Raw genomic sequence first — 144179 nt, forward strand, 5'->3', positions numbered from 1 at the left:
GCAAATCCTTCCATGGGCTCGCCCATCCCTATCGCTGTAATCTCCACCAGCCCCACAACTAGCCCCCCCACCCCGAGATGTCTGCGCTCCTCTAATTCTGCCCTCTTGAGCATCCCTGATTATAATCACTCAATCTTTGGTGGCTGGGCCTTCTGTTGCCTCGGCCCCAAGCTCTGGAACTCCCTGCCTAAACCTCTCCGCCTTTCTTTTTTCCTTCAAGACGCTCCTTAAAACCTACCTGTTTGACCAAAAGGAGAGGAGGGGGGAGGAGAGGAGGGGTGGGGAGAGGAGGGGGGAGGAGAGGAGGGGGAGGAGAGGAGGGGGGAGGAGAAGAGGGGGGAGGAGAGGAGGGAGAGGGTGGGGAGAAGAGGGGTGGGGAGAGCAGGGGGGAGGAGAGGAGGGGTGGGGAGAGGAGGGGGAGGAGAGCAGGGGAGGAGAGGAGGGGTGGGGAGAGCAGGGGGGGAGGAGAGGAGGGGGAGGAGAGGAGGAGGGATGGGGAGAGGAGGGTGTGGGGAGAGGAGGGGTGGGGAGAGGAGGGGGGAGGAGAGGAGGGGGTGGGGGGAGGAGGGGGGAGGAGAGGTGGGGAGAGGAGGGAGTGGGGGGAGGAGGGGAGGGGGAGGGGAGGAGAGGAGGGGGTGGGGAGAGGAGGGGGTGGGGGGAGGAGAGGTGGGGAGAGGAGGGGGCGCTTCTCAAATTCTTCCCTCTTGAGCATCCCTAATTATAACTGCTCAACCATTGGTGGCTGTGCCTTCAGCTGCCTGGGCCCCAAGCTCTGGAACTCCCTCCCTAAACCTCTCTGCCTCTCTACCTCTCTCTGCTCCTTTAAGGTGGTCCTTCAAACCTACCTCTTTGACCAAGCTTCTGGTCATCTGCTGAAATTTCTTCTTATGTGATTCGATGTCAAATTTATTTGTTTTGTCTTATAACACTCCTGTGAAGCACTCCTGTTGTTGTCTGTGGGTTGGGGGCGGGGGGGATTTAGAGTCTGCGGTAGTGGATTGAATTTGTTTTACATGTGGCCATCCTCCATTATTTTTTCTCACTATGATAGCCAACAATTCCATTATCTTTTTTTATTTGTTCCTGGATGTGGGCGTCGCTGGCAATGCCAACATTTATTGCCCATCCCCAATTGACCTTGAGAAAGTGATAGTGAGCTGCTGCAGTCCGTGTGGTGAAGGTACTCCAATATTGCTGCTAGGGAAGGAGTTCCAGGATTTTGACCCAGAGACGATATATTTCCAAGTCCGGATGGTGTATGACTTGGAGGGGAACTTGCAGGTGAAGGTGTTCCCATGCACCTGCTGCCTTTGTCCTTCTAGGTGGTAGAGGTCGCGGGTTTGGGAGGTGCTGCTGAAGAAGCCTTGGCGAGTTGCTGCAGTGCATCTTGTAGATGGTACACACTGCAGCCACGGTGCGCCAGTGGTGGAGGGAGTGAATGTTTAAGGTGGTGGATGGGGTGCCAATCAAGCGGGCTGCTTTGTCCTGGATGGTGTCGAGTATTGTTGGAGCTGCACTCATCCAGGCAAGTGGAGAGTAATCCATCACACTCCCAGGAGGGTAGAAGGTGAACTAGATGGATCTTGGACTGTTTTTTGGCCGGCGATTTCACTACACTGAAGGTCTCATCCTTTCTTGCCTCAGCTCTGTTTAACTTCATCTTCTAAGTGTCGGCTTGACACTCCCAAGGCCCTTCATTCACTGGGATATCTCTGCAGCTTTTGATTAGCTCGACCACTTCCTCACCTCTACGTTCAATACCCATAACTCACCCTTCACTCTCTCCCATTCCCGTTGCCCCGCTGTGATCGCCAGCGACACTCCCTCAAACCTGAGCTTATCTCAGGAATTTCAAATGGAACTGAACACTGTGCAGTCATCAGCGAACATCCCCACTTCTGACCTTATGATGGAGGGAAGGCCATTGAAACAGCTGAAGATGGTTGGGCCTCGGACACTGCCCTGAGGAGCTCCTGCAGCGATGTCCCGGGGCTGAGATGATTGACCAACAACAACTACCTTTGTGCTAAATCTGACTCCAGCCAATGTAGAGTTTCCCCCCGATTCTCATTGACTTCAGTTTTACTTGGGCTCCTTGATGCCACACTCGGTCAAATGCTTCCTTGATTTCTCAGACACCTCTGGAATTAAGCCCTCTTGCCCATGATTGCACCAAGGCTGTAATAAGTTCTGGTGCCGAGTGGTTCTGGCAAAACCGAAACTGAGTATCGGTGTTTTGGAATATACAGGAGAACATGACACTCCTTCGTCTGTCTGACCTCCTTTCTCAGGCACTGCCTCTGTCTCGAGGCCTTGCTTACTGCAGAATGGCTGTCAAGACACATTGTCAGAGTCCTCGCACCAAATATCGGGCCTTACGCCAATAACTGTTCTCCATTAACACTCCGCGGTAATCTCTAACCCCAAGGTAATCTCTAACCCCAATTAAATGGAAGAAACTGCAGAAAATATCATATCCAAACCATTTATTGAAGGACATAAAAACACAGCAACACGTTTATTACATGAATATTGTCAGGCTCTGCTTACATCAGTCCAGGCTCCCTACAGAGTACCAATGGCTAATGGATTCCAGTTATATCAGGGCAAAGAAGTGATCTTTCGTCAGCTGATTTGTTATGAAGTTTGCTTCACAGTAAACCCAGTGACCCTAACTATCACAGCACTGTGCACACTGGGGTTGTTAGGCTGACAATGAAGAACCAATGATAAAGTAATTGGCTTCTCCAAGTGTAAGAGAGAACTTTCAGTGTAAAATAAATCACAGCACAGTATGGAGGCCACAGAGCATAAAGTAAATTAATGAACAGATGTGTCCATACCTCCCACTTTCCTCCAGTTCTCTTTTGAATCATAGAAATTTACAGCGCAGAAGGAGGCCATTTCGGCCCATCGTGTCCACGCCGGCCGACCAAGAGCTATCCAGCCTAATCTCACTTTCCAGCCTTAGGCTATAGCCCTGTAGGTTTTGGCACTTCAAATGCACATCCAAGTACTTTTTAAATGTGGTGAGTGTTTCTGCCTCTACCACCCTTTCAGGCAGTGAGTTCCAGACCCCCATCACCCTCTGTGTGAAAACATTTCCCCTCAAATCCCCTCTAAACCTGCTAGCAATTGCTTTAAATTTATGCCCTCTGGTTGTTGATCCTTCTGCCATGGGAAACAGGTCCATCCTATCCACTCTAGTATGGTGATCTGTCTCGGGCTGACATTGTCTGTGTTCGAGATCAGTGAGGGAGTGCCAGCAGGCGACTCAGCTGTGGAAGTCGGGTCACCAACCTGTTGTACCTCGTACAGTTTTGGTCTCCGTATTTAAGGAAGAATATATTTGCATTGGAGGCTGTTCATAGAAGGTTCACTGGGATGATTCTGGAGATGAGGGGGTTGACTTATGAAGATAGGTTGAGAAGGTTGGGCCTATACACATTGGAGTTCAGAAAAATGAGAGGTGATATTATATAAGATAATGAGGGGGCTTGACAAGGTGGATGCAGAGAGGATATTTCCAGTCATAGGGGAAACTGAAACTAGGGGGCATAGTCTCAGAATAAGGGGCCGCCCATTTAAAACTGCGATGAGGAAGAATTTCTTCTATCAGAGGGTTGTAAATCTGTGGAATTCTCTGCCCGAGAGAGTGGTGGAGGCTGGTTCATTGAATATATTTAAGGTGGAGATAAACAGATTTTTGAGCGATAAGGGAATAAGGGGTTATGGGGAGCGGGCAGGGAAATGGAGCTGAGTCCATGATCAGATCAGCCATGATCTTATTGAATGGCGGAGCAGGCTCGAGGGGCCAGGTGGCCTATTCCTGCTCCTATTTCTCGTGTTCTTTTGTTCAACGCTCCAGAGTTGTCGTGGGATTCTCCAGGAATTAAAGATTAATCTCCTGTCCACTGCCTCGAGCAACACCCAGAGAGACATCATGGGGGTTTTAGAGCAATAGAATTTTTAATAACATTTTCTTTGAACACTTTATTAGTTATAAAAAAAAATGGGGGAAAAGGCTGTTTGAGTGACAGTGAAGAATCATCCAATCGGGTAACGAAGAGTCTGTTCGTTTTCCCATTGGCCGTGGGTGGACGGGACACCGTGAAGATTGACATGTCGGGTGACCAATGGGGGAGGGGCTGTTGGAGGCAGGAGGACATGTGATGAAACCTGCAGGAATATGTCCCACTAGAGTTGGCGATCCTGTGTGGAAGTATGGTAGCCAAACCCGATTGTATCTTCAGCCGAGTTCCATCGGACATGAAGCTCAAGCGGTCCCCGGACTTTCCACCGCTACGCTGCCGTAACTTGGGCGGGAGTGGCACAGGCAGAAATACTGCTGGACTTCGACATATAGTCCGAGGAGATTGAGGGCCACAAGTTCTAATAGAAGTCAATGGGTAGCAGTCTGGAACGGAAACCCTGGCTAACTAATTCGCTACTTAACCTAGGGGTTGCAGGTGACAGGCACGGCCCACGGGCAGGGATCAGCGAGCTCAGCACAGACCAGGGGGCAGCTCTAGCACGTTCTTGGGTCTGTGCGGTTCAGGAACACTATCAGCACTTGACTTACCAACCGCGCGATTGAGGGAGCTGCAACTGGACACGGAGCACATCTTGGCTTCCACTGCACCCCTATTAACAGAGGGGACCCCAAGAGGGAATGGAGGAGACAGGCAGATTTCTCTGGTGCAGCAGAGGGTTGGCTGGGTGGGTGCGCACTGAGATAGATCGGGCCTGGGGAGTGCTCAGCTGTGACGGAGCCCACCCATCTTCAGATGTTGTAAATGAATGGCGGAAAGTTGGGCAGAGATATTACTGGTTTGTTTAATGCACAACGTACTTCACTGGGTAGTCTGTGCCACCTCCGGGAATTCCAGCGTCAATGGAACAGTGTGTCACTGAGGTGGAGATGAGAAGGGTTAGTGGCCCGTTGCTGCCAATGAAAGTCAGATTATGCTGCATTAAAACACAGAGCAGGACCACCATCGTTACACAGCCCTGCCCCCGTCTAGTGTGGTGGAACAGGAACATTACAGTAAATCCCCACATGAATGGTCAGGTAACCTGCCAGAATCTGGGATATAACTGAAAACACTGCTTATCCCGAGTCCAGCTGGAGGTTTGTAACCATATCACAGTCGTTTCCTCGTTTGTATATTTGGTATTTTGCTCCACGTCCTCCTCACACACCAACCCCAGCCTTGCTGTGGGAACAAGGAGCTGTATCCTAGGCTCTGGAACTTATGCACACAAGAACAAGAATTAGGAGCAGGAGTAGCCATTCGGCCCCTCGAGCCTGCTCCGCTATTCAATAAGATCATGGCTGATCTTCGACCTCAACTCCACTTTCCCGCACTTACCCCGTATCCCTTGATTCCCTTAATATCCAAAAATCTATTGATCTCTGCCTTGAATATACTCAATGACTGAGCCTCCACAGCCCTCTGGTGCAGAGAATTCCAGAGATTCACCACTCTCTGTGTTGTGTCTTGCATAAAGAATCTGACCAGATACTGAGAGCTCAAAGTAACGTGTGACCTTATTCAGGTCTCCAGTGTGCCTCTCCAGCCTGTAAGACCTCCTTATGTACAGGTGCTCCCAAGCGATTGTGGGATCCATTGGGACTCCAGGGGATGAGCCCTCTGGTGGTTAAACATTGTATTTACAGGTTTACATATATAACACTCCCCCTCCAAAGTCAATAGTGTAACTATTTACAATGTGAGTTGATCTGGGGCCTTCCTTTCCCTGGTTGATCGTCTCGGTGCAAATACTGGTTTTGGTGAGTCGTTTGTTGGGCCCTCGCTGGGCTGCTGTGCAGCTGGCCTTGCTGGACTGCTGGGTGTGGTGAGTCCTGCTGGGCTGCTGCAGGTGATGGGTTCTGCTTCGTGGTCAACTGCTGAGTCGGCTGCCACTTGTGTGTGTGTTGGGAGGTCAAAAAAGGTAGAGTCTGTTGTGGATAGACGGTGAATCTTAGTTTGGTTTGGTCCAAATGTTTTCTGTAGGTGAGTTCATTGGAAAGTTTGATCTGAAACACCCTACTCCCCTCTTTGGCCACGACAGTGCCAGGAAGCCACTTGGGACCTTATCCATAGTTTAATACAAATACAGGATCATTAATCTCAATTTTGCGTGGCATATTTGTGCGATCATGATATGTATTCTGTTGAAGCCGTCTGCTCTCTACATGTTCCTGTAGATCAGGGTGGACTGATGAGAGCCTTGTCTTAAGTGCCCTTTTCATGAGCAGTTCAGCGGGGGGAATCCCAGTGAGTGAGTGGGGTCTAGTGCGGTAACCAAGCAAGACTCAGGATAGGCGAGTCTGCAGTGAGCCTTCAGTTACCCTCTTCAAGCTCTGCTTGATTGTTTTGCACTGCTCGCTCTGCCTGACCATTGGACGTTGGTTTGAACGGGGCAGAAGTGACATGTTTGATCCTATTGCGGGTTATGAACTCTTTGAACTCAACACAGGTGAAGCACGGCCTATTGTCACTTACTAGGACATCAGGCAGGCCGTGCGTGGCAAACATGGCCCGCAGTCTTTCAGTGGTGGCAGCGGACGTGCTTGCCGACATTATCACACATTCAATCCATTTGGAGTACGCATCTACAACCACAAGGAACATTTTTCCCAAGAATGGGCCTGCGTAGTCGACATGGACCCAAGACCACGGTTTGGAGGGCCAGGACCATAAACTTAGTGGCGCCTCCCTGGGTGCATTGCTTAACTGTGAACATGTGTTACATTTGTGCACGCAGGACTCTAAGTCTGCATCGATACCGAGTCACCACACGTGGGATCTGGCTATCGCTTTCATCATTAGAATGCCTGGGTGGGTATTGTGGAGGTCACTAATGAAGGTGTCCCTGACCTTTTTTTGGTCACCACTACCCGATTACCCTATAGGAGGCAGTCTGCCTGTATGGACATTTCATCTCTGCGCCGCTGGTACGGCTTTATTTCTTCTTGCAGCTCTAACGGGACACTAGACCAACTCCCGTGGAGCACACAGTTTTTTTTACTAAGGACAGTAAGAAGTACTGGCTTGTCCAGGTTCTAATCTGTCGGGTGGTAACGGGTGATTGCTCACTCTCGAATGCTTCCATTACCATAACTAAATCTGCGGGCTGTGCCATCTCCACCCTTCTGGTGGGCAATGGCAGCCTACTGAGAGCATCGGCACAGTTTTCTGTGCTTGGCCTGTGGCGGATGGCGTTGTATGTGAACAATGTGAGCGCCCATCTCTGGATGCTGGCCGATGCATTCATGTTTATCCCCTTACTTTCAGAAAAGAAGGATACAAGTGGCTTATGGTCAGTTTCCAATTCAAATTTGAGCCAAACAGATATTGATGCATTTTCTTTACCCCATAGACACACGCTAACGCTTCTTTTTCGATCATACTTTAGGCCCTCTCAGCCTTAGACAGACTCCTGGATGCATAAGCAACCGGTTGCAATTTCCCAGATTCATTAGCTTGTTGCAATACACACCCGACACCGTATGACGACGCATCACATGCTAGTACCAAACACTTACATGGATTGTACAACACAAGCAATTTGTTTGAGCATAACAGTTTTCTAGCTTTCTCAAAGGCATTTTCTTGGCTTTTACCCCATACCCATTCATCTGCTTTACGCAGTAAAGAGTGCAGTGGTTCTAACAGTGTGCTAAGACCTGGTAAAAAGTTACCAAAGTATTTCAGGAGTCCGAGAAACGACCGCAGCTCCGTCACGTTCTGTGGTCTCTATGAGTTCTTGATTGCCTCCGTCTTCGAATTGGTGGGCCAGATGCCGTCCGCCACGATTCTTCTCTGCAGGAACTCCACTTCAGGTGCCAGGAAAAATCACTTTGAGCCGATTAAGCCAACTAAGAACCTCCTCCAGGTTCTGCAGGTGCTCGACGGTGTCTCAACCCGTAACCAAGATGTTGTCCTGCAAGACCATAGTGCGCAGGACCGACTTCAGCAAGCTTTCCATGTTCCTCTGGAATATTGCCGCGTCTGATCGAATCCCAAACGGGCATCTGTTGTAAATGAAGAGACCTCTGTGCGTGTTGATGCAGCTGAGGCCCTTCGATGATTTCACCAGCCCCTGCGTCATGTAGGCTGAGGTCAAGTCCAGCTTCGTGAATGTTTTTCCTCCCGCCAGCGTCGTAAATAGGTCGCCTGCCTTTGGTAGCGGGTATTGATCCTGCAGGGAGAAATGATTGATAGTTACTTTGTAATCAGCGCAGATTCTGACGGTGCCGACTTCCTTGAGGACTGGAACAATCGTTGAATCCGATCGGTGAAATGATGCCCTCTCGTTGCAGCCGGTCCAGTTCGATTTCCACCCTCTCACATCATGTACAGTACCGCTCTCGCCTTGTGATGGATGGGTCATGCCCCCGGAATCAAGTGGATCTGCACTTTTGCTCCTTGGAACTTCCCGATACCCAGTTCGAACAGCGAGGGGAACTTGTTTAAGACCTGGGCACATGAAATGTCATCCCAGTTCCAGCATATCTTTCCCAGCCAGCTCCTGCTGCACAGCGTGAGGCCATTGCCCGGTATCACCCAGAGTGGTAATTTATGCACCGCTCCATCGTAGACCTTTACGGTAGCACTGCCGGGAATCAGTTCCTTTGTTTACGTTCTCAGTTTAGTACGAATGGGAGTCAGGACTGGCCTTGAGGCCTTGCTGCACCAAAGTTTATCGAAAGTCTTTTTGCTGATTATGCACTGGCTCACGCCCGTGTCCAGCTCCATTGACACCGGGAGTCCATTTAATTCAGCCTTCAGCATTATCGGGGGGACACTTTGTGGTAAATGTGTGCACCCCATACACCTCTGTCTCCTCGGTCTGAGGCTCTGATTCGTCGTGATCCACTGTGGATCTGTCCTCTTCTGCAACATGGTCGTTTGCAGGATTAGCAGGGTTTGCAGCTCGCCTGTTCCACAGCCCTTGCAAACGTATCCTTTGAATCGGCATGAATGGAAGCGACGATCACCTCCGCAGCGCCAACAAGGTGTTAATGGCCTTGCATTCACCACCCTTGATGGTGGACTCAGACATCTGCAGATGTACAGCTGCAGGCATGTGAGTACTGCCCTGTACGTTACGATTCAAAAACAACCTTACTTTGTTCACAGTACTTGCAACAGCACTCGTGTGCTGAGAGATTTGTTTGGTATTGTCACTGGTGGCAATGAACGCCTGGGCTATCGCTATGGCTTTACTCAAGGTTGGGGTCTCTACATTGAAAAGTTTGCGAAGTATTACTTCATGGCTAATACCAAGTACAAAGAAGTCCCTGAGCATGTGCTCCAAGTGTCCTTCAAATTCGCAATGTCCTGTAAGGCGCCTTAGTTCGGCGACGTAGCTCGCCACTTCTATCTGCTTGCTCCAGTGAAACCCACAGAGAAGTCGTATGATAATATGTGCACACTGGTCCAGGAGCATCTAAACCCGAAGGAAAGCATTCTGATAGTAAGGTACCGGTGTAGAACTATCAGAATGCTTTCCTTCGGGTTTAGATGCTCCCGGACCAGTGTGCACATATTATCATACGACTTCTCTGTGGGTTTCACTGGAGCAAGCAGATTCTTCATGAGGCCATACGTTGATGCTCTGCAAATGATGAGGAGGATCGCCCTTCGTTTGGCAGCGTTCGCTTCTCCTTCCAGCTCGTTGGCCACAAAATATTGGTTGAGTCGCTCCACGAAGGTTTCCCAATCATCTCCCTCCGAAAATTTCTCCAGGATGCCCACGGTTCTCTGCATTGTTGCAGTGGGGTTTGTCATCTGTATCTCATCGCCAGTTGTTGTGTCTTGCATAAAGAATCTGACCAGATACTGTGAGCTCAAAGTAATGTGTGACCGTAGTCCTTTATTCAGGTCTCCGGAGTGCCTCTCCAGCCTGTGAGGCCTCCTTATGTACAGGTGCTCCCAAGGGATTGTGGGATCCCTTGGGACTCCAGGGGATGAGCCCTCTGGTGGTTAAGCATTGTATTTACAGGTTTGCATACATAACACTCTTGAGTGAAGAAGTTTCTCCTCATCTCAGGCCTAAATGGCCAACCCTTATCCTGAGACTGTGACCCCTGGTTCCAGACTCCCCAGCCAGGAAGGCCTGGCTCTCTGACTCCTCCTTTCCTTTTCTAAATGTTGCATCCAGCATAATATAACAATGTAAAAGGGATGGCGTGGGGGAAAGAGCTCACGGTGACTGGTGAAGCCGTTAACCACCAAGCTTTTCCCGAACTCGGGTCCCAGGGAGAAGTGACAGAACTGAAACAGGCAAACTGCTCCTCCAATAGTGAGGGGTTCAAACCCCTGGGGAAAATGTGGGGAGGTCAGGGCGGAGAAGGCAAATCGGGGGACGGCCCCCCCCCTACAGACTAATCAACGTTACCAGGGAAGTGCTTTGAAGCGGATGATATAGGGGGTAATTTCGTAAGGCTCTGCCTCGATGCAGGGTTGTAACACAAAAGTAGAGAGAAAGATAAATAAAGCCTTGCTTTTCAGCAGTGTCTTTCACAGCTCAGGACATCCCAAAGCTCAGCACAGCCAATGAAATACTTTTGCAGTGTAGTCACTGTTGTAATGTGGGAAACGAGGTGGCCAATTTTCGCACAGCAAGCTCCCACAGACAGCAACGTGATAATGACCAGATAATCAGTTTTTGTGAGGTTGGTTAAGGGATAAATATTGGCCAGGACACCGGGGAGAACACCACTGCTCTTCGAATAGTGCCGTGGGATCTTTTACATCCAGCTGAGTGGAGACGGGGGGGGGGTGCCTTGGTTTAATGCCTTATCCGAAAGACGGCACCACAAACAGTGCAGCACTGCACTGAAGTGTCAGCCTAGATTTATGTGCTCGACTCTCTAGAATGGGACTCAAACCCACAACCTTCTGACTCGGAGGCGAGAGTGCTATCCACTGAGCCACGGCTGAATCCTCAGCTCGTGCTCTGTGCTCTCTCACAATTATCCTTTGTAACTGAGTTTAAGAGACAATTGGATGTGTTTATACAGAGGGGAATTGTGGGACATGATAAGGACTGGCCAATGAGAAGCGCCTACCTATTGAACAGTGGTCATTTCCTGTTTGTACAAACTGTTGTTTTAAGCTAGAAGGGAACTGATTCGGACTTTATGGGTGAGGCAGGGGCTGAGAACATAGGAGCAGGAGGAGGCCATTCAGTCCCTCCGGCCTGCTCCGCCATTCAATCAGATCATGGCTGCTTGTACATCAACACCGTTTTCCTGCCTTTGCTCAGTATTCCTTGGTAAAAATCTCATTGTAGGATAACCTTCCTTCATTCCTTCCCCAAACACTCAGCCATCACCCAAGGAGCAGTGTGTGGCCACCTTTGCTAAGGGTTTCAGCTCAAGGTTTGAGACACTTCCAAGCCCCAGTTTCACTCTGACAGAATTTGGAGGTGAATTTGCACCATGTAGGATTTCCGACACTGAGCTCTGAGCTTCGCTTGGCGAGAGCAGGCGTTAAGGGCCCTGGATATGTTCAAGCCCCACTCCAGAGACATGAGCACATAATCCAGGCCGACACTCCGGTGCAGTATTGAGAGCGTGCCGAAGTGTCGAAGGTGCCTTCTTTCGGAATGAAACGTTAAACCGAGGTCCCGTCTCCCCGCTCAGGTGGATGCAAAATATCCCACACCAATATTTGAAGAAGAGCCGGGGAGTTCTCCCCGGTGTCCCGGCCAATATCAAGCCACTGGGTTTGTGGCCCTTGCGATTTCCGTGCGCACTGACTCTCTGCCGCTGTTCCCAACATGTGCCTCTGTGCTGAGGCGCTGAGTCGGGAGCCCGGAACCTTCAAACCTACATTTTAAAGAAGGAGAATTGCACACACAAACCCACAATTGAAACTGGGAAAACAAATTAATAAGCAAACAAATTCTCATAAGCAGCAGAATTAGGAGGGAAGGAGAGCTGGAACCACTGATTGCTGCACACGAGCAGTGAGTGCACACGTTACAGAGCCGTAGTGGTGCATTAACTATCGAATGAATGGTAGCTTTACAGATGAGAGTGTTAGGTTGGCCAGAACACACAATTCATTTTACATCTGGAGGAAACGCAACAAGCTGCAGACACTGGAAATCTGAAAGAAGAAACAGAGAGCCCTGGAAACGGTCAGCGTCTGTGGCGAGAGTGGAGGGGTTAACATTTCACACATCAAACTCTTCATCACAACTGGGAGAGATTACAGACGCACTGCATTTAAATAAGAACAGGACAAAAGGCAGGGGGAAAAAACACACACATGGATAAATATACACACATTCACACACACACTCACTCTCTCACACACACTCACTCTCTCACACACAGGAGAAGTTCACATCTGTCTGGGCCCTGATTCTTTGCAGTGAGTCTCAGTGAATTTACGATAATGTTTAGATATTCTGGTGGAGGGTGTTCTACGCTACACGATGCACTGAGTCCACTTCTACATTACACAATGCACTGAGTCCACTTTATATTTCTTTAGTTCTGTGATTACCAAGGCACACGCACACACACACATTGGTTGCCTGGACAAGGCCCAGAAGGAAGCAGCTTCTGTTTAAATTCTTGCCGCACTATGTTCTGTGATTGCCACGTCAGCACACCTTGCGTCTTGCGCTCTCAGCCCGGGAAGATTTCGCACCAAAGTCGACTTTTGTTTCTTTTGTTTCTTTTGTTTCTTTTCTTAAATGAGCTGATGGGATCAGCCAATAAGGAAGGAGTTTCTTCAACTTCATCTTCCAATGAAACCCTGCCTTGCTCAAAGGTGCACCATCGGGTACATGGTAAGTCGTTGACCCCCAGACAATTTGATGGGAATTATGGGTGCTTTGATGGGACTGGCTTTCAAATAACGGCGGTTCGGTAGGCCAAGGTGGTTAACAATTGGCTGAAGCTTAAACCTGCTTCAGCAGCCCTCTTAACTGAATGTATTTCTCCAAAGCTCAAACCTCTCACTAACACACTTGCAGCCAATCACCTCTGACAGTATCCCTGTGCACCAATTTCCCTCTGTAGAACGGGCCAAGGGCTGTCTTCTTCCTCATCGGATTGGCTGGCCTTCTCCCCCTGCTCCATCTCCTGGTCACAGGGCTGGCCCTCGGTGTACTCCTGGATGGTGGGCAGCGCGCCCTGCAGGCTGCAACGCCGCCGGAGGCCGACCAGCAGAGGCTGGGGCATGGAGCAGATGTCGGCGTTGTTCCCCAGGTCAATCCAGGACAACGCCGGGTACTTGTTGGGCTCCTTCATCATCTCGGTCATGTCCTTGAGAATAAGCCGGGTCAGACGGTTCCCGTTCAGCGCCAGGTTGGTGAGTTTTGGGAGAGCCGCCAGGAAGGGCAATAGGAGCCGCAGGCCGTCGTCTGACAGCTCCGCAAAGCTGAGGTCAATGGAGGTCAGGTGGTCGCCGTTGAGCTGCAAGTAGTACGCCACACGGTGTATGTCCCTGGGAGACAGCGACATTCCCGATAGATCCAGCGAGTCATTAACCAGTTTCTTCTGCAACGCAGCTTTTAAGCTAGAAAGGAAGATAGACAATAGGTTATTTCAATCATCGTTCCTTGTTACTGACCTGTCATTTCCAACAGCCTGCTCTAAACTCGGCCTGCACAGGCTTATGAAGGGATTTTAGCCCATTCTCTAGCTGTAACCTGAATCTTGGCTGGGAGAGCAATGGGTCCCAATTCAGAGTCAGTTGTGTTTTACTGCATCCAAAATATCGTATACCAAGGCCACGTCAGCGAGTCGGACGACAAGTGAGGTATTCGTACCTCAACACCAGCTACACTGCGGAAATCAGATATGTGCCGGAGGAGTCGGGGGCACAGACCAACCCCATTCTTACTAGACGGCCAGGAACCAGGGGTATTTATTGACAGGCAGAGCCCAGGAAATGTGCAGGCATGCAGTACAGTACACCCCCAATTCCTGGCGCTAGTCTCTCTCTGACTTCCGCAATCAGTCAACTGCATTCACATTAGACCCTTATTAGGCCAAATGTAGATGTGAGCCCCCATGTTGTTCAGAACAGATCCAGGCTGCACTGGTGCAGATTGGAACATTGCCTCAATGATGACCACAATCCAGCCCTTTCATTGGCAATTTTAATTCCCTCCCCCCTCATTTCAGATTTCCATCCTGAAACACTGAAGATGGAAATCACCAACCCGTACCAGTAAAACCAGCAGCCCCCACTGGGAATGCCAATCAGTAAAACGCAGAAAATGCTGGAAATCTCAGTGGGTCAGGCAGCATCTGTAGAGATCGAAACAGAGCTAACGTTTCAGGTCGATGACCCTTTGTCAGAATTGACGAATGTTCGCACAGAACATATTCTTAAGGAGCACTGAAAGGGGGAGGGGAAGAAAGAACAAAAGGGAAGGTCTGTGATAGGGTGGAAGGCAGGAGAGATTAGAGACAAAAGGGATGATGGGCCGAATTGAAATGGTAATAGCCGAAGTTAGGAAAAAGTTAGTCAGGATAGGGTGTGAATGTGGGATATTGACCAACTGCCATTGAAGACAAAGAGAAAAAAAAGCATAAGTGCGGGGTGGGGGAGGGGGGGGAAAGGGATCCAAAGTTGGGCAAAAGTTATGTTCTGAAATTGTTGAACTCGATGTTGAGTCCAGACAGCTGTAAAGTGCCGAAACGAAAGATGAGCTGCTGTTCCTCGAGCTTGCGTTGAGCTTCGTTGGAACAGTGTAGGGGTCAGTATAAAGCAACTTGAACCAGTTAATCTGCTGACATGGTATTAATTGAAATTTGAATTCTAGAGGTTAATTGCTCACATAATTACATGATGTAGGACATTGGGCAGAACTGTGGGTTTGAACATTGGTCTTTCACCCGGGAACATGTTTGAGGTCCTGCCCAGTTTGATGGGAGAAGGTCATCTGTGGGCTAACCCTAACCCAACTCAAGTCGTAGTGTCACACTGCAGAGCTGTCCATAACTTGGCATCAAATTGTCAATCTCACTCCGAGAGGCCACAGGATGTCAGACTGGTGCAGTAAGGTAGGGAGGGTCTTCAGACGTTGGGGCTATGATACATTGCTAGTGCATAGAAGAAGCTTTCCTCTAAACTTTCGTCATAACTTGCTAAGTGGTCTGTTCCCCAGCACGATTGTACTGTTGATCAGTCCTAACTAGTAAACATGCCCAATTTCTGTAATCGCCCCTCATAATCCAATCCTTCCATCCCAACAACCATTCTGGTTGTTCTCTCCTGTCTCTTTTCAATAGCTGCAATATCCAGTTCGTTCTGTGGTGACCAGAACTGCACACAACATTCTACGTGTGTTTGCACCAATGATTTATGAGGTGGTCGGATTACCTCACTATTCCGACACAATACTGACCCTTTAATACATCCCAACATCTGATTATTCACTACCACTGAGCATTGCTTCAATTTATCAATCAGGACCCCAGATCTCACTCATTTCGTGTTTAAATAATAGTCCCTTCCTGGATCTTTTGCTCCCATGTGAAGCACTTTGCATTTTTCTACCTTGACTTTGATCTGTCTGCCCAATTCTCAAGTATATTCAAGTATATTCAAATACCAGTGGGATCCTGCAGCTTCTCCTGTTCAGGTTTGCAGTCTATCACCTTCATTAGCTTTGTATCATCTGCAGATGTAGCCACTGCATTAGTGACTCCTAGCTTCAGATCATTTGTAAAGATATTAAACAAAAGCGGTCCCAGAACAGAGTGCTGCGGAATTCCACTGGTAACATTCTCCCAGACTGACGACCATCCCTGTACCACTGCATTCTGGGTTCTGTCAGTCAACCAATTACGTATCCAATGTCAAATATTTCCACTGAATCCAGTGCCAGCCGTTCCAGAGGAAGGGTATTAAAGGCCTTACTGAAATCCAAGTACACCACATCCATTGCCCTACCCCGACCGAACTCCATTCCCACTCGCAAAGGAAATAACTCCATTCGGTTGACAAACCCCTTCACAAACCCACATTGGGTATCTTTGTGATTTTATCTCTATCCAGATTATCTTTAATAAGGATTTCCATAACTTTACCCACAATGGATGTCAAACTCACTGGCCTGTAGTTTCTCCAGTCATGTCTATCTGCCTTCTTTTTATAAACAGCCGTAACAGCTGCCTTTCCCCAGTATTCAATGATTTCTGGAATACGGAGTTCAGTCACAGATCTCAGTGGCAACACCTCACATTGCTGTTGGACCCTTGCCAAATAGACCCCCAAAACTTCAGCAATCTGCAAACCTCTGCTGTTCGTGGGACCTGCAGGCACCGGGAGCAGGCAGTAACAGTCAGAACAAAGGACCCATTCTGCTTAAGTGCCCATCTCTGCTTACTGAGTCCTGGCTGCTGGCACTCCCGGTAACGGAGGGGATGCAAATGGTCCAACATCAGTGCACAGCACCACCCAGTCAGGGAGGCAGTCTCTCACATTCACAATCTGCACAGGCATCTCCACAAACCCGTCAGTCCCAGGCACTGCGGCCGTGCGTAGACACGCTTGCTACCTGCTGCAGGTGCCCCCAGTCGCATGCTCACTACTAATCTGGTGCCCAGCTGGAAACACGAGGACTGAGATTGGCAAGCTTCTGGTAAAGGTGAGATACTTCAAGTTTCTTGGCAATTAATTTTTGTAATGGGTGCTGAGTAATGAGTTATAATAGTGAAATCAGACAATGGTGACTGGATAACACATGGGCCAGAGTGTGTTACACAAGATAAAAGAGGCTTATGACAATTGTAAGGTTCATAATACAGTAGAGAACCAAGCTGAAGATAGAAAGTACAGAGGAGATCTAGAAAAGGGAATAAGAGGCAAAGAGAGTATGAGAATAGATTAGCGGCGAACTTAAAAGGGAAAACGAATGTCTTTTATAAACACAAAGAGTAAATGGTGGTGAAAGGAAAGGTGGGGCCGATTAGGAACCATAAAGGAGATCTTCTTGTGGAGACAGGGAATAGCTCAGGTACTAAATGAGTAATTTGCATCTGTCTTTGCTGGAGAAGCGGATTCTGCCAATGTAGCAATAAAGGAGGAGGCAGCAGCGATATTGGATCGGATAAAAGTAGATACAGAGGAAGTACTAAAAGGTTGGTAGTCCTCAAAGTAAAAATATCACTCGGTCCGGATGGGATACATCCTAGGTTACTGAGGGAAGCAAGGGTGGAAATTGCAGAGGATCTGGTCTCAATCTTCCAATCTATGCTACTGTTAGTGTGAGGAGTTCCCATATATTTGTGTAGCACATCGAGAAAGGACTCATATATTCTACAGATGACACAAAATGGATATTTACTGCCGCTTATAGGGAGAGGATCCACAAACTTCAGATCAGAGAGGGTACCCTCATATAGTCTACATTACATGGGGGCCCAGAAGAGGCGAGGGCCCAGAGGCAACACGGGCCAGCCCACATTGCGATAAGTGTGCGCACTAGGATAAAGGCTTAGCTCTATCAAGCCCATGTGATGGCTGAAATGCAACGGTCACCACATGTTAAAAAAATCCACGCACAGGCATCTTCCACCACTCAATTGGAGTTCAGGACTGGGACATCGGGTCCTTCATTGAAACATCTGTGAACTCATGTGGAAGCAAGTCATCCTCATTTGAGGGACCGCCTATAATGACGTTACATGGGGAGGGAATCCTCATATACTATATATTAGACAGATAGGGGACTCCCATAGCATATATAGTTACACCAAGTGGGGATTCTATAGACTGCACAGAATGAGGATCCCATTTCTGTGGATAATAGAGAGGGAATACTCATTTGTTGTAAACTGGATGGAGAAGGATTCCCCAAACACTGCACATTGCACAAGCACTGTCAGTATAAAGTCCCTTCCCTTGGACATTACACGGGTTCACTGTTGTATTTAATTGTGTATTACATCAGCTGCCCAGTGGATGGGAACTGGCCGCAGTCAGGGTGCTGGGACCTGGCTTCAAGTTCAGTCTGTCTGCTTCTCTAAGTCATGTCTGCTTTTACATTGGCATCCTTGGCGTGAGTTATGCCTGCCGTACCGCCCCCCCCCACCTTGGGTAATGTACGGTTAGGGATGGTTTTATGTCCTCAGTGTTACAATCACTGCCATTTGACAAACATTACTTTGAAGCATAAATCATCCAGCACCGACTGCAGCTCCCAGGGAGAGGGCTGGGGGGGGAGATCGGGTGCGGGGGTCTGCCCTGTAAGCTGCCTTTCGCTGAACTACCTTTCACCTTTGGGAAAGCACAGCCTGGCCCCTTTAAGTTGCTGACGTTGTGCGAGTGACAGACACAGGCCCTTGGGTTTTAGGCTGCAGTGACATGATTTGCAGTAGCAGCTCACTGAGCCAGCCAGCAGACACTCAATAATGCAGCAGGGCTGCTGACATCCTGCAGCCTGCCCACAACACGCTGCCACAAATAGCCCTGTAAACAACTGCCTCACCCCATCGAAGGTCCCAGAGCAGCCACATTTCTTTCACATTATTTGTCTCTTAAATCCCCGAAAATCAGCCTCCCTTATTAACAGAGGGTCTGCTGAGCTCATGTGCCCCTCCCAACCCGCCCTGGTACTCGCCACATTGGCCACAGATGCTTCAAATGGCTGGATGTGCAAGGGGGGGGGGGGGGGGGGGAAGTGATGAAGTGATGGGTGGGGAGGGAGAGGAGGTGGGGAGATGGGAGGGGGAAAGGGAGAGTAGGGGTGTAAAGGGGAGGGGATAGGGAGGGGTGGTGGGAAAGAGAGGGGGAGGCGGTGTGGAAGGGGAGGGGGTTGGGGAGGTAACGGGAGGGGGTGTGAAGGGGAGGGGGTGTGGGTGGGGAAGGGGAGGAGAGGGGGTGTGAAAGGGTAGGGGTTGGGGTTGGGGAAGGGGAGGGGCAGGGGTGTGAAAGGGGAGGGGGAGGGAAGGAAGGGTCGGGGGAAGTGATGGGATGGGGAGGGGAGGTTGTGGGGAGGGGAGGGAGTTGTGGAAGGGCGGGGGTGGGGAAGGGAGGGGAGGCCATGGGGAGGGGAGGAGAAGGGGTTGGGTGGGGAGGGGGTGGGGAAGGGAGGAGAAGGGGTTGGGTGAGGGGTTGGGTGAGGGGTTGGGGAGGAGAAGGGGTTGGGTGAGGGGGTGGGGAAGGGGAGAGGGGGTCGTGGGGAGGAGAAGGGGTTGGGTGATGGGGTGGGGAGTGGGGGAAGGGGAGGGGGACTGTCTCTTGTTCACTCTGATTCGAGTTTATTCACTGTCTCCAAGAATGGCATCACCAATGCAAAGTCATGTGACGGTAAGCTGACTATACACTGCCATTTTCTGGATGAGGAGCTGTGACCCCGGACAAACAATGTCTGGAAGAGTCCCTGGTTCACAAAACTCAGCCCCGAATACCCTAGCTGCCATTTTATCTGAATAAGCTCCATTGCAGCTCGTGTACATCCGCACGGCACTCAGGAACTCAAAGACAGACCAATCAAAAGGGCCCACTGTTGATTGACAGATTCTCTGCCCATTAGTAGCGACAGACCAATGATAGGGCGGAGTCTGCGGGTCTCAGCGCTGGGAGCTAAAATAATGAGCTTCACGGTCTTGGTGGGGGGGTGGGGGGCACTGACATGATGGACTATTTGAGGGCAGTATCACTCCCGGGCAGGGACCATTAGAGGTGCACGCTCTAATGACATCATTATCGCCATTGGCACAGGAGTGGGGCGGATACCTTCTCCGCGGGCAATGTCCCAATCGCCAGGAATTCCGCCACAGCTGGCCGGAAACTCATTTCCTCTTTGAGGCGGTAACTGCTTTTTAAAAAAGGGGCAATTTCGGCCCCCCTGGTCTCCAAATTATGGACAGGATTTGGAAGGTGTGAAAAAGATTTACAAGGATGATACCAGAAATGAAATGGGGCTCTTTTCTCTAGAAAAGAGAAGGATGAAGGAAGACCCGATAGACATCTTTAAAATTATTCTGTTTCTTTCATCATCATCATAGGCATGCACGACATTGCCCCGGACACGTGGTTCTCCCAAGTGTGACGAAGTGCACATTCCTGTCTTTTCAGAACATTACTTGAGTGAGATAAGGCTAGTTGTAACCCCATTTATTTTACATAGACTACATAAACAAACAGAAGTTTACACGACAAGCGAGCCCAAGTGGGCAGAGGAAACGTTTCCAGGACCCTCAAAGCCTCCCTGATAAAGTGCGACATCCCCACCGACATCTGAGAGTCCCTGGCCAAAGACTACCCTAAGTGGAGGAAGAGCATCCGGGAGGGTGCTGATCACCTCGAGTCTCATCGCCGAGAGCATGCAGAAACCAAGCACAGGCAGCGGAAGGAGCGTGCGGCAAACCAGTCCCACCCACCCCTTCCTCCAACCACTGTCTGCCCACCTGTGACAGAGACAGTAATTCCCGTACTGGACTGTACTTTTAGAGTGGAAGCAAGTCTTCCTCGATCTCGAGGGACTGCCTGTGATGATGAGTGAGAGGGAGACAACTATATGATAGAATTTTATGTTGAGTTTGAGATGATTTAGTTAAGTCCAAAACTAGGGTCTTAAATCTGGAGAGAGCAAATGACATGGGCAAGTTGGCTACAGTAAGTTTGGAAGCTAGATTCAAAGTAATGACAGTAGATAAACAATGGCAAATATTTAAAGAAATAATTCATAATTCGCAACGAATATACATTCCTTTAAGGCACAAAAACCCCACTACGTAGGTATGAGGGGCGAGTTGGCTAAGGTAGATTGGGAAACTATAATAAAAGGTATGACGGTAGACACGCAATGGTTAGCATTTAAATAATTAATACATAATTCGCAACAAATATACATTCGTTTAAGGCACAAAAACCCCACGGGAAAAGTCATCCAACCGTGGCTAACAAGAGAATTTAAAGATGGTATTATATTAAAGGAAGAGGCTTATAATGTTGCCAAAAAGAGTAGTAATCCTGAGGATCAGGAGGACTTTAGAATTCAGCAAAGGATGACCAAGTAATTGATAGAGAGAAAATGGAATATGAGCATAAACTAACAAGAGAAATAAAACAGATTGTAAAAGCTTCTATAGGTATGTATAAAGCAAGACATTAGCGAAAGTAAACATGGCTCCCTTACAGGCAGAGACAGGAGAAATTATAATGGGGAATAAGGAAATGACAGACACATTAAACAAATACTTTATCTGTCTACATGGTAAAAGTCTCCTTGATAAAGTGCAACATCCCCACCTGCACCTGGGAGTCTCTAGCCTAAGACCGTCCTAAGTGCAGGAAGAGCATCCGGGAGGGTGCCGAGCACCTCGAGTCTCGTCGCCAAGAACATGCGGAAACCAAGCGCAGGCAGTGGAGGTAGCATGTGGCAACCCAGACTCCCCAACCCACCCTTTCCTTCAACCACTGTCTGTCCCACCTGTGACAGAGACTGTAATTCCCGTATTGGACTGTACAGCCACCTGAGAACTCACTCTTAGAGTGGAAGCAAGTCTTCCTCGATTCCGAGGGACTGCCTATGAGGATGATGATAAGACACAAAATCGTTCCGGAAATAATAGGGAACCAGAGCCCTAGTGAGAATGAGGATCTTAAAGAAATTAGTACTAGTAGATAAATAGTACTGGAGAAATGAATGGGACTAAAAGCCAACAAATCCCCTGGACCTGACAGCCTACATCCTAGGGTATTAAAAGAGGTGGTTACAGAGATAGTGGATGCATTGGTTTTGTTCTTCGAAAATTCCCGATTTTAGAATGGTTGCCGCGGATTGGAAGGCAGCAAATGTAACCCCGCTATTCAAGAAAGAAGGGAGAGAGAAAACAGGGAACTACAGGCCAGTTAGCCTGACATCAGCAGTGGAGCATATACTAGAATCTATTATTGGGGATGTGGTAACAGGGCACTCAGAAAATCATAATGTGATTGGGCAGAGTTAACACAGATTTATTAAATGGAATTTGTGTTTGACAATGGGTAGATAAGGGGGAACCAGTGGATGTAGCATATTTGGATTTTCAAAAAGCATTTGATAAGGTGCCACACAAGAGGTTATTACACAAAATTATGGCTCATGCGACTTGGGGTAATATACTGGCATGGATAAAGGATTGGTTAATGGATAGGAAACAGATAACAGGAGTAAACGGGTCATTTTCGGGTTGGCAGGCTGTAACTAGTGGGGTGCCGCAAGGATCAGTGCTTGAGCCTCAGCTATTCACAATCTATATTAATGACTTAGATTAGGGCACTGAGCGTAATACATCGAAGTTTGCGGATGATACAAAGTTAGATGGGAAAGTAAGCTGTGAGGAGAACACAAAGCGATTGCAAAGGGATATAGACAGGTTAAGTGAATGGGCAAGAACATGGCAGATGGAATATAAAGTAGAGAAATGTGAAGTTATCCTTTTTGGTAGGAAAAATAGAAAAGCAGAGTATTTTTTAAATAGTGAGAGATTGGGAAATGTTGGTGTTCAGAGGGACCTGGGTGTCCTTATACACGAAACACTGAAAATTAACATGCAGGTACAGCAAGCAATTAGGAAAGTAAATGGTATGTTGGCCTTTATTACAAAAGGATTTGAGTATAAGTGTAAAGAAGTCTTATTACAATTATATAGGGCCCTGGTGAGACCACACCTGGAGTACTATGTACAGTTTTGGTCTCCTTACCCAAGGAAGGATATAGTTGCCTTAGAGGTTCACCAGACTGATTCCTGGGATGGGGGGAGTGCCCTATGAGGAGAGATTGAGGAGACTAAGCCTATATTTCCTAGAGTTTAGAAGAATGAGAAGTGATCTCATTGGAACGTGTACAATTCTTACAGGGCTTGACAGGGTAGATGCAGGGAGGATGATTCCCCTGAATGGAGAGTCTAGAACCAGGGGTCACAGTCTCAGAATAAGGAGTTGGCCATTTAGGACTGAGATGAGGAGAAATTTCTTCACATGGAGGGTTGGAAATTTTTGGAATTCTATACCCCAGAGGGCTGTAGAGGCTCAGTTGCGGAGTATATTCAAGACAGAAATTGATAGATTTTTGGATACTAAGGGAATCGAGAAATATTGGGATAGGTGGAGTTGAGATAGAAGATCAGCCATGATCTCACTGATTGCAGAAAAGGCTCAAGGGGCCGAATGGCCTACTCCTGCTCTTGGTTCTTATGGTCTTATGTTATTGGAGCAGTAGTGAGAGCGAGACTGATAATGGAACTCACTTGAAACGGGGTGTTTCTGGGGCTCCAGGATAAAGTGCCTGTCGATGGCAGACTGAAGCCTGAGCTGATTGTCTGTGACAGACCCAGACAAGCAGGGCTGTGTTCCTCCAGGGCCCTGAGCAGTCAGCTCCTGCTCATCGATGGGACCTGGAGGGAGGGGACCTGTCACTGGTAGAAAGGAGCATGGTACCCCTCCCTCTCGGCTCCAGATAACCCGGCTTGCCCTGCGCTAGGGTGGCAGCAGATATACAAGCAGTGGGCAGTTCAGCACGGGCTGTGTGCCAGCAAGCTGTGCGAGTACAGCTGGGTAAACTCCAGGGCTACCTTCAGTGCACTCGAGGGGGGGGGGGGGCGGTCTGTAACTTCAGCAAGGGAGTCTCACAACATTTTAAGAATCAAAATTGCCTGTCTTGTTTCTAGAAACCTATTTTCTCCCCTCCCCTTGAGCTGTTGGGAAGTTTATATAGCAAGAGCTTTTTACTAAAAATGTGAAGATGTTGAAATGGCGGTGCAGCGTTTCAATAAGTCCAGATTGTACAAAAATATTTGCATGGACCCAGGCTTACAGAACAAGCACGGAGAAAGTTCTACCTGTTCATTATCTTCCGATATCTTTAGGCAGCGATTCACCCAAAGATGTGGATGGTAAGTTTCCAGACAATTTTCTGATGGAACTGAGGTAAAAAGGGGTTACGATTTGTCTGGTACTCTTTCAATGATATCCCTTCAGTGGTTCTGAACTATCCATCTGTAGCATTATTGCAGGATACAGATACCTCTGGATTTACAGTCAGTATTACAAGTGAAGTGTGATTATAGTGCCGCGGTCAGCTCACAGTTCCTTGTTGAATCTAGGAACACAAAGTTTTCGATCTCGGGAAGAGAAAGGAGGAGCATAATTAATCATTTCAATATTTTGTGCAGTGCCCCATTGGGACCACGCGCTTCAGCAGTGAAGAGGCACAGTGTCCGCCACAACATGAAGTCACACCATTACCACCGGCAACACTCCACATGGCCTCAACATCCCAGCTGCCACATCTCAGGCTCCGGAACGGACGGCCCCGGGCAGGGAGAGAGTGATTCCTGGCTCAAATATACAGATAGCAGCCCGTTACAGTTACAGACCCTGCACATCCTCGTCTCCGAGTCCCAACACCGGCAGCGTTAAGTTCTCTGTAACCTCCTCCAGCCCCTACACCCCTCCCTTTCTCTGTAACCTCCTCCAGCCCCTACACCCCTCCCTTTCTCTGTAACCTCCTCCAGCCCCTACACCCTTCCCTATCTCTGTAACCTCCTCCAGCCCCACACCCCTCCCTATCTCTGTAACCTCCTCCAGCCCCACACCCCTCCCTATCTCTGTAACCTCCTCCAGCCCCTACACCCCTCCCTTTCTCTGTAACCTCCTCCAGCCCCTACACCCTTCCCTATCTCTGTATCCTCCTCCAGCTCCTACACCCTTCCCTAACTCTGTAACCTCCTCCAGCCCCTACACCCTTCCCTATCTCTGTAACCTCCTCCAGCCCTACACCCCTCTCTATCTCTGTAACCTCCTCCAGCCCCACACCCCTCCCTATCTCTGTAACCTCCTCCAGCCTCACACCCCTCCCTAACTCTGTAACCTCCTCCAGCTCTACACCCCTCTTTATCTCTGTAACCTCCTCCAGCCCTTACACTCCTCCCTATCTTTGTAACCTCTGCCAGCCCTGCAGCCCTCCCCATCTCTGTAACTTCCTCCAGCCCCACAACTCTCCTGCCCGAGATATCTGCGCTCCTCTAATTCTGCCCTCCTGAACATCCCTGATTATAATCGCTCCACCATCGGTGGCCGTGCCTTCAGCTGCCTGGGCCCCAAGCTCTGGAACTCCCTCCCTAAATCTCGCTGCCTCTCTACCTCTTTTTCCTTCTTTAAGACGCTCTTTAAAACCGACCTCTTTGACCAAGCTTTTGGTCACCTGCCCTAATTTCTTCTTATGCAGCTCATAGAAACATAGAAAATAGGTGCAGGAGTAGGTCATTCGGCCCTTCAAGCCCGCACCATCATTTCATAAGATCATGGCTGATCATTCCCTCAGTACCCCTTTCCTGCTTTCTCTCCATACCCCTTGATCCCTTCAGCCGTAAGGGCCATATCTAACTCCCTCTTGAATATATCCAATGAACTGGCATCAACAACTCTCTGCGGTAGGTAATTCCACAGGTTAACAATTCTCTGAGTGAAGAAGTTTCTCCTCATCTCAGTCCTAAATGGCCTACCCCTTATCCTTAGACAATCCTTAGGCTCAGTGTCAAATTTATTTGTTTTGTCTTATAACACTCCTGTGAAGCGCCTTGGGACGTTTTACTACGTTAAAGGCGCTATATAAATACAAGTTGTTGTTGTGCTCCGCCCAGTCTGCGAGGCTGAGCACTCCTGACCCTCGCCCTCGCCAACCTTCACCCCAGGACAGGGGGCACCGACTGATTACTGACATCACAAGATGAGCACCACCAGCTTTGCCATTTGACAGTTCTACTGCGAGATAATGAGTGAGGCTTAATTTTACTTTGAAATAGCATTTCTCGCCATAAACTCATGAGAGTTGGCATCTCAGAGGCTGTGTCAGCTTGTCAGAAGTTTCCCACGGCCTTGTCGAGTGTTATAGGCTGGCGTGTGTGATTGTTGTAGACTAGGTCGCACCCAGACCATCACTCCCACCACACAGCCGGGCATTTTGTTCCAAAGGCCCACGCCAGGCCTTGTGCATGTTGTGCAGAAACCCCTTCTGGCACTCTTTTTGCCCATGATGTTTTAAATGGAGTTGGGAATTGGAGTTAAAAAGAGTTAAAACAAGCATCAGGTTTCAGCTCGACCTTTTAAATCAGTGATTGAGGGTGTTTGATGGGACCCTGCCCCAGTCCTGTCAGGGTTGGGGGCGAGAGGCTGCCAATACATCATGACTTCTATCCCCATCAGTTGGAAGATAAACAAGCCATCAGAGCTAAGCCTCGTGTTCCAGCAGCTCCCGGCCCTGTGTGGAGCTGCTGCAGGGAACACCTATTCTAGCACTTCACTGATCAGCTCGCAGGTGGTCCTGCCCTGCCCCGTCACGCTCCCTCAGGTCAGCTTGCCCCTGCCCCTCCCGTGCATTGCTTTGTGCCACCGTTGCTGTCTTTCCTCCTCCTGAGCCCAGTCAGTGGAAGCCTGCTCACCATTCCGCCCTGGTGGACCCCCGCTGACCTTTGGTGGGTGCGATGCCAGTGGCCCAGCGATGCCAGTGTCCCAACAATGCCAGTGATCCCAGCACCACATCAAATGCGGGAGCGGGCGCGCAATCAGGTGACATCAAGAGTGGGCGAAATGCCAACGAGAACGATCCCGAGTGAGGAGCTGGCACAGGCTGGTGCGATACCAGGGGCAGGGGACTCGGAAAGGGACGTTGCCGTCCGTACCCAGGACTATGTTGTGAAGGATCACAGAACGGGGTTCCCACCATCGCAGGGATCCCCCTGGAATACCAGCCCATGTTCCACCCAGTCAAAGTTCCACTGGAGGCGGTGTTGAACCTCGTCGTTGATGTCTGCCCTTGTTGGTAACAGGCTCGCGAGGTATGGTAAGTGGTCCACGTTGTCCAGGGCTGTGCCGTGGATCTTGATGGCTGGGGGGGGCAGTGCTATGTGGTGGGGATAGGTTGGTAGAGGACCCTTGTTTTACGGATGTTTAGTGCAAGGCCCATGCTTTCGTACGCCTCGGTGAAGATGTTGACTATGACTTAGAGTTCAGACACTGTGCAATGGTAGGTGCATTAGAGGGATAATATTAAAGTCAGAGAGAGTGTGCAGTGCAGATTCACCAGGATTGGGAAACTATAGGAGACCCCCATGATACCGGGACTATCGCCAGTGGAGCAGAGGAGATGATTTGATTTGAAAGAGATTTTTAAAATGGAGAGTTTTGATGAGGTGACTAGGGAAAGACAATCTGCTCTGTTTGGGAAGTCAATGCCCACAATGTACCTTTAATAGAACTGCGTTCAGAACAGGTGGATGCCGTGCCATGTTTAACATGCAGGGTTAGAGATTACCGTTGATAATAGTGTATGAGTACATTGACACTCAGCTGCCCGCTGTATCACAAAGGCATTTACTATATTAACACCATTGAAATAGCAGGCGGGGAATGTTGTGTGTGTGTGCTACGTGTCAATCCGCTAATATGGGCAACAGGAATTTATAATCTATAGTGCTGTGGAGTATGATTTTGAATGGAGGCTGCTATGCCAGTGGATGGTCACTGTACAGGGGACTGATGGGGCCAATGTGTTGGCGACACTATCACACAACGGAATTTTTGTATGGGGCCAGTCTCTCTAAACAGTATTTAATGTGTGTGAAATACAGGGGCCTCTCTCTGTAAACAGCGTTAAGTGAGTGACATACTGGAGTCTGACTCTTTAAGCAGTACTTAATGTATGTGTTAAATACTGTGTGTACCATATCTACAAGATGCACCGCAGCAACTCGCCAAGGCTTCTTCGACAGCACCTCCCCTACCCGCCACCTCTACTGCCTAGAAGGACAAGGGCAGCAGGCGCATGGGAGCACCACCACCTCCACGTTCCCCTCTAAGTCACACACCACCCTGACTTGGAAATATATTGCTGTTCCTTCATCATCACTGGGTCAAAATCCTGGAACTCCCTCCCTAATAGCACTGTGGGAGCACCTTCACCACACGGACTGCAGCGGTTCAAGGCGGCAGCTCACCACCACCTTCTCAAGGGCAATTAGGGATGGACAATAAATGTCGGCCTTGCCAGCGATGCCCACATCTTGGAACAATTAAAAATACTGGGGCCTGTCTCTTTAAGCAGAGTTTAATGTGTGTGTAATACTGGGGCCTGTCTCTTTAAGCAGAGCTCAATATGAGTGGTATACTGGGGCCTGTCTCTTTAAGCAGAGCTCAATATGAGTGTAATACTGGGGCCTGTCTCTTTAAGCAGAGCTCAATATGAGTGTAATACTGGGGCCTGGCTCTTTAAGCAGAGTTTAATGTGTGTGTAATACTGGGGATTGTCCCTTTCGCTCGACGTCCTTTGAGGGTCGTCCCCGGGGCAGTAGCGCGGCGCTGAGTCCAGCGCTACGCGGAGCAGGCGGGCGCTATGTGAATGCTCCGCGTGCAACAACACCCCTCCCCTTCCATTAAAGGGGAAGGCCAGTGCGCACGCAATCGACTGGGCCAGCAGCCCGGACACAAATCGAAGTGCCGTGCTGCTCGATTGACGCTGGGACCGCCAACGTAAGAGTCGGCTGGCAAATAAAGATGGCGGCCCGGGGCGCCAAAGGCCTCCCCTTTAAGGGGCGCCCGGCGGCAGATATCCGCCAGCTTCATGACCCATGGGGCAACTTCCCCCGCGGGTCGGAAAGGGGTCGCGGAGGCGTTACCGGGGATATAAAAGGGGGAAGTTGGCCCCCATTATGTGCTATTTTGCTGGCGTCACGTTACTGCTGTGATCAATGTTTTATGATGTTTCTCCCCCTCCATTAATCTGTCCCCTGCTGCCTTCTCAAGTTGAGTGAAGCACGATGTGCTTAAAATACCCGACAGGATTATGAGTTTGGCAGTGGGGGAGAGCAGAGTGTCTCCATAGTTTGAGGCTACATAAGCTCTGGCGATCCCCGCTAATACCTGCCAGTGGAATAGATTTGTTCAGATGGGTTGTGAGTGGGAAAGATGTGCTAAGCCGAGAGAGAGAGAGAGGAGGCAGAGTTAGAGGGCAGTGCTGGGATCGGTAATTCAATAATGTGACTAGCCTCAGCCCCGCTCCCAATTCCCCTTCTTTTCCTCTTTTATACGTTTTGCTGACATTCTCGTGTGTATTTGTGTGAGTGATGTCAGTAGTATGGAATATAATACTTCCCCTCAGCCTCGCTCGATGGACAGCCATCGAGTCATGTCAATCAGGAAGGTTCAAGATCCAGACGGTGAGGCTGTGCGCGAGAGAGGGAGGCAATGGATGCAGCAACCAAGGGATCCCCAAAAGAGCTTCCCGAGGAAAGAGCCTCCATCGCCAGGCGGGATGGTATCCCCCCCCTCCGCTCTCCCGCAGGACAGAGAGCCCCACCCACCGAGAGAAAGAATGTCCCCTTCAGGATAGAGAGCAACCCCCCCGCCCAGAGAGAAAGAGAGAGAGAGAGAGACAGACAGACAGAGCTTCCTTTCTTTCTCTGCTATCAGAGTGTTGCAGCGGAAGCCTCTAGAATGTTGCTGTGGAGAGAGCCGAGGATGTGGTTCCATGGATGTTGAAGAATTGGATGTTGTGTTGCGTCAGACACAATAACATGGATTGAGCACAGAACCTGCAGAAAGCAACTGTTGTCCGCGTGGCGATCTACGGCCCAGGAACCTTGGTGATGGTGGGACACTGGGGAGAACACTCCTGCTCTTCTGCAAAATGTTGCCATGGGATCTTTTACATCTACCCAAGAAGGCAGGCAGACCCTCGGTTTAATGTCTCATTCGAAAGACGGAACCCTCAGCACTCCCTCAGTACTGCCCCTCCGACAATGCAGCACTCCCTCAGTACTGCCCCTCCGACAGTGTATCGCTCCCTCAGTACTGCCCCTCCGACAGTGCAGCACTCCCTCAGTACTGCCCCTCCGTTAAGTGTATCACTCCCTCAGTACTGCCCTCCGACAGTGCGGCGCTCCCTCAGTACACTGCACTGTAGAGTCAGCCTAGATTTTGTGCTCAAGGAGTTGAACTTCATAGAATCATAAAAATTTACAGCACGGAAGGAGGCCATTTCGGCCCATCGTGTCCGCGCCGGCCGACAGACAGCTATCCAGCCTAATCCCACTTTCCAGCTCTAGCTCCATAGCCCTGTAGGTTACAGCACTTCAGGTATACATCCAAGTACTTTTTAAATGTGGTGAGGGTTTCTGCCTCTACCACCCTTTCAGTCAATGAGTTCCAGACCCCACCACCCTCTGGGTGAAGAAATTTCCCCTCAAATCCCCTCTAAACCTTCTACCAATTACTTTAAATCTATGTCCCCTGGTTTTTAACCCCTCTGCTAAAGGAAACAGGTCCGTCCTATCCACTCTATCCAGGCCCCTCATAATTTTATACACCTCAATCAGGTCTCCCCTCAGCCTCCTCTGTTCCAAAGAAAACAGATCCAATCTTTCTCCATAGCTAAAATTCTCCAGTCCAGGCAACATCCTCATAAATCTCCTCTGTACTCTCTCTAGTGCAATAGCGTTGAACCCACAATCCTCTGACTCAGAGGACAGTGATCCCTCCTGAGCCACGGCTGACACCCTCTGAACTGTGCACGTGCGTATTCACACTTGAGTGTGCGTGTGTGGAGAGTGCATGCCCGCGTGTGGGGAGTGCACGCGTGTTGGGGGGGGGGGGGGGAAGTGTGTGTGTCTGTGTGTGTGTCTGTGTGCGCGAGCGGGGGTGTGTGCGCGTGAGCGGGGATGTGTGCGCGCGAGCGGGGGGGTGTGCGCGCGAGCGGGGGGATGTGCGCGCGAGCTGGGGAGTGTGCGCGCGAGCGGGGGTGTGTGCGCGCGAGCTGGGGAGTGTGCGCGCGAGCGGGGGAGTGTGCGCGCGAGCGGGGGAGTGAGCGGGGGAGCGAGCGGGGGAGTGTGCGCGCGAGTGGGGGAGTGAGCGGGGGAGCGAGCGGGGGAGTGTGCGCGTGAGCGGGGGAGCGAGCGGGGGAGTGTGCGCGCGAGCGAGGGTGTGTGCGCGCGAGCGGGGGTGTGTGCGCGCGAGCGGGGGAGTGTGCGCGCGAGCGGGGGAGTGAGCGAGGGAGCGAGTGGGGGAGTGTGCGCGAGCGTGTGCGTGAGCGTGTGATGTTGGCTGCCCAGAGAAGAAGAGTTCATTAGTGTCACAGAGGTGAATAATCCATTGACAGCTCATGCAGGGTTAGTGGGAAATATGTCCAGACCCGCTGGGGGGACTGACTGATCGTTACTTTGATGTGTGTGTTTGTAAAAGCACCCCTACTAACCCGTCACATCAATAGATCAAAGAAAGGAAAGTCATGGGAATGATGGGCCTGTGTTAGCTCTGTGTGAACAGAATGACAAAACTGAACCTAGATCCCAAGGTCTCACACTTCCCCAATCTTGTCACCAACCATCTGCAAGTTCACCCCAGCAACTACACTGACAGGAGGCAGATCCCCTTCCCCTGCCTTCCCAGCAACATATAGGGAGCACAGCTTGGAGAATTGGAGTGAGTGTTGGAGCCCAACCTCTGACCTGTACTCCCCGAACACCGACCCCATCCACCTAATTAATCCCCTCCCACAGCCCATGTACACTCTCCCCGAACACTGACCCTACCCACCCACTGAATCCTCTCCCACAGCCCATGTACAGTCTGATCCACAATGAAGCAACACTCGAGAACATTCACCCCCCTCACATCTTCTCCACCTCAGACACTCCGTGGAGCATTTGACCTTCACAGTTCAACGATCAACACCGTTACCAATCAGACCGGTGGCTCCCAGCTCCTGTGTGATGAATCTAGCTGACTCGTCCTATACTGTGGCTGGTAGGAGTTATGTCCACATAGTCACCACTCTCTCACCCACCTTGTGTATCTGATAGTTAGCACTAAAAGGCTGACAGAGCTTCCAGCTTCAATACTGTCGCACACAATAGCTGTCGAGTCGCGATTTGAGCCACGGCCTCACTATTGGGCTGAAAGGAGCTAAGATTCTCCAAACGAACTGTGCGGCTTGAATCATTGGGCCTGGAGTTGTGGTTGGAGGCTTCCCACGGGCAAAAAATCTACCAAGCTACCAGGTGGTGCTGGATCCACGGAGACTTGCGGTCCTGGCCCTTGATGCGCAGACATGCGGAGAGGCCCATGTACCCCAGGGACGCAGGCGTTTCGCAAGCGCCCCGGGATCACATGGGCTGGCTCAACCAACCAAAGAACGGGGCTCCCTATTCATGCTTATGGGGATTCGATACGTACAGAATCCCATAACCATTAATGGGGATCACGGTAATAAACACATTCACAGTAAAAACAAAAATATTACAGATTTAAAATTAATTAAAATACAATTTAATTAAACATTTAAAACAAAACTAAAAAATTTTGAAAAATGAATTTAAATGTTTAAAAGGGGCTAAAAATAACCTTAATTTATTTTTCAAGTGGTTTAATGTTTAAATAATTGAAAAAAATGTACTTTAAAAACCCATTTAAACTCTTACGCTGGTAAAAGCAGCTTTTACCAGGTGTAAGAATCTCACGGCCATTCGCTGAGCAAACTGCCCAACCCTCTGCCGCGGACGTCCATTTCCTGGGGATGCCTTGGATCCATCAAGAAGCCAGATTGCAAGTTCCGGGTTTTTGCCAGGTCTTTGCATGGGAAAACCCGGAACGTGAAGGGTCGTTTCAGGCGCCACACACCACACACACCACCCCCCCCCCCGTAGGCCCCAGAAAATCCCAGCCAATGTGTTGCTTTGAACAATAGTTATGGAGCTGCAATTGTGAAGCAAAGTGATGTGGGAGGCCGGCCAGGAGTGCGTTGGAATAGTCAAGTCTAGAGGTAACAAAGGCCCAGGATGGGACCATTGACATCCACCAATAGGGTACTTAAGAGCAGTCAAAGGGACAGTCAGCGCAGAATGCCTGGCCATAGTCCCTTTGTTTCCAACAATGGAAACTTTAACTCATGCTGGAGGTGTGGGGGAAAACACTCAGCCAGATCGTGCAGATTTCAACAGTTTGTCTGCAGGATCTGCAATCTCAGTGGCCACTTAGCTCGAATGCGCAGGAAGTCTGCTACCAGACTAATATATGAAGCGGATGGACCAGAAGAGGGTTCTTTGAGGCAGGATGACTTTTGGGGCAAATCGATGGACGCCGAGGTTCAGCGGGTCCATGTGGCGAATATTCACAGTTCATACACCAGAACGCCACCAATGATGATGAGGGTTTTATTACACGGTATCCCTGTACGCATGAAGCTGGACACTGGGTGTTCAGCAATTTTAGAAGCGATGGCCATTTAAAGTCAGTAGACCCAAATTAGCACGTATTGAGACACAATTACGGACTTACACTAAAGAAATCATTCCGGTGCTAGGCAGTGCAATGTTGGCTGTCACACACAATGGGTTAGTGAATCGGCTGCCGCTCTGGATTGTCCCGGGCAATGGTCCCGCACTGTTGGGGAGGAGCTGGTTAGCTGAGATGAACTGGAAATGGGGGGATGTTCACGCAATGTCATCTGTGGAGCGAAGTTTGTGCTCACAAGTCCTACAACAATTCGAGTCACTATTCCAACCTGGCGTCGGGACTTTCAAAGGCACTAAAGTAGTGATACACATCACCCCGGACGCCAGGCCAATGCACCACAAAGCCAGAGCGGTGCTGTATGATATGCGGGAAAAGATCAAGAGCGAATTGGACCGGCTGTTGAGAGAGGGCATCATCTCGCCTGTTGAATTCAGCGACTGGGCAAACCCCATCGTTCCCGTCCTAAAAGAGGATGGCTCTGTCAGGATCTGTGGCGACTACTAGGCCACCATCAATCGGGTGTTCCTACAAGATCACTACCCGCTCCCGAGAGCGGAGGACCTTTTCGCCACGCTGGCAGGCGGCAAGCTGCTCACCAAGTTGGACCTCACTTCAGCCTATATGACCCAGGAACTGGCCGACGAATCTAAACTACTGACCACCATCACCACGCACGAGGGACTGTTCGTTTATAACAGGTGCCCGTTCGGCCACTGATCGAATGCCACGATTTTTCAATGAAACATAGAAAGCCTGCTTAAATCCATTCCTGGAATGATCGTATTCCAGGACGACATCCTCATCACGGGTCGTGACACCGAGGAACACATCCACAACCTGGAGGAGGTGCTACGCTGACTGGACCGGGTAGGCCTGTGACTCAAGAAGTCTAAATGTGTGTTTTTAGCTCCTGAGGTTGAGTTTCTGGGCAGGAGGGTTGCTGCAGATGGGATTCGGCCCACCGAATCCAAAACAGAGGCAATTCGACGAGCACCCAGGCCCTGCAACACATCGGAGCTGCGTTCATTCCTGGGACTGTTGAACTATTTCGGGAACTTTCTGCCGAACTTGAGCACGTTGTTGGAGCCACTACATGTGCTCCTGCGTAAGGGTTGCGATTGGTTTTGGGGGGACTGTCAGGAACGGGCTTTTGATCGGGCGCGAAACCGACTTTGTTCAAACAAGTTGTTGACCCTGTACGATCCCTGTAAAAAATTGGTTCTGACATGTGATGCATTGTTCTATGGGGTTGGGTGCGTGTTGCAGCAGGGCAATGCTGAGGGTCAACTACAACCTGTGGCTTATGCCTCCAGGTCGCTCTCTCAAGCAGAACGGGGATATGGGATGGTCGAGAAGGAAGCGCTTGCATGTGTCTATGGTGTAAAAAAAATGCATCAGTACCTCTTTGGTAGGAAGTTTGAATTAGAGACGGACCACAAGCCATTAACATCCCTGTCGTCAGACAGCAAGACTATCAATGCCAACGCATTAGCTCGCATATAGCGATGGGCTCTCATGCTGGCTGCTTATGACTATTCCATCCGGCACCGGCCCGGCACTGAAAATTGCGCTGATGCGCTCAGCAGGCTTCTACTGGCCACCACTGAGGGGGCAGTGGAGCAAAGCGCCGAGATGGTCATGGCTGTCGATGCCTTTGACAGTGCAGGCTCCCTCATCACAGCCCGCCAGATCAAAATTTGGACAAACAGAGATCCCCTCCTATACCTGATTAAGAAATGTGTCCTGACTGGGGATTGGGCGCCCGCACACGGAGCATGCCCTGAGGAGGTCAGACCGTTCCACAGACGGATGGATGAGCTCTCCATCCAAGCCGACTGCCTACTATGGGGTAGCTGGGTAGTTATGCCCCAGAAGGGCAGGGAGGCATTCATCAGGAAACTGCACAGCGAGCACCCAGGCATTGTACTGATGAAGGCCATTGCCCCTTCACACGTTTGGTGGCCTGGAATTGATTCAGACCTGGAACACTGTTAGCAGGTGCACGACGTGTGCCCAGATGGTAATGCCCCCAGGGAGACCCCGCTCAGCCCGTGGCCCTGGCCCACCAGGCCATGGTCACGCATTCATGTTGACTACACGGGCCCGTTCATGGGTAAGATGTTCCTTATTGTGGTAGATGCGTACTCGAAATGGATCGAGTGCATCATTCTGAATTCATGCACTTCATCTACCATTGCAGAAAGCCTATGTGCGATCTTTGCAACCCATGGCTTGCCGGACATCCTGGTTAGTGATAATGGCCCATGTTTCACAAGCTACGAATTCCGAGAGTTTATGTCGGGCAATGGCATCAATCACGTCAGGACTGCGCCGTTCAAGCCAGCCTCCAATGGCCAGGCGGAACGTGCGGTCCAAATCATTAAGCAAGGTATGCTCAGGATTCAAGGACCCTCCCTACAATGCCACCTATCGCGTCTCCATCTGGCCTTTAGATCCCGACCGCACTCGCTCACGGAGGTCCCGTCCGCAGAGCTACTAATGAAACGGACACTCAAAACTCGGTTGTCCCTCATTCACCCAGTCCTGACCGACATAGTTGAGGGCAAGCGCAAGTCACAAAACGAGTACCATGACCGTAATTCGAGGGGGAGATGTATAGAAATAAATGATCCTGTATTTGTCCTCAATCACGCCATGGGGCCCAAATGGCTTGAGGGCACTGTAATTGACAAAGAGGGGAATAGGGTCATCGTGGTAAAACTCAACAATGGTCAGATATACCGTAAGCATCTGGACCAAGTAAAAAACAGGTTCAGCATCGACACGGAGGAACCTGAAGAAGACCATGAGATGGAGCTCACAACACCGCCAGTGAACGAGCAACAAGAGCAATCAGAAGAATGCACAGTCCCTGCGGTCAGCCCGGACAGGCCGGAATCACCACAGGTGACAGACACTCACGTCAGTGTCCAACAACCAGAGCCCCAACTGCGGCGCTCCACGAGGGAGCGTAGACCACCTGAAAGACTAAACCTATGATCCCAATAAGACTTTGAGGGGGGAAGGTGATGTCATGTATGTAACCACAATGTAACACCACTGTATTACTGTATACACTCAACTTAGATGCACACCTTGACCACAAGGGGTGAACTTGTGGGAGACATTCCTTACCTGATCACACAGGTATAAAAAGGGAGGTCCCACGCAGGGTCATCATCTTTGGAGTCCTGTGAATAAAGAGTTAAGGTCACAGAGTGACCTTGTCCCCAGAATGTGCCTCGTGTGGTTTCATGCTGTAAAGTAAGGACTTTACAACGTGTGCTGGGGCTGACTGTCCCCTCAGCTCCCGGGCACTCCGACAGTCTGTGTTAGATGTTCCCAGGGTGGAAGGGCTGGGTCTGTGTTTGGTCACAGCGCTGCATTAAGTTTGCGTCTCACGCAGCGGTCAATACTGTACGGACAAATCGATGAACATGGTCATTACAGTTCTCACTGGCAGCGAGTCCACCCTCGATCCCACCGCACGTTAACCCTTTGTGTAAACGCTTGCCACTTCGTACTCCCAACATCCTCACTCTGAACTGGTCTCTCCTGGGATGTGAACCCTTCACCACAACCAATGAATGAACCGAGTCAGTTTTGTCAATTGCTCTCGTAATCCTCGACACTTCGATCAGGTCATCTTGAAATTTTCGGAGGTAACTAAATCCAACTTCCTTAAACTTTCCAGATATATTCACACCTCACTGCTCAGGGGCAGTAATATTCTGCCTGGATCGACTTCTTCTCCCTTAATCTGACCCCGCTGAACGAGAATCGGTGTGGCTGGCCCGACAGTGCAGAGCGCAATCTCCGAGCAGGAGGAGGGAATGAACTTTGCCCATGGGGGTCACTTACCAGCCTTGTGACTTCCGCCTGGGCATGGTCTGTCTGTGCCACTTGGAGTGTGGGGTCAGGTGATAGATGAGCTGTCGGCACAGCTTTTCGGAGGACCTCAGGGGCTCCAACTCCTAAAACAAACAAACATCGGTTAAAGCTTGAACCAAACCTGCCCTATGTGCAGCCCACCACACCTACAACGATCTCTGCCCCTTTTCATAGCGATCCGTACATGAGGAAGGCCATTCAGCCCGTCTAGCTCATCACAAATCATTACAAGTTGGGGCCAGGTACAAGGAATCAGACAGGCTGGTGGAATGTTGGTCTTTATCTCGAGGGGGCTGTAGTACAAAATTACGTTGCAGTTGTACAGAAGTCAAGCCCCATCCAGAGTACTGCGTTCAGCTCTGGGCATGTACCTCACAGAAAATATCATGGCCTTGGGAAGGAGGGTAGGAAAGTCGGCTCCCAGTCTGTGGAGGCAAGGAGGGATGGAGGGAGGCAAGGAGGGATGGAGGGAGGGAGGCAAGGAGGGATGAAAGGGATGAGGGATGGAGGGAGGGAATGAAGGATAGAGGGAAGGAAGGAGGGAGGGAAGGAGCAAAGGTTCCCAGTCTGTGGAGGAAGGAGGAAAGGAAGGAAGGAAAAAGGGAAGGCTTCTAGTCCGTGGAGGGAATGAGGGATAGAGGGAATGAGTGAGGGATGGAGGGAGTGAGGGATGGAGGGAGTGAGGGATGGAAGGATGGAGGGATAGAGGGAAGGAGGGAGGGATGGAGGGAAGGATGGAGGGAAGGATGGAGGGAAGGAGGGAGGGATGGAGGGAAGGATGGAGGGAGGGAAGGAAGGAGGGAGGGAAGGAAGGAGGGAGGGAAGAAAGGAAGGAGGGAAGAAAGGAAGGAGGGAAGAAAGGAAGGAGGGAAGAAAGGAAGGAGGGAAGAAAGGAAGGAGGGAGGGAGGGAGGGATGGAGGGAAGGAGGAAGGGATGGAGGGAAGGAGGAAGGGATGGAGGGAAGGAGGAAGGGAAGGAGGAAGGGAAGGAGGAAGGAAAGGAGGGAAGGAGGAAGGGAACGAGGATGGGATGGAGGGAAGGAGGAAGCGAAGGAGGGAGGGAAAGAGGAAGCGAAGGAGGGAGGTATGGAGGGAAGGAGGGAGGGAAGGAAGGAGGAAAGGAACGATAGAAGGAGGGAGGGAAGGAGGAAGGTATGGAGGGAAGGAGGAAGTGATGAAAGGAGGGAGAGATGGAGGGAAGGAGGGAGGGATGGAGGGAAGGAGGGAGGGATGGAGGGAAGGAGGGAGGGAAGGATGGAGGGAAGGAGGGATGGAGGAAGGGATGGAGGGAAGGAGGGAGGGAGGAAAGGAGGGAGGGAAGGAGGAAAGGAGGGAGGGAAGGAGAAAAGGAGGGAAGGCAGTGTGAAATGGTTAAACGTTGTTTGGAGATGTGTAAAATACATGAATTGCTGATGTTGGTTTGATGCATCTCAAAATGTTTTATTCCGAGAACAAAACAGTGGCAGTGTGATTATAGTGAGTGATCAGAGAAGGTATGCGGTAACCATGGTTACAGCACGGAAATCTGAGAAGAGAAAGTAATTGATTTGGTATCCGCTGATTGCAAGGAGTGCTGAGGTCGGAGGTCAGGTTTAATTTGCTATTAGGAGAGCGAGAGTGTTTTGCACAGAACTGTCGACATTGGACAGATGAGCAGGGTGAGATTATTGCTGTGTGCAGTGCTCCGGAGGGCTTGCCTCAGGCCAAGTATAAACAGACAGCAACTTCCATTTATATCGATCTTTAATGTAGCAAAACAGCCCGAGCTGCTTCATGGTTAGAAACATAGAAACATAGAAAATAGGTGCAGGAGTAGGCCATTCGGCCCTTCTAGCCTGCACCGCCATTCAATGAGTTCATGGCTGAACATGCAACTTCAGTACCCCATTCCTGCTTTCTCGCCATACCCCTTGATCCCCCTAGTAAGTAAGGACTTCATCTAACTCCTTTTTGAATATATTTAGTGAATTGGCCTCAACAACTTTCTGTGGCAGAGAATTCCACAGGTTCACCACTCTCTGGGTGAAGAAGTTTCTCCTCATCTCGGTCCTAAATGGCTTACCCATCCCTTATCCTTAGACTGTGACCCCTGGTTCTGGACTTCCCCAACATTGGGAACATTCTTCCTGCATCTAACCTGTCTAAACCCATTAGAATTTTAAACGTTTCTATGAGGTCCCCTCTCATTCTTCTGAACTCCAGTGAATACAAGCCCAGTTGACCCAGTCTTTCTTGATAGATCAGTCCTGCCATCCCGGGAATCAGTCTGGTGAACCTTCGCTGCACTCCCTCAATAGCAAGAATGTCCTTCCTCAGGTTAGGAGACCAAAACTGTACATAATACTCCAGGTGTGGCCTCACCAAGGCCCTGTACAACTGTAGCAACACCTCCCTGCCCCTGTACTCAAATCCCCTCGCTATGAAGGCCAACATGCCATTTGCTTTCTTAACCGCCTGCTGTACCTGCATGCCAACCTTCAATGACTGATGTACCATGACACCCAGGTCTCGTTGCACCTCCCCTTTTCCTAATCTGTCACCATTCAGATAATAGTCTGTCTCTCTGTTTTTACCACCAAAGTGGATAACCTCACATTTATCCACATTATACTTCATCTGCCATGCATTTGCCCACTCACCTAACCTATCCAAGTCGCTCTGCAGTCTCATAGCATCCTCCTCGCAGCTCACACTGCCACCCAACTTAGTGTCATCCGCAAATTTGGAGATACTACATTTAATCCCCTCGTCTAAATCATTAATGTACAGTGTAAACAGCTGGGGCCCCAGCACAGAACCTTGCGATACCCCACTAGTCATTGCCTGCCATTCTGAAAAGTACCCGTTTACTCCTACTCTTTGCTTCCTGTCTGACAACCAGTTCTCAATCCATGTCAGCATACTACCCCCAATCCCATGTGCTTTAACTTTGCACATTAATCTCTTGTGTGGGACCTTGTCGAAAGCCTTCTGAAAGTCCAAATATACCACATCAACTGGTTCTCCCTTGTCCACTCTACTGGAAACATCCTCAAAAAATTCCAGAAGATTTGTCAAGCATGATTTCCCTTTCACAATCCATGCTGACTTGGACCTATCATGTCACCTCTTTCCAAATGCGCTGCTATGACATCCTTAATAATTGATTCCATCATTTCATCCACTACTGATGTCAACCTGACCAGTCTATAATTCCCTGTTTTCTCTCTCCCTCCTTTTTTTAAAAAGTGGGGTTACATTGGCTACCCTCCACTCGATAGGAACTGATCCAGAGTCAATGGAATGTTGGAAAATGACTGTCAATGCATCCTCTATTTCTAAGGCCACCTCCTTAAGTACTCTGGGATGCATTCCATCAGGCCCTGGGGATTTATCGGCCTTCAATCCCATCAATTTCCCCAACACAATTTCCCGACTAATAAGGATTTCCCTCAGTTCCTCCTCCTTACTAGACCCTCTGACCCCTTTTATATCCGGAAGGTTGTTTGTGTCCTCCTTAGTGAATACCGAACCAAAGTACTTGTTCAATTGGTCCGCCATTTCTTTGTTCCCCGTTATGACTTCCCCTGATTCTGACTGCAGAGGACCTACGTTTGTCTTTACTAACCTTTTTCTCTTTACATATCTATAGAAACTTTTGCAATCCGTCTTAATGTTCCCTGCAAGCTTCTTCTCGTACTCCATTTTCCCTGCCCTAATCAAACCCTTTGTCCTCCTCTGCTGAGTTCTAAATTTCTCCCAGTCCCTGGGTTCGCTGCTATTTCTGGCCAATTTGTATGCCACTTCCTTGGCTTTAATACTATCCCTGATTTCCCTTGATAGCCACGGTTGAGCCACCTTCCCTTTTTTATTTTTACGCCAGACAGGAATGTACAATTGTTGTAGTTCATCCATGCAGTCTCTAAATGTCTGCCATTGCCCATCCACAGTCAACCCCTTAAGTATCATTCGCCAATCTATCCTAGCCAATTCACGCCTCATACTTTCAAAGTTACCCTTCTTTAAGTTCTGGACCATGGTCTCTGAATTAACTGTTTCATTCTCCATCCTAATACAGAATTCCACCATATTATGGTCACTCTTCCCCAAGGGGCCTCACACAACGAGATTGCTAATTAATCCTCTCTCATTACACAACACCAAGTCTAAGATGGCCTCCCCCCTAGTTGGTTCCTCGACATATTGGTCTAGAAAACCATCCCTTATGCACTCCAGGAAATCCTCCTCCACCGTATTGCTTCCAGTTTGGTTAGCCCAATCTATGTGCATATTAAAGTCACCCATTATAACTGCTGCACCTTGATTGCATGTACCCCTAGTTTGATGCCCTCCCCAACATGGTTGGGAGTCAGATTCGAGCAGGAGGAGGAAGACAGACAGGCTTGCATTTATATAGCGCCTTTCACGACCACCGGACATCTAAGCGCTTTACAGCCAATTAAGCCCTTTTGGACTGTAGTCACAGTTGTAATGTAGGAAACACAGCAGCCAATTTGCGCACAGCAAGCTCCCACAAACAGGAATGTAATAATGACCAGATGATCTGTTTTTGTTATATTGATTGAGGGATAAATATTGGCCAGGACACCAGGGATAACTCCCTTGTTCTTCTTCAAAATCGTGCCATGGGATCTTTTACGTCCACCTGAGAGAGCAGACAAGGCCTTGGTTTAACGTCTTAGCTGAAAGACGGCACCTCCTACAGTGCAGCACTCCCTCAGCACTGCACTGGAGTGTCAGCCTTGATGTTTGTGCTCAAGTCCCTGGAGTGGGACTTGAACCCACAACCTTCTGACTCAGAGGCGAGAGCCACGGCTGACAGCTGAGGAGGGAGACTGGGGGAGGTGACAAGAGGCGCTGTCGATAAGGTGATGGAAGAGGTATCAGGACAAAAGGGATTTAGAGAGCGAGTTCTTGCTCACTGGGTAGCACTGTTGTCTCGGAGTCAGAAGGTTGTGGGTTGAAGGCCCACTCCAGGTCTTCGGCACATAATCCAGGCCGACAATCCAGTGCAAGCAGTGAGGGAGGGCTGTACTGTTCTCACGATTCCCATGAACGTTAATGATCCTGTGGCATTATTGCACGAAGGTCTCCCAATATCCTGGTCAACATTCCTTCTTCAACTAAACCACATCATCTGGTTGTTCACCTCAGTCCTGTTGGTGTCTGTTTCCATAGCAACAGTCCCTCTCCTTCACATGCGAAGAGCTGAGGGATGTGATGAGGTTTCGAGAGTGTGGAGAATGGTACGCCTGAGGTTAGAGAGAATATTACCAGGAACGTGAGATTACAGAAAGGCACAAAACCATTGGGGTTTTTCGCCGGAGCAGAGAATTGTCGTACTAGGACCCCAATTTGCATAAAGGTCCAAGGTCCCTGACTGATCAGGCGGTGCCCCTCATGCGCCTGAAAAATCACAACCAATCAGCAACAGAGCAGATAACCCACCCACTCCATTGTTACTGCCCCCAGCAACATGCCCCCCTGCCCAACCCCCCTCACCCCCAATCCCTCCCCCCCAACCCCCCGCACCCCACCCCTCCCCCCAACCCCATCCCTCCCCCCTAACCCCCCATTCCTCCCCTCCCCCCAACCCCACCCCTCCCCCCCAACCCCACCCCTCCCCCCCTAACCCCCACTCCTTGCCCCCAAGACTCGAGGAGCTCAGCACCCTCCCCGATGCACTTCCTCCACTTAGGGCGGTCTTTGGCCAGGGACTCCCAGGTGTCGGTGGGGACGTTGCACTTTATTGGGGAGGCTTTGAGGGTGTCCTTGAAATGTTTCCTCTGCCCACCTTTGGCTCGTTTGCCGTGAAGGAGTTACGAGTAGAGCGCTTGCTTTGGGAGTCTCGTGTCTGACATGTGGACAAGGTGGCCCATTCAGCGGGCAGTGTTTTATTAATAGTAGTGTTGTGTGTAGAACTGGGTACTAGTGGAGTCCCACAGGGATTGGTGTTAGGGCCAGTGTCTGCACCATCTTTATCAATGATCTGGATGAAGGGGTCAGAAAAACTATCCGCCAGTTTGCGGATGATGCAATAATCTGTTCGGGTGATAGATGAGAAAAGTGGATTACAGGGAGAGCTAGATGTGTTGGCGAATGGGCCCATGTCTAGCAGATGCCTTTAATTCAGATAAATTTAGTGTCAGGCACAGGGTTAGAGCCAATGTGGAGCCTATGCACACCAGCAGGGCTGCATGCTCAGTGTTGCTGAGTGGGAGCAAGAGCACGGGGGTCACAGTACATCAATCTCTGAAGGTTCGAAATAAGAAGTGGAAATGGAAATCATGGAATGGAATAGGGGAGGTCATTTCATCAATTTATGCTGCCTACCCCTTTCAACAGGTAAACTAAAGCCAAATATCAGAAGCGCTATCTAACCTGCCACCCTACGTTAGTTAACCCAAGTCAGTGTGGTTCCTCCATGGGTTATGCAAGGGTTAATATGTTGAAGTTAAGGTTTCATGAAACGAGACATCTGCTGTGTGAATAGAGATCAGTGCACAGTGTAACTATGGATAAATGTGGAATTCTGGAAGCCTGCCACACACTACACAGAGGATGAGGATTAATTCATCAGCGGTGGATCAGGCCTGTGTAAACAGTCGCTGGTGGAGATGGGACTTGTGCAGTGAATGGGTATTAGGCAGAAAACGGCAGACAGACGAGGATTGCTAATAGACTGCAGGCTCCGGGAACAGATGGACCCAGACCCCAGCAATCGGCACTTGGCTAGAAGCTCAGCACTTTAATCAGCTCCTCGCCACAGGATCAGGGTCTGTGCTGCCTCCTCTCAATAATCATCTTATGTACTCCCAGCAATCCCACACAGTCCTCAAGTGATCCCCGCATCACCCAACACGTGCTACCCCTGTCCTGTTCTGATGTGCTGCCCCTCGCAGCAGTCTGCGAAGCAGCTTTTAATCCAGAGTTACCCGATGGCCCCAAGGAGGTTTCAAGGGATGAGGTCCTATAAAATGTCAGCCCATCACTCATCATTCTCTGAGGCCTTCGGTCGCCTGAGGAAGAGAGTGATCGAAGACCAGACCCTCAAAACCGCCACCAAGCTCATGGTCTACAGGGCTGTAGTAATACCCGCCCTCCTGTATGGCTCAGAGACATGGACCATGTACAGTAGACACCTTAAGTCGCTGGAGAAATACCACCAACGATGTCTCCGCAAGATCCTACAAATCCCCGAGGAGGACAGACGCACCAACATTCGCGTCCTCGTCCAGGCCAACACCCCCAGCATTGAAGCACTGACCACACTCGATCAGCTCCGCTGGGTAGGCCACATAGTTCGTATGCCAGACACGAGACTCCCAAAGCAAGCGCTCTACTCGGGATAAAGTGCGACATCCCCACCGGCACCTGGGAGTCCCTGACCAAAGACCGCCCTAAGTGGAGGAAGTGCATCCGGGAGGGCGCTGAGCACCTCGAGTCTCATCGCCAAGAGCATGTAGAAACCAAACGCAGGCAGCAGAAAGAAAGTGCGACAAACTAGTCCCACCCTCCCTTTCCCTCAACGACTATCTGTCCCACCTGTGACAGAGACTGTAATTCCTGTATTGGACTGCACAGTCACCTGAGAACTCACTTTTAAAGTGGAAGCAAGTCTTCCTCGATTTCGAGGGACTGCCTATGATGATGACGATGATTCTCTGCGGCCCATGTTGTGACAGCTTGCTGCTTTTAGCCATGTTTGTGTTTCTGGGCGAATTGATCTCTCCAGTATTACAGTTCCTTACTGAGCCACTTAGGGCCGGGATTGGTCGATGGATGGCTCTCTGCAGAGATCCTCAGGGCCGGGATTGGTCGATGGATGGCTCCCTGCAGAGATCCTCAGGGCCGGGATTGGTCGATGGACAGGACTGCCAGGAAATCTACCAGAGAGGAATTTTGGCCAGATACCAGTTTCTGCAATAAAACAGCTTAAGCAGCAGCTTATTGCCTCATGAGGCGGTAATACGATTATAGTAATAAACCTAAAACTCGCTAAGCTGTTACCATAGCAGCAGTGTCAACTTGTGTTTATTCAAAACACTTAGAAAGTTAGTCGGTGGCATTTGTGACAGAAGTAAAGTCTTTGAAATGTTGTTTATATGGATAGTATCCCTGGTTGTAATCGCTGAACCATCGGTGGCCGTGCCTTCTGTTGCTCTGGAATTACCTCCCTAAACCTCCGCCTCGCTCTCCTCCTTCAAGATGCTTCTTTTATCTCATAACACTCCTGTGAAGCGCCTCGGGAAGTTTCACTAGGTTAAAGGCGCTATATAAATATGTAGTTGTTGAATAGATTCTATGCCACATTACATCTTTATTGGGATCGATCTCTGCTGCAATTGAACAAGTACTTTGGTTCGGTATTCACCAAGGAGGACACAAACAACCTTCCGGATATAAAAGGGGTCAGAGGGTCTAGTAAGAAGGAGGAACTGAGGGAAATCCTTATTAGTCGGGAAATTGTATTGGGGAAATTGATGGGGTTGAAGACCGATAAATCCCCAGGGCCTGATGGTCTGCATCCCAGAGTACTTAAGGAGGTGGCCTTGGAAATAGTGGATGCATTGACAGTCATTTTCCAACATTCCATTGACTCTGGATCAGTTTCTTTGGAGTGGAGGGTAGCCAATGTAACCCCACTTTTTAAAAAATGAGGGAGAGTGAAAACAAGGAATTATAGACCGGTCAGCCTGACATCGGTCATGGATAAAATGATGGAATCAATTATTAAGGATGTCATAGCAGTGCATTTGGAAAGAGGTGACATGATAGGTCCAAGTCAGCATGGATTTGTGAAAGGGAAATCATGCTTGACAAATCTTCTGGAATTTTTTGAGGATGTTTCCAGTAGAGTGGACAAGGGAGAACCAGTTGATGTGGTGTATTTGGACTTTCAGAAGGCTTTCGACAAGGTCCCACACAAGAGATTAATGTGCAAAGTTAAAGCACATGGGATTGGGGGTAGTGTGCTGACATGGATTGAGAACTGGTTGGCAGACAGGAAGCAAAGAGTAGGAGTAAATGGGTACTTTTCAGAATGGCAGGCAGTGACTACTGGGGTACCGCAAGGTTCTGTGCTGGGGCCCCAGCTGTTTACATTGTACATTAATGATTTAGACGAGGGGATTAAATGTAGTATCTCCAAATTTGCGGATGACACTAAGTTAGGTGGCAGTGTGAGCTGCGAGGAGGATGTTATGAGGCTGCAGAATGACTTGGATAGGTTAGGTGAGTAGGCAAATGCATGGCAGATGAAGCATAATGTGGATAAATGTGAGGTTATCCACTTTGGTGGTAAAAACAGAGAGACAGACTATTATCTGAATGGTAACAGATTAGGAAAAGGGGAGGTGCAACGAGACCTGTGTGTCATGGTACATCAGTCATTGAAGGTTGGCATGCAGGTACAGCAGACGGTTAAGAAAGCAAATGGCATGTTGGCCTTCATAGCGAGGGGATTTGAGTACAGGGGCAGGGAGGTGTTACTACAGTTGTACAGGGCCTTGGTGAGGCCACACCTGGAGTATTGTGTACAGTTTTGGTCTCCTAACTTGAGGAAGGACATTCTTGCTATTGAGGGAGTGCAGCGAAGGTTCACCAGACTGATTCCCGGGATGGTGGGACTGACCTATCAAGAAAGACTGGATCAACTGGGCTTGTATTCACTGGAGTTCAGAAGAATGAAAGGGGATGTCATAGAAACGTTTAAAATTCTGACGGGTTTAGACAGGTTAGATGCAGGAAGAATGTTCCCAATGTTGGGGAAGTCCAGAACCAGGGGTCACAGTCTAAGGATAAGGGGTAAGCCATTTAGGACCGAGATGAGGAGAAACTTCTTCACCCAGAGAGTGGTGAACCTGTGGAATTCTCTACCACAGTAAGTTGTTGAGGCCAATTCACTAAATATATTCAAAAAGGAGTTAGAGGTAGTCCTTACTACTAGGGGGATCAAGGGGTATGGTGAGAAAGCAGGAAGGGGGTACTGAAGTTGCATGTTCAGCCATGAACTCATTGAATGGCGGTGCAGGCTAGAAGGGCCGAATGGCCTACTCCTGCACCTATTTTCTATGTTTTTTCTATGTTTCTATGTGACATCCAAACCCAGCCTGCAGTTTGCTCCCCTGCTCTCCTGAAGGTACGGATACCCACCGGGGTATCTTTCCAAATATCCCACCCAGGCGAATGCTCGCCCTCGACCTGATCTGCACTGAAGCTGGACATTGGGAATCGGCAGGCGTTCAACTGCAGAGCCCCATCCAGTCTTCACCTGAATTCCACATAGTCGCTTTACAGGGGACTCTGGGGAGTGATGGACGGGGGAAGGGTGACCCTGGGTGGTGATTGGTGCGGAGAGGGAGTTCCAGAGCTTGGGGCCCAGGCAGCTGAAGGCACGGCCACCAATGGTGGATTAAAATCGGGGGTGTGCAAGAGGGCAGAATTGGAGGAGCGCTGATATCTTTTGGGGGGGTGGGGGGCGGGGAAGAGTGATTGAGCAGATCGGTAGCTACAAAAATGTTGGTGAATGAAGAGCCAAAGGCTAGATTGTTGGGAATTTGAAGTGCATGTGTAACGGACATGGGGGGAGTTTTTTTCCAGGGGCAGATACAGAAAGAAGTGGGGTTGAGAAGGGAAGGGGGATGTGGGTGGAGAGTAATCCATCTTTTGGATGAGATGTTAAACCGAGGCCCCGTCTGCCCTCAGGTCGATGTAAAAGATCCCGTGGCACAATTTCGAAGAAGAGCAGGGGAGTTATCCCCGGAGTGCTGGCCAATATTTATCCCTCAATCAACATAACAAAAACAGACTATCTGGTCATTATCACATTGCTGTTTATGTGAGCTTGCTGTGCGCAAATTAGCTGCCGCGTTTCCCACACTGCAACAGTGATTGCGTTTCACAAAGTATTCATTGGCTGTAAAACACTTTGAGATGTCCCGAGGACGTGAAAGGCGCTATAGAAATGCAAAGGTGGTGATCAGAGCTGACCTTATTGGTGATTGACACAATGGGAGTAGTGAGGCCAGGTGGGATGGCAGGTCAAGGGGGTGACTGTGAATATGAGAGCGATTAAGGGAGGATAGGAGGGCAGTGAACTCAGAGGGGAGTGAACATGATGAGTTGAGATGGAGGTTGAAATCACCGAGGATGAGAAGTCACTCGGTGCAGAGGGCGAGGGAGAAAATATCTCGGTGAGAAACGTGGCGGGCTGCTTGGGTGGGCGGTAGAGAATGAGAATTTTTAATGAGGCAAGGGGGAGGCAAAGAGAAGGTGCCGGAGGAGTAGGGGGGCAGACCAAGGTGTGATTTGGTGATGAGAGCCACACCACCACCACTGGGCGAGGCAAGTGATGGAAGGTATAGTCAGGCGGGGAGGCTTAATTTCAGGGTAAGGTGTCATCGTCTCTCAGCCAGGTTTCCCTCAGGGCCATGATGTCGATGCCATCATCGACAATAAGCTCAGGGATGGCAAGGGGCTTGTTCACAAGTGAACGGACATTCTGCAGGGGAATGTAGAGAGGGTCGGTGATGGCTGACTCAGTGGCGGGGTCACAGGGTCAGCGCTGGAGGGGTGAATGGGATGGGAAGGCGGTAAGAAAGATTGGCCCCCAGTGGGCGCGCTGGAAGGGGAGGTCGGCGAGAGAGTAGGACGGGACAATTGGGGTTGCTGCTCATGAGGAGGCAGCGACTGGGGTCTCGATGGGCCCTTCGTAGGATACCATGAGAGGCACAGAGTGAAGCTGTAGACGTATTTAGGAGGGAGTCAAGCCTGGGATAGCGACAGGAGAGTCGGACGATCGAGAAGTGCTGAAGGGTTGGGCTAGGGATTTGGGAGAGCAGAGTACCCAAGAGAGGAGAGATGGAAGGAGGCATGGTGACTGGGGAGATGCGCCTAGGAGGGATAGAGAGAAAAGAAGAAAAGAGGGGGAGAACAAAAGGGGAAATCAAAGTGATGGGTTTGGGTCCGGAAAGCAGCCAAAACGCACATGCAAATGGCCACAGTGAAACTCAGGCCCAATTACATAGCAAGATCAGGATGGATGTGCCCTGGTAGTCAACGGGGAATAGAGAGGAGACAATGGTCGAGAGTTAGAGTCAGCTGTCCCGTGCTGGGGTCCAGTTGGGGGAGGTGGAGTCGGTCTGGAGCACTCACCAGCTGTGGAGGCCGAGTGAGTCCAGAAGCAGTTTGAAGGTGAACGTGTCAGAGGACGCACTGCTGGGGGGGTTTCCTTGGGAATGAAGAGCCAGGGGGTGTGCACGATCGACCACGGGGCAGAGCAACGGCGGTGAAGGTGGAAATCACCGCGAGATCCAGAGACAGGGACCGTGAGTTTGTGTGCAGGGACCAGACTGTGGCTGAAGCTGAGAAACCAGACAGGCAGGGACAGCAGCGGTGCGGGAGGGGCTGTCGGAGAGACAAAGTTACTTAATAAATTAAACACTGAATCGCAGATCAGAGACATGGCGGTTGGGTCTTACGGTGCCGTCCCGTGCAGCAGCAGAGTCTCGATGTCCAGAGAAATCCAGGAACTTGGACGGCAAATTTGAGCAAGGGTCCAGGGCTGACTGAGGATAGCAAGGAACAGGCATGGCCTGGGGATGGGGCAGTGGGCCCGGGTAACTCGGAGCGACAGCGAGTATACACCCTCGATCAGAGTTAGGAAAACTTACACAATGGAAGAGGGGAGATTGAGGAGAATGGGTGTCCGAGGAGAGAGTTACACAGCAAACGGGCTTCCTACGGAGAACATAAGAAATAGAAGCAGGAGTAGGCCATATGGCCCCTCGAGCCTGCTCCGCCATTTGATTCTCCCCGGGGTACAGTTCCTGACTCTCCCTGGGGTACAGTTCCTGAAGAAGCTGACTCTCCCTGAGGTACAATTCCACAGGCACCGACTCTCCCTGGGGTACAGTTCCACAGACACTGACTCTCCATGGGGTACAGTTCCATAGGCACTGACTCTCCCTGAGGTACAATTCTACAAGCACTGACTCTCCCTGGGGTACAGTTCCACAGGCACTGACTCTTCCTGATGTACAATTCCACAGGCACTGACTCTCCCTGGGGTACAATTCCACAGGCACTGACTCTCTCTGGGGTACAATTCCACAGGCACTGACTCTCCCTGGGGTACAGTTCCACATGCACTGACTCTCCCTGATGTACAATTCCACAGGCACTGACACTCCCTGAAGTACAATTCCACAAGCACTGACTCTCCCTGGGGTACAATTCCACAGGCACTGACTCTCTCTGGGGTACAATTCCACAGGCACTGACTCTCCCTGGGGTACAGTTCCACAGGCACTGACTCTCCCTGAAGTACAGTTCCACAGGCACTGACTCTCCCTGGGGTACAGTTCCACAGGCACTGACTCTCCCTGGGGTACAATTCCACAGGCACTGACTCTCCCTGGGGTACAATTCCACAGGCACTAACTCTCTCAAGGGTACAATTCCACAGGCACTGACTCTCCCTGGGGTACAATTCCACAGGCACTGACTCTCTCTGGGGTACAATTCCACAGGCACTGATTCTCCCTGGGGTACAATTCCACAGGCACTAACTCTCTCTGGGGTACAGTTCCACAGGCACTGACTCTCCCTGGGATACAATTCCACAGGCACCGACTCTCTTTGGGGTACAATTCCACAAGCACTGACTCTCTCTGGGGTACAATTCCACAGGCACTGACTCTCCCTGGGGGACAATTCCACAGGCACTAACTCTCCCTGGGGTACAATTCCACAGGCACTGACTCTCTCTGGGGTACAGTACCACAGGCACTGACTCTCTCTGGGGTACAGTTCCACACGCACTGACTCTCCCTGGGGTACACTTCCACAGGCACTGACTCTCCCTGGGGTACACTTCCACAGGCACTGACTCTCCCTGGGGTACAATTCCACAGGCACTGACTCTCCCTGGGGTACAATTCCACAGGCACTGACTCTCCCTGGGGTACAATTCCACAGGCACTGACTCTCTCTGGGGTACAATTCCACAGGCACTGACTCTACCTGGGGTACAATTCCACAGGCACTGACTCTACCTGGGGTACAATTCCACAGGCACTGACTCTCTCTGGGGTACAATTCCACAGGCACTGACTCTCCCTGGGGTACAATTCCACAGGCACTGACTCTCCCTGGGGTACAGTTCCACAGGCACTGACTCTCCCTGGGTTACAGTTCCACAGGCACGGACTCTCCCTGGGGTACAGTTCCACAGGCACGGACTCTCCCTGGGGTACAATTCCACAGGCACTGACTCTCCCTGGGGTACAATTCCACAGGCACTGACTCTCCCTGGGGTACAATTCCACAGGCACTGACTCTCTCTGGGGTACAGTTGCACAGGCACTGACTCTCTCTGGGGTACAATTCCACAGGCACTGACTCTCCCTGGGGTACAATTCCACAGGCACTGACTCTCCCTGAAGGACAATTCCACAGACACTGACTCTCCCTGGGGTACAATTCCACAGGCACTGACTCTCTCTGGGGTACAATTCCACAGGCACTGACTCTCCCTGGGGTACAATTCCACAGGCACTGACTCTCCCTGGGGTACAATTCCACAGGCACTGACTCTCTCTGGGGTACAGTTGCACAGGCACTGACTCTCTCTGGGGTACAATTCCACAGGCACTGACTCTCCCGGAGGTACAATTCCACAGGCACTGACTCTCTCTGGGGTACAATTCCACAGGCACTGACTCTCTCTGGGGTACAATTCCACAGGCACTGACTCTCCCGGAGGAACAATTCCACAGGCACTGACTCTCCCTGGGGTACAGTTCCACAGGCACTGACTCTCCCTGAAGTACAGTTCCACAGGCAATGATTCTCCCTGGGGTACAATTCCACAGGCACTGACTCTCCCTGGGGTACAGTTGCACAGGCACTGACTCTCCCTGGGGTACAATTCCACAGGCACTGACTCTCTCTGGGGTACAGTTGCACAGGCACTGACTCTCTCTGGGGTACAATTCCACAGGCACTGACTCTCCCTGGGGTACAATTCCACAGGCACTGACTCTCCCTGAAGGACAATTCCACAGACACTGACTCTCCCTGGGGTACAATTCCACAGGCACTGACTCTCTCTGGGGTACAATTCCACAGGCACTGACTCTCCCTGGGGTACAATTCCACAGGCACTGACTCTCCCTGGGGTACAATTCCACAGGCACTGACTCTCTCTGGGGTACAGTTGCACAGGCACTGACTCTCTCTGGGGTACAATTCCACAGGCACTGACTCTCCCGGAGGTACAATTCCACAGGCACTGACTCTCTCTGGGGTACAATTCCACAGGCACTGACTCTCTCTGGGGTACAATTCCACAGGCACTGACTCTCCCGGAGGAACAATTCCACAGGCACTGACTCTCCCTGGGGTACAGTTCCACAGGCACTGACTCTCCCTGAAGTACAGTTCCACAGGCAATGATTCTCCCTGGGGTACAATTCCACAGGCACTGACTCTCCCTGGGGTACAGTTGCACAGGCACTGACTCTCCCTGGGGTACAATTCCACAGGCACTGACTCTCTCTGGGGTACAGTTCCACAGGCACTGACTCTCCCTGGGGTACAATTCCACAGGCACCGACTCTCCCTGAGGTACAATTCCACAGGCACCGACTCTCCCTGGGGTATAATTCCACAGGCACCGACTCTCTCTGGGGTACAATTCCACAGGCACTCACTCTCTCTGGGGTACAATTCCACAGGCACTGACTCTCCCTGGGGTACAATTCCACAGGCACTGACTCTCTCGGAGGTACAATTCCACAGGCACTGACTCTCTCTGGGGTACAATTCCACAGGCACTGACTCTCCCTGGGGTACAATTCCACAGGCACTGACTCTCCCTGGCGTACAATTCCACAGGCACAGACTCTCCCTGGGGTACAATTCCACAGGCACCGACTCTCCCTGGGGTACAATTCCACAGGCACCGACTCTCCCTGGGGTACAATTCCACAGGCACTGACTCTCCCTGGGGTACAATTCCACAGGCACTGACTCTCTCTGGGGTACAATTCCACACGTACTGACTCTCCCTGGGGTACAATTCCACAGGCACTGACTCTCTCTGGGGTACAATTCCACAGGCACCGACTCTCCCTGAGGTACAATTCCACAGGCACCGACTCTCTCTGGGGTACAGTTGCACAGGCACTGACTCTCTCTGGGGTACAATTCCACAGGCACTGACTCTCCCGGAGGTACAATTCCACAGGCACTGACTCTCTCTGGGGTACAATTCCACAGGCACTGACTCTCTCTGGGGTACAATTCCACAGGCACTGACTCTCCCGGAGGTACAATTCCACAGGCACTGACTCTCCCTGGGGTACAGTTCCACAGGCACTGACTCTCCCTGAAGTACAGTTCCACAGGCAATGACTCTCCCTGGGGTACAATTCCACAGGCACCGACTCTCCCTGGGGTACAATTTCACAGGCACCGATTCTCCCTGAGGTACAATTCCACAGGCACTGACTCTCTCTGGGGTACAATTCCACAGGCACGGACTCTCCCTGAGGTATAATTCCACAGGCACTGACTCTCCCGGAGGTACAATTCCACAGGCACTGACTCTCTCTGGGGTACAATTCCACAGGCACTGACTCTCTCTGGGGTACAATTCCACAGGCACCGACTCTCCCTGGGGTACAATTCCACAGGCATTGACTCTCCCGGAGGTACAATTCCACAGGCACTGACTCTCTCTGGGGTACAATTCCACAGGCACTAACTCTCCCGGAGGTACAATTCCACAGGAACTGACTCTCCCTGGGGTACTGTTCCACAGGCACCGACTCTCCCTGAAGTACAATTCCACAGGCACTGACTCTCCCTGGGGTACAATTCCACAGGCACTGACTCTCCCTGGGGTACAATTCCACAGGCACTGACTCTCTCTGGGGTACAATTCCACAGGCACTGACTCTCCCGGAGGTACAATTCCACAGGCACTGACTCTCCCTGGGGTACAATTCCACAGGCACTAACTCTCCCGGAGGTACAATTCCACAGGCACTAACTCTCCCTGGGGTCCAATTCCACAGGCACTGACTCTCTCTGGGGTACAATTCCACAGGCACTAACTCTCCCTGGGGTACAATTCCACAGGCACTGACTCTCTCTGGGGTACAATTCCACAGGCACTAACTCTCCCTGAGGTACAATTCCACAGGAACTGACTCTCCCTGGGGTACTGTTCCACAGGCACCGACTCTCCCTGAAGTACAATTCCACAGGCACTGACTCTCCCTGAAGTACAATTCCACAGGCACTGACTCTCCCGGAGGTACAGTTCTGTGATGTATGTAGCACACAAATCACTGACTCCACACGGTCTGGTGTTGATCTAACTGTTGTGACCTTAGTCCTTTATTGAACAGCTCCAGAGTGCTGCACAGGTGTGGTATGCAGCCTTTTATACTGTCTCGTGCAGGTACTTTCAGGTCTCCCAGCACAGCGCCCTCTGTGGTGCACCATTGTACTTATAATACATTTAATGTACCGGAGGAATACACAACATCACTTTAATGTACCAAAGCAATATACAACATCACTGCCCACCCCCCCCCCCCCCGCCAGTTCAAAAAGCCGTTGCTTGAATCCCCTAAATCGAAAAACGCATTAGCCCATTGGTAATGTTGGTCACGGATCCACATTCCTGAATTTAAACACAGTGATTCAGCATTGAAATATTAGCTCGTCGTAATTCGCAATTCATGTCTATTATTTTAAACAGTGTCCATCCAGCATTAAAGTATTGTTTCTGGTCATAAATCCATCATCCTACTTTCACATGGCACATTTAGACTCGCTCTAGCCTTACAAAAGTCCAAAAGTCTTTATGTGGGGACCGCAATGGTGTGAGGCCCTTTTAAGATGCCTGGGAGCATTTCCCTTTTGCGACGCCATCGTGTGGCTCCCACGAGGCTCCCCACCGCCATCTTAGGTGTTTTGCTGGCCTAAAGAGACGAATAAGAAACACGGAAGAAGGGAAAGGGAAACACAGAAGGTGGGGAGAGGGAATTTTGCAGTGTTTTTGGGAAAGGTTTCAGGCATTTGTCCAAGATCCTCTTCCTCTGACGCTGCTGGAAATACTCGATGCTTGCGCTCTCAAACTCAGTGCGGCGTTTCGTTACAGAATGAGGAACAACAACCATCAGCGGCAGCGCCAGTTTGCTTGCTGCCGCGCTCACCGTGGCCGCAGCCTACTCTCCCGCCGTGGCCGCACCTCCTGCTGTCTCCGCGGCCACCACCATCGCGGCCGCTGCCTGACTGTTCCGCTGCGTGGGTCCCCCGGCCATCGATGGACCGCAGCGCCCCGCCGGCCCACACCCCAGCAATGGGCCCGCACCTGTAACCTTGGGTGGAGGCTGAGGCTGCAGCATTGCTTGGGGCCAGGAGTTCTGGGCTGCTGCTGCAGCTCCAGCTCGGTTGGCGCTGGAAACCCGGGGAGCAGCAGTCTGTGGGGGAGTGAAGAAGTCTTCCCAGCTCCCACGGACCTTTCCCATCCATCTTCTGCCGAGGAGCGTCGGCCCATCGCCTGCAATGACCCACAAAGGTAAACCGTGCGTCTCGCCCCCGTGAGATACCTGTACATCCGCCCTGCCGAGAACAAGTATTAGTTCCCTGGTGTAGGTACGCAGCTTCGCCGTGACCGGGACCAGCTTGGGTCGTGCAGCCGGGTTAATCCACAGTTTATCAAAAGTTCTCTGACTCATCAACGACGGACCTGATCCTGTATCCACTGCCATACTCACTGGGACTCCCGTCAATTTTTACTTCCATTATCACTGGGGGCGAATCGTCGGTACACGTGTACAGTCCCAACACCTCATCTTCTTCTACCTGCTCCTCGCTGGACATTGGATCATGCCCCATCTCCTCAGCCACATGGTGAGTCTGATTTCTTTTACACATACGCTGAAGGTGGCCTTTAACGTGGCCTTTAACGTTGCACGTGTACGCCGCAAACCTGCACTGGTGAGCCCCATGGCTTCCTCCACAATGCCAGCATGGTGCTGCTTGATTGGCCCCCCTCAGCGGACTCTGAGTTCCAGGATCCCGAGGTCCGTGCTCTCTGCCTCAGGCAGAGCCACGTTCTGCAGTTTTGTCCGTGGTGGGCGCTATCCTGTGGACAGTGCCTGCCGGGTTCGAGACTGTGTGGATCATTTGCTTGGTGCTGCAAGTCGAGGTCATACATGCCCGGCTGATGGCGATGGCCTTTGTCAGAGTGACTGTGGGTTCCGTGGCTAGCAGCTTGTGAAGGAGGTCCTCGTGGCCAATCCCCATAACAAAAACGTCTCGCAGCGCCTCGTCAAGGTGTGCCCCAAAATCACACGGCGACGCGAGTCTCCTGAGGTCCGCAGCATATTTGGTGACATCCTGGCCCTCGGGTCTGCAGTGATGGTAAAATTTGTATCTGGCCGTGAGGATATTCTCTTTTGGTTTCAACTGGTCACGAATGAGTTCAGTCAGCTCCTCGTATGACTTGTTCCTGGCGCTCCCGGGTGCCAGCAAATACCTGACGAGACAGTAAACCTCATCTCCACAACCGGAGAGCAATATCGCCTTACGCTTATCTCTGTGCTTTCGTGTTCTCCGTCAGATCGTTTGCTGTGAAGTAGTACTCGAGCCTTTCCGTAAAGGCCTCCCAATCATTGCCCACCGTAAAATCCTTTAGCAAGCCCAGAGTAGCCATGGTTGCGTGGAATTTGTCCGCTTCCTCGTCGCCAATGTGATGTATGTAGCACACAAATCACTGACTCCACACGGTCTGGTGTTGATCTAACTGCTGTGACCTTGGTCCTTTATTGAACAGCTCCAGCGTGCTCCACAGGTGTGTTCGGCAGCCTTTTATAGTGCCTCGTGCAGTTACTTTCAGGTCTCCCACCACAGCGCCCTCTGTGGTGCACCATTGTACTTATCATACATTTACTGTACCAGAGCAATACACAACAAGTTCCACAGACACTGACTCTCCCTGGGGTGCAGTTCATGACTCTCCCTGGGGTACAGATCCTGAAGGTGCTGACTCTCCCCGGGGTACAGTTCCACAGGCACTGACTCTCCCCGGGGTACAGTTCCACACGCACTGACTCTCCCTGGGGTACAGATCCTGAAGGTGCTGACTCTCCCCGGGGTACAGTTCCACAGGCACTGACTCTCCCTGAGGTACAGATTCTGAAGGTGCTGACTCTCCCCGGGTTAGAGTTCCGGACTCTCCCTGGGGTACAGTTAGCATTCATAGAATCATACGAGTGGGCATAGTTTTAAGGTGGTTAGTGGAGGGTTCAGAGAGGATTTGAGGGGGGGCTTCTTTATGCAGAGGGCTGTGGGGATCTGGAATTCGCTGCCTGGGAGAGTGGTGGATGCAGAAACCCTCACCTCATTTAAAAGATGGTATCGAACCATCTAGGGCACTTGAAGTGCCGTAACCTGCAGGGTTATGGACCTAGAGCTGGTAATTGGGATTAGACTGGATGACCTCTTGTTGACCGGCGCAGATATAATGGTAAGCACTGCAGGGAACAGAATACAGCCAGGGTGATCTCCTGGACTAGTTTCGATCGCCTGGATGGGTCAGAGAGGAATTTTCCCAGACTTTTTCTCCCTAAATTGGCCTGGGTTTTTGTCTGGTTTGTGCCTCTCCCAGGAGATCACATGGCTCCGGTTGGGGTAGAGTGTAGAATGTTTCATTGTAAGCGGTGTCACAGTTGTGTGGGGCGGACTGGTTGGGCTGGGTACTCTTTGCCTTTCCATCATTGTTCATAGGTTTATATGTAACCTTCAGGGCTGCTGACCGAGGGCCGTGCGGCTCTTTGTCGGTCGGCGCGGACATGATGGGCTGAAATGGCCTCCTTCTGCGCTGTAATTTCTGTGTTTCTATAGAAATTTACAGCACGGAAGGAGGCCATTTCAACCAATCGTGTCCGCACTGGCCGACAAAGAGCTATCCAGCCTAATCCCACTTTCCAGCTCTTGGTCCGTAGCCCTGTAGGTTACGGCACTTCAGGTGCACATCCAAGTATTTTTAAAATGTGGTGAGGGTTTCTGCCTCTACCGCCCTTTCAGGCAGTGAGTTCCAGGCCCCCACAACCCTCTGGGTGAAGACATTTCCCCTCAAATCCCCTCTAAACCTCCCAATTACTTTAAATCTATGCCACCTGGTTGATGATCACTCTGTCAAGGGAAACAGGTCCGTCCTATCCACTTTATCTAGGCCCCTCAAAATTTTATACATCTCAATCAGCCTCCTCTGTTCCAAAAATAACAACCCCAGCCTATCCAATCTTTCCTCATAGCTAATACTCTCCAGGCAACATCCTCGTAAATCTCCTCTGCACCCTCTCTAGTGCAATCACATCTTTCCTGTAATGTGGTGACCAGAACTGCATGCAGTACTCCAGCTGTGGCCTCACCATTGTTTTGTACAGTTCAAGCATAACCTCCCTGCTCTTGTATTCTATGCCTCAGCTAAAAAAGGCAAGCATTCCGTATGCCTTCTTAACCACCTTATCCATCTGGCCTGCTACCTTCAGGGATCTGTAGACCTGCACTCCAAGGTCCATCTGTCCTCTACACTTCTCAGTGTCCTACCATTTAATGTGTATTCCCTTGCCTTGTTAGCCCTCCCCAAATGCATTGTCTCTCACTTCTCTGGATTGAATAGCATTTGTCACTGTTCTGCCCACCTGACCAGTACATTGATATCTTCCTGCAGTCTACAGCTTTCTTCTTCATTATCAACCACACAGCCGATTTTTGTATCATTTGCAAACTTCTTAACCATACCCTGCTGCATTCAAGTCCAGATCATTGATGTACATCACAAAAAGCAAGGGATCCAGTACTGAACCCTGTGAACCCCACTGGAAACATCCTTCCAGTCACAAAAATACCCTTAAACCATTACCCTTTGCTTCCTGCCTCTGAGCCAATTTTGGATCCGACTTGCCATTTTGCCTTGGATCCAATGGACTTTTACTTTTGTGACCAGTCTGCCATGTAGAAAGAACCTTATCAAAAGTCTTGCTAAAGTCCATATACATTACATCATATGCACTGCCCTCATTGACCCTCCTGGTTACCTCCTCAAAAAATTGAATCAAGTTAGTCAGACACAACCTTCCCTTAACAAATCCATGCTGACTGTCCTTGATTAATCCGTGTCTTTCTAAATGAAGATTTATCCTGTCCCTCAGTTTTTTCCAATAATTTCCCCACCACTGAGGTTAGACTGACTGGCCTGTAATTACTCGGTGTATCCCTTTCTCCCTTTTTAAACAAAGGCAAATCATCTTCGACTAACATGACACTTCTTTGATGAAGCAACAGAGAAGGTTAATGTATATAATGGACTTTCAAAAGCATTTGATAAATTATCACATAATAGACTTGTTCGCAAAATTGAAACTCATGGGATTGGGGGAAGTTGCTGCGTGGATACATCATTGGCTAAGAAACAGAAATCAGAGAGTAGTGATGAGCAGCTGTTTTTCAGACTGGAGGAAAGTATACAATGGTGTTTCCCAAGGGTCAGTTTTGGGATCACTGCTTTTTTTGATCTTTATTAATGACCTAGACTTGGGTATATAGGGCATAATTTGAAAGTTTGCAGCTGACACGAAACTCAGAAATGCAGTGAACAGTGTGGAAATAAGCAACAACCTCCAGGAGGATGCAGACAGAAGACAGACTGGTTAAATGGGCAGACACAAGGCAGATTAAATTTTACACAAAGAACTGTGAAAAGATGCATTTTGGTAGGAAGAATGAGGAGAGGCAATGATTTGCCTTTAAAAAATCTGTGTTGGCCTTCATTTATTAACCCATATTTCCACATGCAAACTCAATTTTCCCCATATTATTGTCTCAAAGTTCCCCCCCACCCCCCTCCCCCGACATTGGGCTGAACTGGCCTGTAGTTGCCGGGTTTATCCTGCCCCTTTTTTTAAACAGTTGTCTTAACTGAACACACTAGTCTCCAGAATGCTTATTGTATTACACACGCACTCTGTCTGTGCAGCAGAGCTGGTCTCCAGTTAGTCTTGGGTAATCCTTGCCACTGGATCAAGACCTAGCTCAGTCAAGCTCGTGTGGTGGCCGGTGTGCAACGGTCAACCCACGTTAAAAAAATCCAAGCACAGGCATCTTTCACCCTCACGATGTAGTTCGGGACCTGGAATATTAGGCCCTTCATTGAAACACCTGTCAACTCATCCCTTTCTGGCGCGGAAGCAAGTCATCCTCGCTTCGAGGGACCACCTATGATGATGATGATGATGATGATTTAAACAAAGGTATCACGTCAGCAGTGCTCCAATCCTCCGGCACCACACCTGTGGCCAGAGAGGACTGGAAAATGATGGTCAGAGTCTCTGCTATTTCCCCTTTTGCTTCTCTTAACAGCCTGGAATATATTTCATCCGGGCCTGGGGATTTATCCACTTTCAAAGCTGCTAAACCCTTTAATACTTCCTCTCTCACTATGGTTATTTCATCTAATATTTCACACTCCTTCTCTTTGATTGCAGTGTCTGCATCGCCCCTCTCTTTTGTGAAAGAAGACGCAAAGTATTAATTAAGAACCATACCCACGTCTTCCGCCTCCACACACACATTACCTCTATGGTCTCTAATAGGCCCTATCCTTTCTTTAGTTATCCTCTTGCTCTTAATGTATTTATAAAATATCTTCGGGTTTTCCGTGATTTTACTTGTCAAAATGTTTTCATGCTCTCTCTTTCCTTTCCCAATGTCCTTTTTAATTTCACCCCGACACTTCCTTACCTCCTCTCGGCTTTCTGCAGTATTGATCCCTTGGTATCTGTCATAAGCCTCCCTTTTTTCTTTATTAAGCAAGCGCGCACAAGGTGGGCAGAGAAAAAGTTTCAAGGACATCCTCAAAGCCTCCTTGACAAAATGCATCATCCCCAGCGACACCGGGGAGTCCCTGGCCAAAGACCGCCCAAGGTGGAGAAGGTGCATCCGGGAAGGCGCTGAGCACCTTGAATCTTGTCACCGAAAGCGTGCAGAAATCAAGCGCAGGCAGCAGAAGTAGCGTGCGGAAAACCAGACTCCCCACCCACCCTTTCTTTCAACGACTGACTGTCCCACCTGTGACAGAGACTGTAATTCCCGTATTGGACTGTTCAGACACCTAAGAACTCACTTTTAGAGTGGAAGCAAGTCTTCCTCGATTTCGAGGGACTGTCGATGATTTTTTCTTTATCCTACCCTGTATGTCGCTTGACATCCAGGGGGCTCTAGGTTTGTTAGTCCCACCCTTTTTCTTTAAAGGAACATACCTGCTCTTAACCCTCAGGATCTCCTCTTTCAATGCCTCCCACTGCTCTGACACTGATTTACCTTTAAGTATCTGTTTGGCTAAATCACATCCCAGCTTGGTAAAATTGGCTTTTGTCCCAATTGAGAACTTTTATTCCTGGTCTATCTTTGTCCTTTTCCATAACTACCTTAAATCTAACTGAATTATGATCACTAGCACCAAAATGCTCTCTCACTGATACCCCTTCCACCTGCCCAGCTTCATTCCCTAAAACTAAGTCCAGAACTGCCCCCTCCCTTGTTGGGCTTGCTACGTACTGGCTTAAAAATTTCTCCCGTAAGCAGTTTAGGAATTCTGCTCCCTCTATACCATTCACATTAACTCTATCCCAGTTAATATTGGGGTAGTTGAAATCCCCTACTATTACTGCCTTAATGGGTACAATTCCTGAGGGAGCGCCGCACTGTCGGAGGGTCAGCACTGTCGGAGGGTCAGCACTGAGGGAGCGCCGCACTGTCGGAGGGTCAGCACTGAGGGAGCGCCGCACTGTCAGAGGGTCAGCACTGAGGGAGCGCCGCACTGTCAGAGGGTCAGCACTGAGGGAGCGCCGCACTGTCGGAGGGTCAACACTGAGGGAGCGCCGCACTGTCGGAGGGGCAGCACTGAGGGAGCGCCGCACTGTCGGAGGGGCAGCACTGAGGGAGCGCCGCACTGCCCAAGGTGATGTTTGTCAGATGAGACGTTAAACCAGTTAATATTAGAGTAGTTGAAATCCCTCTCAGTTGGATGTAGAGAATCCCAGTCACTATTCGAAGAGGGGAGTTCTCCTGGTACCCGGGCAGTATTCTTCCCTCAACCAACATCACCAATAAGCTGATTAACTGGTCATTTAAGAACAGGAGAAATAGGAACAGGAACAGTCCATTTGGCCCTTCGAGCCTGCTCTGTTTATCTCATTGCTGTTGTGGGAGCTTGCTGTGCGCAAAATTGGCTGCTGTGTTTCCTACAATGCAACAGTGACTACACTTAATGCCCCTTCATCTCTCAGCCTGATGATTGGGGACATGAAAAATGTAAGTGTAAAGTTATAGAGAAAGCCCACTCAGCATTTCCGTGCGGGAACAAAATGTTCAGGTACTTTTGGAGCCAGAATTCTCAGGGGGGCTGTAAAACAAAACTCTAGTTCCCATATAACAGTCACCGCCTTCCAAATGTTGTTCAATGTGTGAAAAGCTTTGACGTAGTGATAAAGCTCGACAGAAATGAATTTCTTTTTTCAACGACCACGGCCTATTACCCAGAATGCACTGGAGCAAGCTCCAAAGCTGGCTGTCTCCATGGGTCACAGGTCAGAGCACACTCTGTAAACAAATTTCTGCAATGCATTCCCATCACACTGGGGTTGCGTTCCATTCCAAAGCATCTGGCCTTGGTGCTCAACAGCTTATTGGTGATGTTGGTTGAGGAAGGAATACTGCCCGGGTACCAGGATAACTCCCCTCTTCGAATAGTGACTGTGGGATTCTCTACATCCAACTGAGAGGGATTTCAACCACTCCAATATTAACTGGTTTAACATCTCACCTGACAACCACCACCTCGGGCAGTGCGGCACTCGCTCAGTACCGCCCCTCCGACAATGCAAAGCTCCCTCACTACTGCCCCTCCTACAATGCAGCACCCCCTCACTACTGCCCCTCCGACAATGCAGCACTCCCTCACGACTGCCCCTCCGACAATGCAGCACTCCCTCACTACTGCCCCTCCGACAATGCAGCACTCCCTCACTACTGCCCCTCTGACAGTGCAGCACTCCCTCACTACTGCCCCTCCGACAGTGCAGCACTCCCTCAGTACTGGTGGTGGTCAGGCATACACAGAAGGCTATATCTCACTCGATCACACCCCTGGGGACAGTGTGCAAGAGATACCACTGCACAGTCAGGTTTCCTCCCCTGAAGTCCACCTTCGAGCACCTGCGATACACGGTCACCCTAGTGAGGACGAGGGGTGAAGATGATGGATGTCAGCTTTGGGGACAAGGCACGTCAGCCCCATCCTTAGCAGCACGTCAGCATCAAATATTGTTGGTGGAGCCGGGGTCAGATATCGGGTAAAGATCTGTTCCATCAACATGCCTTAACCTCCATCCTTAGAGGACCAGTTCCTGCTGCGTCACTAATCTTTCCATTTACTCCACCTGTACCCACACATCATCATCATCATAGGCAGTCCCTCAAACGAGGATGACTTGCTTCCACGAGAGTTCACAGATGTTTCAATGAAGGACCCGATGTTCCAGTCCTGAACGCCAGTTGAGGGGGTGGAAGATGCCTGTGCGTAGATTTTTTTTAACGTGTGGTGACCATTGCACACCAGCCACTACACGGGTTTGACAGAGCTAGGCCTTTACCCAGTGGCAAGGGTTAACCAGGACAACCGGAGACCAGCTCTGTTGCACCGACCTAGTGCGCACACGTATCGCAGTGTGGGCTGGCCCGTGCTGTCCCTGGGCCCTCGCCTCTTCTGGGCCCCGTACCCTCATCTCGAGTGTGCACAGGACTGCTCTCTTACCAGGTGGGACAAAGAGGACCCCGTGACCCTGCTCTTTCTCAATGGGATCATCCTCACCCCTTCTTTCATAACCCATTAATACAGGCGGCCAAAGGCTGCTCTGGGAGCCGCTCCAGGGTCCCGTGTCCATCAAACACCTCAATGTGGACACAGAGGGGAGAAGTGGCCATGTCTCTCCTCACCAGCCGAGTGGGCTGTTCTGTACCCGCACAGATTGAGATTGGCAGGTCAGTGTTCAGCACCAGACAGGAGGCAACTTTGCCCAGTGGGCTCATGCTCTCAGAGCTGGGTTCAGAGAATTCCAAACACGACTCCTAAAGCCAGTGGACAGAAGGGACTTTCATCCCATCAGCAGGCTGTGAGGGGCCTGAGGCTAACGGGGGGGGGGGGGGGGGCGGGGGGGGTGGAGGGGAGGGCCTATATATGTAACATGTAACATATATTGCATACAATTCATAAAATCATCAAATATAATTATATATTTATCCAAATTTAACAACTAACAAAAATGAAAGCGATGTACATTAAACAACAGCACACAGTTCAGACAAAGACTGCTTTCTCCCTGGCCCACACTGTGGCAAAGTCGGGAATAATATCCAAATTTAAAGACCTGACAATTTCACTCTCAATGTTCAAAAGAGACAAAGCAGCAAGGTGCTCCTGATTCATGGTGGATCGCAAGACATTTTTTATCCTTGAGAAGAGGGAAGGAACATTCACCATGACAATCAGTGACCATTACAGCCATAATGCTGTTTCTGCATTTGGGAAGCACTCCATCACATTGGATCCAATGATTACACGGTACGTCCAAATAGACCCACTCTCAACCTCTTTCCTTTCTATATTTGAGAAGTTTGAAAGTTCAACAAAATTGGAGAAATTCTTTAGTAAAATCTACTAAATCATCTGGATATTTCTGAAATAAACATCCGATACCTTCACTGACTTGGGAGCTTGACAGATTATGCGAACAATTTGCCAGGTCACTAAAGGCCTGGTCAATATCGGCATAGGTCTCAATTCGATGTTCTAATGCACGCCTCAGTTTGAGATACATACTCTATTAAATACTTTTGACATTTGACTTTGACATCTACATTTCCACTTTCAAAAGATAAATGAAAATTCTTTGTCCTTCCGTGAGCATGCACAACAATCAAACCTGAGATTATTTATGCGTTTATCCTGTGAACAGTATACATAACTTTCCGGGTGAATTTTTGGGGGATATTTATACATGTTTCAAGATTGTCACAGAATTGTATACACACTTTGAGCCATAAGGACACAATATTTTGCACCTCTGAAGAAATAATTGTGCAGTTCTATGTGATGTTGCTTAACCAACCTTGCAACAAAGAGTTAGCGTTAATGATATAAAAATTAGAGCCTAAAGTCGAGGGCCTAAAAAATATGAGGGCCTAAAGCTACAGCTTTATTAGCCTCTGTGTTAATCCGGCAATGCCCATCAGCCCGGGCTGGGCTGGGACCCAGGTCACAGAGCTGGAAGGTCAGCACTCTAACGTACTTTCATTGTTCTCCCCACACAGAGAGGCATATCAATGGCATGTTACTGCACACTAATTATGGGATGTAGAAGGACAGCGTGTTAAAACTACCACACGTGTCCCCACAGACAGGACCTCTGGGTTAGATTTTGCGCAAGGTGTCTCCAGTGGACACGGCTTTCGATCAGTGCCCACTGCTTCGTTTCACAGCAGTGTCTCCAGTAGCGAGATGTTTGCTGTCCTACAAGCGGGTCCTTTACACACAGAAAATAGATGCAGGAGTAGGCCATTCGGCCCTTCGAGTCTGCACCGCCATTCAATGAGTTCATGGCTGAACATGTAACTTCAGTACCCCATTCCTGCTTTCACGCCATAGCCCTTGAACCCCCTAGTAGGAAGGACTTCATCTAACTTCTTTTTGAATATATTTAGTGAATTGGCCTCAACAACTTTCTGTGGTAGAGAATTCCACAGGTTCACCACTCTCTGGGTGAAGAAGTTTCTCCTCATCTCGGTCCTAAATGGCTTACCCCTTATCCTCAGACTGTGACCCCTGGTTCTGGACTTCCCCAACATTAGGAACATTCTTCCTGCATCTAACCTGTCTAAACCCGTCAGAATTTTAAACGTTTCTATGAGATCCCCTCTCATTCTTCTGAACTCCAGTGAATACAAGCCCAGTTGATCCAGTCTTTCTTGATATGTTAGTCCTGCCATCCCGGGAATCAGTCTGGAGAACCTTCGCTGCACTCCCTCATTAGCAAGAATGTCCTTCCTCAAGTTAGGAGACCAAAACTGTACACAATACTCGAGGTGTGGCCTCACCAAGGCCCTGTACAACTCTAGTAACACCTGTACTCAAATCCCCTCGCTATGAAGGCCAACATGCCATTTGCTTTCTTAACCGCCTGCTGTACCTGCATGCCAACCTTCAATGACTGATGTACCATGACACCCAGGTCTCGTTGCACCTCCCCTTTTCCTAATCTGTCACCATTCAGATAATAGTCTGTCTCTCTGTTTTTACCACCAAAGTGGATAACCTCACATTTATCCACATTATACTTCATCTGCCATGCATTTGCCTACTCACCTAACCTATCCAAGTCACTCTGCAGCTCACACTGCCACCCAACTTAGTGTCATCCGCAAATTTGGAGATACTACATTTAATCCCCTCGTCTAAATCATTAATGTACAATGTAAACAGCTGGGGTCCCAGCACAGAACCTTGTGGTACCCCACTAGTCACTGCCTGAAACCAGAGGTTTCAGCAGACAATCCAACACCACCAATATCATTGGACAGAGTGACACCAGCAGCATTGACTCATTGCTTTGTTTATTTTGCTCAGCAGCAACAATTTACATACCTCTCCTCTCCTCTCCCCCCAAACCAAAGCTGCAAGAAATCCCAGCATGCTCCGGGATTGCTATCGCCACACCCCATGACTCACCTTCTTGGGGCACTGGATGTCTCGGGCCAGGCTCATTAGCAAGTCGTGAGAAATGGGGTCCACCAGGTTCAGGAAGGCCGTGTGTTTGTAGAGAACATCGGTTAACGACGTGCCTTCCAAGCCCAGGTCCTACAGGAGAGAGAAGACAGCCAATTAGCAACTCGCAACACTGCCAATCCAGTCACACAGTGGTCACTGCTGAACCTTCGCTCTCCGAAATCTCAGCGCTCCTCTAATCCAGACCTCTTGCAAAATTCCAACTTCCTTCACACCACCTTTGGTGGCCGTGCCTTCAGCTGCCGTGGCCCCAAGCTCTGGAACTCCCTCCCTAAACCTCCCTGCCTCTCTACCTCTCTTTCCTCCTTTAAGACGCTCCTTAAGATTATGAAGGGGCTTGACAAGGTAGATGCAGAGAGGATATTTCCACTCATAGGGGAGGCTAGAACTAGAGGGCATAATCTTATAATAAGGGGACGCCCATTTAATACTGAGATGAGGAGGAATTTCTTCTCTCAGAGGGTTGTAAATCTGTGGAATTCGCTGCCTCAGAGAGCTGTGGAAATTGGGACATTCAATAAATTTAAGACAGAAATAGACAGTTTCTTAAACGATAAGGGGATAAGGGGTTATGGGGAGCGGGCGGGGAAGTGGAGCTGAGTCCATGATCGGATCAGCCATGATCGTATTAAATGGCGGAGCAGGCTCGAGGGGTCATATGGCCTTTTCCTGCTCCTATTTCTTATGTTCTTATGTTCTTAATACCTACCTCTTAGACCAAGCTTTTGGTTACCTGCCCTAATATCTTATGTGGCTTGTTTGATAACTCTCCTGTAAAAAGCCTTGGGATGTTTTAATATGTTAAGGGTACTATATAAATGCAAATTGTTGTTATTGACCAATCAAGACAGCAATTCCCGAATACAAGGGGGAATCTATCATGCACACACTGCCTGTCCATTTGGTGATCTTAGGGGAGCAATCTCCTGCCACAAGATGGTCAACGAAAATGTATTAAAAATCTTGCCCAAACAAGCAGAAATTATACTTAAATACAGTACAGAACAGAAGCAATGCACTGGATGTTGTTCAGTTATATAATTGTAGGGAAATGCCGAGGTTAGCTGAAAGGTGAGAGAACTATCTAGACCCCACTGTAAGCGGCCAGCTGATCCGTGTATTGTACACGTGAATTTGGTTTTGACGCATACTGTTCCCGTCAGCTCACTGTGGTATCCCTGGACCCAGAAACCACACTCGTCATCTCACTGACAGATCAATACGCTGGACCCAGAAGCACCTATTTTACGGCCAACACAAAAAAAACTAAACACAAAATACTGCAGATGCAATCTGAAATATAAAGCAGTTCTGACAAAGAGTCATCGACCTGAAACGTTAACTCGATTTCTTTCTCCACAGATGCTGCCTGACCTGCTGAGTATTTCCAGCATTCTCTGTTTTTATTTTACACGAAAAGAATAAAACCTCTCTGAAATGAACTATCGGTATGGTGCTGGAGATGGTCACTGCTGTCAGTGGAGTTGGGGAGGATATCTGGGACCCAGGTTCAAGTGCACGGAGGGAACGACAGTCCCTGTGTTTGCTGCCTGTAACACAAGTCTGGGCCTGTTTCAAACCAGCTCCTCGTGACTATAACCCAGAACTGCCAGCAGATTGGACTAAATCTGTCACTCTCACGCCGAGGATGCAAATATACGAACAGGACATGTCGCCCTGGTGCGTTACGGCAAGCTCATAGGCCACTGTCACGGGTCTCTCTCTCCATCTCCCTATCCTCCCCGTGACTCTCCTCGCTCCCTCCCTCTCGGACTGTGCCCCTGTGTCTGAGGAAGGTGCCTGGTGTTTTTCTCCCCGGTATTGTTGAATGAGCTGCGGTGACGGGAGTCCTGGTGTGATACCGCCTGTCAGAGCGATGAGCACGGGCAGTGCTGCCCATGACAGTGGCCCAAGACAGACAGGACAAAACGGGAGAGAATGAGAGAAAACGAGAGAGAGAGAGATGGGAGGATCAGAGGGAAAGAGAGGGAGGGAGAGATCAAACGGTCAGTAGGGGTGGGAGGGAGAGTGAGGGAGTACGGGGTGGCGCGAGGGGGGGGGGGGGGGGGAAGAGGGGAGGGAAGAGAAAGTGTCATAGAAACATAGAAAATAGGTGCAGGAGTAGGCCATTCGGCCCTTCGAGCCTGCACCGCCATTCAATAAGATCATGGCTGATCATTCCCTCAGTATCCCTTTACTACTTTCTCTCCATACCCCTTGATCCCCTTAGCTGTAAGGGCCATATCCAACTCCCTCTTGAATATATCCAATGATCTGGCATCAACAACTCTCTGCGGCAGGGAATTCCACAGGTTATCAACTCTGAGTGAAGAAGTTTCTCCTCATCTCAGTTCAAAATGGCCTACCCCTTATCCTAAGACTATGTCCTCTGGTTCTGGACTTCCCCAACATCGGGAACATTCTTCCCGCATCTAACCTGTCCAGTCCAGTCAGAATCTTATATATTTCTATGAGATCCCCTCTCTTACCCTTCTAAACTCGAGTGAATAAAGGCCCAATTGATCCAGTCTCTCCTCATAAGACAGTCCAGGCATCCCTGGAATCAGTCTGGTGAACCTTCGCTGCACTCCCTCAATAGCAAGAACATCCTTCCTCAGATTAGGAGACCAAAAGTGTACACAATATTCCAAGTGGGGCCTCACCAAGGCCCTGTACAACTGCAGTAAGACCTCCCTGCTCCTATACTCAAATCCCCTAACTATGAAGGCCAACATACCATTTGCCTTCTTCACCACCTGCTGTACATGCATGCCCACTTTCAGTGACTGATGAACCATGACATCTAGGTCTCGTTGCACCTGTCCTTTTCCTAATCTGCCACCATCCAGATAATGTTCTGCCTTTGTATTTTTGCCCTCAAAATGGATGACCTCACATTTATCCACATTATACTGCATCTGCCATGCATTTGCCCACTCACCTAACCTGTCCAAGTCACCCTGCAGCCTCTTAGCGTCCTCCTCACAGCTCACACCGCCACCCAGTTTAGTGTCATCTGCAAACTTGGCGATATTACACTCAATTCCTTCATCTAAATCATTAATGTATATTGTAAATAGCTGGGGTCCCAGCACTGAGCCCTGCGGCACTCCACTAGTCACTGCCTGCTATTTTGAAAAGGACCCGTTTATCCCGACTCTCTGCTTCCTGTCTGCCAACCAGTTCTCTATCCACGTCAGTACATTACCCCCAATACCATGTGCTTTGATTTTGCACACCAATCTCTTGTGTGGGACCTTGACAAAAGCCTTTTGAAAGTCCAAATACACCACATCCACTGGGTCTCCCTTGTCCACTCTGCTAATTACATCCTCAAAAAATTCCAGAAGATTCGTCAAGCATGATTTCTCTTTCATAAATCCATGTTCCGATCCGGTCACTGCTTTCCAAATGTGCTGCTATTTCATCCTTAACGATTGATTCCAACATTTTCCCCACTACTGATGTCAGGCTAACTGGTCTATAATTACCCGCTTTCTCTCTCCCTCCTTTTTTAAAAAGTGGTGTTACATTAGCTACCCTCCAGTCCATAGGAACTGATCCCGAGTCAATAGACTGTTGGAAAATGATCACCAATGCATCCACTATTTCTAGGGCCACTTCCTTAAGTACTCTGGGATGTAGACTATCAGGCCCCGGAGATTTATCGGCCTTCAATCCCATCAATTACCCTAACACAATTTCCCACCTAATAAGGATATCCTTCAGTTCCTCCTTCTCACTGGACCTACTGTCCCCTAGTACAATCGGAAGGTTATTTGTGTCTTCCTTCGTGAAGACAGAACTCAAGTATTTGTTCAATTGGTCTGCCATTTCTTTGTTCCCCATTATAAATTCACCTGAGTCCGACTGCAAGGGACCTACATTTGTCTTCACTAACCTTTTTCTCTCCACATATTTATAGAAGCTTTTGCATTCAGTTTTTATGTTCCCTGCAAGCTTCCTCTCGTACTCTATTTTCCCCTCTTAATTAAACCTTTAGTCTTCCTCTGTTGAATTCTAAATTTCTCCCAGTCCTCAGGTTTGTTGCTTTTTCTAGCCAAATTATATGCCTCTTCCTTCGCTTTAACACTATCCTTAATTTCCCTTGTTCGCCATGGTTGAAGCCACCTTCCCCGTTTTATTTTTATTCCAGACAGGGATGTACAATTGCTGAAGTTCATCCATGTGATCTTTAAATGTTTGCCATTGCTTATCCACGGTCAACCCTTTAAGTATCCTCTGCCAGTCTATTCTAGCCAATTCACACCTCATACCGTCAAAGTTACCTTTTCTTAAGTTCAGGACCCTAGTTTCCGAATTAACTGTGTCACTCTCCATCTTAATAAACCATTCTACCATATTATGGTCACTCTTCTCCAAGGGGCCTCGCACAACAAGATTGCTAATTGGTCCCTTCTCATTACACATCACCCAGTCTAGGGTGGCCAGCCCTCTAGTTGGTTCCTCGACATATTGGTCTGGAAAACCATCCCTAATACACTCCAGGAAATTGCTACCAGTCAATATGTAGGTTAAAGTCGCCCATGATAACTGCTGTAACTTTCTTGCACACATCCCTTATTTCTTGTTTGATGCTGTCCCCAACCTCACTACTACTGTTTAGTGGTTTGTGCACAACTCCCACTAGCGTTTTCTGCCCTTTGGAATTCTGCAGCTCCACCCATATAGATTCCACATCATCCAGGCTAATGTCCCTCCTTACCATTGCATTAATTTCCTCTTGAACCAGCAGCGCCATCCCGCCTTCTTTTCCTCTCTGTCTATCCTTTCTAAATGCTGAATACTCTTAGATGTTGAGTTCCCAGCCTTGGTCACCCTGAAGACAATTACATCATACCCATTAACTGCTATCTGCGCAGTTAATTCGTCCACCTTATTCTGAATGCTCCTCGCATTGAGGCACAGAGCCTTCAGGCTTGTCTTTTTAACACACTTTGCCCCTTTAGAATTATGCTGTAATGTGGCCCTTTTTGTCTTTTGCCTTGGGTTTCTCTGCCCTCCACTTTTACTATTCTCCTTTCTATCTTTTGCTTCTGACTCCATTTTATTTCCCTCTGTCTCCCTGCATAGATTCCCATCCCCCTGCCATATTAGTTTAACTCCTCCCCAACAGCACTAGCAAACACTCCCCCTCGGACATTGGTTCCGGCCCTGCCCAGGTGCAGACCGTCCGGTTTGCACTGGTGTCAGGGGAGAGTGAGTGAGGGAAGGCAGGGGGGTGAGGGAGAGAGGGAGAGAGGGAGAGAGAGAGAGAGAGAGGAGATAAAGCGGGTAGAGAGAGAGCACGCAGGTAGAGAGAGGGTCAGGAGAAAGAGAGAAAGAGCAGGCGAGGTAGTCAGGGGAGTGAGATGGGGAGAGGAAACAAGGAGAGAGGTGGAGAGGTGTGAGGGTGAGGCAAGGTCAGGGAAGAAAGAGGGAGGGAGATGAGAGATTTTGGGGAAAGGGAGAATGAGAGAGATGAAAGGATTGGAGAAGGAGAGGAGTGGAGAGAGAGAGGGAGAGATGAGAGGGTTGGGGAGGAGAGAGATGAAAAGGTTGGGAGAGGTGAGAGGGTTGAGGGAGAGAGAGAGAGACGGGGAGAGCAAACAGTGTCAGGGAGTGGGGGACGAAATGGGAGAGAGAGAGAATCATCCATCAGTACAGCACAGGAGACCATTCAGCCCATCGAGGCTGTGCCGGCTCATTCGAAGAGCATTAGTCCCACTCTTCCCCTGCAATTTTTTCTGCTTCAAGTATTGATCCAATTCCCTTTTGGTGGCTACAATTGACTCTGTATCCAGCACCCCATCAGGCAGCACATTCCAAACCACTCGTGTAAAAATGTTGCCTCATGTCGCCTCTGGTTGTTTTGCCAATCACCTTAACTCAACTCTTCATCCAATGGGAGCAGTTTCTCTTTATTTACTCTATCTAAACACTTCATAATTTTGAACACCTCTATCAAAATCACCTTAGCCTTCTCAGGAGAACAACCCCAGTGTCTCCAATCTATCCTCGTAACTGTAATCCCACACCCCTGAAATCTTTGGAGTAAATCTTTGCTGTACCCTCTCCAAAGCCGCCACGTCCTTCCTAAAGTGCAGTGGCCTGAATTGGACACAATACTCCAGCGGGGGCCGAATACAGCTTTTACAGCAACGAGGAAACTCTCAGTCGGTCTCCGATTTAAAACTGACCTGGTGAAAGCTCCCTTTCAAACAGTCTGAAAACCATTTTGCCACCACCTGAGGCCGAGGGGAGGGAAGCAAAAGGCAAGGGGCAGACATGAGACAGTCGGGGAGAGACATTCTATTAGAAAGCAGCAGATGAAAGTGTTGGTGAATCTTGGTGTATAACACAAGGCATTTGCTGGTTCGCGATGAAGCATTTACCCATACCTGATTCACTGTGCATATAAATTACTGCCTAATTCACAGGGAGGAACCAGTTTAGCATTCCTTTTGCATTTTATATACTGTTGGTTACAATGGATATTTTCTGATTGGACATTTTGAACATTCGGGTTAGAATCCAAAGGCTGGAAGTTGACCCGGAGGGTGAATCAGAATCCAGTAATGCCAGAAATACCAGTCCGAGACTGGTTCCTGCAGAGATTGAGTGAGAACTGATAGCCCTGAGTTATACTGTCAGCTCCGCAACATTCTCTGCCCACAAACAGGAAAGCTCACTGGCTTCTGAACAGTGTTCCATGTGGTCGCAGCGGGCCCCCTGCTCACATCACAGCCTTCAACAAATGCCCAGATGGTACAATTTTCAATCTTGACTTTGAATATGTTTCAGTTTAAAAATGGTTCAGTTACCGAGTCACAATAAGCAGGAAGAGAAAATGGCTTTGCATTTTCAATTTTCGTTCAGTTACCATCGGTTATTCTCATTAAAGGAGGCACTGAAGTCATTTATTCAACAAGGAATGGCACTCTCCCATCACTGTAAAGTCTTTTGAATAGTTCAATGGGCCCCTGTTGTAATAGATGCCAGTGGCTGGATTTTTGGTCTTGTGCCACCCCTGTTAGCGCCCCAGAGGGGCGGCAATGGCGGCAGTAAGCAGTTCCGGGCGGGCGGCCAGCTTCGGGCGCCCCGCTGGGACATTCGGTGCCGGTATAGACGGGACGTGGAGCATTACCGCCCGGGAGAGGCGAGTCGGTGTACAACGCCCCTGGTTGCGATACCGGCTCGATTTTTGGCACCCGCCCGACCCGTAGTGCGCCGTTGTGCCCCCTGCTGGGACCGCCTGTGGAAGTGGGCGGTTCGAGCTGTAACGGCCGCAGTGAGGTCAGTAATGCCGACCTGAGGTAAGTGCGAGTGTTTTTTTTTGCGATTTATATTGTGATGGCGTGAGGTATTTATTGGGAATGTTTTCGGTGAGATTTTTCAGGTTTTTATTCTCCCCAGACCTCTCTCAGAGCACTCCCAGGCCGGCTGTTTAGCTTGGGATTTTCACTTGCTCAGCCGGCCTAGCGCCCTGAGAGAGGTGTGTGACGCCTCCCTTTGCGCTCCGCTCTACACTCGGGTCCTAGCTGCCCAATATTGCTAACTGAGGCGCAAACTGTTCCCAGGCGCAAACTTTACCGCCCGTCGCCATTACTGCCCCGAAATGGGCAGAAGCGAAGATCCGGCCCCAGATGCTTAATTCACTTATTTTGATCCACATTACATGCTCCTGTGAATCCAGAGGTACAATAGTCTGCAGCAATGTGTTTCAGTCTTACTGATTCTATCGCTTGAATTGTTCATTTTACTGAAACTTGGTCAGTATTATAGAGAAACAATGTAGAGCTGGCTTCCCTGCTCTCCCCTCTCTATATTCTCATGGTGTGGAAATCAAAACTCATTGCCCCGCCTCCGCCTCCGACTCAGCCTGTCCCAGGAGCTCGGAGCTGTGAGACTCCTCCCCGTCCCTCAGCCTGTCCTTCCTCCTACAGTCCAAGCTGGGTGTCGCCTGACCCTGTGGCCGGGTGTGTGCCAGGGGCCTTGATCCTGCACCTGAGCTTCTTAGTTTTAAAAAGGAACAAAGTGATGCAAGGTATCATCGACAGTGCTGTCAAGTGGCACTTACTCACCAATACCCTGCTCACCGATGCTCAGTTTGGGTTCCGCCAGGACCACTCGGCTCTAGACCTCATTACAGCCTTGATCCAAATATGGACAAAAGAGCTGAATTCCAGAGGTGAGATTAGAGTGGCTGTTCCTGTTCCTGTTTCTTATGTTCTTATATGTTATCTGGAAGGAGGCGATCATGCCAGGAGATCTCAGAGATGCTCGTGACCATCTTCAAGAAAGGTGACAAGTCTGACTGCGGTAACTACAGAGGAATCTCCCTGCAGTCGACCACCGGGAAAGTCATCACAAGAATCCTCCTGAATCGCTTCTCCCTGTGGCTGAAGAGCTCCTCCCAGAGTCGCAATGTGGATTCCGCCCACTAAGGGGTACAACAGACATGATCATCATCACGCGGCAGATACAAGAGAAATGCAGGGTACAGCACCATCTCCTGTACATGGCCTTTTTCGACCTCACAAAGGCTTTCAACACAGTCAACCACGAGGGATTATGGAGCGTCCTCCTCAGATTCGGTTGCCCTCAAACGTTTGTCACCATTCTCCGCCTGCTCCACGACGACATGCAAGCTGTGATCCTGACCAACGGATCCACCACAGACCCAATCCACATCCGGACCAGGGTCAAGCAGGGCTGTGTCATCGCACCAACACTCTTCTCGATCTTCCTCGCTGCAATGCTCCATCTCACCCTCAGCAAGCTCCCCGCTGGAGTGGAGCTAAATTACAGGACAAACGGGAATCTGTTCAACCTCCGTCGCCTCCAGGCCAGATCCAAGGTTGTCCTTCAACCTTGAATATGTAAATTAGCATGTGTCCCCTGGCCCACTGTACTATCTGTCGCTGGGAGAGCTGGGACCTGTGGGTTATGGGCGCAGTACAGTACACAAATCTGTGGAATTCGCTGCCTCAGAGAGCTGTGGAAGCTGAGACATTGAATAAATTTAAGACAGAGATAGACAGTTTCTTAAACGATAAGGGGATAAGGGGTTATGGGGAGCGGGCAGGGAGGTGGGCCTGAGTGCATGATCAGATCAGCCATGGTCGTATTAAATGGAAGAGCAGGCTCGGGGGGCCAAATGGCCGACTCCTGTTCCTATTTCTTATGTTCTTATAAACTCGATGTAACATCTTTGCCTCATCGTAAACAGTCCAGGCACTCACACGGAAATGGAACTCGGTGTTGTCACCTTTCTCACAGTGTTGATGGCGAGGACAGCGCATATTGTCCTCGCCTATTATCTGCTAATCTGATGTCAGTATGTGGCATCGATATGCATTCTGGAAACGGTTTGTTCCGATCTTTCTGGCCTGGCAGTGCCAAGGTTTTAGTGCTGGAATAGTCAGCCAGACCAGCACGCTCCCGTTGGCACAGGCCTCCTGCAGATCAGTCCGCAGCAGACGGTGAGTGCAGGCCATTTCTGAAAGGCCCGAGCATACCCAGCGAAACCACGTGCGCACTTGATCTTGGCTTGGCGCCGAGCCAGCAGACTGTGCGACCAAATGCAGCATGGAATGCGGCAGGGAGCTGGCAGCAGAGACAGCAATGCCAGGGCAAGTATGTGGGAAATGTACGGCAGACAGACAGGCAAAGGCAGCTGCTCTGCACAGCTCCATTTCAAACCAGCCCCAGATTTTAAGAGACCAAGATGTTCCCTGCGAATTAAAAAAAACTCGGCCTCCACCAATTAAAGCCAATACACAAACTTGATAAGAGTAGAGAGGGAGACACTGTTTGTACTGGCCAGAGGGTCAGTGATAAGAGGACACGGATTTATAATCATTGGCAAAAGAACCAGGGAGGGAGAGGAGGAGAATTTATTGCACACAGAGAGTTATGATCTGGAATGCACGGCCTGAACGGGTGGTGGGAGCAGATTCAATAATAACTTTCAAAAGGGAATTGGATAAATACTTGAAATGGAAAAATGTGCAGGTCTGTGGAAAAGAGCAGGGGGGTGGGACTAACTGGATCGCTCTCCCAAAGTGCCAGCACAGGCTCGATGGGCCCAATGGCCTCCCTCTGTGCAGTAAGATTCTATAAACATGCGCAAATTAGAGTCCCATTTCACTACTGCAGCTCAGACTGGGTGTAATGCAACTGGTCAGATCTATTGACTGTAATAAACTATTGTTAAATGCCTATGATAAATTAAAACCCTGCCTGGAGAGCACACTTCTTGTGTTATTTGCTATCACACTTTCTCTGGTTAATGATTTTCCCATCATAGATTTTTGGCTCAAAATAAAACAGCAACAAATCAGAACTGAAGAGATCAGGGACATACACATCAAAAGCAGGGGAATCGCTTAGAAAATTGCCAATGAAAAACTACTAATGACTAATGACAATCAATCCTAAACATAGAAAATAGGTGCAGGAGTAGGCCATTCGGCCCTTCTAGCCTGCACCGCCATTCAATGAGTTCATGGCTGAACATTCAACTTCAGTACCCCATTCCTGCTTTCTCGCCATACCCCTTGATCCCCCTAGTAGTAAGGACCTCATCTAACTCCTTTTTGAATATATTTAGTGAATTGGCCTCAACAACTTTCTGTGGTAGAGAATTCCACAGGTTCACCACTCTCTGGGTGAAGAAGTTCCTCCGCATCTCGGTCCTAAATGGCTTACCCCTTATCCTTAGACTGTGTCCCCTGGTTCTGGACTTCCCCAACATTGGGAACATTCTTCCTGCATCTAACCTGTCTAACCCCGTCAGAATTTTAAATGTTTCTATGAGGTCCCCTCTCATTCTTCTGAACTCCAGTGAATACAAGCCCAGTTGATCCAGTCTTTTTTGATAGGTCAGTCCCGCCATCCCGGGAATCGGGTAGGACAATCTACCAATAAAAGGAAGGTCAACCAATCAAATCACTCAACTGTCTTTCGCAAAATTTTCACCTGCCATTTTTCTATCAGTAACTCACATGTCTAATTTCCAAAGTAAGATTTGTAACATAAAAAAATATATATTCATAATACACGATTAAATATCACTAGTGTATTGTGCCACTGAGTGCCTTTATTAATGTTTTTACTTGAAAGTCAGCCTGTCTCAGAAGTTTGAAGGACACTTTTGCTCAGAGCTGTGATTGTCAAAGGCAGAAGCATTTGCACCGTTTTCTAGAAATGCATCAGTAACATTTTGACAGACTGAGTCGGAAAAGAATTCTCTCAGCCTCAAATAGTATTGATTTGGACGTTTTTTAAAGTTATTTGAACAAAAGCTAACGGACAAATATGTTTAAAAGCTTTATTCAGTTAAATAAAGCTACCTTGAGTTTTTCTGCGACAGGACAGTTGTATGTGTGAGAATAAATCAGAGCCCCTTCAAACCCCACCCACGCTGCATAGTGTCCATCTGCAGCTATTGTTTCAGGGAAAATTCCAATTTGCCTCTTCCTTCGAAAATATAAAAGTCAAATTGCATCTGTGTGTGTGTAATTGGATTTGTTTTTTTAAAAAAAATGATTTGAATACATATTGGATGTTGAATTTTAATGGGTTTTCAACTTGACTTTTAAATAAAATCTATTCATTTTTCATTTCAGTAAATGCATCAAATGGAGAAAGATAGAGAAACAGACAGAAAGACAGAGGCACAGCCCCAAAGAGGGAATGGCTATGGTCGCTACTAGAAACAGAATTATGTAATTGTAAAAGTTTCTTTGCCATTTAGCTCCGAATGCTTATCTCAGAGGCAGTTTAAAAAAAAAAAATCGGAAAACTTTCCCGTTAAGCATAGCAGGTCATGTCACCTCTGTTGGATTTTATTTAATCATTATCTTTGAGAAGCTAATTACATCAGCCATGTGATCCGATTGTATAATTTCTAATGAAGAGAGTAACCAGATTGATGGGAGCGATGGAAGGATTGGATTGTGCGCAGTGATGATGTCAATTGGGCATGTTCTCACTGAGGTGATATTATGGCTGGTTTTAGGATTCTCACAGGACGGGATAATATCGACCATGACAAGCTCTTTCACCTTGTTCACAACAGTTGCACCAAAGCACATGGCCTGTGCTTGAAGGGAGTAAATTCAAAACTAATCTGTGGGACCACTGGCCTCAAGGGTCGGGGAGGGTGAAATATCAGAATCAGAATTGAGCAATCCATCCCCATTCTCACCCCTTTACATTGTACTATGCATAACTCAGGCCCCGGCGAGGCTCCTGCACAAGGCAGGTGGGGACCTAATCACCGCACAGTCATGCCTGACATCATCGGAGGTTCCGGCAGCTGATCCGAGATGGTAGCTGCCGGCTCGCCAAAGTAAGTGGCCCATTGAGCACTCATTGAGGAGGAGAGCTACCCCCAGGGGCCTTCCTCCAGTCTCCCACCAACCCAATCTCCAACCTCCCCACCCACCCCATCCCCAGCTTCCCTCCATCCCTCCAGACCCCGCCTCCCACCCCCCAGACCCCGCCTCCCCACGACCCCGCCTCCCCACCTCCCCCAGACCCCGCCTCCCCAAGACCCTGCCTCCCCGCCCAGACCCCGCCTCTTTACCACAGTATGTGATGCTGCCTCCCTCTCCCCCGCCCCCCCACCTCAGACCCTGACCCCCTCAACCCCCCCTGGTGTTCCACAAGGATCGGTGCTGGGACCACTGCTGTTCACCATTTACTGAAACAATTGGGACTTGGGAAATGGAAATACAATTTCAAAGTTTGCAGACGACACCAAATGTAGTTACAGAGGTCTGTGACAATACAGGAAAAGAGAAGGAAAGTTGCCGGATGGGTTTGTAATGGAAAAATTAATTTTAATATAGGAAGTGTGAGGCATTACATTCCAGTAGGAAGAATAAGAAGGCCATGTACTGCTTGGTTAATGAGTCTAAATGGGGCAGGAACAAAGGGAGCTAAGGATACAGATGCAAACATCACTAGAAGTAGTGACGCAGGTTAATAAGGCCATAAAAAGCAAACCAAGCACTGGGGTACCTTTCAAGAGGGATAGAATTGAAAAGCAGAGAGGTTATGTTAAACTTGAATCGAACCTTGGCTAGACCACACTTGAAGCACTGTGCACAGTTCTGGTGGCCATATTATAAAAAGGATAGAGAGGCAGTGAGAAGGTACAACAAAGATTTACAAGGATGATATTAGAACTGAGTAGATATAACTATCAGAAAAGACTGAACGGGTCGAGACCCTTTTCTTTAGAAAAGAGAAGGCCGAGGAGTGACCTGATAGAGGTATTTAAAATGATGAAGGGGTTTGATAGGGTAAACAGAGAGAAGATGTTTCCACTTGTGGTGGAGGCCAAATCTAGGGGCCATCAATATAAGACAGTCACTAATAAATCCAATGGGGAATTCAGGAGAAACTTCTTTACCTGGAGAGCAGTGTGAATGTGCAATGCGCTACCACAGGGGTGGTTGAGGCAAATAGCAGAGATGCATTTAAGGGGAGGCTAGATAAACACGTGAAGGAGAAAGGAATAGAGGTATGTTATAGGGTGAGATGATGTAGGGTGGGAAGAGGCTTGTGTGGATCATAAACATCGGCATCGACCAGCTGGGCTGTTCCTGTGCTGTACATTCTATGTAACTGTTGATCACATTAACCATAAGCGGCTGCCTCGTGTCTACCTGAACAATCCTCCAGATTGTGTTTGCTGGGAAGCAGCTCAGTTCTTCCCTCAGCTTTACAGCCAGATGAGCGAAACTGGAAACATTTGTAAACGCTTGGGGCAAGATTGTGGCTGCAGCTAGCATTTTTGAATTAATTAATACATCATTGTCTACCACTATACTCATTCTTTCTCAGGATCTCCAAGCTACAACTCTCACCTTTCTGCCTTCCTCTTACGACCTGTAGGCTTTCAGCACGTCCTGATTTACCCCACCCACCACAATGCTCTTTCAATCTCGATGATCTCCTGTACAACAGATCTTGGTGACCCATTACAAGTTTTGCAATAAAGTATTTGTTCATATCAGCTGTGCAACTGAGTGTCAGCTGTGACTCAGTGGATAGCACCCTTGCCTCAGAGTCAGAGATTGTGGATTCAAGTCCCACTTCAGGTACTTGAGCACATAAATCTAGGCTGACACTCCAGTGCAGTGCTGAGGGAGCGCTGCACTGTCGGAGGTGCCGTCTTTCAGATGAGTTGTTAAACCGAGGCCCCGCCTGCTCTCTCAGGTGGATGTAAAAGATCCCATGGCACTATTTAGAAGAGCAGGAGAGTTATCCCTGGTGTCCTGACCAATATTTATCCCTTAATTAACATAACAAAAACAGATTATCTGGTCATTATCACATTGCTGTGTGTGGGAGCTTGCTGTGCACAAATTGGCTGTAAAGCACTTTGAGACGTCTGGTGGTTGTGAAAGGTGCTATATAAATGCAAGTCTTTCTTTTATACAAATGTTCAGTAGTAGGTGCTATCACCATCAATCTTTCCAAGAAACCAAACCAAACAAAAGAAATGAACAGATAAATTAGGCTATTGAAAAAAATCTCATAATACTCTTGTGAAGCGCCTTGGGATGCTTCACTACGTTAAAGGCGCTATATAAATGCACGTTGTTGTTGCTATTGAAAATGCCGAATACTCGGTGGGTGGGAACATTGCCCAGAGTGGCACCGAGTCCGCGGGAACAGCTTCCAACCCTTGGCCGTGCTGACTCAGCTCATCCCGGCGAAAGCAGCTGGGGTAGTAACAGGAGGTCAGGGTTCACAGTCCTGACCAACCCTTCGGGGAGTGCGCGCTTGGTGACGACAGGATTGGGCTCTGGTCTGATGCCCCCCACGGTGAACAGCCAGCCAATGCTCACTGGCCGGCCTCGCCCATGAAGTACCACCACATTTTAAAAATTCATTCACGGATGTGGGCGTCGCTGGCATTAATTGGTCATCCCGAATCGCCCTTGGAAAGGTGCTGGTGAGCCGCACAGGGCTTCTGACGGCTGCTCGACTGTACCTGGGGAAAAGGGAATGGGAAAAAGGCATAGCCCGCAGGGATTGGATGGGCCAATCTCAGAGCTCGGGTGATAAGTTGCAACAACCTTTGCTCTTGTGATTTATGAAGTTTGCTGAACTCCTCTCAGTGCCAGCCGTGGCTCAGTACTAACACTCTCCTCTCGCTCCAAAGGTTGCAGATTCAAGACCACCTCCAGAGACTGGAGCACACAATCCAGGCTGACACTTCAGTGCAGGACTGAAGGAGTGCAGCACTGTTGGAGGTGCCGTCTTTCGGATGAGACATTAACTCCCCCCCTCTCTCTCCCCCCCCACCCCCCCTTCCTCTAGTGGGGCCATAAAAGATCTCACAATGCTATTTGAAAAACAGAAGGGCAGTTCTCCCTGGTGTCCTGGCCAATATTTATCACTGAACCAACATCACCAAAATAGATGATCTGGTCATTATCACGTTGCTGTTTGTAAATTGGCTGTGTGTTTCCTAAATTACAACAGTAACTACACTGCAAAAGAAAAGTGCTTCACTGGCTTTGGTACATCCCAGGGATGTGAAAGGCTCTATATAAATGCAAGTCTTTCTGTTTTTTCTTTCATTGTTTAGATTACAGGCTGCAACTCACTCCAGCTGCCCATTATTCCCGCCCATTGAGGTTAATATATGAACACAGGAGTTTATGAGCCAGGTCTGCTATCCAACATGATTGTTCTCAGTATTTAAAACTCATCATTGCACTGAATGTATTGGGAGGAACTTGATGACTGTGCTCACAAATTGTGAAAATTCATACCCTGGCAGTAGCTCCAACTTGTTTATTTGCTGCCAATTAGAATCAATTTGTTGAATGCTTCAGAATTGCAAAGGAGAATGTTCTGAGCTCACGTGGGAACAGTGTGGCCCCTGACCATCACTAAGCGCCCCCCCAGTCAGTCCCTTGGGTTTATGCTGCACATGCTCCCAACATAGCAATTAGTGCCACAGACAATCAGCTCCAGAAATGTCAGACTCTGAGTAACCAAAGAAAACATGGGTTCCAGCTCAAACATCACTGCTCTTACCCGAAATGTATGTGGAGCGAAGGGCTATGGACCATCACTCCTGTCTCCCTGTCCACGCTCATGAACATGAAATGGCACTTGGACAAGGTTCCCATGGTCGGTGGTGGTTCGGGCACCTACGTAAATAACAGTCTGCATCTCCCGGGGAGAGGGCTGAGGAGAAATTCAAAAACAGAGCAGGAAGCCCAGCGAGGGAGGGAGGGAGGGAGGGAGGGCCCGGCATGTCCCAAGGTGTCACTCTATTGCTGACACTGTGTTGTATGCACCACCATCTGTCCCTGGGTACCAACAAACAACGACTTGCATTTATATAGCGCCTTTAATGTAGTAAATCATCCTAAGGCGCTTCAAAGCACTGTTATCGATCAGAGTTTGACACTGAGCCACATAGGAGATATTAGGACAGAAAAGCTAAGTTTCAAGGAGTGTCTTAAAGGTAGACAGCGAGGTAGAGAGATTTAGGGAGGGAATTCCAGAGCCAATGGTGGGACGAGTAAAATCAGGGAGAGGAGCAGAGAGATCTCAGGGGGTTGTGGAGCTGGAGGAGGTTACAGAGATAGGAAGTGGCGAGGCCATGGAGGGATTTGAAAACAAGGGTGAGAATTTTAAAATTGAGTGGTTGCCGGACCGGGAGACAATGAAGATCAGCGAGCACAGGGCTGATGGTCGAGCAGGACTTGGTGCGAGTTAGGACACGGGCAGCAGAGTTTGATGAGCTCAAGTTTACCGAGGGTACAAGTTGGGAGGCCAGCCAGGAGTGTATTGGAATAGTCAAGTCTGGAGGTGATAAAAAGGAATGGATGAGTGTTTCAGCAGCAGATGAGCTGAGGCAGGGGCGGACGTACGATGTCACTGAGGTGGAAGTAGACAGTCTTAGCGATGTTGCAGATATATGGCTGGAAGCTCATTTCGGGGTCATATACCACACCAAGGTTGCAAATGGTTTGGGTCAGCCTCAGTTGCCAGGGAGAGGGATGGAGTTGGTGACTGGGGAATGGAGTTTATGGTGGGGCCCAAAGGTTGGTAGGGTGGTTGAGAAACATAGAAAATAGGTGCAGGAGTAGGCCATTCGGCCCTTCGAGCCTGCACCACCATTCAATAAGATCATGGCTGATCATTCACCTCAGTACCCCTTTCCTGCTTTCTCTCCATACCCCTTGATCCCTTTAGCCATAAGGGCCATATCTAACTCCCTCTTGAATATATCTAACGAACTGGCATCAACAACTTTCTGCGGTAGAGAATTCCACAGATTCACAACTCTCTGAGTGAAGAAGTTTCTCCTCATCTCAGTCCTAAATGGCTTACCCCTTATCCTTGAGACTGTGGCCCCTGGTTCTGGACTTCCCCAACATCGGGAACATTCTTCCTGTCCAGTCCCGTCAGAATTTTGTGTGTTTCTATGAGATCCCCTCTCATTCTTCTAAACTCCAGTGAATACAGGCCCAGTCGATCCAATCCCTCCTCATATGTCAGTCCTGCCATCTCGGGAATCAGTCTGGTGAACCTTCGCTGCACTCACTCAATAGCAAGAACGTCCTTCCTCAGATTAGGAGACCAAAACTGAACACAATATTCCAGGTGAAGCTTCACCAAGGCCCTGTACAACTGCAGTAAGACCTCCCTGCTCCTATACTTAAATCCCCTAGCTATGAAGGCCAACATGCCATTTGCCTTCTTCACCGCCTGCTGAACCTGCATGCCAACTTTCAATGACTGATGTACCATGACACCCAGGTCTCGTTGCACTTCCCCTTTTCCCAATCTGCCGCCATTCAGTTAGTATTCTGCCTTCACGTTTTTGACAGCAAAGTGGATAACCTCACATTTATCCACATTGTACTGGATCTGCCATGCATTTGCCCACTCACCTAACCTGTCCCAGTCACCCTGCAGCCTCTTAGCATCCTCCTTACAGCTCACACCACCACCCAGCTTAGTGTCATCGGCAAACTTGGAGATATTACACTCAATTCCTTCATCTAAATTATTGATGTATATTGTAAATAGCTGGGGTCCCAGCACTGAGCCCTGTGGCACCCTACTAGTCACTGCCTGCCATTCTGAAAAGGACCCGTTTATCTCTACTCTCTGTTTCCTGTCTGCCAACCAGTTCTCTATCCACGTCAATACATTATCCCCAATACCATGTGCTTTAATTTTGCACAACAATCTCTTGTGTGGGACCTTGTCAAAAGCTTTTTGAAAGTCCAAATACACCACATCCACTGGTTCTCCCTTGTCCACTCTACTAGTTACATCCTCAAAAAATTCTAGAAGATTTGTCAAGCATGATTTCCCTTTCATAAATCCATGCTGACTTGGACCGATCCTGTCACTGCTTTCCAAATGCGCTGCTATTTCATCTTTAATAATTGATACCAACATTTTCCCCAATACCGATGTCAGGCTAACCGGTCTATAATTCCCCATTTTCTCTCTCCCTCCTTTTTTAAAAAGTGGTGTTACATTAACTATCCTCCAGTCCATAGGAACTGATCCAGAATCGATAGACTGTTGGAAAATGACCACCAATGCACCCACTATTTCTAGGGCCACTTCCTTAAGTACTCTGTGATGCAGACTATCAGGCCCTGGGGATTTATCGGCCTTCAATCCCATCAATTTCTCCAACACAATTTCCTGAATAATAAGGATTTCCTTCAGTTCTTCCTTCTCGCTAGATCCTCTGTCCTCTTGTATTTCCGGAAGATTATTCGTGTCTTCCTTCTGGAAGACAGAGCCAAAGTATTTGTTCAATTGATCTGCCATTTCTTTGTTCCCCATTATAAATTCACCTGATTCTGACTGCAAGGGACCTACGTTTGTCTTCACTAATTTCTTTCTCGTCACATATCTATAGAAGCTTTTGCAGTCAGTTTTTATGTTGCCAGCAAGCTTCCTCTCATACTCTATTTTCCCCCTCCTAATTAAATCCTTTGTCCTCCTCTGCTGGATTCTAAATTTCTCCCAGTATTCAGGTTTGCTGCTTTTTCTGGCCAATTTATATGCCTCTTCCTTGGATTTAACACTATCCCTCATTTCCCTTGTTAGCCACGGTTGAGCCACCTTCCCCGTTTTATTTTTACTCCAGACAGGGATGTACAATTGTTGAAGTTCATGCATGTGATCTTTAAATGTTTGCCATTGCCTATCCACCGTCAACCCTTTAAGTATCATTCGCCAGTCTAATCTAGCCAATTCACGTCTCATATCATCAAAGATACCTTTCCTTAAGTTCAGGACCCTAGTCTCTGAATTAACTGTGTCACTCTCCATCTTAATAAAGAATTCTACCATATTATGGTCACTCTTCCCCTCACACAAGATTGCTAATTAGTGCTTTCTTAGTACACATCACCAGTCTAAGATGGCCAGCCCTCTAGTTGGTTCCTCGACATTTTGGTCTAGAAAACCATCCCTAATACACTCCAGGAAATCCTCCTCCACCATATTGCTACCAATTTGGTTAGCCCATGATAACTGCTGTACATTTCTCGTTTGATGCTTTCCCCAACATCACTACTACGGTTTGGTGGTCTGTACACAACTCCCACTAGCGCTTTCTGCCCTTTGGTATTCCGCAGCTCTACCCATATAGATTCCACATCATCCAAGCTAATGTCCTTCCTTACTATTGTGTTATTTTTCTCTTTAACCAGCAATGCCACCCCACCTCCTTTTCCTCTCTGCCTATCCTTCCTAAATGTTGAATGCCCCTGGAAGTTGAGTTCCCAGCCTTAGTCACCCTGGAGCCATGTCTCTGTCATTCCAATTATATCATATTCGTTAATAGCTGCCTGTGCAGTTAATTCGTCCACCTTATTACGAATACTCCTCGCATTGAGGCAAAGAGCCTTCAGGCTTGTCTTTTTAACATACTTTGCCCCTTTAGAATTTTGCTGTAATGTTTGGTGGAGGAACTATCTATGTTCAGAAAATAATCTGTAGAGAGACTTTGTGAAGTCACTGCGCGGTTTTACCGCAGGGTACGGACACCGTGGCCTTTGGGCCAGCTGTACAAACACTAGGAATAGTCTGTGGTTTGGGATGGTCAAATAGTGAGAGTCGATCCTGGGGTCAGTGGGATATCGAGGGCCCTGACAGAATGGCATAGTGGCCTTTCCGCACTGGGCCTTGCCCTTTCGGAAAGGTCTGTTGTTAGCTTGTGGACCCCCCCGGTTGACCTTTTGGGGAATGTCTGTGTTTGTGTTTGGGTTAGGGAGACCCGAGCCGTGTAGGTTTCCAGGAAAGGATTGCAGACAATGTGGTACCTCCAGCGGCTCTACATTATCCGCTCTGACTGGCAGGCATCCCAAAGATGAGTCATCTAAATGTTTATTTTGGGGGCAATGTAATTTAAATAGAATGTAATAAATAAACATGCCCCAGAGGTTCACCAGACTCCCGCTGCTGTCAGGGCTACGGATTAGTTGCTACCCCACACTGCACCTCCATGATAATCTCTTCAGAAAGGAATCCCGACTGATCTTCCTGCCTCCTGCATATTTGGAATACAGCCGAGAGACTTCTAATTCCGTGAATTCTAATGCGACTGAAATCTTACGAAAGGATACAGGAGATTGGGGGTGTGAGTGAATCGGACTGACAGGCTCCCTAATCCTGGGGACAGAGCCACTGACTGAAAACTGTTAAAAGCAATAAAATCATAGAATGGCAGAATGTTGCAGCCTGGCAGGAGACCATTTGGTCCATCATGCCAGTGCTGATTATCTGCAAGGGCTCTCTACCCAGTTTCATTTCCCTGTCCCTTCCTCTTTTAAAACCTATTGGGGGCAAAATTGTGTATCACCCCGTTTGGGGGCAGGATCATTCACGAGGGCAGATATTCTGCGCCCGGCACAGAAGTCCCGCCCCGCGACCTAACTTCAGGTCATCGCCCCCGAGAGGAAGTGGGGCGCTATGTCGGGTGCTCCACTTCCTCTCGGGGGCACTAGGTGCGTACATGTCGAAATGCTATGCAGCTTCTCTGCGTAGCACTGACACGATCACAGCGCCCGTCTTTCCCTTAAAGGGGAGGACGCACTGCAAGCTCTGCGGTGGGATGAGGGGCCTCCACTACACCACCGGGGACGTGGGGAGCCGGGCTGCACCATCGCGGCACCGAGGCTGGACCGGTAAATCGGAGGACAATACAAAATTATGCCACGCACCTTCCCCTTTAATTTTCGCCCTGCGTGCAGAGTGTGGCCCGGTTCACGACCCGGGAGGCTGGTGCTGACATCGTCTATGATGGCCTCGGGGGCGGGGGGGGGGGGGGGGGGGAGGGGAGGGGCGTTGCCCAATCTCTACCATTGGGGTGGGGGGGGGGAGGGGGAAACAGTGCACTGCGCACAGCGATAACGTCATCGCCCATAGGCTCAGTGGCCCGGGGCGTTACTAGCAGCAGCAGGGAGCAACGGGTTTTGCCCATCTGCCAACTCCCACGCAATTTCGCACAAGCGCCCCTCCCACCCCCCCGGGCGAGAAATGGTTTGCGCCCATTAGCGCCCCCCGGAGGCACTAACAGCAGTCACAAAACATGCAAATTTCTCACCAGTGTGTATTCTGCTGCCCCCAACTCGGTCTGGTGGGACAAGCTGGGGGCAAAATTCAACTTCAGAGGTGTGCGAATGGGCCGCAGTGGCTGGCCGCCCATTATACACCCTGTACCATTCCCAGCACCGTTGACTTCTTGTATAACGGGCCGCCAATCCACTCCGTTTCACCCCCTCTGCATACTTTCTCCCCACCGCTCTATTCGTTCTTTGGGGGATGGTCTTAAATTTATGCTCTCGACAACTGGATTAGTCTCTCACAGCTTTGGAATCCACAGATGATTTTTTTTTTGTGCTTGCAAGTTAACTATTTCTGTCACATATGGATCCTGGGAGAGGGTGACACAAAGTGCAGTACTGAGGGAGTGCGGCACTGTCAGAGTTGCCATGTTTTATCTTTCAGATAAGACATTATAAAAGACAGGTTACCTGGGAATCTATCACAGTGCTGTTTGTGGGAGCTTGCTGTGAGCAAATTTGGCGGCCACACTTCCTACATTACAACTATGACTACATTTGAAAAAATACTCAGTGGGCTGGAACAAGCTTTGGAACATCCCAAGGTCATGAAAGGTGCTATATAAATACAGACCTTTCTTCAACACAGCACTGGCAAACACCTTATAGCTGACATCCTATAATTTCCCCCAGGATGATAATGCTGCACTGTATTTAAAGTGAGATTACTTGGCACCGAGATCAAAACCAACCTAACATTAGTGGCTAAGATCTGCTGTTTTTCACAATGACTCTTTTTAAGTAAATTTGATTTTAAAAAACTGTTTTTAGCAACAAACAATTCTAACATGGAATTGTCTGCATTATAATTTAATAGTGAGATTTGGAAAATTCTCATTTGATTTGATATGTTTATGAGGAGTTGGAATATTTTGCGTAGTATTACATAGTTACATGGTATTTACAGCACAGAAACAGGTCTTCTGCTCCAACAGTCCCGTGCTCTACACGTGCTCTCCTTCCACCTTCTTCAACTCACCCTAGCAGCATACCCATCTCTCCCTTTCTCCTCCATGTGTTTATCCAGCTTCCCTTTAAATGCATCTCTGCTATTCGCCTCAACCACTCCCTGTGGCAGCGAGATACACACTCTTCTGAACTGGATGTATCTTACATTCATGGCCCCTAGTTCTGGTCTCCCCACAAGCTGAAATATTTTCTCTCCAGCCACCCTACCAAACCCGTTTATTATTTTAAAGATCTCCACCAGGACACCTCTCAGCCTTCTCTTTCCTGGAGAAAAGAACCCCAGGCTGTTCAATCTTTCCTGATATGAATAACTTCTCAGTTCTGGTATCAATCCAGTAAATCTTTTTTGCACCTTCTCCAGTGACTATATATAAAGAGTTGGGATATTTTAGTGAGAGTTGGAATCTATTAGTGAGGTTTTGAATATTTTAGGGATATTTCACGATTGCAACAAGATCTATAATATTTTAATGATATTTGGAATGTTTTCATAGAATCATAGAAGTTTACAGTGCAGAAGGAGGCCATTTTGGCCCATCGTGTCCGCGCTGGCCAACAAGAGACTATCCAGCCGAATCCCACTTTCCAGCCCTCGGTCCATAGCCCTGTAGGTTACGGCACTCCAGGTGCACATCCAAGTACTGTTTAAATGTGATGAGGGTTTCTGCCTCTACCACACTTTCAGGCAGTGAGTTCCAGACCCCACCACCCTTTGCATGAAGAAATTTCCCCTCAAATCCCCTCTAAATCTCCCCCCAATTACTTTCAATTTATACCCCCTGGTTGCTGACCCCTCTGCTAAGGGAAATAGGCCCTTTCTATCCACAATATCTAGGCCCCCATAATTTTATACATCTCAATGAGGTCTCCCCTCAGTCTCCTCTGTTCCAAGGAAAACAAATCCAGCCTATCCAACCTTTCCTCATAGCTTAGATTGTCCACTCCCAGCAACATCCTCGTAAATCTCCTCTGTACCCTCTCCAATGCAAACATGTCCTTCCTGTAATGTGGTGACCAGAACTGCACGCAGTACTCCAGCTGTGGCCTAACCAGTGTTTTATACATAACCTCCATTCCGTATGCCTTCTTAACCACTTTATCCACCTGGCCTGCTACCTTCAGGGATCTGTGGACATGTACTCCAAGGTCCCTTTGTTCCTCTACACTTCTCAGTATCCTACCATTTAATGTGCATTCCCTTTCCTTGTTAGCCCTTCCAAAATGCATTACCTCACACTTCTCCGGATTAAATTCCATTTGCCACTGTTCTGCCCACCTGACCAGTACATTGATATCTTCCTGCAGTCTACAGCTTTCTTCTTCATTATCAACCACACAGCCTATTTTAGTATCATCTGCAAACTTCTTAATCATACCCCCACATTCAAGTCTAAATCATTGATGTATATCACAAAAAGCAAGGGACCCAGTACTGAGCCCTGCGGAACCCCACTGGAAACATCCTTCCAGTCACAAAAACACCCATCAACCATTACCCTTTGCTTCCTGCCTCTGAGCCAATTTGGGATCCAACTTGCCATTTTGCCCTGGATTTTAGAAGATAGCAGAGAGATTTTGAATATTTACTGTGAGATTTCACGTGCTTTAGTTATATTTCAAAGGTTGCAGTGTGATTTAGAGTGTTTCTGTAACATTGTAGTCAGTGTTGTACAGTGAGATCTAGAGCTTGGGAATATCTTGAATGTTTGAGAACACTTGGAATATTCCTTAAGTTAAATTTTTGCACAAAAACATCACTCATTCCAGTAAAGAAACTTATTTAAATCAGCTTTTATATATTTGTACTTTAAAATCCAAGTTAACACTAATTTGAATTAAGCGAGTTCAAATTACGTTGTTTCGAATAAAACGCAGATTGCATTTCAGTGGGATTTTAAATGAGATTTGGGAGGCTATACTGAGGGATGGAGTTTGTCTTTGTGAGATTGTGTGATGATTCTCCCAGAGGCAGGGGATTCGCCGAAGCTCCCAGCTAGGATCGGATCCCAGCATTGCAGTGTAAACTTGCTGTGTGAGATCCGCATTGATACTCGGAGCACACCACTTTATGCACACACACACACAACAAACACATTGCTGGAAACACACAGCAGCTCAAGATGCTAAAAGGGAAGGCGGTGGGTTAGGGTTTGGGGTGCAGGACCCAACACCATCCCTCAACTAACCGGGGCTCGTGTGCCCCATCATCAAATCTCAACTGGACTTGTACTGAGAATAAATGGGAGACGGGAGTTAGACCGCGAGTGGGAGGGAGGGAGTCCCCGTTGGGTGGGGTACCGCGTACAAGTGTATCCGGGACAGGAATGCTCTGTTGACATTAATTAATTAAACACCGCTGTTAATATTAATTGTTGTAAACATTGACTAATAACTCGGAATGGTTATGGAGTTGTAACTATAAGGAGGGGGATGCTAGAAGTTGAAGGATTGTTGATGGTGTGCGGAGAATGTACGCAGGGTATATGCCGAGTGTATGCAGAGTGTATGGATGGAAGGTATACGGACGGTGTAAGCAGGTTATAAGCAGGGTGTAGGGATGGTGTAAGCAGGGTATATGCAGAGAGTATGCAGGGTGTAGGGAGGGTATATGCAGAGAGTGTGCAGGGTGGAGGGATGGTGTAAGCAGGGTATATGCAGAGAGTATGCAGGGTGTAGGGAAGGTATATGCAGAGAGTGTGCAGGGTGTAGGGATGGTGTAAGCAGGGTATATGCAGAGAGTATGCAGGGTGTAGGGAGGGTATATGCAGAGAGTATACAGGGTGTATGCAGGGTGTATGCAGAGTGTAGGGAGGGTGTAGGGAGGGTATATGCAGGGTGTAGGGAGGGTATATGCAGGGTGTAGGGAGGGTATATGCAGGGTGTAGGGAGGGTGTATGCAGGGTGTACACGTACACAGAGTATACGCAGAGTGTGTACACACAGAGTATACGCAGGGTGGGGACAGCGAGCACCGCTCGGCCCGCTATGCCCATACTAGCCCTCACCTTGCGGAGGATGGTGAGCAGCCCGCCCGCCTGCTCGGCCCTCTGCTCCCGGAGCAGCGCCTGGATCTCCCGCACCCAGCTCACCCGTCGCACGTATGGAGCCGGCGCCGTGTTGGGGAGGAGCAGCCGCTCGGGTTTGAGGACCAGGGAGGCGAGGGGCGAGCCCACAGCCCCGGGCCCCGCACACACTTCCTGGATAGACGCTGCCCTCGGGCGCTCCTCCCGCCGGCCGCTGCCTTTGGTTAATTTCGAGCCCATTTCGCTCTCTCCCCAAGTTGCTGAAACTGAGCAGGAAACACACAACTTGTTAATTTCGCGGCGCTCCAGCCGGAGAAACTGCAACGTCTGTCAGCCCAGTATTCACATCACAACCCGCAGCCTGCTCAGCTCTGCGTCCGTCTGACAGCCAGCCAGTCCAGCAAATACACCCAGAGCCAGTCCCAGAGTATTCATTGCAGCGGCCCGGGGCTCCCCGTGTCTGTGTCCCAGACAGTCTGCTCCCTGTATCTCTGTGTCTGTGCTCCGAGACGGTCCGCTGCCCTCTCCTCCCCTCCCTGTCCGGATGGGACACAGAATGACAACAGTCGGCTCTAACGAGGCGTGCTCGCACACACGCACACAACACACACACCAGACCGGCGTCTGTTACGTTGCTACCATCTGAGGATTTGTAATGCCTGAAGTTGCGCTCAGTCAAACCCCGGGCTCCAATACTGCACCGCATTCAATGCCGAGAGCATTCTTTATTTTAATATTGTCACCAAATGCAACAATGTGTGACTCGCCGAGGTTGCATTCCAATCGCTCAGAGCAAAGCTGCACAACCATCGCTGCAGATCCAGAACTGTTTGACTCCCTCCCTCCCAAACACACGGCGGCCACATTCAACCCCTGCAGGCAGTGTTGACAACCCCAGAACACTACAGCGCTCAAGGAGGCCATTCGGCCCGTCGAAGATGAATCCAGTCAGTCCCACTCCTCCAAAAGTAATAATAAAGACTTGCATTTATATAGCGCCTTTCACAACCACCAGGCGTCTCAAAGCGAATGAAGTACTTATGGAGTGTGGCCACTGTTGTAATGTGGGAAGTGTGAGAGATCGTGGCAGAGGTGCGGCGAGTGTTTGTGGTGAATGAAGGTACAGGGCCCAGAAGAGCCGAGGCAGCCCACACTGCGATATGTGTGCGCACTAGGCCCGTGCAGCAGAGCTGGTCTCCAGTTGTCCTGGTTAATCCTTGCCACTGGACCAAGACCTAGCTCTGTCAAGCCTGTGTGGTGGCTGGTGTGCAACAGCCACCTCACGTTAAAAAAATCCACACACAGGCATCTTCCACTGTAAGCACCACGTACACTGTTTGTCAGGGATTCCACAGCTCTTCCGCTGAACTTGCATAAGATTGTAAATCCACCCCTTTACAGTTACATTTAAAACCTGCTTAATTTTATGTATTTTGTGTATTACCTATACACACACCTCTTTTATTTGTACCAGTTACTGATACACAAATTTATGGATTTGTGACTTAAGCACCAATAACTTACCAATTAATACATTTTTAAAAATATGTTCTTGATCATATTTGCAGAAGGACTCATATTACTTAATGATCATTTTATTTAAATATTTCTTTGTCATTCATATATTTTTTTGTCACTCATATATAACTCATATATGATTGTACAGTAAAGATTCAACAGCCACTATGTTAAATTGAACTTAAAAGGTAATGTGGCCAGAGTCCCTTTAAGGATCCAGGCTGAAAACACGTCATGAGTGACATCACCAAACCCGTTCCATCTAATTGGGCCGGGTAATGTGCTGGGTGGGCTTAATAGGCCCCATTAAGGTAAGTTTATTTTCACCAGCGGGATGGAGCCAGCAGTGGGGTCAGGACCCACCACAGACACCAACCGCACCGGACCCGCCCAGGTAAGGAACATTCAGCCCTTCCTCTTTATTTACTCCATTTAAACCTTCATGATTTGGAACACCTCCATCAAATCTCCTCTTAGCCTTCTCTGCTCTAAGGAGAACAATCCCAGCTTCTGCAGTCTCTCCACAAAACTGTAATCCCTCATCCCTGGAACTATTTTAGTAAATCTCTTCTGTACCCTCTCCAAACCCTTCATGTCTTTGCTTAAGTGTTGTGGCCTGAATTGGACACAATGCTACAGCTGGGATCGAACTAGAGTTTTACATAGGTTTAGCATAACTTCTTGCTTTTTGTACTCTATACCTTTATGTATAAAGCCCAGGATCCCATATGCTTTATTTACTGCTTTGTTAACCTGATCTGCCACCTTCAAAGATTTGTGTAACCCCAGATCTCCCTGTTCTTGCACCCCTTTTAAAATTGTACCATTTAGCATGTATGGCCTCTCCTCATTCTTCCTACTACAATGAATCACAACAACAACAACAACAACAACAACAACAACACCTTGTGTTCATCTGGCACCGTTAATGTAGTAAAATGTCTCGGAGTTTCACAGGAGCGTTATCAAACAAAATTTGACACTGAGCCAGATAGTGAGATATTAGGGCAGACTTGGTCAAAGAGGTAGGTTTAAAGGAAGAAAGAGAGGTAGAGAGGTGGAGAGCTTTATGGAGGGAGTTCCAGAGCTTGGGGCCCAGGTAGCTGACGGCACGGCCACCAATGGTGGAGCAATGAAAATCGGGAAAGCTCAAGAGGCCAGAATTGGAGGAGCGCAGAGATCTCGGAGGGTTGCAGGAAATGTTCCCTGTAATTTCCTGGGCCTCATGTGGCCCTTTAAGGAGCTGCACGGGCTATTCAAAATGCCGCACATGCATCGAAAAACCCGATCCCTGTAGTGTTGCGTAGCTGCACAGCTAAAAGGGAACATTGGTTGTGGGGCTGGAGGAGATTACAGAGATAGGGAGGGAGGGAGGGAGGGAGGGAGAAGATTGGGCAGACTTTGTGAGCTGTTTGAACCAGTACTTCGTGGCCAACAAAATGAAGGGGGTCGATGATGTAGATCGGTGCCGGGCTGTGTTCCTCACTGTGTGCGGTTCAAAGATCTACAGTCTGATAAAGAATCTATTCATGCCTAGTGATCCAACAGAGAAAACGTACGAGGAGTTCTGTACATTGGTATGGGTGCACCTCAAGCCAGATGACGGCATCATCATCTCGAGATACAGGTTTTATACACCCGTTCGATCGGAGGGCCAGAGTGCGGCGGAATTCGTTGCCGACCTGAGATGTCTAGCGGGACTGTGCAAGTTCGGGACGATGTTGGCAGACATGCTGCGGGACTTCTTTGTTATTGGTATCAACCTCGGGGTGATCCTGTGCAAACTTCTGGTGGTGGAGGAGTTGGATTTAAAAAAGACCATCCAGATTGCTCAATCATGTATGAGGACGGACAGGAGTCTAAAGCAAATAGCGGTGAAGAACTGAACCTCGGCAAGTATAGATTCGGCACTCGGCAGAGCGGCACATGGCAAGGCCTACCCGGCTGCGTTCGTGAAACCTGTGGCTGCCCAAAGTCCGCCAGCGGATATGTGTCATGTATATAACACCACTGTATTACTATATACACTCAACCTAGATGCACACTTTGACCACAAGGGGTGAACTTGTGGGAGACACTCCTTACCTGATCACACAGGTACAAAAAAGGTCCCTCACAGGGTCATGGTCTTTGGAGTCCTGTGAATAAAAAGTTAAGGTCACAGAGTGACCTTGTCCCCAGAATGTGCCTCGTGTGGTTTTATACTGTAGAGTAAGGACTTTACATTGGCGACGAGAAACGGGAATTCACGACCCACGAGAATGGCCACCGGTAGCAGAGAGAAACGGTACTGTGTTGGGGAGGACTGGGACGATTTTATTGAGAGGCTTCAGCAAAGCTTTGTTACAAAAGAATGGCTGGGGGATGCAGCGGCCGGCAAGCGAAGGGCTCATCTTTTGACCAGCTGTGGACCAAAGACTTACGCGCTCATGAAGGACTTACTGGCACACGAAAAGCCGGCGGACAAAACCTTTGAAGAACTTAGCAAACTGATCGGGGAGCACCTCAAACTGACGAGTAGCATGCATATGGCCCGACACCCACCGACGTCGGGAAGGACAGAGCATACCGGACTTGGTAGCGGACCTGCGGCGTTTGGCCAGCCTCTGTAAATTCACAGATGCCTGCAGCGGGGAGATGCTAAGGGACTTCTTTATCGAGGGCATCGGTCATGCGGGAATTTTCCGCAAATTAATTGAGACCAAGGATTTGACCTTGGAAGCGGCGGCGTTGATGGCTCAAACTTTCATGGCGAGGGAGGAAGAGACGAAAATAATATACGCGCGCAATTCTGCCTCTAACGCGGCGATGGATCAGGGAGTCAACATCATTAATGTGACTCAGAGCCCCGCAGGCAGGCAGGGGCAGTCCGAAGCAATAGACCCCAGAGCAGGACTTCAACACAGACAATGGCAGGCTGAATGGACATTTTCGCCATCACAGTGGACAATGTGGCCCGGGATGGGGCCATTGACACCCACCAATAGGGTACTTAAGAGCAGTCAAAGGGACAGTCAGTGCGGAATGCCTGGCCATAGTCCTCTTGTTCTCAACAGTGGAAACTTTAACTCATGCTGGAAGTGTGGGGGAAAACACTCAGCTAGATCTTGCAAATTTCAACAGTTTGTCTGCAGGAACTGCAATCTCAGTGGCCACTTAGCTCGAATGTGCAGGAAGTCTGCAACCAGACTAACATATGAGGCCGATGGATTAGAAGAGGTGTTCTTTGAGGCAGGATGACTTTTGGGGCGAATCGATGGACGCTGAGGTTCAGCGGGTCCATGTGGCGAATATTCACAGTTCATACACCAGAACGCCACCAATGATAAGGGTTTTATTAAACGGTATCCCAATACACATGGAGCTGGACACTGGGGCCAGCCAGTCACTCATGGGCGTTCAGCAATGTGAGAAGCTATGGCCACTTAAAGCCAGTAGACCCAAATTAGCACGTATTGAGACACAATTACGGACTTACACTAAAGATGAGCTCTCCATCCAAGCCAACAGCCTACTATGGGGCAGCCGGGTAGTTATGCCCCAGAAGGGCAGGGAGGCATTCATCAAGGAACTCCACAGCGAGCAGCCAGGAATTGTGCTGATGAAGGCCATTGCCCGGTCACACGTTTGGTGGCCTGGAATTGATTCAGACCTGGAACACTGTTCGCAGGTGCACGACGTGTGCCCAGCTGGGTAATGCCCCCAGGGAGGCCCCGCTCAGCCCGTGGCCCTGGCCCACCAGGCCATGATCACACATTCATGTTGACTACACGGGCCCGTTCATGGGTAAGATGTTCCTTATTGTGGTAGATGCGTACTCGAAATGGATCGAGTGCATCATTCTAAATTCATGCACGTCACCACCACCGTGGAAAGCCTACGTGCGATCTTTGCAACCCAAGGCTTGCCAGACATCCTGGTTAGTGATAATAGCCCATGTTTCACAAGCTACGAATTCTGAGAGTTTATGTCGGGCAATGGCATCAACCACGTCAGGACTGCGCCATTCAAGCCGGCCTCCAATGGCCAGGTGGAACATGCGGTCCAAATCATTAAGCAAGCTATGCTCAGGATTCAAGGACCCTCCCTACAATGCTGCCTATCGCGTCTCCTGCTGGCCTATAGATCCCGACTGCATTCGCTCACGGGTCCCGCCCGCAGAGCTACTAATGAAACGGACACTCAAAACTCGGTTGTCCCTCATTCACCCAGTACTGACCAACATAGTTGAGGGCAAGCGCAAGTCACAAAACGAGTACCAAGACCGTAATGCGAGGGGGAGATGTATAGAAATAAATGATCCTGTATTCGTCCTCAATCACACCATGGGGCCCAAATGGCTTGAGGGCACTGTAATTGACAAAGAGGGGAATAGGGTCATCATGGTAAAACTCAACAATGGTCAGATATGCCCTAAGCATCTGGACCAAGTTTAAAAAAAAAAAAGTTTCAGCACCGACACGCAGAAACCTGAAGAAGACCATGAAATAGAGCTCACAACACCGCCAGTGAACGAGCAACAAGAGCAATCAGAAGAATGCACAGTCCCTGCGGTCAGCCCGGACAGGCTGGAATCACCACAGGTGACAGACACTCACGTCCGTATCCAACAACCAGAGTCCCAACTGCGGCGCTCCACGAGGGAGCGTAGACCACCTGAAAGACTGAACCTATGATTCCAAATAAGACTTTGTGGGGAGAGGTGATGTCATATATGTAACCACAATGTAACACCACTGTATTACTGTATACACTCAACCTCGATGCACACCTTGACCACAAGGGGTGAACTTGTGGGAGACACTCCTTACCTGATCACACAGGTATAAAAAGGGAGGTCCCACGCAGGATTGCTGTGAATAAAGAGTTAAAGTCACAGAGTGACCTTGTCCCCAGAATGTGTCTCGTGTGGTTTCATACTGTAGAGTAAGGACTTTACAGGATGTATCCGATTTCTCTGTGTTAGCGTTGTGGGGGAAATCACCGACACCAGCAGTGCCAATTTAAGCAATATAGTTGCAAAGGCTGTCTGAGAGTGGGGCATCTCCAGCGCAAGTGTCCGCAGATGAGCAAGCGTGCTGCGACACACCACGTGGAGGATGAGAGTCAGACTAGCGTGGATCCGGATACGCAATCCGAGATGCCAGAGGAGGAAGTGTATGAATTGTACTCTTTGAATAACCAAGAGTAAACCAATTTTGATTAATGCGAAGTTTAACTGGATACCAGTATCGATGGAACTGGACACAGGGGCGAGTCACTCGATCATGAACGAGAGGGCATTTAGTAAGCTGTGGGATACTAAGAATGTGAAGCCCAGGCTGAGTCCTGTTAATGCCAAGCTGCGCACATACACCAAAGAACTGATAAAAGTGATTGGCAGTAAGTAAATTAATGTGTCATATAACGGTACGGTTCACGAGTTACTGCTGTGGATTGTTCCAGGCAATGGCCTGTTTGGAGAAAATCAGATGCGACTGGAATGACATAAAGGCGTTGTCATCAGAGGAAGATACATGTGCCAAAGTATTGAGCAAGTTCCCCTCGCTGTTCGCACCGGGTATCGGCAACTTCACGGGAGCCAAGGTGCAGATCCACGTGGACTCAGATGCAAGACCGGTCGATCATAAAGCTCGGTCAGTGCTGTATATGATGAGGGAAAAAGTCGCAGTTGAACCGGACAGACTCCAGCGTGAAGGGATCATATCACCGGTCGAATTTAATGAATGGGCCAGCCCCATTATCCCTGTGCTGAAAAGTGATGGCACAGTCAGAATCTGTGGAGACTACAAGGCCAAGATCAACAGGGTTTTGAAACAAAATCAGTACTCGTTACCGAAGGCTGATGACTTGTTTGCAACGCTAGCCGGAGGGAAGTTGTTCACAAAACTGGACTTGACGCGGCCTATATGACGCAGGACTTGGTCGAGACGTCGTAGAGACTTATGTGCGTTAACATGCACAAAGGATTGTTTATTTACCACAAGTGCCCTTTTAGAATTTGCTCGGCTGTTCCCAGAATCGTCGTGTTCCAAGATGACATCCTGATCACCGGTCGTGACTCCAAGGAACATCTGAACAACCTGGAAGAGTGGGACTCAGACTTAAACATTTGAAGTGCGTCTTCATGGCACCGGAGGTCGAATTCCTTGGGAGGAAAATCACCGCTGATGGCTTTGATTTTCACGTCAGTAGGTCTGATGCCATCAAGAATGCACCCAAGCTGCAGAACATGACGGAGATGTGTTCATTCCTGGGTCTGCTCATTACTTTGGTAACTTCCTACCTGAATTGAGCACCTTACTTCAACCACTGCACATGCTATTGAGAAAAGGCAACAACTGGGTGTGGGGCGCATCGCAAGACAGAGCTTTCGAGAAAGCCACCAATCTGCTTTGCTCGAACAAGCTGCTGGTACATTATGACCCATGTAAACATTTACTTTTGGCCTGTGACATTTCGTCATATGGAATTGGTTGCATGTTACAACAAGCCAATGAGTTAGGGAAACTTCAACCTGTTGCGCATGCATCCAAAAGTTTGTCTAAAGCAGAAAGAGCCTACAGTATGATAGAAAAAGAAGCTTTAGCGTGTGTATACGGTGTTAAAAAAATGCATCAATACCTGTTCGGTGTGAGGTTCGAATTAGAGACCGATCACAAGCCGCTCATTTCGTTGTTTTCCGAGAACAAAGGTATCAATACCAACACTTCATCCCACATCCAAAGTGGCCGCTGACATTATCGGCCTATGATTATATCATTCGCCACAGTCCTGCACAGAGAATTGTGCCGATGCTTTGAGCCGGTTGCTGTTGCCCACATCGGAGGCGGAAACGCCACAACCGGCAGATTTAATGTTAATCATGGATGCTTTTGAGAATGAAGGTACCCCTGTCACGGCTCAACAAGTTAAGACCTGGACCAGCCAGGACCTGATATTATCAGTGGTAAAGGGTTGCATCCTCAAAGGGGATTGGTCTGCCATACCTAAGCAAATGTGCGAGGAGGCCAAACCGTACATTCGTTGCAGGGAGGAACTGACTATTCAAGCAGATTGCATATTGTGGGGCAATCTAGTTGTAATGCCTAAGAAAGTGAGAGAGAAGTTCGTGCATGAATTACATAGCACACTTCCAGGTATAGTGATGATGAAGGCCATTGCCAGGTCCCACGTATGGTGGCCAGGAACTGATTCTGAGCTGGAAGCATACGTGCATCAGTGCAACACCTACATGCAGCTCAGCAAAGCACCAGCGGAATCGCCGCTGAGTCTGTGGTCATGGCCATCCAAACCTTGGTCCAGGATCCATGTAGATTTTGCAGCTCCCTTCCTGGGCAAGATGTTTTTAGTGGTGGTGGACGCTTATTCGAAGTGGATAGAATGTATAATCATGTCATCCAGTACGTCCACAGCAACCATAGAGAATCTCAATGTCATGTTTGTGATACATGGTCTGCTTGACATAGTGGTGAGCGACAATGGGTCGTGCTTCACTGGTCAGGAGTTTCAGGAGTTTGTAAAACTTAAAAGCATAAAACATGTAAGGTCAGCACCGTTTAAGCCTGTTGTTTCAGAATGGCAGGCAGTGACTAGTGGGGTGCCGCAGGGTTCAGTGCTGGGACACCAGCTGTTTACAATGTACATTAATGATTTAGGCGAAGGAGTTGAATGTAATATCTCCAGGTTTGCAGATGACACTAAGCTGGGTGCAGTGCGAGCTGCGAGGAGGATGCTAAGAGGCTGCAGGGGGACTTGGACAGGTTAGGTGAATGGGCAAATGCATGGCAGATGCAGTATAATGTGGATAAATGTGAGGTTATTCACTTTGGTGGCAAAAACAGGAAGGCAGATTATTATCTGAATGGTGACAGATTAGTAAAAGGGGAGGTGCAACAAGACCTGGGTGTCATGGTACATCAGTCATTGAAGGTAGGTATGCAGCCACAGCAGGCAGTAAAGAAAGCAAATGGCATGCTGGCCTTCATAGCGAGGGGATTTGTGTATAGGATCAGAGAGGTCTTGCTGCAGTTGTACAGGGCCTTGGTGAGATCATACCTTGAATATTGTGTTCAGTTTTGGTCTCCTAATCTGAGGAAGGACATTCTTGCTATTGAGGGAGTGCAGCGAAGGTTCACCAGACTGATTCCCGGGATGGCAGGACTGACATATGAGGAAAGACTGAATCGGCTAGGTTTATACTCACTGGAATTTAGAAGAATGAGAGGGGATCTCATAGAAACTTATAAAATTCTGACGGGACTGGACAGGTTAGATACAGGAAGAATGTTCCCAATGTTGGGGAAGTCCAGAACCAGGGGGCACAGTCTAAGGATAAGGGGTAAGCCATATAGGACCGAGATGAGGAGAAACTTCTTCACTCAGAGAATTGTAAACCTATGGAATTCTCTACCACAGAAAGTTGTTGAGGCCAGTTTATTGGACATATTCAAAAGTGAGTTAGATGTGGCCCTTATGGCTAAAGGGATCAGGGGGCATGGAGAGAAGGCTGGGGTGGGGTACTGAGGTTGAATGATCAGCCATGATCATATTGAATGGCGGTGCAGGCTCGAAGGGCTGAATAGTCTGCTCCTGCACCTATTTTCTATGTTTCTATGTTTCTATGTCCAACGGGCAAGTAGAACGTGCAGTACAAATTATCATTCAGAGCATGAGGGGAGTAACCCAAGGTCACTGCAGACCCGCTTGTCTTGCATACTGCTGAGTTACAGGACAAGACCCCACACACTCACAGGGGTCTCACCTGCTGAACTCATGATGAAAAGAGGTCTTAAGACCAAGTTATCTCTTATACACCCGGATTTAAGTAATCATGTTGAATACAGAAGACAGAGTCAACAAGGGTACCACGATCACGCAACTGTGTCACGCGAGATTTCTGTTAATGATCCTGTATATGTGTTGAATTATGGACAGGGTCCCAAATGGATCGCTGGTACGGTCATGGCCAAGGAGGGCAACAGAGTATTTGTTATTAAGCACAAAAATGGGCAAACTTGCAGGAAACACAAAGATCAAACAAAGCTGAAGCACACAGATGAGCCAGAGCTGTCGGACAAAGAAACCATCGACAACCAACCAACCTATCAGCAGCCTTCAGTGGACTCAAGGGTCATCAGTGAACCCAGAATTTCCATCACGGACTTGTTCAGTAAAAATGGACTTGCAATTCCTGACATGGCCACTGTCACCTCCAATAAGTCAGTCATCCAGCCACCAGCCACAACAAACTCCACACATTCACCCAAGGCCGGAATCGAACTGAGAACCCAGGAGCATAAAGCACCAGACCGTCTCAACCTGTGAAAGACTGATAAGATCTCAGAGGAGGGTATTGTCACATATGTACATGCTGTTTGTAGCCACCGGATGGTGTCATTGTTGGAGCCCACTGAGCAGCACGCACATGGTGCTGCTCGGTACAAAAGGCCAGCCATTTTGTGAGTCAGGTACTTCATGCCTAAATAAAGCAGAAGCAAGATTGTACCTTGTTTAGAAACATAGAAACATAGAAAATAGGTGCAGGAGTAGGCCATTCGGCCCTTCGAGCCTGCACCGCCATTCAATGAGTTCATGGCTGAACATGCAACTTCAGTACCCCATTCCTGCTTTCTCGCCATACCCCTTGATCCCCCGAGTAGTAAAGACTACATCTAACTCCTTTTTGAATATATTTACTGAATTGGTCTCAACAACTTTCTGTGGTAGAGAATTCCACAGGTTCACCACTCTCTGGGTGAAGAAGTTTCTCCTCATCTCGGTCCTAAATGGTTTACCCGTTATCCTTAGATTGTGACCCCTGGTTCTGGACTTCCCCAACATTGGGAACATTCTTCCTGCATCTAACCTGTCTAAATCTGTCAGAATTTTAAACGTTTCTATGAGATCCCCTCTCATTCTTCTGAACTCCAGTGAATACAAGCCCAGTTGATCCAGTCTTTCTTGATATGTTAGTCCTGCCATCCCGGGAATCAGTCTGGAGAACCTTCGCTGCACTCCCTCATTAGCAAGAATGTCCTTCCTCAAGTTAGGAGACCAAAACTGTGCACAATACTCCAGGTGTGGCCTCACCAAGGCCCTGTAGTAATACCTCCCTGCCCCTATACTCAAATCCCCTCGCTATGAAAGCCAACATGCCATTTGCTTTCTTAACCGCCTGCTGTACCTGCATGCCAACCTTCAATGATTGATGTACCATGACACCCAGGTCTCGTTGCACTTCCCCTTTTCCTAATCTGTCACCATTCAGATAATAGTCTGTCTCTCTTTTTACCACCAAAGTGGATAACCTCACATTTATCCACATTATACTTCATCTGCCATGCATTTGCCTACTCACCTAACCTATCCAAGTCACTCTGCAGCCTCATAGCATCCTCCTCGCAGCTCGTACTGCCACCCAACTTAGTGTCATCCGCAAATTTGGAGATACTACATTTAATCCCCTCGTCTAAATCATTAATATACAATGTAAACAGCTGGGGCTCCAGCACAGAACCTTGCAGTACCCCACTAGTCACTGCCTGCCATTCTGAAAAGTACCCATTTACTCCTACTCTTTGCTTCCTGTCTGCAAACCAGTTCTCAATCCACGTCAGCACACTACCCCCAATCCCATGTGCTTCAACTTTGCACATTAATCTCTTGTGTGGGACCTTGTCGAAAGCCTTCTGAAAGTCCAAATACACCACGTCAACTGGTTCTCCCTTGTCCACTCTACTGGAAACATCCTCAAAAAATTCCAGAAGATTTGTCAAGCATGATTTCCCTTTCACAAATCCATGCTGACTTGGACCTATCATGTCGTCTCTTTCCAAATGCGCTGCAATGACATCCTTAATAATTGATTCCATCATTTTACCCACTACCGATGTCAGGCTGACCGGTCTATAATTCCCTGTTTTCTCTCTCCCTCCTTTTTTTAAAAGTGGGGTTACATTGGCTACCCTCCACTCCATAGGAACTGATCCAGAGTCTATGGAATGTTGGAAAATGACTGTCAATGCATCCGCTATTTCCAAGGCCACCTCCTTAAGTACTCTGGGATGCAGTCCATCAGGCCCTGGGGATTTATCGGCCTTCAATCCCATCAATTTCCCAACACAATTTCCCGACTAATAAGGATTTCCCTCAGTTCCTCCTTCTTACTAGACCCTCTGACCCCCTTTATATCCGGAAGGTTGTTTGTGTCCTCCTTAGTGAATACCGAAGCAAAGTACTTGTTCAATTGATCTGCCATTTCTTTGTTCCCCGTTATGACTTCCCCTGATTCTGACTGCAGGGAACCTACGTTTGTCTTTACTAACCTTTTTCTCTCTACATATCTATAGAAGCTTTTGCAGCCCATTTTTATGTTCCCTGCAAGCTTCCTTTCATACTCTTATTTTCCCTGCCCCAATCAAACCCTTTGTCCTCCTCTGCTGAGTTCTAAATTTCTCCCAGTCCCCGGGTTCTCTGCTATTTCTGGCCAATTTGTATGCTACTTCCTTGGCTTTAATACTATCCCTGATTTCCCTTGATAGCCACGGTTGAGCCACCTTCCCTTTTTTATTTTTACGCCAGACAGGGATGTACAATTGTTGTAGTTCATCCATGCGGTCTCTAAATGTCTGCCATTGCCCATCCACTGTCAACCCCTTAAGTATCATTCGCCAATCTATCCCAGCCAATTCACGCCTCATATCTTCAAAGTTACCCTTCTTTAAGTTCTGGTCCATGGTCTCTGAATTACCTGTTTCATTCTCCATCCTAATGTAGAATTCCACCATATTATGGTCACTCTTCCCCAAGTTAAACAGTACTCAGTTTGAACCTTTATTGCATACATTATACATTCGTAGAATCATGGAATCATGGAATGATAGAGCACAGAAGGAGGCCATTCGGCCCATCTTGCCCATGCCGGCTCTTTGAAAAGTGATTCGATTAGTTCCAGTGTCTCGCTCTTTCCCCATAGGCTGCAATTTCATTTCTTTTCAAGAATATATATATATTTTCTTTTTGGAAGTTATGATTGATTGAATCGGCTTCCATCAGCCTTTCAGGTAAAGCATTCCAGATCACAACAACACGGTGCGTTAAAAAGACCCCCCCCCCCACCCAGCCCAGCCCGTGGTTCTTTTGCCAAACACCTTAAACCATTGCCAACACCCGGTGTTTTTCGGGCACATACGCCCGCTGATGATGTCTTCTCATCATTTACATGTCAGTACAATATGCCTGCCTGCGTTTAGGTGGATCGTTTCAGTCTCCATCACCACCGGCAGCACATTGCAGAAGCAACAGGGGAGATGGAGAGCTCTGACAGATGAAAGGTGGAGATTACTGATGGTCTGCCTGCTGTTTTACTGCACTGGTCCCCGGGCCGGGCGATGCACACACACACTGCTACTATTCAAAGGCCGAATGGAAAAAGACATGAACCTGGCACAGCCTCACATCCCGAGTGGGGAAAGGTGTGACGGTATATTATGGGATGCCTCTATGGTGCACAGCAGCACAGGGAGCTGTGGGCATGGTGTTAGAAGCCATAATTCACACCTCACTAACCCACTGCAATTTTTTGAGGAGACACGCTGAGCTGGTCAGTGAGGATAATCCAGTGGATGCTCGACTTTCAAAAGGCATTTGTCAAATTGTCTCATTTGATGAAGTTTAAGGTTTATGGGGCAGATGACAGATTTTCTGGATAGATTGAGACTTGACGTAATGAGAGAAGATGATGATTAATGAAAATTGCTCTCCCACGGGATAAAGTAACCAGTGGTGTGAAACGATTAAAAACCTTTCATTTCTACAACACTTTTCACGATCTCAGATGTCGCAAAGCTCATTACAGCCAACAAAATATTTTTGAAGTGTAGTCACTGTTGTAAGCTAGGAAAGGGGGCAGCCAATTTGCGCACAGCAAGCCCTCACAAACAGCAATGTGATAATGACCAGATAATCTGTTTTAGTGATGTAGATTTGAGGGATAAATATTGGACAGGACAACAGGGAGAACTCCTTGAATAATGCCATGGGATCTTTCACATTTACCTGAGAGAGCAGTCTGTTTAATGTCTCATCCAGAAGATGGCACCTCCGACAGTGCAGCACTCCCTCAGCACTGCACTGGAGTGTCAGCCTGGATTTTGTACTCAAGTCTCTGGAGTGGGACTTGAACCCACAACCTTCTGACACAGAGGCGAGAGTGCCACCCACTGATCAAAAGCCTTCTCCGGCTTCTGTTCTGGGAGCTCTGCTGTTCACAATATTTTGTGAATGAAATAGAACAAGGTATCTGTGGTAATATTCCCGAATTTTCTGCTGACACAAACTGTGTGTCAAGGTAAAGAGTGGAAAGGAGAGACTGGGGAGACTAAAACCAGGGGTCACAGTCTCAGAATAAGGGGTCGGCCATTTAGGACTGAGATGAGGAGAAACTTCTTCACTCAGAGGGTGGTGAATCTTTGGAATTCCCTACCCCGGATTTGTGGAGGCTCAGTCTTTGTATATATTCAAGGCTGAGATCGATAGATTTTTGGACACTAAAGGAATCAAGGGATAAGGGGATAGTGCGGGAAAATGGAGTTGTATGGTGGAGCAGGCTCGAAGGGCCGTATGGCCTTCTCCTGATGCTATTTATTATGTTCTTAGAGATAAAATATGAAATGTTTCTACTATAAAATAGGCCAATGGAACACAACAAAGGAATACTATTTTAGTTAGCCAGTCAAAATAATGAGGCCTAGTGAGCCTGATCTCACCAGGACACATGCCTCCCCTTACACTGCTGACACAACTAGCACCCCAGGGAAGGACAGCTGACCCAAACTGGTTTCAACAAAAGAAAACTGACAAAAAAACCTAAGATAATAAAAATGAAATAAAAACAATAATAGGAGAAATCGAACCACAAACACCATGTGATGTTCACCAGCATCCAGTGAGCAGGTAGAGGCTGCCTGTGACAGAACAAGAGAAGTTAGTCTGACTGGACCAATCCATGTTGTGCCCAATCACAATTTCGATGGGCCAAGGAGAGTCTGGGATTAGGCACAGTCCCCAACATGGAATGGTCCAACATCGATGGGCCAGTTTACCTGTAGGACCAGACAAACCCAGAAAATGAGATATTTCACTTGGACACTAAGGTTGTAGACACTATGGGATACTAGTGCAAAATTCGCAAGCCTTGAGCAAGATTAGAGATTAGAGCAAATGTTCTTTTCCCCACAGGATAATGGAGATGTGGGATAAAGTCGCAGGGAAGGTGGGGGCCAGTGCTACTGGCTGTGACCTCCTCGCACATTTGATATGCAGCCAAGTAACACCTTTAAAAAGTCAGGTGGATTGACTGTTAGAAAGGGAAATTCAGGTGTGACAGAGACATGCATTATTGTCTTTATTTCAGATTTTTATTAACTAGTTAACTTTAAATTGGAGGTCCACTCTCTTTGTTGTGTTTCAAAATTAAGTCTGGAAACAGGCTGCTTGTGGGAACCAGACAAGGTTCATTCATCTGGAATCTGGATATGAGGGGGTTTCTTTTTTTGGTTTTCAGGGGAGAGCGCGAACGCAGTCCCCCACTGCCACAAATTTTGCAGTCGAATATCCCACATTTGGAGACATTGCAGGAGTCAGCACACCCCAAGCCTCAGCCTGGTAGCACCCCCTGGGTGATCAGGGTCACTCCCCTGCCAGGTAAGTATGGGTGAACACAGGTGCTAAGTGAGTGCTGTGCTAATAAGACCGTCTGTTTGAAAGTCTGGTTTAAGCGCACAATTGAGGGGCTAATTGGTGATTGCCATGATTTAAACCTGCCTAGAAACTCTTTTGGAGTTTACCTGTAAAACATAAACATTAATCGGTGCCACCCGACCTGGATGACACACCAGACATTTACAAGACCCCTTTTTTTTTCTTTTCTTTTTTGTGTTTTTTTTTGTGTTTTTCTTTTTTTTTGTTTTTTTTTGGGCACTAAAATCACATTTTTTCATCCAGTGCCCCCTATAAAAGGGGAGGGGGACACTAAAAGCACCGGCAATTAAAACAAATTAAACTTTAAAACGTAAAATCAAATTAAAATTTGGTTGCCGGGCGTGACGATGCACTCCAGTCCCTCCGGTGCCCACCTCTCGCGGAAGGCCGCGAGCGTACCGGTGGACACCGCATGCTCCATCTCCAAGGACATAAACCTGCCTGGAGGCATTAAACTGGAGGTTTGTATATTTAGCACTCAAGCGCTGATTAGAAGCAATTTTCCTTGAGTGGTATATGTAGCCTCCACACACCCACTGCCACTGAAGGTGTGGAGTGCACTGGCTGACACACGGAATGTTTCAGGGGCTCAGGGGCGGGGCTCAGGGGCTCGGGGAGAGGGCGAGGGCGAGGGAGAGGGAGAGGGAGAGGGCGCACAGGTTCTCGAACATGGCACTGGAGGTCCTGATGGAGGAGGTTCAGAGGAAGAGGGATGTCCTGTACCTGCAGGGGGGACAGAGGCCTTAAAGGCAAATAATGCAGCAGATGTGGGAGGAGATCGCTGAGGAGGTCACAGACCGGAGCCCTACCCCAGATTATGGCTCTATTGCCGCAAGAAATGTAACGACTTGACATGAGTGGTCAAGGTAAGAGCCTATCGCACAAACACACTAGTTAATAACTGCATCCACCACCAGCATCACAACCTCAACAAACTGCATCCACCACCTAACTATACACTGACATTCACACAACCCAATTGCATTGTTCACAGGCACTACTCACACCTCCGACACATCACATAACTATTCAACCATACAAGGCATCACAAACAAACACACACACATAAACATACCTGCCAATACACTCATTCACAATCACCGCTCTTTCTCTTCCACAACAAGGTAGCACATACAGGCACCAGCAGGACCTGACCGGGAGGGGAAACACAACTGCATGAGATTACTCCCCTTGATCCCCAGTGCTGGCCATGATCAGGAGGGTAGTGGCAGACATCATGGCCACAGGCAGAGCAGGGGTCATATCACCTACAGGTATGTGGCCATTCCAGCTTCCTTACAGATCCACAACTATTCCTGCTCCCTAATTCTCCAAACCTATCCTCACTCCCAAGCTCCATTTGGTCTCATCACACACATCCTCCTATAGTGGCTACACGCGCTGGACCCTAATCCTTCTAGCTTTATTATTGTAGGCTCCCAGGACCATGATTCCCCTCGCCAAACCCCCGGAGGCAATGGAAGAGTCACCTCGCTCCACGGAGGAGGAGGAGGAGGAGGAGGAGGGCACTGCAACAATCGCTGCCACTGTCGCAGACACCATGTGTGACCTATAGGCTCGGATAGAACAGGGATCCTCACCGTGGGATGTGCCGGCACCAGTGGGCAGCAGCCACGCCGGGTGGAAGGGGCACCACAGCTGCCTGAAAGTTCACGGGTCGTGGCTAAGGAGTTGGAGGAGCCCGTGGCTTCACCTTGAGCCTGGATCCCAGCCTGTCTTGTCTAGAGAGACTGGCCAATTCCAGCCAGCGACCCCGGGGAGCCTGACGGCATGTGACCGAGGTCGCAGTTTCTACCGCAGTCATGGCATCTTCCATGGAATGGCAAAGTGCTACAATGGAAGCTCTGGCTCTGGGATCATAGAAACATAGATGTCGAGGAAATTTTAGCTTGAATTAACTCAGCGGAGACTTTCAGAGCCGTGCTTCGAGAGAAAGTTTATTTCTAACGAGATATCTCGGAGAGCCCGCTTAGTCCACACTAAGGCAGAACTCTGACTTTTACAGGAAAACCCGCGCTATATTTATACAGTAAAAAGAGGAGTTTTATCTTCAAATTCCACACATTAACATTAATCATATTACTCCGAGAATACAAAGGTCATCCCGGAAGGCACACATTATTGTTCTTGCATAGTTTCTCCCTGTCTGTGTCAATAATCAGTTTTAGGAGACTCATGCAAGGAACAGATAATCAGTTTTTGTTTTCTTAAGACAAAGAAGTTTGGGTGTTTTCTCTAGCTCCATTATTTCTACAATATCAGCAAGAAGTGATTTTAACCCTTCCCTTTACCATACTACATCGATCGTTTTCTTCCACAACTCCCTCCTTGTTGATCTTTATAACCGATCAACACAGTTTCTTTTTCTTTATTGAAAAGGGGGTTCATATCCTTCGGGGTAGGGTCGCATCTTGAGGCATTCTTCTTCGTCATATTCATCTCATTTTTCTTCTATGCGGCTTAACCTTCCTTTCACAAACATACTTTTCCCTTCTACTTGGGATACTAGGCCCATTACCTGGTTAATTAGCCTTTTTACTTTTATCCACATCCCACACATGATTATTAGTAATATAAGCATAACCACACCTACGATTACTATGGGGTGTATAGCAAGCTTCAGTACTGCTGAAACTTTGGGGGACCATCCGGAAAACACATCCCACCAGTGGTGTACTGTCAGGGAGGTGACTGCATTCGCGATTCTTACTAGTTGTCCCTTCTTGTAACTCATTTCTATTTTGAACTGGTGGATGTCTCTGCCCCTTTTGGACAGAGCCTCCTCTATTTGTTTGTCATTTTTTATCAAATTGTGCAATTGGGTCAAATTAATTACAGGGGGTAAAGGATCAATTTTGTGCACAGACAGATATTTTACTACATTCTGCCACTGCCCAAAAGTATAAGTTCTTCTTTCTTCTGGATCATACAGGGTGTAGACTTCTCTCACACATGTATTAATGGGGGGTTTATACAGAATTCCGTCCAGGTAGACAGGTCTATTTCCCATCAGGCAGACCTCATTCGGTGTCATTGGTTGGTTTTAGTTCCCATCTACATATTCCAGTGGGGTGCTGTAGAGAGCATGGTTCGTGTATGGCAGTCTGATAGGGACACACCATTCCGAACGGCCACCGAGCACATCCCCTGTCGTGATGTGTTAGATTCTTTTCATCGACCCAGTCTCCTTTAAATTCTGGGTACCAGAAGTTTCGTCCGAACAACTGGGGTATTACTTGGAACTGACACCATATTTCTCCTTTTGTCTTATTTACTATTTCCATAGTGATGTTACATCCTTTTAAATCGCAACCAGTATATTTTTCTTGGGGTTTAATAGTTAAATTTAGAAGTTTATCTTTCTGATTGATTTCCAGTAATCTCTCCCATGTGTTAGCATGGAAGGATAGTACTTTCCTTTCTAGCTCGGCTCTCAGTAACTGTCTGATCATCTCCCTGAACATGCAATGGGTGTACTTATTTACTTCCTTTTGTTTCTTCTTTAGGTTTTCTATTTCCTTCTCTATCTTTTCATTCTGCCCCAGGTCATTTCGTCTGTGATATAACCTGATACCTGCAATTGCTGTAATCCTTCATCCCAGGCATTTCTTATTTTTATGCCTTTCTCCACTAGTCCTCTGACGACCTGGATTTTGTTTTGTAGGGTCTCGATATCCATGGAGTTCAATGCTCCCATCCCAGCTCCTACTCCACCTAACAAAGTCCCCAACACATCCCGTCTCCTTCTCCGGGGCCTTTTCAGAGAGACTTCAACACTTGTTATATTGCAGCCATCCTCTTTCTTCGGGGGATATTTAATTTGTATTGTTAAACTAACTACCCCCGGGGACCTTACCACTGGGATACAGGTGGTCAATATTCGTTTCAAATGTCCCGGATCTCGGAGGGAATGTTTAATTTTATTATGGGTCCATTGTTTAATATAAGTTACTCCATTTAGTATTTTCGTGAGGTTCATACATTTTACCCATTCTCTGTTTCCTATTTCAAAGTAGCAATCTTCTTCTGGTCCACAGAATGTGCCATTGGTTTCTTGGTCCTCACCTTGGTCCTTGCTTGTTAGGCAGGTCATATGTACCTTCCAGTTTAGGGTTATGTTGAATCCCTCCTCACTGTTTATTTTCACTTCTCCTGTTCGTGGATCTATCCCCACTCCACAAGCTTTGCACATTACTGTGAAGTTCCCTATTTTACAATTTTTTCCTTCCGGGCACACAAAGTTATCTTGCCGTTCTGACCTATCACTTCTTTCCCACTCCATATCTCCCTTCCATTCTTTTCCTTCTTCCTGTCTGACCCTTCCTACTGCTAAAATGATCAGAATGCCCAATGTCCGCTTACAGCTTTTCCAAGAGTCCCGCCTCATCTTCCCTTTTTTCTCTGTTTCTATAACACTCCTGTATTAATTCGTTAAAATAACAGCACGCAAGCACGAGGGTAACAGTGATCCAAATAATAAAGGCCCAAATTGGCATACAAGCAAGTTCTGACATTCGGCCTGAACTCTGGGTGTCTTATTTTAGGTTCAATGTACCCTTGCGAAGGGTCACAAAAGAGGGGTCAGTACAGTTCTTTGGTGAGGAAGATGGCCGTCTTCTCGGGTAGGTAACCGTAGCACATCCTAGTTCTATGTCTCTTCTTTTGGTTGTGATCCGTTGAGGAAGTAATATTTACAATGGGTGGCGTGCACCCAGTTTGGATGCTTTTCCAATTTCAATGCGGTTCTCGTCGTGAGAATTATCTGATACGGTCCTTTCCACCTAGGAGAAAAAGATTCTTTGTTTAATGTTTTCACTAACACTTGGTCTCCTGGCTTGAATGGGTGCATATTTCCTTCCGACAGGGGCACCTGTGTCTGCTTTATCTGGTCATGCAGACTTCTTGCTATTTCACACATGGCCTGAGCATACTTTAGTGATTTTTCATCATTCCAAATTAATGCTACCTTTTCCGCTACCAGTGGTGGTTTTACTCCGGTAGGCATTGGCCTTCCCAATAAGGCTTCATGCGGTGTCAAACCAGTGTTTCGGTTTTTCTGGTTTCTTAATGTATATAGTACCAACGGTAGGGCGTCTGGCCATTTTAATCCTGTCTCCTGACATACCTTGGTAAGGGTAGATTTTATTATCCCATTTACTCTCTCTACTATTCCTGAAGACTGAGGTTGATATGGTATATGTAACTTCCACTGGAAACCTAGTGCTTCTGCAAGATTTTGCACTATTTTTCCTGTGAAGTGTGTTCCCCTGTCACTGTTGATTCCCATAGGTATCCCATATCTTGGTACTATTTCTTTAAATAGAATCTTTACTACTGTTCGGGCATCGTCTCTCCTAGTGGCGTACACTTCTACCCACCTTGTGAACATGTCTACTATGACTAATAGGTACTTAAAACCTGATACTGGAGGCATGTGGACAAAATCAATTTGCAAACTTTCAAAGGACATACTTGGCTGGGGTAGATGATCATATTCAGCAGGTGTTTTACCTCTGTTATTTTGTTGACAAATTTGGCATGTTCTAGCAACTTTTTCAATTACCACTGTTATTCCTGGTGCATACCACTGTGCATTAATAGCATGTATCATCCCTCCTTTACCCATGTGAGCCTGACCGTGTGCTAGGCGAGACAGGGGCAAGAATAGAGACCTAGGGCAAACAGTTCGCCCATCAGGGTGATACCAAATGTCATTTTTTAGAAAGCAACCCTGGTTTTCCCAAGTCCTTCTTTCTTGCATAGTAACTTGTTGTTGGGCTGTTTTAAGTAGTTGGACGTCAAGCGTCTGTGGAAGGGAGACTGAGACTGCTTGAAGGCAGTCTGTCTGTGCCGAAGCGGCCTGTTTGGCTGCCTCGTCAGCCCTCCTATTTCCCACTGACACTTCATCCTCACCGGTTGTGTGAGCTGCACATTTGATAACGGCTACCTTACTTGGCAAATGAATGGCGTCTAATAGATTAAGCACCAGTTGAGAGTGCTTAATATGCTTTCCACCAGAGGTGATAAAGCCTCTGTTTTTCCACAGTTGTCCAAAATCATGGACCACACCGAATGCATATCTAGAATCAGTATAGATATTAGCAGTTTGATTCTTTTGCTATTATACAAGCTCTGGTGAGGGCAAATAATTCAGCAGCCTGAGCCGAGGTTCCGGGAGGCAGGGCAAATGCTTCAACAGTTTCATGGGGGTTTACAATAGCATAGTCTGCCAAAAGCAAATCATCCGACGGTCTGTACGATGACCCATCCGTATAGAGAATGAGATCAGGATTGTCCATGGGCTCTGTGAGCAAATCTGGTCTCGACAAGGTGGCTATTTCCACTGTTAACAGACAGTCGTGCTGGTCTGGATCCTCTATTTCTCTGGTGGGAACAAAAGTGGCGGGGTTTACTATCGGCGCGTGTTGAAAGGTGTAGTTAGAGTGTGATAGCAGCAGTACTTCATAACCTGTTCTTCTAGATGCTGTGAAATGCTGGGTGGTGGCGGAGTTCAATAGTAATAGCACTGCATGAGCTGTAACGACAGTACACGGATAGTCCAAAACAATAGGTACTGACTTCTCCACCATGACCGCAGAAGCGGCTACAGCACGTAGACATGCTGGCATTCCCCTCACTACTGGAGGAAGTAAAACCGAATAATAGGCCACTGGTCTATTTCCCCCACCATGTTCTTGGGTTAATACTGCCATTGCAAATCCTTCTTTCTCATTCACATAGAATAGTTCGGAAGTCCCAATGCCGGAGCGTTAGTGATAGCTTTCTTTAACTGCTCAAACACCTCCTCCCTCTCTGGGGTCCACTCTACCTTGGGTGGGGCATCATTTAGGGCAGCTGATCTTAGGACCGCATCCCATTCTCGATAATCAGGGATCCACTGTCTGCAGTACCCCACCATCCCCAAAAAAGACAAAATATCCTTTTTTGTCTTTGGTATGGGGATACTCTGAATAGTCTGAATTCTTTCGGGTCCTAGCTGCCTCTGCCCTTGGGATATGTGGAAACCCAAGTACTGGACTTGAGTCTGGCAAAATTGTAGCTTTTGTAATGATACTCGGTGCCCTCTTTCACATAGGCGTTGTAATAATTTCAGGGAATCTTGCATGCATCTGTATCCGTGGCTGGAAGCCACAAGCAAATCGTCCGCATATTGTAACAGTACAGACTGGTCTGATAATAAACAGTCTTCTAGGTCTCTTTTTACTGCTGCTGCATATACTGCGGGGCTTTCGGTGTATCCTTGGGGCAACCTGGTCCATGTGTACTACTGTTTCTTGTAGGTGAAAGCAAACAGATACTGACTCTCTTGATTTACTGGGATGGAGAAAAAGGCTGAACACAGATCTACCACAGTAAAGACAGTTGCTGTTGGTGGGATAGCAGATAGCACAATGTTGGTGTCCGGTACCACAGGGGTGATAGGGACTACTATCTTATTAATAGCTCTCAGATCTTGCACAAATCTCCACTCATACGGCCTATTAACCTTTGTTATGGGCAGTATCGGAGTGTTACACGGGCTCTGTGTCTTTTCTAGAATTCCTTGTTCTAACAATGCAGAAATGACTGGCTCTATCCCATTTTCTGCCTCTGAAGGCAGTCTGTACTGCTTAATGCTTGGTAACATGGCGTTCTTTATCAGTTGTACCCGGTGGGGTGCTGCAGAATGTACCTTCCCAACATGATTCTTATATTTTGCCCAAAGTTCAGAAGACACTTGATTCAATGCCATTGGCAGCTTAGGGCTTGGTTGTCCAGGGGGTTGCTGTTTTTTAAAGGTGGAGGCATAACTTTTACCTTTCCACTGGAGAATCCCCCTGGTGTGGGCGATGAATTCTATCTGAACATTCTGTAATTCTATTACTGCCCAAGGTCGATAGCTTGTTGCTGCTTCTCCTTTTCTATTTCTACAATCATCGGACCCAACTTTGGGTTTCGCCGGCGGTTTTACAGCCAATGTCAGATGGGGTGTCGAGTTCTCTTCTTTAAACCGCTTCTGCTGTAAGGGTGTCAAATCCATGGCTACCCCTAATCCTTCTGGTCCGAAATAAATGCGGGGTGTAGCTTCTATTATCTCTTCTTTATCTAGAAAGGGCTGTATTAAGCACTGGTAAGTTTCAGCTTTTTGTCGAGTGTACCAGGCTGTTCAGTGAAGCTGAACTGCCTCAAAGCTTGTTAAGATGATATACATCAGTTCGTCCGCATTAGAGTCAAATTTAGCTTTTAAGTTTTTTTACAATATCCTGTATCGGGGGGAATAGAAGTTGCCACTCAATTGCCAACAATAGAGGGCAGCCTTTTCTTTGTTATCTTCCCCCTCCTCCCTTTTAATCCCATCAAAGAACTGATGGATTTTATTTGGAGGGAGCTCCATGAACATCCCTTCCTTTGTGAAATATATTGTGGCTCCTAGTTTGCACAAAGTCTGTCTTCCTAATAAAGGGAGAGGGGCTGTTTTAGAGACTATCAAAGTCTCATTATCTACTTGTTGTCCTTCAATTGTCAATTTAGTAGGTTCGGACAAAAATTCTTTCAGGGGGATACCGGCCACCCCCATGCTCAAGACGGTAGTGTTGCTTACAGGTAATCCCACAGAGGGTGGTACAGAAGACATAGTAGCACCGGTATCCACCAGAAACTTTACATAAGTGTTTCCCACTTTTATTACTGCCAAAGGATTCTCTTCTATGTCTGTAGATAAGCGGAGGGTTGCCGCCTGTACCACTACACCTCCGGGGCATCCCTATGCTGATTGGTGCGGGTTGGGGTTAGAAAAGGAACATTGAGGGGCCAGTGGAGGTGTAGGTTCGGGGAAATTCCCCTGTAACCCTCCAAACTGTTTAGGTGGGCACCTACAATCTCGAGCCCAGTGCCCCTTCCTTCCGCAATTTCTACACTCATCTTGCGAGCGATCTCGCTGAGACCACTGTCCTCTTCCTCCTCCCCTCCTTCCCCCAAACCCTCCTCTATTCTGTGCTTGTCCTCTTCCTTTCTGCTGATAGTATTGTCCTGCTGTTTTGGCTTTGTTATCTTTGTAGGTAAATAGTCCCTCCCTGTCCATGTTTGCCAGTACTGTAATTGTTTCCTTCCAGTTTTTTCCTTGCCAGTCCAAGACCTTAATCTTGTATGTTCTGGCATGCTGTGGTAACATACAATTCAACAAGGTCTGCACTGCTAAAAGTTCGTTTTGATCCAAGGGTATTCCTGCATGCTTGTCCCAGCTATTTTTCCACCTGCCTGCGAAATCTATCATTGATTCTTCCGCTTTCTGCAGACAGCGGGTGACTTCCCCAATGTCCCCATGTTTTTTAGCTCCCTGCAGAATTGCATTTTTTCCCCTATGTTGCAGCCAGTGAGTTAATGACTCATTGCCGTTGTCCAGCAAGGTATCATCAACTCTCCAATCCCCCCTTTCTCCTGGCGGGATAGAGAACATATCTTTTACTCCCTGCCAGGAGGATCCGTAGGCTGCTTGTAATAATAATTTAATATCCCCCGGTAGCGGATTGTAAATCGTACATGTCTGCTCAAGCCAGTTGTGAAATGCTATAGGTTTCTTTACCGGGTTTGGGGCGGCAGAGATCATATCTCTGGCCTCTCCCGGGGACCAGGGTTTTAAAACCGCTGTGGTTCCTATCATTACCCTGGGATTTTGGAGGAGGAGGGTAGAGTCGGCTTCTGCCTGGGCTGGGGTTGTTTGCGACCTTAGTCGAGAACTCATCCCAGATCTCTGATTGACTTCCCCTCCCTCTGCTGCTTCAGCCCCTGCTCCTAATACCTCCGGGTTTCCTCCATCGGCTCCTCCATTAGGTGGTGGGGCCGGGAGGACAGCTAGTTCTCTCTGGGCTTGATCTCTATGGGCAATAACCATTTCTATAATTTCCTGCCAGCTATTTCGCTTTGGGGGTTCTATACGAGGATAAAGTCCCACGGTGGGTGCTGAGGGGATAGGGAGGTTTGGAGGGCTATAAGAGGGAGATTTTTCATTTTCCCCCTTTTCTTTTCCTCCTGATTTATTCTCCGAATTTCTATTTTTCGGAGGCTGATGTCTCTTGGCAACCTCAATCCATTTATTAAAACAATTTTCCATGTAATCCTTGTCCCAAGTAGGGTCTCCCCCTCCTTCCTTGGTTGTTTTTCTCCATTCCTCAATTAAAGATAGTTTAAAACTTCCTCCATATGGCCAATCCCCATCAGACCAACCGTACAAATCGCTACTAAACGTTACCGCGTATCGGTCATCTCCTGTTTCTTTAATTACAGTGTCCGCCGGCGAGCCGGGCGGCACAATTGGATTTCCTACCTTCTCTCGTTGCTTTACTACCTTACAGATTCTCTTCGGTTTTAGAATGTAATTTCATTCCTTTGGTCAAGGGGTCGTCTTTCTTTCCTTTTCTAGGAGCTGGGCGCGAGCGCCCTGCATGATTAGAGCTGTTTCCCATTCTTCCGGGTGCGATGTCTCGCGATTTTTCTGAAATGAGAATTAAGGACACTCCTACAAAATATACAGTAATATTTTACAAAGCGCTCACCGGTGTTCTCTTTTCCGCTCAGCTCGGGGTCTCCTTATTGCTTTCTTGTTATTTTAGCCATTTTGTGGTAGCTACCTTAAATGCCTCACCCTTCAAGGGATCTTGGTGGCTCGTCCCCCTTTTAGCTAGGACGGCCTTGGTACCTTCCCCCTTTCAGCTAGGAAGGTCCTTAAAATTCCTCTTTTCTCTTTTCAAAGTTAAATTTGGTTCTTTTGGATCTCGTTTTTAGAGATCCTGCCTGACTACGCCAGAATCTGTCGAGGAAATTTTAGCTTAAATTAACTCAGCGGAGACTTTCAGAGCCGTGCTTCGAGAGAAAGTTTATTTCTAACGAGATATCTCGGAGAGCCCGCTTAGTCCACACTAAGGCAGAACTCTGACTTTTACAGGAAAACCCACCATACTACATACTACATAGATCGTTTTCTTCCACAATAGAAAATAGGTGCAGGAGTAGGCCTATCGGCCCTTCGAGCCTGCACCACCATTCAATATTATCATGGCTGATCATGCAACTTCAGTACCCCATTCCTGCTTTCTCTCCATACCCCTTGATCCCTTTAGCTGTAAGAGCCACATCTAACTCCCTTTTGAATATATCTAACGAACTGGCCTCAACAACTTTCTGTGGTAGAGAATTCCACAGCTTCACAATTCTGAGTGAAGAAGTTTCTTCTCATCCTAAATGGCTTACCCCTTATCCTTAGACTGTGATCCCTGGTTCTGGACTTCCCCCAACATTGGGAACATTCTTCCTGCATCTAATCTGTCCAATCCTGTCAGAACTTTATATGTTTCTATGAGATCCCCTCTCATTCTTCTAAATTCCAGTGAATATAAACCTAGTCGATCCAGTCTTTCTTCATGTCAGTCCTGCCAACCCTGGAATCAGTCTGGTGAACCTTCGCTGCACTCCCTCAATAGCAAGAATGTAATTCCTCAGATTAGGAGACCAAAACTGCATACAATATTCAAGGTGTAGCCTCACCAAGGCCCTGTACAACTGCAGTAAGACGTCCCTGCTCCTATTCTCAAATCCTCTCTCTATGAAGACCAACATGCCATTTGCCGCCTTCACCGCCTGCTGTACCTGCATGCCAACTTTCAATGACTGATGTACCATGACACCCAGGTCTCGTTGCACCTCCCCTTTTCCTAATCTTTCACCATTCAAATAATAATCTGCCTCCCTGTTTTTGCCACCAAAGTGGATAACCTCACATTTATCTACATTATACTGCATCTGCCATGTATTTGCCCACTCACCTAACCTGTCCAGTCACCCTGCAGCTTCTTAGCATCCTCCTCACAGCTCACAGCGCCACCCAGCTTAATGTCATCTGCAAACTTGGAGATATTACATTCAATTCCTTCGTCCAAATCATTAATGTGTATTGTAAATAGCTGGGGGCCCAGTACTGAACCTTGTGGTACCCCACTAGTCACTGCCTGCCATTCTGAAAAGGACCCATTTATTCCTACTCTTTGCTTCCTGTCTGCCAACCAGTTCTCTATCCACGTCAATACATTACCCCCAATACCATGTGCTTTAATTTTGAACACTAATTTCTTGTGTGGTACCTTGTCAAAAGCCTCTTGAAAGTCTAAATACACCACATCCACTGGTTCTCCCTTGTTCACTCTGCTAGTTACATCCTCAAAAATTCTAGAAGATTTGTCAAGCATGATTTCCCTTTCATAAATCCATGCTGACTTGGACCGATCCTGTCGCTTATTTCCAAATGCGCTGCTATTACATCTTTAATAATTGATTCCAACATTCTCCCCACTACTGATATCAGGCTGACCGGTCTATAATTACCCGTTTTCGCTCTCCCTCCTTTTTTAAAAAGTGGGGTTACATTAGCTACCCTCCAATCCATAGGAACTGATCCAGCGTCTATAGAATGCTGGAAAATGACCACCAATGCATCTACTATTTCTAGGGCCACTTCCTTAAGTACTCTGGGATGCAGACTATCAGGCCCTGGGGATCCTCAGTTGTACGGGACTTGCAGAGTGTCTCAGCTGCCCAGAGATCTGTCCTCCAGCAGATCACTGACTAGACGACCCGAGGCAGTGGCGTGGGAATCATGGAGCAGGAACCTGCTGAGCTTTCTCCAGATGGCGGCATTCCTGCTCCCTCCCCCGCCACGCTACCACTGCAGTTGCCTGACAGGCTGAGATGGCGCAGTGTGACGTAGGGCCATCACGGCCCACAGTCTCTCGAGGGTGTCCCAGGAGAACATCCGATCTCCCCTCTTCAGATTCTCAGCAGCCATCCACCTCACGTGCTGCTGCCACTCGGGATGCACCGCAGAAGCACCAGAGTAGGCAAGGGCACGTATAGAATAGCCACTAAGGGTGAGCACCAGGGTGAATAGTTTCACTTTAGTGCTGTTGGTTGTCTCATGTCTCAATGTTTTTGTTCTGGATAAAGAGCGATTTATGGTCAATGGGCAGTGGTGGAATCAGTGGTCTTTTTTATTGAGTTCTTCACAGGGAAGGCGTTGAAAGGATTGGGTGCAGATGGCAGACTTCCTGGTGGATCCTCAGGCCTGGAAGGTAAGGCACGTGGCAACAGTGCTCTGAAGTCTGATGGAGGAGGATGTCTCTCAAAAGCAGCGTAGGATCCGTTCCTCCCCTCAACGGTAAAAATTGGACTATTACAGACAGAAACACAGAACTGCATTACAGCCCGCAACAAGAGCGGGGCAGAAAAGGGTTAATTCAAACCATCAGGCATCATGAGACAATGATATCTGCCATCGATCTAAATCAACACAGACAATGCCAAGCTGGCGTCGTGCGCTAAAGGCGGGCTAAGCCGGCGCTGCAGCTCAACATCCCATCTGGGCCAACTCAGAGACTCTTTAGCACCTAAAGTATCCGGGGAAAATAGCCCCCAAAGATTTTGATCTAGGTACAAATTAAATTGTACCATAATAGGCCACTAGCTGGTGCTCAAGACCTGGATAATATGCGATTAATTCTTCAGTAGCATTAAATCCAATAGTCCCTACGTAAATTATAGAATGTTACAGCACAGAAACGGGTCCTTCAGCCCATCAACTCTATAACAATGGTTTTTCATCATCCTGTGAGCCATCTGATCTAATCCCACTCTCCTCCTTGGACCCCGATACCTTCTACATAACATATCTGTTTGTGTCTCCTGCAAGAGGTAGCACTCCCAACATTTGAGCATTGAGATGCACAAGGTTGTACTTTGGGTGAGTCTGATGGTCTTTTTGTATGTATCAGCAAGGGCAGACATCGACGACAAGGTTCAACACCGCCTCCAGTGCGCCAGTGCAGCCTTCGGCCGCCTGAGGAAGACAGTGTTCGAAGATCAGGCCCTCAAATCTGCCACCAAGCTCATGGTCTACAGGGTAGTAGTAATACCCACCCTCCTGTATGGCTCAGACGTGGATCATATACAGTAGAACCTCAAATCGCTGGAGAAATACCACCAATGATGTCTTCGCAAGATCCTACAAATCTCCTGGGAGGACAGATGCACCAATGTTAGTGTTCTCGATCAGGCCAATATCCCCAGAATCAAAGCACTGACCACACTCGACCAGCTCCGTTGGGCGGGACACATTGTCCGCATGACTCCCAAAGCAAGCGCTCTACTTGGAACTCCTACACATCAAGCGAGCCCCAGGTGGACAGAGGAAACTTTTCAAGGACACCCTCAAAGCTTCCTTGATAAAGTTGCAACATCCCCACCGACACCTGGGAGTCCCTGGCCCAAGACCGCCCTAAGTGGAGGAAGTGCATCCAGGAAGGCGCTGAGCACCTCGAGTCTTGTCGCCGAGAGCATGCAGAAAACAAACGCAGGCAGCAGAAGGAGTGTCCGGCAAACCAGACTCCCCACCCACCCTTTCCTCCAACCACTGTGACAGAGACTGTAATTCCCACATTGGACTGTCCAGTCACCTTTTGGAGTGGAAGCAAGTCTTCCTCTATTTCGAGGGACTGCCTATGATGATGATGCATGAGGGGCGTCCTAGGAACACTGGGTCAGGTCCGGGGATCTGGAGGCACTGGGGAGAGAGTTCCCAAGGTCTGGGAACATGGGGGTGATCTGAGATTAGGGAATACCAAGAATGCTGTCTCGAATTTTGTGTTTGGTTGGGTGGGGGTGAGTCACGGGATTTAAGTAGTCTCAGGAGGGAGATCGTGAATTCAGCAGAATTTGGGAGAGTTTTTGGAGCACTGGGGGTGGTTGGGATCTGACAGTAATGGGTGGGCCAGGGGCTAACACCCTTGGGGAGGGGCAGACAGCAGAATGTGTGGGTCCCTTTCAAGCCATCAGCCCCCATTTCCTTTGTGTTCCACTTTGTTTAGTGCCACCACTACCATGTCCCCTCTTGTCAGTAGGTTCCTATATTGATGTTCTTGCCTTAAATCATTCCAGCATAAATTTTCTGTATAAAATGAATGCACAGGAGCTCAAAGGTCAATAACCAGAGGGCACAGTTTTAAGGCAATTGGCAAAAGAACTAGAGACTACACGAGGACATTATTTTTACGAGTGGTTAGGGTTAAGGCTTGGAATACGCTGCCTGATAGTGATGGATACAGATTCAATAGTAGCCTTCAATCAGGAATTGGATAGGAGAAAAAGGAAAGGAAAAAAATTGCCAGATATGGGGAAAGAGCCAGGGAGTGGGACTAACTGGATTGCTCTTCGAATGAGCCGGTGCAGACTCGATGGGCCGAATGGCCTCCATCTATGCTGTACTGTTGTATGATTCTATGATTCATGGGCTGTGGATGGACAATTTCCAGATTATACTTCTGGTGTGCACCGGGTGTGAGATTTCCTGGCTTGTACAATCTCCACATATTGCTCAAAGTTCATTGGTTATACAGTTTCTGTATATACGATTCATTCTGTCATGTATTCAACCAGCATTGTAACCCATGTATAATCTGACCTAAGTTGTACACTGTGAGAACAATGACCACTAGGTGGGAGACACTCCTAACCTGGACCTTCAAGTATAAAAGGGTAAGCTCCACCCTCTTCCATCACTTGAGTGCTAAGGAATAAAGGACAGGTCACAGAATGACCTTCTCTCAAGCATGGGCCTCGTGTGCATTTATACTGTATAGTAAGGACGTATCACATTCAGCCTCAGAAATGGTTCAGGACAGATTTTCAATTGAACATATACAACGAAACACAAGGATTGATTGAAAGTCCATTCTCTGTAAATAATATCTGCCTCTAACTTTCAACAGTCTACAATAACATCCATTACTCTTCCCACCACTGTCCCTCACGTGATCCATACTGTCACTGCTCTCACGTATTGCATCTATTCAGTGAGGAGCTGATAACGGAAAAGCACAATTGTAATATATTTATACAAATTCATCACTTGCGCAGACTGGTGGATCAAGTGGATGTTTAGGCAAGTGGATGAAGGGCCGATTAAGCAAACTGCTTTGCCCTGGATTGGCCAGTCATGAGGAATGGTCCCGAGCCCTCAAACATCGACTGACTGATGTCTGTTCACAGATGTCGCCTGAGTATTTTGAGCTCTTTCTGATTTCCAGCATCTGTGCTACATTGCTTTTCATTTAGATGACATAATGCTGGGTGACAAAAGCAGAACCTGCCCCTCACACTTGGGTTGTATCTGTTGAGAGCAGAATGACTGTATAACACTGGGGCGAAGAACTGGTGCCGATAGTTTTGTGGAGACAGGAACAATTTAAGGTTATAAATTAACAATATCACACTGGAAGTGTACAGGGTTGGGAGGATAAGAGCTGGAGCACTGGGCCCTGCAACATCGTGGACCAGCATGACCAGTGAGAGGACACCCCCGCAGGTCAGGAGTATGAGAGCTGGAGCACTGGGCCCTGCAACATCGTGGTCCAGCACGACCAGTGAGAGGACACCCCCGCAGGTCAGGAGTATGAGAGCTGGAGCACTGGGCCCTGCAACATCGTGGGCCAGCACGACCAGTGAGAGGACACCCCCGCAGGTCAGGAGTATGAGAGCTGGAGCGTGGCCACTACAGCTTCCAGCGCGAGTCGTCCCAAGTGTGTGACGACTTCGAGGAGGGCAACTGGGTGACATTATCAAGGCCCAGGCCACCGGTTAGAGCATGGGCAGGAGCATCAGCGGGGCCCAGGCACAGCGGAGGAGCGGGAAGGTCGTGGCGGAGGTGCAGTGAATAAGGGTACAGGGCCCAGAAGAGGCCGGGGCAGCACGGGCCAGCCCACACTGCGATATGTGTGCGCACTAGGTCTGTGCAGCAGAGCAGGCCTCTAGTCATCTTGGTTAACCCTTGCCACTGGACCAAGACCGAGCTCTGTCAAGCCCGTGTGGTGGCTGGTGTGCAACGGCCACCACATGTTAAACAAATGCACGCACAGGCATCTTCCACCCTTCAGGATGTAGTTCAGGACCTGGAATATTAGGCCCTTCATTGAAACACCTGTGAACTCATCCCTTTTGGTGTGGAAGCAAGTCATCCTCGACATGAGGCACCGCCTATGATGATGATGATGATGATGGTGGTCTTGGTTTAAGTATGATACTTGTCTAACGGGTATTGGTGCCAAGATACTAATTAAGCCCATTCTATGTATATCTTCTTCTTCTTAGGCGGTCCCTCGTATCGAGGATGACCTGCTTCCACACCAAAAGGGATAAGTTCACAGATGTTTCAATGAAGGACCTGCCATCCCAGATCCCGAACTACATCTTCCTACAAGGGTGGAAGATGCCTGTGTGTGGATTTTTTTAACGTGTGGTGGCCGTTGTACACCAATCATTACACGGGCTTGTCAGAGCTAGGTCTTGGTCCAGTGGCAAGGATTAACCAGGTCGACTGGAGACCAGCTCTGCTACACGGACCCAGTGCACACACATATCGCAGTGTGGGCTGCCCCGTGCTGCCCCTGGGACCTCGCCTCTTCTGGGCCCCAAACTTTTGCCGTCCCTCCGTCCCGACCTCGCCGCACCTTCGCCCCAACCTCGCCGCTCCTTCGCCCCGACCTCGCACCGACCTCGCTGCACCTTCGCCCTGACCTCGCCCCGACCTCGCCGCACCTTCGCCCTGACCTCGTCCCGACCTCGCCCTGACCTCGCCGCTCCTTCGCCCCAACCTCGCCCCGACCTCGTCGCACCTTCGCCCCGACCTCGTCCCGACCTCGCCGCACCTTCGCCCTGACCTCGCCCCGATCTCGCCGCACCTTCGCCCCGACCTCGTCCCGACCTCGCCGCACCTTCGCCCTGACCTCGCCGCACGTTCGCCCCGACCTCGCCCCGACCTCGCCGCTCCTTTGCCCCGACCTCGCCGCTCCTTCGCCCTGACCTGGCCGCACCTTCGCCCCGACCTCGCCCCGACCTCGCCGCTCCTTCGCCCCGACTTCGCCGCTCCTTCGCCCCGACCTCGCCGCGACCTCGCCGCTCCTTCGCCCCGACCTCGCCCCGACCTCGCCCCGACCTCGCCGCTCCTTCGCCCCAACCTCGCCGCTCCTTCGCCCCGACCTCGCCCCGACCTCGCTGCACCTTCGCCCTGACCTCGCCCCGACCTCGCCGCACCTTCGCCCTGACCTCGTCCCGACCTCGCCGCACCTTCGCCCCGATCTCGCCGCACCTTCGCCCCGACCTCGCCGCTCCTTCGCCCCGACCTCGCGCCGACCTCGCCGCACGTTCGCCCCGACCTCGCCCCGACCTCGCCGCTCCTTCGCCCCGACCTCGCCCCGACCTCGCCGCTCCTTCGCCCCGACCTCGCCCCGACCTCGCCGCTCCTTCGCCCCGACCTCGCCCCGACCTCGCCGCTCCTTCGCCCCGACCTCGCCCCGACCTCGCCGCTCCTTTGCCCCGACCTCGCCGCACCTTCGCCCCGACCTCGCCCCGACCTCGCCGCTCCTTTGCCCCGACCTCGCCGCACCTTCGCCCCGACCTCGCCCCGACCTCGCCGCTCCTTCGCCCCGACTTCGCCGCTCCTTCGCCCCGACCGCGCCGCTCCTTCGCCCCGACCTCGCCGCGACCTCGCCGCTCCTTCGCCCCGACCTCGCCCCGACCTCGCCCCGACCTCGCCGCTCCTTCGCCCCGACCTCGCCCCGACCTTGCCCCGACCTCGCCCCGACCTTCGCCCCGAACTCACGCCGACCTCGCCCCGACCTCGCCCCGACCTCGCCGCACCTTCGCCCCGACCTCGCCCCGACCTCGCCCTGAACTCGCCGCTCCTTCGCACTGACCTCGCCCTGACCTCGCCGCATCTTCGCCCCGACCTCGCCCCGACCTCGCCCTGACCTCGCCGCACCTTCGCCCTGACCTCGCCCTGACCTCGCCGCATCTTCGCCCCGACCTCGCCCCGACCTCGCCGCACCTTCGCCACGACCTCGCCCCGACCTCGCCGCACCTTCGCCCCAACCTCGCCCTGACCACGCCCCGACCTCGTCGCACCTTTGCCCCGACCTCGCCCCGACCTCGCCCCGACCTCGCCCCGACCTCGCCGCACCTTCGCCCCGACCTCGCCCTGACCACGCCCCGACCTCGCCGCACCTTCGCCCCGACCTCTTTGCACCTTCGTCCCGACCTCGCCCCGACCTCGCCGCACCTTCGCCCTGACATCGCCGCTCCTTCGCCCCGACCTCGCCCTGACCTCGCCCTGACCTCGCCCCGACCTCGCCCCGACCTCGCCCCGACCTCGCCCCGACCTCGCCCCGACCTCGCCGCACCTTCGCCCCGACCTCGCCCCGACCTTGCCGCACCTTCGCCCCGACCTCGCCGCACCTTCGCCCCGACCTCGCCCCGACCTCGCCGCACCTTCGCCCTGAACTCACCCCGACCTCGCCGCATCTTCGCCCCGACCTCGCCCCGACCTCGCCGCACCTTCGCCCTGACCTCGCCCTGACCTCGCTCTGACCTCGCCCCGACCACGCCGCACCTTCGCCCCGACCTCGCCCCGACCTCGCCGCACCTTCGCCCCGACCTCGCCCCGACCTCGCCGCACCTTCGCCCCGACCTCGCCCCGACCTCGCCCTGACCTCGCCGCTCCTTCGCCCCGACCTCGCCCCGACCTCGCCGCTCCTTCGCCCCGACCTCGCCCCGACCTCGCCCCGACCTCGTCGCACCTTTGCCCCGACCTCGCACTGACCTCGCCGCACCTTCGCCCCGACCTCGGCCCGACCTCGCCGCACCTTCGCCCCGACCTCTTTGCACCTTCGTCCCGACCTCGCCCCGACCTCGCCGCACCTTCGCCCTGACATCGCCGCTCCTTCGCCCTGACCTCGCCCTGACCTCGCCGCATCTTCGCCCCGACCTCGCCCCGACCTCGACGCACCTTCGCCCCGACCTCGCCCCGACCTCGCCCCGACCTCGTCGCACCTTCGCCCCGACCTCGTCGCACCTTCGCCCCGACCTCGCCGCTCCTTCGCCCCGACCTCGCCGCTCCTTCGCCCCGACCTCGCCGCTCCTTCGCCCCGACCTCGCCGCTCCTTCGCCCCGACCTCGCCGCTCCTTCGCCCCGACCTCGCCGCTCCTTCGCCCCGACCTCGCCGCTCCTTCGCCCCGACCTCGCCGCTCCTTCGCCCCGACTTCGCCCCGACCTCGCCCCGACCTCGCCGCTCCTTCGCCCCGACCTCGCCGCACCTTCGCCTCGACCTCGCCCCGACCTTGCCGCACCTTCGCCCCGACCTCGCCCCGACCTTCGCCCCGACCTTCGCCCCGACCTTCGCCCCGACCTCGCCCCGACCTCGCCCCGACCTCGCCGCACCTTCGCCCCGACCTCGCCGCTCATTCGCCCCGACCTCGCCCCGACCTCGCCCCGACCTCGCCCCGACCTCGCCCCGACCTCGCCCCGACCTCGCCGCTCCTTCGCCCCGACCTCGCCGCTCCTTCGCCCCGACATCGCCCCGACCTCGCCCCGACCTCGTCGCACCTTCGCCCCGACCTCGCCGCTCCTTCGCCCCGACCTCGCCCCGACCTCGTCGCACCTTCGCCCCGACCTCGCCGCACCTTCGCCCTGACCTCGCCCTGACCTCGCCGCACCTTCGCCCTGACTTCGCCGCACCTTCGCCCTGACCTCGCCCGACCTCGCCGCACCTTCGCCCCGACCTCGCCCCGACCTCGCCGCACCTTCGCCCCGACCTCGCCCCGACCTCGCCGCACCTTCGCCCCGACCTCGCCGCACCTTCGCCCCGACCTCGCCCCGACCTCGCCGCACCTTCGCCCCGACCTCGCCCCGACCTCGCCGCACCTTCGCCCCGACCTCGCCCCGACCTCGCCGCAACTTCGCCCTGACCTCGCCGCTCCCTCGCCGCTCCCTCGCCGCTCCCTCGCCCCGACCTCGCCCCGACCTCGCCCCGACCTCGCCGCACCTTCGCCCCGACCTCGCCCCGACCTCGCCCCGACCTCGCCCCGACCTCGCCGCACCTTCGCCCCGACCTCGCCCCGACCTTGCCGCACCTTCGCCCCGACCTCGCCGCACCTTCGCCCCGACCTCGCCCCGACCTCGCCGCACCTTCGCCCTGAACTCACCCCGACCTCGCCCCGACCTCGCCGCACCTTCGCCCCGACCTCGCCCCGACCTCGCCCCGACCTCGCCGCACCTTCGCCCTGACCTCGCCCTGACCTCGCTCTGACCTCGCCCCGACCTCGCCGCACCTTCGCCCCGACCTCGCCCCGACCTCGCCGCACCTTCGCACTGACCTCGCCCCGACCTCGCCCCGACCTCGCCGCACCTTCGCCCCGACCTCGCCCCGACCTCGCCCTGACCTCGCCGCTCCTTCGCCCCGACCTCGCCCCGACCTCGCCGCTCCTTCGCCCCGACCTCGCCCCGACCTCGCCCCGACCTCGCCGCACCTTCGCCCCGACCTCGCCCTGACCTCGCCGCACCTCGCCCTGACCTCGCTGCATCTTCGCCCCGACCTCGCCCCGACCTCGCCGCACCTTCGCCCCGACCTCGCCCCGACCTCGCCCCGACCTCGCCCCGACCTCGCCGCTCCTTCGCCCCGACCTCGCCCCGACCTCGCCGCACCTTCGCCCCGACCTCGTCGCACCTTCGCCTTGACCTTGTCCCGACCTCGCTGCACCTTCGCCCCGACCTCGCCGCACCTTCGCCTTGACCTTGCCCCGACCTCGCCGCACCTTCGCCCCGACCTCGCCCCGACCTCGCTGCACCTTCGCCTTGACCTCGCCCCGACCTCGCCGCACCTTCGCTGCACATTCGCCTCGACCTCGCCGCACCTTCGCCTTGACCTCGCCCCGACCTCGCCGCTCCTTCGCCCCGACCTCGCCCCGACCTCGCCGCTCCTTCGCCCCGACCTCGCCCCGATCTCGCCCCGACCTCGCCGCACCTTCGCCTTGACATCGCCCCGACCTCGCTGCACCTTCGCCCCGACCTCGCCCCGACCTCGCCCCGACCTCGCCGCACCTTCACCTTGACCTCGCCCCGACCTCGCTGCACCCTCGCCCCGACCTCGCCGCACCTTCGCCTTGACCTTGCCCCAAACTCGCCGCTCCTTCGCCCCGACCTCGCCCCGACATCGTCCCGACCTCGCCGCACCTTCGCCTTGACCTTGCCCCGACCTCGCCGCTCCTTCGCCCAGACCTCGCCCCGACATCGTCCCGACCTCGCCGCACCTTCGCCTTGACCTTGCCCCGACCTCGCCGCACCTTCGCCCCGACCTCGCCCCGACCTCGCTGCACCTTCGCCTTGACCTCGCCGCACCTTCGCTGCACATTCGCTTCGACCTCGCCGCACCTTCGCCTTGACCTCGCCCCGACCTCGCTGCACCTTCGCCTTGACCTCACCCCGACCTCGCCGCACCTTCGCCTTGACCTCGCCTCGACCTCGCCGCACCTTCGCTGCACATTCGCCTCGACCTCGCCGCACCTTCGCCCCGACCTCACCCCGACCTCGCCGCACCTTCGCCTTGACCTCGCCCCGACCTCGCCGCACCTTCGCCCCGACCTCACCCCGACCTCGCCGCACCTTCGCCTTGACCTCGCCCCGACCTCGCCGCACCTTCGCCCTGACCGCGCCCCGACCTCGCCCCGACCTCGTCGCACCTTCGCCTTGACCTCGCCCCGACCTCGCCGCACCTTCGCCCCGACCTCGCCCCGACCTCGCACCGACCTCGCCGCACCAACGCCCCGACCTCGCCCTGACCTCGCCCCGACCTCGCCCCGACCTCGTCGCACCTTCGCCTTGACCTCGCCCCGACCTCGCCGCACCTTCGCCCCGACCTCGCCCTGACCTCGCCCCGACTCGTCGCACCGTCGCCCCGACCTTGCCGCACCTTCGCCCCGACCTCGCCGCTCCTTCGCCCCGACCTCGCCGCTCCTTCGCCCCGACATCGCCCCGACCTCGCCCCGACCTCGTCGCACCTTCGCCCCGACCTCGCCGCTCCTTCGCCCCGACCTCGCCCCGACCTCGTCGCACCTTCGCCCCGACCTCGCCCTGACCTCGCCGCACCTTCGCCCTGACCGCGCCCCGACCTCGCCCCGACCTCGCCGCACCTTCGCCCTGACCTCGCCCTGACCTCGCCGCACCTTCGCCCTGACTTCGCCGCACCTTCGCCCTGACCTCGCCCCGACCTCGCCGCACCTTCGCCCCGACCTCGCCGCACCTTCGCCCCGACCTCGCCCCGACCTCGCCGCACCTTCGCCCTGACCTCGCCCCGACCTCGCCGCACCTTCGCCCCGACCTCGCCGCACCTTCGCCCCGACCTCGCCCCGACCTCGCCCCGACCTCGCCTCGTCCTCGCCCCGACCTCGCCCCGACCTCGCCCCGACCTCGCCGCTCCTTCGCCCCGACATCGCCCCGACCTCGCCCCGACCTCGTCGCACCTTCGCCCCGACCTCGCCGCTCCTTCGCCCCGACCTCGCCCCGACCTCGCCCCGACCTCGTCGCACCTTCGCCCCGACCTCGCCGCACCTTCGCCCTGACCTCGCCCTGACCTCGCCGCACCTTCGCCCTGACTTCGCCGCACCTTCGCCCTGACCTCGCCCGACCTCGCCGCACCTTCGCCCCGACCTCGCCGCACCTTCGCCCTGACCTCGCCCCGACCTCGCCGTACCTTCGCCCCGACCTCGCCGCACCTTCGCACCGACCTCGCCCCGACCTCGCCGCACCTTCGCCCCGACCTCGCCCCGACCTCGCCGCACCTTCGCCCCGACCTCGCCCCGACCTCGCCGCACCTTCGCCCCGACCTCGTCGCACCTTCGCCCCGACCTCGCCCCGACCTCGCCGCACCTTCGCCTTGACCTTGCCCCGAACTCGCCGCTCCTTCGCCCCGAACTCGCCCCGACATCGTCCCGACCTCGCCGCACCTTCGCCTTGACCTTGCCCCGACCTCGCCGCTCCTTCGCCCAGACCTCGCCCCGACATCGTCCCGACCTCGCTGCACCTTCGCCTTGACCTTGCCCCGACCTCGCCGCACCTTCGCCCCAACCTCGCCCCGACCTCGCTGCACCTTCGCCTTGACCTCGCCCCGACCTCGCCCCGACCTCGCCGCACATTCGCTGCACATTCGCTTCGACCTCGCCGCACCTTCGCCTTGACCTCGCCCCGACCTCGCTGTACCTTCGCCTTGACCTCACCCCGACCTCGCCGCACCTTCGCCTTGACCTCGCCCCGACCTCGCCGCACCTTCGCTGCACATTCGCCTCGACCTCGCCGCACCTTCGCCCCGACCTCACCCCGACCTCGCCGCACCTTCGCCTTGACCTCGCCCCGACCTCGCCGCACCTTCGCCCCGACCTCACCCCGACCTCGCCGCACCTTCGCCTTGACCTCGCCCCGACCTCGCCGCACCTTCGCCCTGACCGCGCCCCGACCTCGTCGCACCTTCGCCTTGACCTCGCCCCGACCTCGCCGCACCTTCGCCCCGACCTCGCCCCGACCTCGCACCGACCTCGCCGCACCAACGCCCCGACCTCGCCCTGACCTCGCCCCGACCTCGCCCCGACCTCGTCGCACCTTCGCCTTGACCTCGCCCCGACCTCGCCGCACCTTCGCCTTGACCTCGCCCCGACCTCGCTGCACCTTCGCCCCGACCTCGCCCCGACCTCGCCGCACCTTCGCCCCGACCTCGTCGCACCTTCGCCCCGACCTCGCCCCGACCTCGCCGCACCTTCGCCTTGACCTTGCCCCGAACTCGCCGCTCCTTCGCCCCGACCTCGCCCCGACATCGCCCCGACCTCGCCGCACCTTCGCCTTGACCTTGCCCCGACCTCGCCGCTCCTTCGCCCAGACCTCGCCCCGACATCGTCCCGACCTCGCTGCACCTTCGCCTTGACCTTGCCCCGACCTCGCCGCACCTTCGCCCCGACCTCGCCCCGACCTCGCTGCACCTTCGCCTTGACCTCGCCCCGACCTCGCCGCACATTCGCTGCACATTCGCTTCGACCTCGCCGCACCTTCGCCTTGACCTCGCCCCGACCTCGCTGCACCTTCGCCTTGACCTCACCCCGACCTCGCCGCACCTTCGCCTTGACCTCGCCCCGACCTCACCCCGACCTCGCCGCACCTTCGCCTTGACCTCGCCCCGACCTCGCCGCACCTTCGCCCCGACCTCACCCCGACCTCGCCGCACCTTCGCCTTGACCTCGCCCCGACCTCGCCGCACCTTCGCCCTGACCGCGCCCCGACCTCGCCCCGACCTCGTCGCACCTTCGCCTTGACCTCGCCCCGACCTCGCCGCACCTTCGCCCCGACCTCGCCCCGACCTCGCACCGACCTCGCCGCACCAACGCCCCGACCTCGCCCTGACCTCGCCCCGACCTCGCCCCGACCTCGTCGCACCTTCGCCTTGACCTCGCCCCGACCTCGCCGCACCTTCGCCCCGACCTCGCCCCGACCTCGCCCCGACCTCGCCGCACCTTCGCCCCGACCTCGCCCTGACCTCGCCCCGACTCGTCGCACCGTCGCCCCGACCTCGCCCCGACCTCGCCGCACCTTCGCCCCGACCTCTTTGCACCTTCACCCCGACCTGCGCCCCGACCTCGCCCCAACCTCGCTGCACCCTCACCTTGACCTCGCCCCGACCTCGCCCCGACCTCGCCGCACCTTCGCCCTGACCTCGCCCCGACCTCGCCGCACCTTCGCCCCGATCTCGCCGCACCTTCGCCCCGACCTCGCCACTCCTTCGCCCTGACCTCGCCCTGACCTCGCCGCATCTTCGCCCCGACCTCGCCCCGACCTCGCCGCACCTTCGCCCCGACCTCACCGCATCTTCGCCCCGACCTCGCCCCGACCTCGCCGCACCTTCGCCCCGACCTCGCCCCGACCTCGCCCCGACCTCGCCGCACCTTCGCCCCGACCTCGTCGCACCTTTGCCCCGACCTCGCCCCGACCTCGCCGCACCTTCGCCCCGACCTCTTTGCACCTTCGCCCCGATCTCGCCCCAACCTCGCCCTGACCTCGCCCCGACCTCGTCGCACCTTCGCCCCGACCTCGCCACTGCTTCGCCCTGACCTCGCCCTGACCTCGCCGCACCTTCGCCCTGACCTCGCCGCACCTTCGCCCCGATCTCACCGCACCTTCGCTTTGACCTCGCCCCGACCTTGCCGCTCCGTCGCCCCGACTTCGCCCCGACCTCGCCCCGATCTCGCCGCACCTTCGCCCCGACCTCGCCGCACCTTCGCCCCCACCTCGCCCTGACCTCGCCACTCCTTCGCCCCGATCTCGCCGCTCCTTCGCCCCGACCTCGCCCCGACCTCGCCGCACCTTCGCCCCGACCTCTTTGCACCTTCACCCCGACCTGCGCCCCGACCTCGCCCCGACCTCGCTGCACCTTCGCCTTGACCTCGCCCCGACCTCGCCCCGACCTCGCCGCACCTTCGCCCCGACCTCGCCCTGACCTCGCCCCGACCTCGCCGCACCTTCGCCCCGACCTCGCCACTCCTTCGCCCTGACCTCGCCCTGACCTCGCCGCATCTTCGCCCCGACCTCGCCCCGACCTCGCCGCACCTTCGCCCCGACCTCGCCACTCCTTCGCCCTGACCTCGCCCTGACCTCACCGCATCTTCGCCCCGACCTCGCCCCGACCTCGCCACACCTTCGCCCCGACCTCGCCCCGACCTCGCCCCGACCTCGCCGCACCTTCGCCCCGACCTCGTCGCACCTTTGCCCCGACCTCGCCCCGATCTCGCCGCTCCTTCGCCCCGACCTCGCCCCGACCTCGCCACACCTTCGCCCCGACCTCGCCCCGATCTCGCCCCAACCTCGCCCTGACCTCGCCCCGACCTCGTCGCACCTTCGCCCCGACCTCGCCACTGCTTCGCCCTGACCTCGCCCTGACCTCGCCGCACCTTCGCCCCGATCTCACCGCACCTTCGCTTTGACCTCGCCCCGACCTTGCCGCTCCGTCGCCCCGACTTCGCCCCGACCTCGCCCCGATCTCGCCGCACCTTCGCCCCGACCTCGCCGCACCTTCGCCCCGACCTCGCCCCGACCTCGCCCTGACCTCGCCCCGACCTTGCCGCTCCGTCGCCCCGACTTCGCCCCGACCTCGCCCCGACCTCGCCGCACCTTCGCCCCGACCTCGCCGCACCTTCGCCCCGACCTCGCCCCGACCTCGCCGCACCTTCGCCCCGACCTCACCGCATCTTCGCCCCGACCTCGCCCCGACCTCGCCGCACCTTCGCCCCGACCTCGCCCCGACCTCGCCCCGACCTCGCCGCACCTTCGCCCCGACCTCGCCGCACCTTCGCCCCGACCTCGCCCTGACCTCGCCACTCCTTCGCCCCGATCTCGCCGCTCCTTCGCCCCGACCTCGCCGCTCCTTCGCCCCGATCTCGCCGCTCCTTCGCCCCGACCTCGCCCCGACCTCGCCGCACCTTCGCCCCGACCTCGCCGCTCCTTCGCCCCGACCTCGCCGCTCCTTCGCCCCGACCTCGCCAGACCTTCGCCCCGACGTCGCCCCGACCTCGCCGCTCCTTCGCCCCGACCTCGCCGCTCCTTCGCCCCGACTTCGCCCCGACCTCGCCGCTCCTTCGCCCCGACCTCGCCGCACCTTCGCCCCGACCTCGCCGCTCCTTCGCCCCGACCTCGCCGCTCCTTCGCCCCGACCTCGCCCCGACCTCGCTGCTCCCTCGCCGCGACCTCGCCCCGACCTCGCTGCTCCCTCGCCTCGACCTCGCCCCGACCTCGCCCCGACCTCGCCCCGACCTCGCCGCTCCTTCGCCCCGACATCGCCCCGACCTCGCTGCTCCCTCGCCTCGACCTCGCCCCGACCTCGCCCCGACCTCGCCGCTCCTTCGCCCCGACATCGCCCCGACCTCGTCGCTCCTTCGCCCCGACCTCGCCGCACCTTCGCCCCGACCTCGCCCCGACCTCGCCGCTCCTTCGCCCTGACCTCGCCCCGACCTCGCCGCACCTTCGCCCCGACCTCGCCGCACCTTCGCCCTGACCTCGCCCCGACCTCGTCGCACCTTCGCCCCGACCTCGCCGCTCCTTCGCCCCGACCTCGCCCCGACCTCGCCGCACCTTCGCCCCGACCTCGCCCCGACCTCGCCGCTCCTTCGCCCCGACCTCGCCCCGACCTCGCCGCTCCTTCGCCCCGACCTCGCCCCGACCTCGCCGCTCCTTCGCCCCGACCTCGCCCCGATCTCGCCGCTCCTTCGCCCCGACCTCGCCGCACCTTCGCCCCGACCTCGCCGCTCCTTCGCCCCGACCTCGCCGCTCCTTCGCCCCGACCTCGCCCCGATCTCGCCGCTCCTTCGCCCCGACCTCGCCGCTCCTTCGCACCGACCTCACCGCACCTTCGCCTTGACCTCGCCCCGACCTCGCCGCACCTTCGCCCCGACCTCGCCCCGACCTCGTCGCACCTTCGCCTTGACCTCGCCCCGACCTCGCCGCACCTTCGCCCCGACCGCGCCCCGACCTCGCCGCACCTTCGCCCCGACCTCGCCCCGATCTCGCCGCTCCTTCGCCCCGACCTCGCCGCACCTTCGCCCCGACCTCGCCGCTCCTTCGCCCCGACCTCGCCGCTCCTTCGCACCGACCTCACCGCACCTTCGCCTTGACCTCGCCCCGACCTCGCCGCACCTTCGCCCCGACCTCGCCCCGACCTCGTCGCACCTTCGCCTTGACCTCGCCCCGACCTCGCCGCACCTTCGCCCCGACCGCGCCCCGACCTCGCCGCACCTTCGCCCCGACCTCGCCCCGACCTCGTCGCACCTTCGCCTTGACCTCGCCCCGACCTCGCCGCACCTTCGCCCCGACTTCGCCGCACCTTCGCCTTGACCTCGCCCCGACCTCGCCGCACCTTCGCCCCGACCTCGCCCCGACCTCGCCGAACCTTCGCCTTGACCTCACCCCGACCTCGCTGCACCTTCGCCTCGACCTCGCCCCGACCTCGCCCCGACCTCGCCGCACCTTCGCCCCGACCTCGCCCCGACCTCGCCGAACCTTCGCCTTGACCTCACCCCGACCTCGCTGCACCTTCGCCCCGACCTCGCCCCGACCTCGCCGCACCTTCGCCCCGACCTCGCCCCGAGCTCCCCGCACCTTCGCCTCGACCTCGCCCCGACCTCGCCCCGAGCTCCCCGCACCTTCGCCTCGACCTCGCCCCGACCTCGCCCCGACCTCGCCGCTCCTTCGCCTCGTCCTCGCCGCTCCTTCGCCCCGACCTCGCCGCACCTTCGCCCCGACCTCGCCGCACCTTCGCCCCGACCTCGCCGCACCTTCGCCCCGACCTCGCCGCACCTTCGCCCCGACCTCGCCCCGACTTCGCCGCACCTTCGCCCCGATCTCGCCACTCCTTCGCCCCGACCTCGCCGCACCTTCGCCCCGACCTCGCCCCGACCTCGCCGCACCTTCGCCCCGACCTCGCCGCACCTTCGCCCCGACCTCGCCGCTCCTTCGCCCCGACCTCGCCCCGATCTCGCCGCTCCTTCGCCCCGACCTCGCCGCACCTTCGCCCCGACCTCACCCCGACCTCGCCGCACCTTCGCCTTGACCTCGCCCCGACCTCGCCGCACCTTCGCCCCGACCTCGCCCCGACCTCGTCGCACCTTCGCCTTGACCTCGCCCCGACCTCGCCGCACCTTCGCCCCGACCGCGCCCCGACCTCGCCCCGACCTCGTCGCACCTTCGCCTTGACCTCGCCCCGACCTCGCCGCACCTTCGCCCCGACTTCGCCGCACCTTCGCCTTGACCTCGCCCCGACCTCGCCGCACCTTCGCCCCGACCTCGCCCCGACCTCGCCGAACCTTCGCCTTGACCTCGCCCCGACCTCGCCGCACCTTCGCCCCGACTTCGCCGCACCTTCGCCTTGACCTCGCCCCGACCTCGCCGCACCTTCGCCCCGACCTCGCCCCGACCTCGCCGCACCTTCGCCCCGACCTCGCCCCGAGCTCCCCGCACCTTCGCCTCGACCTCGCCCCGACCTCGCCCCGAGCTCCCCGCACCCTCGCCTCGACCTCGCCCCGACCTCGCCCCGACCTCGCCGCTCCTTCGCCTCGTCCTCGCCGCTCCTTCGCCCCGACCTCGCCGCACCTTCGCCCCGACCTCGCCGCACCTTCGCCCCGACCTCGCCGCACCTTCGCCCCGACCTCGCCGCACCTTCGCCCCGTCCTCGCCGCTCCTTCGCCCCGACCTCGCCGCACCTTCGCCCCGACCTCGCCGCACCTTCGCCCCGACCTCGCCGCTCCTTCGCCTCGTCCTCGCCGCACCTTCGCCCCGACCTCGCCGCACCTTCGCCCCGACTTCGCCGCACCTTCGCCTCGACCTCGCTCCGACCTCGCCCCGACCTCGCCACACCTTCGCCCCGACCTCGCCGCACCTTCGCCCCGACCTCGCCCCGACCTGGCCGCATCTTCGCCCAGACCTCGTCCCGACTTCGCCCCGACCTCGTCGCACCTTCGCCTTGACCTCGCCCCGACCTCGCCGCACCTTCGCCCCGACCTCGCCCCGACCTCGCCGAACCTTCGCCTTGACCTCGCCCCGACCTCGCCGCACCTTCGCCCCGACCTCGCCGCTCCTTCGCCTCGTCCTCGCCGCACCTTCGCCCCGACCTCGCCGCACCTTCGCCCCGACTTCGCCGCACCTTCGCCTCGACCTCGCTCCGACCTCGCCCCGACCTCGCCACACCTTCGCCCCGACCTCGCCGCACCTTCGCCCCGACCTCGCCCCGACCTGGCCGCATCTTCGCCCAGACCTCGTCCCGACTTCGCCCCGACCTCGTCGCACCTTCGCCTTGACCTCGCCCCGACCTCGCCGCACCTTCGCCCCGACCTCGCCCCGACCTCGCCCCGACCTCGCCCCGACCTCGCCCCGACCTCGCCCCGACCTCGCCGCACCTTCGCCCCGACCTCGCCGCTCCTTCGCCCCGACCTCGCCCCGACCTCTTCGCACCTTCGCCCCGACCTCGCCCCGACCTCGCCGCACCTTCGCCCGACCTCGCCGCACCTTCGCCCCGACCTCGCCCCGACCTCGCCGCACCTTCGCCCCGACCTCGCCCCGACCTCGCCCCGACCTCGCCGCACCTTCGCCCCGACCTCGCCCCGACCTCGCCGCACCTTCGCCCCGACCTCGCCCCGACCTCGCCGCACCTTCGCCCCGACCTCGCCGCACCTTCGCCCCGACCTCTCCCCGACCTCTCCCCGACCTCTCCCCGACCTCTCCCCGACCTCTCCCCGACCTCGCCCTGACCTCGCCGCACCTTCGCCCTGACCTCGCCGCACCTTCGCCCCGACCTCGCCGCACCATCGCACTGAACTCGCCCCGACCTCGCCGCACCTTCGCCCCGACCTCGCCCCGACCTCGCCGCACCTTCGCCCTGACCTCGCCCTGACCTCGCCCTGACCTCGCCCTGACCTCGCCCCGACCTCGCCGCACCTTCGCCCCGACCTCGCCCCGACCTCGCCGCACCTTCGCCCCGACCTCGCCCCGACTTCGCCGCACCTTCGCCCTGACCTCGCCCCGACCTCGCCCGACCTCGCCGCACCTTCGCCCCGACCTCGCCCCGACCTCGCCCTGACCTCGCCGCTCCTTCGCCCCGACCTCGCCGCTCCTTCGCCCCGACCTCGCCGCACCTTCGCCCCGACCTCGCCGCACCTTCGCCCCGACCTCGCCCCGACTTCGCCGCACCTTCGCCTCGACCTCGCCCCGACCTCGCCCCGACCTCGCCGCACCTTCGCCCCGACCTCGCCGCACCTTCGCCCCGACCTCGCCCCGACCTGGCCGCATCTTCGCCCAGACCTCGTCCCGACTTCGCCCCGACCTCGTCGCACCTTCGCCTGGACCTCGCCCCGACCTCGCCGCACCTTCGCCCCGACCTCGCCCCGACCTCGCCGCACCTTCGCCTTGACCTCGCCCCGACCTCTCCGCACCTTCGCCCCGACCTCGCCCCGACCTCGCCGCACCTTCGCCCCGACCTCGCCCCGACCTCCCCGCACCTTCGCCCCGACCTCGCCCCGACCTCGCCCTGACCTCGCCGCTCATTCGCCCCGACCTCGCCCCGACCTCGCCCCGACCTCGCCCCGACCTCGCCCCGACCTCGCCCCGACCTCGCCCCGACCTCGCCGCACCTTCGCCCCGACCTCGCCGCTCCTTCGCCCCGACCTCGCCCCGACCTCTTCGCACCTTCGCCCCGACCTCGCCCCGACCTCGCCGCACCTTCGCCCGACCTCGCCGCACCTTCGCCCCGACCTCGCCCCGACCTCGCCGCACCTTCGCCCCGACCTCGCCCCGACCTCGCCGCACCTTCGCCCCGACCTCGCCGCACCTTCGCCCCGACCTCTCCCCGACCTCTCCCCGACCTCTCCCCGACCTCTCCCCGACCTCTCCTCGACCTCGCCCTGACATCGCCGCACCTTCGCCCTGACCTCGCCGCACTTTCGCCCCGACCTCGCCGCACCATCGCACTGAACTCGCCCCGACCTCGCCGCACCTTCGCCCCGACCTCGCCCCGACCTCGCCGCACCTTCGCCCTGACCTCGCCCTGACCTCGCCCTGACCTCGCCCCGACCTCGCCGCACCTTCGCCTCGACCTCGCCCCGACCTCGCCGCACCTTCGCCCTGACCTCGCCCCGACCTCGCCCGACCTCGCCGCACCTTCGCCCCGACCTCGCCCCGACCTCGCCCTGACCTCGCCGCTCCTTCGCCCCGACCTCGCCGCTCTTTCGCCCCGACCTCGCCCCGACCTCGCCCTGACCTCGCCGCACCTTCGCCCCGATCTCGCCGCTCCTTCGCCCCAACCTCGCCCCGACCTCGCCGCTCCTTCGCCCCGACCTCACCCCGACCTCGCCCGACCTCGCCGCACCTTCGCCTTGACGTCGCCCCGACCTCGCTGCAACTTCGCCCCGACCTCGCCCCGACCTCGCCGCAGCTTCGCCCCGACCTCGCCCCGACCTCGTCGCACCTTCGCCTTGACCTCGCCCCGACCTCGCTGCACCTTCGCCCCGACCTCGCCGCACCTTCGCCTTGAATTCGCCCCGACCTCGCCGCTCCTTCGCCCCGACCTCACCCCGACCTCGCCCGACCTCGCCGCACCTTCGCCTTGACGTCGCCCCGACCTCGCTGCAACTTCGCCCCGACCTCGCCCCGACCTCGCCGCACCTTCGCCCCGACCTCGCCCCGACCTCGTCGCACCTTCGCCTTGACCTTGCCCCGACCTCGCTGCACCTTCGCCCCGACCTCGCCGCACCTTCGCCTTGACTTCGCCCCGACCTCGCCCCGACCTCGTCCTGACCTCGACGCACCTTCGCCTTGACCTTGCCCCGACCTCGCCGCACCTTCGCCCCGACCTCGCCCCGACCTCGCTGCACCTTCGCCTTGACCTCGCCCCGACCTCGCCGCACCCTCGCCGCACCTTCGCCTCGACCTCGCCGCACCTTCGCCTTGACCTCGCCACGACCTCGCCGCACCTTCGCCTTGACATCGCCCCGACCTCGCCGCACCTTCGCCTTGACCTCGCCCCGACCTCGCCGCACCTTCGCCCCGACCTCGCCCCGACCTCGCCCTGACCTCGCCGCTCCTTCGCCCCAACCTCGCCCCGACCTCGCCCCGACCTCGCCCTGACCTCGCCGCACCTTCGCCCCGATCTCGCCGCTCCTTCGCCCCGACCTCGCCCCGACCTCGCCCCGACCTCGCCGCACCTTCGCCTTGACGTCGCCCTGACCTCGCTGCACCTTCGCCCCGACCTCGCCCCGACCTCGCCCCGACCTCGCCGCACCTTCGCCTTGACCTCGCCCCGACCTCGCTGCACCTTCGCCCCGACCTCGCCCCGACCTTCCCGCACCTTCGCCCCGACCTCGCCCCGACCTCGTCGCACCTTCGCCTTGACCTCGCCCCGACCTCGCTGCACCTTCGCCCCGACCTCGCCGCACCTTCTCCTTGACCTTGCCCCAACCTCGCCGCTCCTTCGCCCCGACCTCGCCCCGACCTCGCCGAACCTTCGCCTTGACCTCGCCCCGACCTCGTTGCACTTTCGCCCCGACCTCGCCCCGACCTCGCCGCACCTTCGCCCCGACCTCGCCCCGACCTCCCCGCACCTTCGCCCCGACCTCGCCCCGACTTCGCACCGACCTCGCCCCGACCTCGCCGCTCCTTCGCCCCGACCTCGTCGCACCTTCGCCCCGACCTCGCCCCGACCTCGCCCCGACCTCGCACCGACCTCGCCGCTCCTTCGCCCCGACCTCCCCGCACCTTCCCCTCGACCTCGCCCCGACCTCGCCCCGACCTCGCCGCACCTTCGCCCGACCTCGCCGCACCTTCGCCCCGACCTCGTCGCACCTTCGCCTTGACCTCGCCCCGACCTTGCCCCGACCTCGCCCCGACCTCGCCCCGACCTCGCCCCGACCTCGCCCCGACCTCGCCGCACCTTCGCCCCGATCTCGCCGCTCCTTCGCCCCGACCTCGCCCCGACCTCGCCGCTCCTTCGCCCCGACCTCGCCGCACCTTCGCCTTGACGTCGCCCCGACCTCGCTGCACCTTCGCCCCAACCTCGACCCGACCTCGCCCCGACCTCGCCGCACCTTCGCCTTGACCTCGCCCCGACCTCGCCGCACCTTCGCCCCGACCTCGCCCCGACCTCGCCGCACCTTCGCCTTGACCTCGCCCCGACCTCGCCGCACCTTCGCCCCGACCTCGCCGCACCTTCGCCTTGACATTGCCCCGACCTCGCCGCTCCTTCGCCCCGACCTCGCCGCACCTTCGCCTTGACCTCGCCCCGACCTCGCCGCACCTTCGCCCCGACCTCGCCCCGACCTCGCCGCACCTTCGCCTTGACCTCGCTCCGACCTCGCCGCACCCTCGCCGCACCTTCGCCCCGACCTCGCCGCACCTTCGCCTTGACCTTGCCCCGACCTCGCCGCACCTTCGCCTTGACCTCGCCCCGACCTCGCCGCACCTTCGCCCCGACCTCACCCCGACCTCGCCGCACCTTCGCCTTGACCTCGCCCCGACCTCGCCGCACCTTCTCCCTGACCGCGCCCCGACCTCGCCCCGACCTCGTCGCACCTTCGCCTTGACCTCGCCCCGACCTCGCCGCACCTTCGCCCCGACCTCGCCGCACCTTCGCCTTGACCTCGCCCCGACCTCGTCGCACCCTCGCCCCGACCTCGCCGAACCTTCGCCTTGACCTCGCCCCGACCTCGCCGCACCTTC

General features: G+C 51.8%; 1 protein-coding gene and 1 pseudogene across 1 annotated transcript; both read right to left on the reverse strand.

Annotated features, from left to right (window-relative positions):
• Positions 1 to 11873: 11873 nt before the first annotated feature.
• LOC139268211 (leucine-rich repeat-containing protein 75B-like) lies at positions 11874 to 93298 on the reverse strand. Its single transcript, XM_070886260.1, has 4 exons — positions 92705 to 93298; positions 67027 to 67155; positions 37125 to 37237; positions 11874 to 13550 (listed from the first exon to the last, which is right to left on the reverse strand). Exons 1-4 carry the CDS (start codon positions 92960 to 92962, stop codon positions 13010 to 13012), a joined length of 1041 nt encoding a protein of 346 aa, XP_070742361.1. The 5' UTR covers positions 92963 to 93298; the 3' UTR covers positions 11874 to 13009.
• A 15505-nt stretch (positions 93299 to 108803) lies between these two features.
• LOC139269855 (U1 spliceosomal RNA) lies at positions 108804 to 108954 on the reverse strand (annotated as a pseudogene).
• Positions 108955 to 144179: the final 35225 nt, after the last annotated feature.

Source organism: Pristiophorus japonicus, chromosome 8 (assembly GCF_044704955.1).
Source record: "Pristiophorus japonicus isolate sPriJap1 chromosome 8, sPriJap1.hap1, whole genome shotgun sequence".
Classification (NCBI taxonomy): domain Eukaryota; kingdom Metazoa; phylum Chordata; class Chondrichthyes; family Pristiophoridae; genus Pristiophorus; species Pristiophorus japonicus.

What these genes read in the sequence shown, in the direction of transcription:
- LOC139268211 (XM_070886260.1), bottom strand. Translation starts at nt 92,962, where the DNA reads ATGGGCTCGAAATTAACCAAAGGCAGCGGCCGGCGGGAGGAGCGCCCG. An exon ending in TGCTCACCATCCTCCGCAAG is followed by an intron (nt 67,156 to 92,704) that starts GTGAGGGCTAGT and finishes TCTCTCCTGTAG; the next exon opens with GACCTGGGCTTGGAAGGCAC. An exon ending in AGGCGGAAGTCACAAGGCTG is followed by an intron (nt 13,551 to 37,124) that starts GTAAGTGACCCC and finishes CTTCCTTTCTAG; the next exon opens with CTTAAAAGCTGCGTTGCAGA.